This window comes from Leucoraja erinacea, chromosome 1 (genome assembly GCF_028641065.1).
Source record: "Leucoraja erinacea ecotype New England chromosome 1, Leri_hhj_1, whole genome shotgun sequence".
In the NCBI taxonomy this organism is placed as follows: Eukaryota; Metazoa; Chordata; class Chondrichthyes; order Rajiformes; family Rajidae; genus Leucoraja; species Leucoraja erinaceus.
The window spans coordinates 91,958,191-92,102,369 of record NC_073377.1 but is presented as its reverse complement, the minus strand read 5'-3'; the positions used below and the strand labels follow the sequence as shown (position 1 = coordinate 92,102,369).

Below are 144,179 nucleotides of genomic sequence, written 5' to 3'. Positions count from 1 at the left end.
ACATAGCATTCACCATATTGATGGAGACAGCCATGAGAGGCTCTGCAACAGCGAGTGAATCGAGCACAGCCTGTGGTAACTGAACAAAGCAGCAGTGGAAGGAGCAGAGAGCATCGCTCTGGGCCAGGCCAACCCCTACTTCATTGATCCAATGCTGTCAGGACATTGGCTCCATAGTGAGAATATAAGAAATTACATAGAAACATAGAAATTAGGTGCAGGAGTAGGCCATTCGGCCCTTCGAGCCTGCACCGCCATTCAATATGATCATGGCTGATCATCCAACTCAGTATCCCGTACCTGCCTTCTCTCCATACCCTCTAATCCCCTTAGCCACAAGGGCCACATCTAACTCCCTCTTAAATATAGCCAATGAACTGGCCTCAACTACCCTCTGTGGCAGAGAGTTCCAGAGATTCACCACTCTCTGTGTGAAAAAAGTTTTTCTCATCTCGATTTTAAAGGATTTCCCCCTTATCCTTAAGCTGTGACCCCTTGTCCTGGACTTCTCCAACATCGGGAACAATCTTCCTGCATCTAGCCTGTCCAACCCCTTAAGAATTTTGTAAGTTTCTATAAGATCCCCTCTCATTCTCCTAAATTCTAGAGAGTATAAACCAAGTCTATCCAGTCTTTCTTCATAAGACAGTCCTGACATCCCAGGAATTAGTCTGGTGAACTTTAATAGAATTCCCTGCACTCCCTCTATGGCAATAATGTCCTTCCTCAGATTTGGAGACCAAAACTGTACACAATACTCCAGATGTGGTCTCACCAAGACCCTGTACAACTGCAGTAGAACCTCCCTGCTCCTATACTCAAATCCTTTTGCTATGAAAGCTAACATACCATTCGCTTTCTTTACTGCCTGCTGCACCTGCATGCCTACCTTCAATGACTGGTGTACCATGACATCTCCCCTTTTCCTAATCGGCCACCATTTAGATAATAGTCTGCTTTCCTGTTGTTGCCACCAAAATGAATAACCTCACAACCTCAGATATTACATATCTCCTTGGTTCATGATCAGAGTTTTCAGAGACTTGGAAGTTGCAAATTGGGACCTGAATGTCGTGATTCACTGTGTGTTGTTCCAGAAGAGGATCTATTGTACTTGTGTAAAGCATCTTGTGACTGGATAGCATGCCGTGCAGGCAATTCACTGCTGCATCTCTGCACACGCAATGATAAACTAAACTAAACTAGTTGAGGGAATGCTGCTCATCTCAAAACTTACTGTATTGTAAACTGAGTGACTGGAAAAGTTTCAGATTATTATCAGCAGTTGCCTAAAGTCGGGAAGGCAATGCAGACTAATCTCATTGCCTGTGACACTACTTGATCCGCACTGAAATCAAACTGGATTAAATAATTTAAGTGCAAATACGGTACAGTGCCTGGATGACCTCTCGGATGCTGCAGTGGGCTGCAAATTTGTCGACACAGTGCGGTCACTTGGAAAGAAACAGTGGAAATGAAGTTGTGACTCAATGTGATCTCAAACTCCACAGAGAGATCAGGCTTGAGAGCATGGCTGATATTCTTCCTGCAGACAGTCAATAAAGGCAGCATGAGAAAATCCAAGCATGCAAACCCATTGAGAAACAAAGAACTGCAGATACTGGTTTACCAAAAAAAAAGACAAAGTGCTGAAGTAACTCAGCGGTTTAGACAGTGTCTCTGGAGAACATGGATAGGTAATGTTTCAGGTCGGGACCTGATCACAATCTAGGTGTGACTTCATGTACACATCTGACTTTCCTGCCTGAAGTTCACTGACTAATCATTGACAAATCCGTGACACTAAACTAAACTAAACTAAACTAAACTAAACTAAACTAAACTAAACTAAACTAAACTAAACTAAACTAAACTAAACTAAACTAAACTGGCCATAGCAATAAAGATGCCTCTCATATTGGAGTACTGCCTGTAGAGTCAGCTCTGAAGCACAAAGCTAAACATGGAAAGTAACAATACCACCACATGTACCTCACTCTGTGGACATTGGGAGGCATTGGATCAGCCTGCAATGAGTTCTGAAGGAACACAGTAAGGTGTCCCGTTGCCAGCATGGTGTCCCCTGTCAGCATTATCCCTTTACAGAGCAGATAAAGTCACAAACTACCACAATGTGCTCCTGGCCCTACTGTGGCTGTTCCACATATCATGCTGGAGTTTTCTGTTCCATTTTATGCCAATAAGGACAGAAGTAGGAGTAATGCAAATAATTACTTAATTTCACGTATGCCTGACACCAGGAAAAGCATGAACAGAGTACCGAAATGCCTGATGCAATTTCATGCCTGGCATGATTTCACCCAGAAATGATCTTCAGCAAAACCTTTTTCAGAGAAAGTTGTGAATGGACAGTACAGCAGCAAGAACATTGGCCAGACACAATCCAATTTTTACACACCAGTGTGCTAGTTTTTTATTATAATTCTGAAGTACTTTGTTCCTCCCTGTTTAATTTCTTTTCTGTACATGCTTCCCTTGTGTATACTCGAGAGTATACTGCTATCAAGCCTTCCACTCTTGGAAATCTTTCTGTTTACAAATTACATTAGCTTATCTGTTTTGCCTCATTACAGAGTCTAGGTTGTGGGCTCTTTCCATTATTTTGCCAATTTGTGCATCCCTTTAATAGATTTTCTCAGAGTTTGTTTTATCCTGGTTAAATAGAATAAATCCATACCTCCCATTAGACTTATCAAGCAGAAACTAATAAAATGTAATTCTTGTAATCAACAATTCCTTCTCCTAGACTGCCTGTTCCATGTTATGATGTTAGGCCAATTATTTCACTGCTTGAATCTTTCTATTTAGCCCTCGGGATATATTTGGCGCATGGAATTAGATACAGTGCACAAGCAGGGCATTAAGCTCACCCAGTCCATGCAGAAGTTTTTACCCCACTCAAGTTTCTTCACATCTTTCATTTTCTTTCATTTTAAGGATAACCCCCTTTTTGCTCCCCCCCCCCCCCCCCCCCCCCCCCCCCCCCCCCCCCCCCCCCCCCCCCCCCCCCCCCCTATCGTACCTTCTCTGAGATAAATTTGCCACATTTTCCGTGACACCATTTTCCACATTGCACTCTGATTAAAATATTTTCTTCTAAATTTCCTATGTTATTTCTTGGTGCTGCATTTTTTATTTCACAAAAGATGGTTAAGCTTACAATTTTACGACACCATGAGTTTTACAGATGATTCTGTCAGTTGTTCCTCTTTCATGGTATTAATATTGAAAGGTAAAGCTGATGCATACTCTTTTCATTTCACCTGCCACTTTGGGATGTTCTGTGTTGTCTCTGTACAAGTCTCTCGTTTATTCTTTTGTCTTGGAAAAATATCCTTGTCTAGTTAATCGAAAAGCTTTCAGACCTGGCTATTTACAATCCCTAGCCTTGCAGCTTATATTGTGCACTCCAGGTCTGCTTGCCGTAAGATTGCATTTATCTTGTCATGTATTCATTTCAATGCTCTGTAAGAAGTGAGCTGAATGTGGAACCTGACGCCTCAGGTCCCCCATTCTTTTGCTTCCAGTTTTCTTTTGAAAACGTCCAGTTTTCTTTTGAAATTTGTTTTGAAGGAAGCTGCATAGGCTATTTTATCTCTTGCCTTTTAAGAGGAACAAGGCTGCAGATTCAGATCCCATTGTCAAAGCACATAGCCCAACTAAACAACCCTTTGGAAGTGTCTGCACAGAATCTTTCTGTCATTTGCCAATTTACCTCTGTCTGCAACAGTTTTTGACTTTTTCACAATCTGTGAGTTGACAGTTCTTCAGTAATTTGTTTTTGTCTTTGTTACGCGCCCTACATAGTTTTGACAGCACCTATTATTGTTTGAAATGAAGGCTGATTGATTGATTTAGCTAAGTTTCAAGAAGAATCATGCCCTCATCCACCTAGGCATGACAGTGACATTGCCAATGAGCTGAGTAATCTGACATTTCAGCTTCAACAGCAAGTCCCAAAATTGGCATGTCATCAGAAGGAAAATGAACAATGTTATTGTGTTACAATCACACTCACTCAGTGCCAATGTCATTCCATCATGTAACAATTCTTGAATAGTCTGATTGATATAATAAAGCAGAGAGAGGCAAAAACATTGCTTGAGCTAGTGTGCAAGCAATTGTCTAGTTGTAGTGAATGGAAAACCACAATATGTTCTAGCTGATATTCCTCTGTTAGCATTAAATATCTCCACCATACCTCAGTGGTAACAAATTTGTTGAAGACGGTTCTAAAGATTTTTAAGAAGTGTCCCGACCTGAAACATCACCTATCCATGTTCTCCAGAGACGCTGACTGATCTGTTGACTTACTCATGCAATTTGTGTCCTTTTCTGAGGATTTGGGTTCATTTGGGAAGGCAAGGGCTGATTAGGGGGCATCAGCATGCATTAGTGAAAGATTGATCATGGCTCATAAATCTTACTGATTTTAAGGAAGGCAGAGCAGTAGACATGGATTACAGTAGGCAGTCCAGAAGATTGAAACACCAAGGATGCAAAGTGTATTGACAATCACAATCCAAAATGGTTTGGTTAAAGGAGGTGGAGGGTAATGGTGAAGGGTTGTTTTCTGACTGGAAATCTGTAACATGTGGTGTACCTCACAGATCAGTATTGAGACCTTTGTTGTTTGTAATATATATAATTTACCTGCATTTGAATGCGTGGTATAAATAGTAAGTTTGCAGAAGACACAAACATTGATGGGTTTGTAGAGAGCAAAAGTTAAAGCAGGGTATAGATCAGCTGGAGGGTTGGGTGGAACGATGCAGATAGAATTTAATCCAAGATAGACACAAAAAGCAGGAGTGACAGACAAGTGTAAGTTGATGCATTTTGGAGACAAATTCTGGTAAGAATATAGAGTAAATAGGAAGCAGTTATGAGCAATGATATACAGTGAGACCTTGGGGTGCATACCCATAGGTCCCTGAATATGGCGATACAAGTGAATAGAGTTGTGAAAAAAGCATATGGCATGCATCCCTGCAGAGGCCAACATATTGAGTATAAGTGAAAATATGAGATGTCATGTTGCATTTGCAGAAACCAATGGTTAGAGTCTCCTGTAGAGCTCTGTTAAGTTTTAGTTTTGTATCGTTTAGAGATACAGCCCGGAAACAGGCCCTACCCACAGCCAACCAGCAATCCCCATACACTAATCCTACACACATTGGGGACAATTTAAAATCATTATCTAAGCCAATTAACCGACAAACCTGTACGTCTTTGGTGTGAGGGTGGAAACCGGAGCACCCTGGGGAAAACCCACATGGTCACGGGATGAACTTATAAATTCCATAGAGACAGCACCCGTAGTCAAGATCGAACCTGGGTCTCTGATACTGTAAGGCAGCAACTCTACCAATTCACCACCATGCCACCCTGGCTGCCACACTACAGGGAGGATATGGTAGCAATAGAGAGAGGGAAAAATGATTCACCCAGATGTTATTGGAATGGAGGGTTGTACTCATGAATAGAGATTTTACTTGGGAGTCAGTGAGTGACTACGTGAAGACCCCGTCCAGTACGCATGCGTGCCATATTGTCTATCGCATTGCGTGATGACTGGCAGGGTGAACGTGATTCTCCTGCCAGTAACAGACCTGAGGTAAGATTTTTTTTTAACTTTCAGGTTAAATCTTCTTGCAGGAACCTCTACGTAGAGGTCCTGCTAAAAGTCCGGGGAAGTCGGGACGGAGGGGAAACCCCAGTCTCGAACTTCAGGGAACCCCGTTCACGGGGAATCCCGCCCATGGACCTAGGCGCTCGGAAACGCGGAATGCGGGCAGCGAGCGGCGGTAAATTCACCTTTGAGCCACTGGCAGTAAAACCAGCGGCTTCATATTGGTGGACAACCCGCTCGGGAGACCACGGGGAACGGACGGCGGAGGATTCGCCTTCGAGCCGCTGGCAGTGGTGCCAACGGCTTCATATTGGTGCCGTTTTGTATTTACACCAGTATGTCAAGGTTCCTAAGAGCCTTATAGACTGACAGGAATATTATTAGTTACAGCAAATCTTGTTAGAAGCAATCACTACGAACCTTCTCCAGATGGTTATATGGGTCTGGCATATACAGGAGTGTACATTGACATTGAGTCTCACTCCACCAGGACCGGCTTACCTCAGCAGCAGGGATGGACCACATCCTAGCAGTTGCAGGATGGTCAATCTATTGACCTGTCCAAATATCCAGAATAAACCTATTGCCAGATCAGGGGTATTTGCCAACTCTGTTAGGTATGGTTCATACTTCCTCCAGGGTGAGGGAGGTTACTATTGCCACTATTATTCATTAATAGCATCAACATGTCTATATCTATATCATGTCTGAATGCATTCTTAATGTTCACTCATCATTGGCTTACTGATGCAGTGTATGATGCCTGGACTCGGTTCCATGGCATGAAATCACAGAGCTTTAAAATCTTCACGTAGTCACTCACGTTACTCCAAAGTAAAATAGTAAGGTTAAATGAGAACTTACCAGTTTGAAGTTTGATCTTTATTTTATGAGGAGTAACGTTGAGGGATTACGTGCCCTCCGCTCCGAGCCCTCTATCATAAAGTTCAACTGGTATTATGGTTCTCTTATCTTACTATGTTCAGTTCAACAGCTGTTATCTGTGATTTCACACCGCTGCTTTGAAGATTGACATGCATGCGTACTGGACGGGGTCTTCACGTAATCCCTCAACGTTACTCCTCAAAAATAAAGATCAATCTTCAAACTGGTAAGTTCTGGTTTAACTTACTAATAAATAGGCAGGGTTTATTCTCTTTGGAATTTAGTAAACTGAGGGGTAACCTTGTAGATTCAGAGATAAAATGATGAGGGTAATGAATTGGATGGACAACAAATGAAAACATAAATTGTACTTAAATTACACATAAATTCTAAAAGGCAGTGTTAAGAAAAACGGTGCAAAGAGCAAGGTATTTGTGCAAAACAGGTCATTGTAGTTAGTGCTCTGTTGCTAATGCCCCTGTCCCACTTAGGAAACCTGAACAGAAACCTCTGGAGACCATGCGCCCCACCCAAGGTTTCCGTGAGGTTCCCGGAGGTTATTGTCACTTTCCCAAATGGTCGAAAGTGGTTTCCGCGTAGTCGAGCTTCTTCTATCTTCTGGCGATTCTTTCAAAAAATTCAAAACAGGCCTCGACTAAAAATAGGTTACCGTTTTAAAAATCGGTAATTTTTTATTTGAAGCCGTTTGCGATACTAGTTGAAGGTGGTTACCGGAGGTTGCAGATAGTGGAAGATAAGACCTCCCTGGTGGAATAAAACTAGATGAAAAAAAGGTTAATATTAACATAAGCATGTGACCTCTATCACTTTTGGGCATGCTCAATCATAGTTGCAGAGTTCTTTTAGCAGAGAAAAGTTTTTTTTTCTTACAATAAAAGCCTCCCAGGTTTTTAAAAAAAAATCATTCTGAACCGTGAGAGCAGGGAAGGAACAAGTTAGGTGGATGTTACTAAAAGTACATCTACTGCTATCAGCAGCAGCAAGAAGAGGTGTCAGTTGGTGAAGCCCCTCTTGCAAAGAAGAGTGATGCTTGGCCAGTATGATTTAAATCTTTTTATTTGAATTTCACAGCAATTTGCATACATACAATGATAACAGACAGTGACAGTCAAGGCATAATTGTGCAACAGTATGTAAGCGACCCTCAAAGCCCTTACCCTTACCCACCTTCAACCCACCCGAATCAGGTTGGAACCAAACGGGGACAACCAACACTCACATACATACACATCCACACAAATATGGTAAGTTAAACGAAACAAAAAGTACTAAAAAAAAAAAAAAAGAAAAAAAAGGGGGTCACTAATAACAGTAAATAAGTAAGTAATTAAATAAATAAGTGGGTGAGGGGGGGGGGAGGGGGGGGTGGGGTTAAGGGGAGAGCAGCTGCTGTAGAGCAGAACAATGGTGGAGAGCACTCAGTCCTCTTCCGAGTCCGGGAACAAGTTGAGAGAGTTAACAAGTTCCAAGAAAGGGTTCCATGTATCTAGGAAAGACTTGGTAGAGCCTTTGAGAGAGAACCTATGTTTTTCAAGCTTTAAATTGTAAAGCATCTCCTTAATCCAGCGGGTGTGTGTCGGGGGACATGTGAGCCTCCAGTTAAGCAAGATCAGTCTTCGGGCTAACAAGGTTGTAAAAGCTAGAACCCGTTTCACCGCAACAGAGAGTGTTGGGAAGGGTACCGAAAATGGCTGACAGTGGGTTTGGAGGAATAGTCTGGCCATAGGCTTTGCTTATCAAGTTGAAAGCACTCCTCCAAAAGGCTGCTAGCTTAGGGCAAGACCAAAACATATGGCTATGGTTGGCAGGGGATTTTATTACATCTGTTGCAGGTGTCCCTAACAGCGGGGTAAATTCTAGATAATCTTGCATTTGTGTAGTGGACTTTGTGAAGGACTTTGCATTGGATTAGGCCATGATGGGCACATATGGAGGAAGAATGGATCAAATCCAAGGCAGAGTCCTATTGCTGGTCTGTTAGTTTCGTATTCAGCTCGCCCTCCCACGCAGCTTTTAATGAGGTATGAGGTTTCAATATAACCGACCCTAACAAGTTATACAAAACAGAGATGCATTTCTTCTGGTTGGGATCTAGAGCTAAGATGGTATCGGTCAGGGTTTCAGGGGGCGATTTGGGAAATGGAGGAATGTCTTCTTCACAAAATCCCTAATCTGGAAAAAACGAAAAAGGTGGGAGTTTGGGAGGCTATAGTTGGACGAGAGCTCCGCAAAAGACGAAAAGATGCCATCCTTGTATAGGTTTTTGATACTACTGATACCGTTGCTATGTCAGGTTTTGAATGCTTAGTCTGTACTTGAAGGTTTAAAGATGTGGTTTTTAAGCAGTGGGGTCAAGATGGAAGGGCCTCGTAAACCGAAGTTTTTCCGGAGTTGACTCCATATCTTGAGCGAGAGGGACGCAATTGGGCCTGCACCCACAGATGTTATAGGAAGGGGGAGTTGGGAGCATAGGACAGACCGCAACGGGAGATGTGAACTCGCCTTTTCCATGTGTACCCAGGTCGGTAGGTGGTCGCAATCATCATCCATCCAATACAGGAGTTTTTGCAAGTTAGGCAGTCCAATAGTATCGCCTAACGTCAGGAAGTGCCAAACCGCCGTCACTCTTAGGAGACTGCAGTATTGCCTTTCGGATTCTAGCCGGTTTGCTACCCCATAAAAATTTAGATATTGTCCTTTCTAATTTATCAAAAAAAGATTTAGTGATAAGTATATGGACGTGCTGGAAAAGATACAGGAATTTGGGTAGGACAACCATCTTGACCAGATTTATCCGGCCCACGAGGGATAGTGGTAAAACTGACCAGCGGTCAAAATCTCTTTCAGCTTTCTCTACCAGAGGCAGAAAGTTTGTGCGGAACATATCAGATAAGGGTGTTGTGATACAGACGCCGAGGTAGCGAAACCCGTCCTCTACCCATTTGAATGAGGTTAAAGAGCGAGGGAGCTGCTTAGCCAATGAGTTAATCGGTAATAGCTCACTCTTTTGGTAGTTAAGTTTATAACAAGAATACGTGCCAAACCGTTCTAAAATATTCGTAATCACAGGGAGAGAGCTGACTGGGTTCGAGATGTACAGGAGCAGGTCATCCGCATACAATGAGACTATATGAGTTGTGTCGAACCGTGTAATACCTTTAAAGCCCTTCTCTGAGCGTAACCAGACCGCCAAGGGTTCTATCGCGACAGCAATCAGAAGTGGTGATAACAGGCAACCCTGCCTGGTACCTCTCTGAAGGGGGAAGTGGGGCGACAGTGTGCCGTTTGTTTGTACTGAGGCCACCGGGGACGAGTATAATAGACTGACCCAAAGAATAAAATTGTTACCGAGGCCAAACCTGTCCATCGCCTCATATAGGTACCTCCACTCGACCCTGTCGAAAGCTTTTTCGGCGTCGAGGGAGACCACTATCTCCGGGGTCTCACTGCTCAGTAAATGGATGATGTTAAAGAGACGCCTAGCATTATGGGAAGACTGTCGGCCTGGTATGAACCCTGTTTGGTCTAACAAAATAATAGAGGGCGTCACTCGTTGAAGGGCTTTAGAGAGGTCCACATTCAGGAGTGACATTGGTCTATAGCTACTACAAAGCATGGGATCTTTCTCCTTTTTAAGAATTAGGGAGATAGTAGCCCACGACAAGGTGGGCGGTAGGCGACGATGTAAAAACGCCTCATTGTACATATCTCTCAGGACTAGTGCTGGGAGAGCAGAGAAAGCTTTATAATATTCTACAGTGAAACCGTCAGGGCCGGGTGACTTTTTGCTTTGCAGCGATGTGATGGCTGCTTGGACCTCAGCAACAGTTATGGGACCATCCAAGTCTCTCGTGACTTCATCGTCAATTCGGGGAAACGTCATACTACTGAGCATGTCACCTGCAGTGGGAGGACAATCGGAAACGTATAGTTCAGCGTAGAATTTAGCAAATGCTTCATTAATTCTAAGAGGATCAGTATGAATCTCCCCTAAGCTGGATCTAATGGCTGGAATTAGCCGTGAAGTCGCCTCGGTTCTGGCCTGATGGGCCAAAAGTGTCCCAGCTTTATCCCCAGATTCAAAAAGAGTGTTGCCTAGATTTAAGCAGTCGTAGCTTAGCTTTATTAGTAGACGTGAGGTCAAAGTCTGTTTATAACCTAAGGCGTTCTCTATAAAGGTTAGGGTCTGGGTCAGATGCATATTTATCATCAATGTCCTTTATTTTTTGTAACAGGTCTGCCGTTTGGGATGTCTCGGTTCTTTTCAGGTTGGAGACAAAACAGATAAGTTGGCCCCTAATATAGGCTTTTGAAGCTTCCCAGAGTATACCTCTTTCTATGTCCGGCGAGTCATTCAGCTCAAAATATAAGGTGATTTGGGAGTGCAAGAATTGCATGTAGTGAGCCTCTGCTAATAATGAGGAGTTGAACCTTCACTGTTTAAAGGGGTTGGTTCATATACGAAAGTGGAGATCGAGGGAGGTTGCAGCGTGATCTGATATTACGATGCTATGATACTCGCTGGTTTTGATTTTGGAGAGCAGTCTGTTATCTAAGAGAAAGAAGTCTATACGGGTATAGGAACGGTGCACGTGGGAAGAAAATGAAAATAATTTAGTCGTGGGGAATGTAAATCTCCATGGGTCAGTGAGCCCAAGTTGTTTGGCGAAAGCATGCAGAGTCTTACCTGATTTAGTTACTAGAGGCTTTGTTCGAAGATCTGTTCAGTATAGGGTCTTGGACCAGATTAAAATCTCCACCCACAATGACGTGGTGATTTTCAATATTTGGGAGAGATGTAAAAAATTGGTTACAAATGAGCTGTTATCCCAGTTGGGACCGTAAATGCTGGCCGATATGACAAGTGTGTCTTGCAGTTTGCCAGACACCATGACAAAGCGGCCAGCAGGATCCTCCACCGTTTTCTGTGGTTCGAACATAACATTTTTACGAATCAGTTTAGCAGTACCCCTATCATTAAATTTCGAGTGAAATAAGTGGCTAATCCAGCCTCTCTTAAGCCGTGTTACCTCTCTGTTACGAAGGTGGGTCTCTTGAATAAAAAATATTTCGCCTTTGAGCTGCTGCAAGTGGGCCAAGATCCTGTCAGCCTTGGTAGGACTTCCCACCCCCCTCACGTTCCACAAGAGAAATCTAAGAGTGTCGTTTGTGTTGGCCATATTTAGCTATATCCAAGCGAGTGGGCAGAGCGCTGTAGTACTGCACAAAACGGAAGAGCGCATCGAAACCAGCTGCCGAGAGTGGGGATGTGGGGGGGGGGGGGAGAAGGAGTGATTAAAAAAAAGATACATACACACGTATACACACAACAAACAAGTGGGACACATATCACTTAACCATCTTTCAAACCTGAGTCCCCGGACCTGAGATTCCCCAATGTCCCAACTGAAACTTGAGTGCCCATTGCACCAAGGTGCGTTGTCCTCGCATCCGCATGGAGATATCCGATCTTAACTCCCAATATTTCCACCTCCCAAAGCAACAAAATCGTTCAATGTCAGTAAAGTAACATAAAATGGAATGAGTGTAGAAATAATAATAATAATAATAATAGCGATGATAATAATAATTTGAAAAATAGAAAGTAGAAATAAAGTAAAATAAACAAATAAATAAATACAAAGTTGAAATAATTGCCATAATAGTTGTACTGCCAATGTCATTGCTAACACTAATGGTAATGGTTGTAATGATGATAGTAATAATAAGACAAAGCAAATTAACAAAATGGTGATACTGAATAAGCAAGCCAATGTATAAGTGGAGCAAGAATAGCTTCCTTTGGTATTACATAGTATATCTTAAAATCGACAAGGTATAAAGAAAGAGTTACCATTAGAGAAGTTAGCGAGTTGCAAACTGGGCTCTTGGATTAAAGCGCAGGGCAAAAGAACATCAATTAAGTATTGTTAAACAAAAACGCTGTAGGAGCAGATTGGTATAACACAGCCTTGGCTGTAATGAGCTCTTATCAGCCCCAGACAGTCTGCTAGGAAGACTAGTTAAAATAAACAGGCTGAATGCTAAAAACAAGAAGGCAGAGACCTGATCACGAACCACAAAGTGGGTCCCTTAAGCCCAATTTTATAGCATGTGCAGGTGAAGAACCTTTCAAGTATGATTACACATAAACATTATAAGGAAAAGTTGGTATAAGATAGTCACGAATCGTGGTGAATTCTTACCAGCCTCATACATTTCAAGACATCCGGTAGGCGGCGCGGCTCTGGTCAGCAGCGGCCTCTGCAGCCTGTCCGCGTCTTTATTACTTTTTGTCTGTGTTTTTATGTAGTTTTTGTTATTTTATGTTGGGGGTGTGTGTGTGGGGGGGGGGGGGGGGGGGGTGGGAGGGGGGGGGGGAAACTTTTTGAATCTCTCCCTGCACTGGAGACCCGACCTTTTCTCGTCGGGTCTCAGCTGTCGTTGGGGCTGCAACGAGGAGCGGCCTCCAACAGGAAGAAGCCGGGGACTCAGGTGCCGACTCACCTCACCGTCGCGGAGCTGGCCGAGACCGGAGCGGGTGGAGCGGTGGAGGAGCGTTGCCGCTGCCGCTGCTGCTGCTGCTGCTGAGTCGGAGGCTGCTGCTGCGGGTCTGCGGACGGCGGCACCGGGAGCCCGCGGCTCCCTGGAGGGAGACCGCTTTTCGGGGCTCCTGCAACGGCGACTTCTCCAGCCCGAGTTGCGGGGTCGAAGAGCTCCTGGAGTGGGGCTTAGCACCACTGCCCCGCGCGGCTTGGAATGCGGGACTTTGCGAGCGCACACCGGGGGCTCCAACATCAAGACCCGGTGTGCGACCTCGCACCACCCGGCGTGGCTTTAATGGCCGCGGGACAATCGCCATCGCCAGCCGGGGGCTTTGACTTTGACTCTGACATCGGGGGGGGAGAGAGTGCAGTGGAGAGATAAGTTTATTTGGCCTTCCATCACAGCTATGTGATGGATGTTTATGTAAAATGTAATTATGTTGTGTCTGGGGTCTATTTGTGTGTAATGTATGGCTGCAGAAACGGCATTTCATTTGGACCTCCAGGGGTCCAAATGACAATTAAATATACTCTTGACTCTCTTGAGGGGTCTAGTATAATCAGCAAGGCCGAGCGCTAGCAATGGCTAGTTGTTAAGAGCAGTCAAGCTAAAGTTAGTGAAACCATAGATTAACCGGACCCCTATGCCACTCGGATATAGACGTACCGAGCGAAGTCAGTCGTCTGTGGGTCCCGGTCTGCGTCGACGGTAAGATGAGATGAAATCCTGAGCGTCCTCAGGAGATGTTAGTCGTCGCCTCTTTCCTTCCCCGGCCATGATGAACAGCTTGGCTGGATAATGAAGGGAGGGTTTGAGACCCAGGTTGTACAGCTCCTTCATAACGTCTCGGTACGCGGAGCGTTGTTCAACTATCTCGGGACAGTAGTCTTCGAAAATGTGGATCGGGATATCCTTGTACTTCAGCTTACCCCTCTGCCTCCGAGCCTCACGCACCACCAACTCGCGGGTCTGGTATCTATGGAAGCAGATCACAACTGCTCTGGGTTTCTCACCAGGGCTTGGCTTGGCTGTTAGCGTACGGTGGGCTCGGTCTAGCTCCGGGGCTGATTCCAGTGTGTGTTCGCCAAGAGTCTCGAGCAGGAGTTGAGAGAAAAAAGCTGTTGTTTGGGGGCCTTCGATGTTCTCGGGGAGACCGACTATCCTTATGTTATTTCGGCGACTCCTGCCTTCCAGGCCGATAAGCTTAGACTTTAGCTTGGCGTTCTCTTCGGTCACCGTAGTTAGCATTGTCGCTATAGCTCGTATGTCTTGGCTGGTGGTATCAGCAAAAGTCTCTAATGACGAAAGACGGTGTTGGTGATCTAAAATTGTGGTCTGGATATTGTCCAGCTTCGTTTCTAGTTTGGTGAACGCTGCGTTGAATTCTGCCAGTAGCGATACCTTGTGCTCTGTTAACATGGCTGCTAGCGTGGCCATGCCGGTGCTGGTCGTCAGGTCTTCCATCTTTTGCTCCTCTTTCTTTCCTCTGCCTGGCATCTTTACGGCGTGGAGAGGTGCTGTCAATGGTGTTTAAATATTTATGGGTAATTATAAAACTTAGGCTGAGCTATAATAAAAGTTGGAGGTGAACAGGTCGGGAGCGTGGAAAAGTGCAACTATTCGAACATGTCGCCCCCAGCGGATCCTTGGACATTATGATAACCTGATGAATATGCTGCAAGAGGAGGTATTGTCTGCATTTAAAAAGTTTCTACGGATATAGGTCTCCTTTTTTTCCAACAGGGGTTTCCTTCAGCTCATTAAACAGTTCAGGTGTGATTCGTGTCGTAGGCTCACCAGGTTAATTCCCGGGATGGCGCGACTGACATATGATGAAAGAATGGGTCGACTGGGCTGCAATTCACTGGAATTTAGAAAGATAAGAGAGGTTCTTATAGAAATGTATAAAATTATTAAAGGATTTGACAGGAAAAATGTTCCTGATGTTGGGGTAGTCCAGAACCAGGGGTCACATTTTAAGAATAAGAGGTAGGCCATTTAAGACCAGAATGAGGAAAAACGTTTTCACCCAGAGAGTTGTGAATCTGTGGAATTATCTGCCACAGAAAGCAGTGGAGGACAATTCACAGGATGTTATCAAGATAAAGTTAGATTTAGCTCTTAGGGCTAAAGGAATCAGGGACAAACAGGAACAGTGTACTGATTTTTAGATGATCATCCATGATCATATTGAATGGCGGTGCTAGCTCGAAGGGTCAAATGGCCTATTCCTGCACCAATTTTCTATGTTTCTATGTTTCTATATTAAGCAACAAAGTTGATGATACTGCAGATGATGATCATTGTATGTCCTCATGCCATTGATTACAGTTCTAATGTGCCAATTCTTTAGTCAGTTGCATATATCTTACACACATCTCTTTCCCAGAATCTATAATAGCTGTATTGCCTTTTATTCATAAGGTCATAAGGTCATAAGGAATAGTAGAATTAGACCATTTGGCTCATTGTCTGCTCCACCATTCAATCATGGCTGATCTATCTCTCCCTCCAAACCCCAAAGCAGTATTCTGTAAAAGGAGCAACATCAATTGAAAATTGAAGTATTTTCCTCCTTTATTCCAAACAATGCCACATTCATCTACTGGTGGTGTTCAGGAAATGTTAATATAGAATAATGTACCATTCCCAGCAAAGTCTCCATTGAATCAGAAATCAAGGAGAGTGTTGAAGAAGCCTGAGAATGTCAGAAGTGAGGTGTTATTGACCATGATCCTCAGAAAGAACACCTGTGACTTTGAAAGATACAAAGTTCTGGAGTAACTCAGTGGGTCAGGCAGTATCTCTGGAGGTCATGATACTCCAACACTTTGTGTCTTTTTTATAACGCAGCGTCTTGAGTCACTCTTGCCTATATATAGCGGCACGGTGGCGTAGCGGTAGAGTTGTTGCTTTATACCACCAGAGACCCAGGTTCGATCCTGACTATTGGTGCTGTCTGTATAGAATTTGTACCTTCTCACTGTGACCTGCGTGAGTTTTCTCCTGGAGCTCTGGTTTCCGCGCACACTTCAAAGACATACAGATTTGTAGGCTCGGTAGAATTGTAAATTGTCCCTAGTGTGTGTAGGATAGTGTTAGTGTGCGTGGATAGCTGGTTGGCACAGTCCCGTATCTGCACTGTATCTCTAAACAAATCAAAAATGTATCGAACAAAATTGATTGATTACTTTAAAACAACCCACTTAATGTCCGGCTTCTTTCAAAGCAAACGTTAAATAGGCACCAAAAACTGTGCTGTTTGCTGGCTTCAATTAATCAGTACAATTTGATGCAAGTGAAGTAAAAACAGGACAAATGTCTTTTGACTTCTTACAATTTCTGGAAGCCCTTTGTGCTTATATGTATTATCAGGTGCAATGAGGACTCAGAACCAAAATCAAGATGTAGACAATAGACAATAGGTGCAAGAGTCGGCCATTCGGCCCTTCGAGTCAACACCGCCATTCAATGTGATCATGGCTGATCATCCCCAATCAGTACCCCGTTCCTGCCTTCTCGCCGTATCCCCTGACACCGCTATCTTTAAGAGCCCTATCTCTCTTGCAAGTATCCAGAGGACCAGCCTCCACCGCCCTCTGAGGCAGAGAATTCCACAGATTCACAACTCTCTGTGAGAAAAAGTGTTTCCTCGTCTCCGTTCTAAATGGCTTACCCCTTATTCTTAAACTGTGGCCCCTGGTTCTGGACTCCTCCAACATCGGGAACATGTTTCCTGCCTCTAGCGTGTCCAAACCCTTAACAATCTTTCATGTTTCAATAAGACTCCCTCTTATCCTTCTGAACTCCAGAGTGTACAAGCCCAGCCGCTCCATTCTCTCAGTATATGAAAGTCCCGCCATCCTGGGAATTAACCTTGTACTGTGCACTGCCAACTCTCTGTCCGTGGCTCCTCCGACATCTGGAACATGTTTCCCGCCTGCTATGGATGGTCGTCCAAAACTGCTCCAGCAATCTCATCAAACGCAACAAACAGATCCAGCTCTTATCCTTCAAAACTGAAGGCCAGAGTGTCCTAGCCGTTACCGCTCTCATTCATCGTCAGCTGTATGTGTAGAGCCAGCCGCTGATGGAAAAGGAGGAATTAGTCCTGAAAAAGCGAGCAGTGCAAGGAAACCAGCGACATCCTATGAAAAGATCACCATCAATAAGAATGGTCGTGCTACCCTGAACAGTCTGCGCCACATCATTGGCAACTACATGGCCATGGCTGCGCAGTTTCCGCGTGCCAGTCAATTGTGACTCCAGAAACCATTGTGGGTGGGGTTGCCAGTCAATAATTTTATACAAGCGGTCCATAATTTTATACACAGTTTATAATAAAAGGATAGCTGTGACTCTGCAAATGGTGTCATCAGGTGAATCATTCACCACAGGACACTCAGCCGTGGCGTTTACATGGCCAGTCCAGTTTCGTCGTTAGTCAATTGTGACTCCAGCATATTGACGGTGGGGTTGCCAGTGATGGTTTTGCCATTGAATAGTAAGAAGGGATATTTAGACTCTCACTCATTGAAGCCAGTCATTGCTTGGCACTTTTGTAGACCAGGTATAACTTGCAGTTTTAAATACTCACTGTTGTCTAGGTCCTGCTGCATGGAGGCATGGACTGCTACTTTTCTTGAGGGGTCATATATAATGCTTGTGAAATCCTAACATGTATCCCTGCTTCTTACCTTATGATGGAAGGAAGTTCTTGATGCAGCTGAAGATGGTTGAACCAAGGACTCCGCTGTTGAGGACCTCTGCAGTGAGGTTGGTTGACCTCTGATAACCACCGTCATCTTCCTATATGTCAGATATGTCTCCAGCCACTGTGATGTTTTCTGTCTGATTACCATTCCTTTGGACAAGACTGAGTCCTGGCAGAACCCGAACCGAACATTACTGACCAAGGTATTGGTGACTAAGTGCATCTCCACTGCCCAGTAAATGGCAAATTCCACTTTGCTGATGATTGAGAATAGATTGACAATATCTATGTACCAGAGCTCTTCAGAATAAGTTCTGTCTTCTACACTTTTTATCTGAATAAATAATCATCCCTTCACTTCATTCCTTTCCTTCACCACCATTTGTAAATTATGTATCATAGTTATTACTTCACTTGTAACTCAGATGCCGCTCAGAAATGCTAAAATGGTGAAATAGGGCTCCATCAAGCCACCATCAAAGAGAGGAAAGTCCTCTTAGGCATACAGCGTGGAATCAGGCTCATCCAGCCAACTTGCCCACACAGGCCAACAGTTCCCAACTATACCAGTTCCACCTGCCTGCATTTGACACATATCTCTCCAAACCTATCCTATCCATGTACCTGTTTAAATATTTCTTAAAAGTTGTGATAGTCTCTGCCTCAACATCTTCCGCCGGCAGCTCGTTCCATACAGCCACCACCCTTTGTGTAAAGAAGTTACCCCTCAGGTTCCAATTAAATCTTTCCACCATCACCATAAACCTATGTTCTCTAGTTTTTGATTCCTCTGCTCTGGGCAAGAGACCGTGCGTTTGCCAGTGGCATTGTTGCTAGCTGTCTCCGCCCACAGTCTGGCTGACTTTTTTATTTTGTTATGTTTAGAGTGTGTTTTTTTTGTTGTTTTTTTTGTATTTTATGTGGGGTGAAGCGGGCAGGCTAAGGGGGAAACCGTCCTTCAATCGCTTCCTGGCGAGGATGCGGTTATATATCCGAGTCGTGTACTCGCCCCCCCCCCCTCCCCCCCTCGCGGCCTACCAGCTGCATTGGCATGGCCTTTCCTGCCAGGACCGGACCAGAGCTTCAGCAGCGGTGGCGAGGCGCTAGAAACATCTCGGAGTGGGCGAGGCCTTCCTGGGATCACCGCTTGAAGCTCCGGAGTGCTGGCCAACGAGAGGCCGCTGCTCTAACATCGCGGAGCTGTGGGTGCGGAGCTCCCAACGCGGGCGGCGCTGGCTTTAACAACGCGGACCCTTTGCCGGGGGTCGCCAGCGCGAATCTCTGCCCAGCGTGGCCTGTGGACATCAGGAGCCGCGGACTCCGGTAGAAGGTGGCCGACGAGAGGTTCCCGGCGAGAGGGCCTGAACATCGGGCCAACCATAACGGCGACTACGGGGTGCTCGGGTGAACATTGGGGAACATCGGCGTGGAGGTTGGCTGGACTTTGGTTCCTTCTCTTAGTGTGGATCCTTGGTGCTGCTGTGGGGATGTTTGTGTTGTGGACAACTGTGTTCTGTGTTTTGTATTTCTTTATTTTATTTTTTTGTATGACTGTCAGGGAAAAAGGATTTTGTTGACTCTTCATTGAAGGCGATGACAATAAATTAAATCAAATCAAATCAAACCTATTCCTCTCATGATATTGTACATCACTATAAGACCACTCCTCATCCTCCTATGCTCCAAGAAATAGTCCTAGCCTGCTAAACAGATTCTGATAGCTAAGGTCCTTGAGTTCTAACAACATCCTTGTAAATCTTCTCTTCATCTTTCCAGCTTGACAATGGGCATGGTGCCCAAAACTGAACAAATACTCTAAATGCAGCCTCACCAACATCTTATATAACTTCAACTCAATACCCCGACTGATGAAGGCCAAAGTGCTGAAAGTGCTTTTGACCACCCTATCTACCTGTGATACCATTTTCAAGGAACTATGTACTTTCACTCCTGGATCCCTCTGCTCTACAACACTCCTCAGAGCCCTATCATTCACTGTGTAGGTCATCATGAGATCATAAGTGATAGGAGCAGAGCAACGCCTCACATTTCTCTGTATTAAATTCCATCTACCATTCCTCAGCCCACCTGCCAAATAACGAAAACCTCCGAGCATAGCAACCAATCATGCCCAACCAATCATGATCCTTTTGACAACCATCTTCACTTTCTAAAATAGCACTAACTTTTGTGTCATCCGCAAACTTGCTAATCATACCATGTACATTCACATCCAAATCATTGATCATTACTTCCACGTTGTTATGCATATTTGAATATGTCACAGGCTGGACAGAGAACTTATGAAAAATAAACTAATCTCTAAACAAAGACAAACCGGGGGCACAAAAATCCCTTGCTGGAGGAACTCAGCAGGTGAGGCAGCATCTATGGGAGAGAAGGAACAGGCAACATTTCAAGTCGAGACCCTTCTTTTTGTCTACCTTCGATTTTTCCAGCATCTGCAGTTCTTTCTTAAAAATCACTTGCATGTTCAGACATCAGATGTCTTTCAGTTATAAACCTGCCCTGCAGCCTCTCCATCTCCTGATCCCAGCACATGATGCTAAGATCCCCCTGCACATGGCCAATGTGCACATTTATCAATGCTCCCCATGGTCTTTATCTCTTTTGCAATATGTATCACATATTGCCACAACACAATTTCAGGCAACATAATAATATCATTCAGCTCATGAGGGAATTCGTAAGGGCACTCAGTAACTGCATGTAAATTGGAAGACTAATTGCTGTGATAATCAAAGGGCTTGCAGAAGCATTTTCTATGCTGGTGATGGTGAACACGAATTATCCAGTGGGATTTTTAATGGTGACATCTGTTTCAAGTGTCTAATTCATTAATTCTTTCTCTAATTCATTCTTTAAACAATGCATCACTTTTTAAGAACCTCCTTAAAACTCACCTCGTTTACCTTCATTTGAATATTTCCAGATGTCCATTTGTGCATTATGTCTTATGAAGTAGCTTGATGTTTTTGCATTGTGGATAGTTGTTCTCTACACCTGTCTCCAATCACAGGCTGTACCCATCTGTGGAGTAGAACCAGTACATTTAATACTTAAGGATAACTATATTATCCATGTATATCTCATGACTCTGTGCAAATGATCAACTCTGTCAGCAGATCTCTTGTAAACCATACTTTAACTTTAAATGATGCTTACTCTTTAAGATATTGTGCATAACCTTGCTCCATCCACAGCTTCTTGCTAGTTGCCAAACTTTGTCCTGAATGCTCCTTATTTTAAAAATTACGAGTCGCATCCATCACAACTCTTTTGATGGTACTACATTCATCTTGTTTACCAGCTATGTCCATGAATTTTCCCGTATAAAAATGCTTGATGTTGCAGCACTAAGAAAGGGCAAACAAACCTCATCTGCTTTCTAAAGTGATTAATATTAGAATCAATATCTGTTTATTCTGATCTTGATCATGTTTTGATTGATTGCATTGATTGAAAGATACAACATGGAAACAGGCCCATGGACCAACCAAGTCACCCGTTCACTTGTTCTGTGTTGCTCCACTTTCACATGCACCCCCTAGACACCAGGGGCACTTTACAGATGCCAACTAACCTACAAACCCACATGTTTTTGGAATGTGGGGAAAAACCAGAGCGCCCGGAGAAAACCCTCTTGGTCACAGGGTGAACGTGCAAATGCCACACAGTCAGAATCGAACCTGGGTCTCTGGCACTGACGCAGCAGCTCTACCAACTGTGCCACTGTGCCACCACTGTGACATTAAAATGTTATTTGTTGCCAATATGTTGATTTGTAAATCTTTAGATAGAGACATTGCAAAAGTTCGTAAAATATGGTTTTCAGCTTCTCTCAGCTTGCAAGCTGTTTGAAATGTTCAGGACAATGCCCTGGAACCCAATACTAATGATACCAATGGGCTGACCCTGGATTATGAGTGAGCAGAAATTCACAGGCAATATAAAATCTAATATCCAAAACATTGAACAGAAAACTACAAGAAGACAATAGACAGAAGGCCACTAAAAATCTGGAAGTACCCTGAGAATTATCGACAACATTGATCTAGGGAACAGGTGAGTGACAGAGAGTTGCTCACACCCAACAGACAAATGAGATGGATGAATTGGATTCAACTTGCAAATTCTTCCACAAATCCCTAATATCCAGTCAAGAAACCACTGAAGAAAATCAGCACCTTTGATGAGCAAATACTCATGTCAAAAGTTGAAGCAAAGAACTGCAGATGCTGGCTTACAAAAGAACACAAAGTGCTGGAGTAACTCAGCAGCACCTCTGAAGAACATAGATAGGGGGACGTTTTGGATCAGGATGCTTCTTCAAACTCATGTCAAATACGTTAGCATTATTCAAGTCTGAGCATAATTATATAGAATTCACTATGACATAAGAAAAGTGCTACTTTTCTGTTGCTCATAACGTCAGCGTGCTGAATGAAGCAAAAATATCTAGCATCGATGCCTTCGTCATCAAGAACCAACTAAGATGGGTCGGTTATGTTGTTCAGATGGAAGACGTGCGTTTACCAAAGCAAACCTTCTCCTCCCAGCTTAAAGAAGGCAAACGGAAAAGAGGTGGACAAAAGAAGAGATTCAAAGATTCCTTAAAAGCCAGCATGAAGAAATGTGCAATCGACATCAACAATTGGGAAACCAATGCCAAGGACAGGAAACTCTGGCGAACCATCATCCAAGAAGGAAGAGCGACCTTTGAAGCCAAGAGATGAGCAGAATTAGAAGAAAAGAGAAGAAAACGGAAAGAGAGACAGCAACAACCAAAGCCCGGTCTGCCATTGGAATTATCTGTCCTGAATGTCGAAGAACTTTCAAAGCCTGAATTGGACTCTGGAGCCACCTAAGAGTCCATAAAAACAACAAAACATAAAAACAACAGAACGTGGACCATCATCCTCGACCTCGAGGGATAGCTACGATGATGACGACGATATATTAATGGTTTCCAAAACACTTTAGTGATGACTGTGTTCTTCTTAATCAGCTAAAACTTGAGCCCCAATCTTTATCAATTTAGAAATTAATGTATATCTGTAGCAAAGTTAAGCATCATTGTTTTTTGCATCATTGTTTTTTTGCATCATGCAACCATCACCGAGTTTGTTGCATGATGTACAATGCAGTTTAGCAGATGATTAAGTGCAGGGCTGAAATCTCACACAAGAATTGAAAATGGAATTATAAGCCATAAGTAAAATCTGTCAGCCACTTAAAGCTTGTAATCATTTCCTTCAATATGAAAATATGATAATGAGTTCTACTTATATCAGTCATTAACAGTGGAAATCTTATCAGGCTGAGCTGTGAGGGTAGGATTTGAGCAATGGTGCCAAATGAGAGATAGGAAATTAATAACATTTTCAAATGTCACTCATGATTATCATTTCCAATTAGAAAAGAAATAGAAAAAAGTTCTGGTTCACAATTGCTTATTTTAATCTCTCGCACAATCTCAAAATCCATCCCATTCCTCGGAAAATGATTGTGTGCCCTGGTATTCTGAACTCTCAATGTTTATCACAGTGAGTCTGCGAACATAAGTTAGAATCAAACCTCATGAATCAGGCAGGAAAATAGGGGTAAAAGAAGTGATAATTGTGCAATTTTATTTTTCAGCACCTCGAGTTCAGAGCTTCACCTGCTGCCAGGGAATATTGGTAATTCAGGCACAAGGCTCACTGAGGTTTCCATCCATTAGTTTTAATAGATAGAATATTACCAGGTATGAATGTGAATTCCTGACATTCCTTCTCCTTCAAAATGTCTTTGCAGCAAGAATACTAAAGCTGCACATTTACCTTCATGACAAAAAGGATAAGAGAAAATTGAAGCATATTTAACACATTAGGAGAGGACTCTGGTGGTGGATCAATTGGTTAAGGCGTCAAGCAACTGAATTCATCCTAGCTTATGTATCTGCTCGAAGTACTGAACAAAAATGCTCTTGCATTTCCTCTCAAAGAACATTTAGGAGCATTGGACATGAAATGTGGAACAATACAGAACAGAAGCAGACTGTTTGGCTCACAGTGTCCACGCACAAACGTAAGGCCAATTTAGACTAATCTTCTCTGCCTGCACGTCCTCCATTCCCAGTATATCTATGTGCCTATCTAAAAGCCTCTTAAATGCCACTACTGTACCAGCCTCCTCCACCAACTCTGGAATCGCATACCAGGCACCCACCACTCTCTCTGTAAAAAACTGCCACACACATCTCTGTTAAATGTTGGCCCTATCACATTGAAGCGATTTCTTTGACATTTCCACCTTGGGAAAAAGTTTCCGACTGTCTACCCTATCTACGGCTCTCATAATTTTATATGCTTCTATCATGTCTCTCTTCAGCCTCTAAAAGCTCCAGGAAAAACAATCCAAGTTTGTTCACTCTCCCATAGAGTCATACAGAATGGAAATTGACTCTTCAGCCCAGTTTGCCCATGCTGTCCAAGGTGCCCCATCTACATGTCCCACTTGCCCACATTTGACCCATATTTCTCAAAGCCTTTCCAATCCATGTACCTGTCCAAGTGTCTTTTAAATGTTGTTATGTTTTACATCTCAACTTCCTCCTCTGGCTTCTCATTCCATATACCCACCACCCTCTGTGAAAAGGTTGTCCTTCAAGTTCCCATTAAATCATTCCACTCTCATCTTAAACATATGCCCTCAGATTCTTGATTCTCCAATGCAGGATAAAAATACTTTGTATATCCACACTACCTATTCCCTTCATGATCAAATACATACTATAGTTTTGGCTCTTAACTCCTGGCCACATCCTCATAAATCCTCTCTGCATTTTTTCCAGTTTACAATCTTTCCTATAGCGGTGTGGCCAAAACTGAACACAATACTCCAGCTGTGGCCAAAGATCTTAGAGGGACAAGATAGACCACTCCTCGAAAAACGCGTAGTATGACGTGTGTGACCGTCGACGCCATTTTGTTAAGCATTTATTGGGCTTCCCCCACACTGTCATGGCGTCCTGATCTAAATTCCATCTCACTGCTCTGCTATCAAGTATTCTAATCGTAAATCTAAATGACCCGACCTGTCATTCTTTAGGTTCCCCAATAAAAAAGAAAGGTGAGAAAATATTTTTATTATTTTCAGTCGATATTCTGTCGTGAAAATGTTATTTTCTGTTCTCCCATCAACAGCCATTGGGAAATGGGTTTGTCGGTACATTATAAAGTTATTAGACTTATGTTTAATAGATCTTTACTTACCATAATAATAAAGACAGTTTTAACACTTCTGTACATTTTAGGTTTTGTTCTTGTAAGGGATTTATTTCCAAAATATGGCCCGCGGACACATTAGGCCCAGTGGCCACGGGATTTTTCGAGCTCAGATTCGTGTCCGAGAATGCGGCGGCTGTTACCTATTATATCCCTCGAATTGTCGAGACATCACAAGCAAAGATCACAAGCCCGCCGTGATCACAAGCCCGCCCATTCAAATATTATACAACTCTGCTCTATCATCTTTTGGGTGCAATGGTGGGTCGGGGGGTTAGGCGGCGGCGGCCGCAATCAAAGATACGAGAGCAGCTCTGCTCTATAATCTTTGGTCGGAATGGGACGGCTGCGCGTTATAATGTGCTATCGTTCCACTCCCTCTCCCCCACCTCCCTGTCCCCCTTCTCCCTCTCCCCCCTTCTCCCTCTCCCCCCTTCTCCCTCTCCCCCCTTCTCCCTCTCCCCCCTTTTCCCCTTCTCCCTCTCCCCATCTCCCTCTCCCCATCTCCCTCTCCCCCTTCTCCCTCTCTTCTGTCTCCCCTCTCTTTCGATCTCTCTCTCCCCTCTTTTCTCTCGATCTCTCTCTCTCCCTCTCTTCTCTCGATCTCCCTCCCTTCCCTCTCTCCCTCCCTTACCTCTTCGTGAGAGTTGGCAGCTCTGCTATGCCTTGGGTCCAAAAGAGGATAGAAAGAAAATACTTAATGGTCTTTGTAAGAAGATTTTAATAAGCTCTTCTACATTTAAGGTAAATTGACATATTAGAGGCAAAATACATCTTCAACATACAGATCTCCACACAACTGAAAACAATTGCATTTAAGTGATATATCATCCATTGTTCAGGCATGTAGTTATGATCATCTTTCTTCTTATTAGTTAATCCTAAATGATATCTCCTGTAATTTCAGATGTCAACAGTGGGTCCAGAATACTCATCGACAAGATCTCCTGCACCGAACTGCAGAGTATTTGTCAAATAACTGCCGTCTTATGTACATTGTGTGAAATTGTGATTTGTTAACTGCACAAAACTAATGCAAATGGCGATACATGCCTGCATTTGGCCCATACCCCTCTAAACCTGTCCTAACCATCAAATAACCTAACAGAACTGTCATGAGGAAAGATTTAAAAGACTAGGCTTGTATTCACTGGAGTTTAGAAGGATGAGGGGGGATCTTATCATATTGTTTACAGTGTACTATGTTTACAGATTCTGTTGTGCTGCTGAAAGTAAGAATTTAATTGTTCTATCTGGGACAAGCTAGATGCAGGAAAATTGTTCTACATGACAATAAAACCCTCTTGTTAGATGCAAGGGGATCTTATAGAAACATCTAAATGAATAAAAGGACTGAACAAGCTAGATACAGGAAAAATGTTCCCAATGTTGGGCGAGTCCAGAACCAGGGGCCACAGTCTTAGAACAAAGGGGAGGCCATTTAAGACTGAGGTGAGAAAAAACTTTTTCACCCAGAGAGTTGTGAATTTGTGGAATTCCCTGCCACAGAGGGCAGTGGAGGCCAAATCACTGGGTGGATTTAAGAGAGAGTTAGATAGATCTCTAGGGGCTAGTGGAATCAAGGGGTATGGGGAGAAGGCAGGCATGGGTTATCGATTGGGGCTGATCAGCCATGATCACAATGAATGGCGGTGTTGGGTCGAAGTGCCAAATGGCCTCCTCCTGCACCTATTTTCTATATTTCTAAAACACTCATCCAGCAATCCTCGAGCCCACCAGCTCATCCCGTAGTCAATTCATCAGCTTTTCCATAAGAACTTCCATCAGTTCTTGCAAAAGAATGACAATCAGCCAATCTCGATTACCCTCAGCCCATCAAGCAGTCCCTTAATTCGCACAGAAGTCTGAACTATTGAATGCTCACTGCATCTCTTTCCATGTCAGCAAGTTAATATCCAGCTGCATATGAACCATGTGAAAAATGAATAAATAGATGCATGTGGTGCAGTGATTTGTGCAGCACTATAGGCCTGGAGACCAAGAGGAGTTCACCATTGAACGGAGTTTGAACGGGGGGCTTGAGGCCCCCGACCGAGGAAGAACAAAAGGAAGGGACTTGAACTTTATTTCGCCTTCCATCACAGTGAGGAATGTGTAGGAGTCACTTTGGTGAATGTCCGTATTAAAATGTGTTTTTGAGTGCTGTTGCTTTTAATTGTATGACTGACCTGGCCAATGAAATTCCTCGTATATTGCAAAACATACTTGGAAAATAAAATCTGATTATGATTCTGAAAAGCCTTTCCCTTCCATACTCTTTCCTCTCTTTGATCTTTTTGCAGCTGACTGCCTTTCTGTACATGTTGCAAGAGATTGTCGCGGCATCCAGCATCCTCGGAGAATGTAGAATTAAAGGCAGTTTTAAAGATGGTTATTTGCCTCAAAATTGGGTTATTGTATCTCCAGAACCTCCCCAGAGGCTCTGGGAGACACAAGGTTCAAGAGGGAACACAAAAAGCCTAATTAGGAAGAATATTAAGAGTAAGATTTTCAATTAAAATACTGTAATTGATGGAAACTTGCCTTTAAATTGGTTCCTGGATGAAACCCTGATGGTTCTCACATTGTCTCTTTAAATTTACTCTCCTTTTCACACTTGCATTAAAACACACAGCCACCACCATTCACAGTGATACTGCCCGGCAGTCTCATAATTACAGTCTACACAGCTACCTTGACAGCCACACAAAATGATGTAAATAAAAATTGTTTTCCTGTTTAAGAAGTTCAATTGAGAATTATTTGAAATTGTGGGGGTTGATACAAAATACTGTTGACCCACAAATGTGTTGATATGAGACATTCACATTTAAAAAATCCATGTCGCAAAAAAAGCAAGAAGGTGCCCATGTTATTTGACCAACTTGCCAGATTAATTTAAATATACACAATACACAATACAATTTATTTGTCACTTGAACCTCATAGAGGTTGTTGGAGCCCCCGGCGTGCGCTAGAAAAGTGCCGCAGCCATTTAAGCCACGCCGGGCGATGATGTAAGGCCCCGCTCCAGGTCATCCTCGACCCCCGCTACTCGGGCGGAATAATTTGCCGTTGCGGAAGCCCCGAAAAGCGGTCTCCCAGCAGGGACCCGCAGGCTCCGATATTACTGTCTGCCAGGCCTGCGGTTGGAGCCTCCGAATCTCCGGGGCTCGGGTCACAGCAGCGCATGGGTACATATGTAGGTATGTATGCATTAGTTTTGCTCCTAATTCCCTTTTCAAAATCATTAATATATATGGTAAACAGTTGCAGCCCCAACACCAAGCCTTGTGGCAAAAAAATCCAGAAGATTAGTCAAACATGATTTTCCTTTCATAAATCCATGTTGACTTGGACAGATCCTTTTACTGCTATCCAAATGCCCCATTATTGCATCTTTAATAATTGACTCCAGCATCTTTCACACCACCAAAGTCGGGCTAACTGGTCTGTAATTTTCCGTTTTCTCTCACGCTCCTTTCTTGAAAAGTGGGATAGCATTAGCTATCCTCCAATCCACAGGAGCTGATCGTAAATCTATTGATCGTTGGAAAATGATAATATATATAAATATATATGTATGTGTATATATGCATGTATGTGTATATATGCATGTATATGTGTGTATATACGTATGTGTATATATATATATATATATATGTTTATATATGTGTATATATGTATGCATATAAATGTATCAATATGTATGTGCATTTGTGTGTATGTGTGTATATATGTGTGTGTATAAATATATATATATGCATATATTTATTATTACTATATAATTATATATATAATTGCCTTTATGGTTTATGTATATCATCTTACAAGACAAATAAATTAATAGTGATGATTTAAATCAAAGTTGCTTCTGATACATGAGAATAAACTATTATCTCTAACTTGCCTCTCACACACAGACACACATTCATATAAATATATTAAATATATATACGTTAAATTTAATTTTTTGCAGTGTGTGTTAAAGCAATACAATGCAAGGGAAACTACACAAAGGAGGGGTCTGTTCCCGCTACAAGATACTTGAGGATCTTTGCTTTGGATCAAAGATTATAGCGGAGCTCTATAATCTTTGCTTTGAATCACAGCGGGTGGAATACCGGAAGTCGAGTGTCGCTGTAACAAATGGCGGCCGTGACGTTCCGTTGCGTACTACACGTCAGCCCATTGAATTTCGAAGGAGTGGTCTATCTTGTCCCTCTAGGATCTTTGGCTGTGGCCTCATTAGCACCCTGTACAGCTACAAAATAACATCCTTGCTTCTATACTATTTCCGCTGACTGATGAAGGCCAATGTGGTGAAAGCCTTCTTGGCCACCTTATCTGCCTGTTACACCAGATTCCACTAGGGGTGCTGCAGTGATGGCGCCTCTGCCTACAGCCTGTCCGTTTTTTCACTTCTTTTTTTTGTTTTAGTTTGTCTAAATTGTTTGTTTTAGGGTTACTTTAACTTTTCTATGTGGGGGAGGGGAGCAGGGTAAGAGGGAAACTGTTTCTTAGTCACTTCCTGGCGAGGATGCGACTATTTCTCCGAGTCGCGTCCTCGCCCCCCAAAATCCATGTAGCCAACCTTCACTGTCCCACCCTTATCACCTTCATCACCTTCAAAAAACTCAATCAAGTTTGTAAGAATCGACCTTCCTAACCAGATTAACAATATTGGCTAGTCTCCAGACCTCCTGCACATCATCTGTGGTTAGAATAATCTGTGGTTAGAATAATCTTCATCAAGACCCCTGTGGTCTCCTCTCTTGCCTCGCGCAATATCCTGAGATAGATCCCATTAGGCCCCGATGATTAATCCACCTAATGATCTTCAAAAACCCCAACATCACTTCTTTCTTGATCTCAAACTGCCCTGGCATATTAGTTTTGTAGATAAACACAAAAAAACTGGAATAACTCATCTCCGAAGAGAAGGAATGGGTGACATTTCAGGTCGAGACCCTTGTAATTCTGTATGCCCCCACAAAAATAATTCAGCACCTCATTGGAAGAGTTAGCAGCTTTTTATCTCTGTGTTGTTTATGCATGTCTTGGGTGAGGACAAGATCTCAGTTTTGCCCTTTTAATGGCTTACAAGCATTCACTAAAAGTAATTTTCAGAATGATAATTTGTGGAAAGCATTATACAAATGTACTCAGTTCATTCAGGGGTGTATAAAATCTACGTCACTACTTCACACTATAAGACTGGCTAAACACTAAGAGATATTTATGGAACTATTGCCTCAACAGAATAAAGAAAAGTGAGAGTGGTGTAGCAGATCAGTGACAGAAAAGATGCCTGCTAAGTTTTTCCTGTGAACCAGAGAATGCATTAAAAATGTTAATGTTTGTTAATGTTTGTCTTTTGCTAAAATGTCTGAAAGCACTTTGCACAATGATTCAGCACTTCGTCACTCTTAATGGATGAGCAAAATAATATAAATTATATTTCTTCCTGAAGTTTATCAACAGCTTTGTTGTAATAATGTGGTATATAAATCTCAGATCAACAATCTTTCACATATTTTACTGACAAGATTTTCTAACTAACCACGCAGAGGAGAGGAGGGAAGAAAGAGATGGGGAGGGGATGAGTAGTTGGGAGAAAGTTGGGGAGGATGAAATATAGAAGGGAAAAACTGCTTGGATAAATAATGGGAAGAAAAAATCAGCAATGGAGAATATGGGATGTGAGGAGAGGGAGGAGTGGAGAACAGAGGAGAAGGACAGAAGATGAAGGATTGAGCAGAGAGAAAGGAGAAGGAGACATAATGGAGGAGAGAGAGGTGAGGAAAGCAAAGGGAATGTGATGAGAGTGCAGACAAGATCAGTATGGAAAGGAGAAGAGAGGGGAGGTGATGGGATGGAATGGGGAGGGGAATATGTAGGAGGAATAGTGTCATTGAGTCATAGTCGTACAGGCCCTTCGGCCCAACTTGCCCATGCCGATCAACATGCCCTAGCTTCTCTGCAGCTTGTTCTATACACCCACCATCCTTTGTGTGAAAAAGTTACTCCTCAGGTTTGTTTACTCTGTGCATCTACCCAATCTATTCCTTTCATGATTTTGTGGACCTCTATAAGATCACCCCTCATCCTCCTGTGCTCCAAGAAATAGAGACCCAGCCTGCTCAACCTCTCCCTATAGCTCAGTCCCTCAAGTCCTGGCAACATCCTGGTAATTCTTCTTTGAACCCTTTCAAGTTTGACAACATCTTCGAAAGTGAGAAAAGAGAGGATTGGAGTAAATAAAATAAGAAAAGATGGGAGGGAGAAGGTGAATAGTAGAAGAGAGGAGAGTGGAGGTATCTGTCAGAAATGAGATAGATGGGAATGTAAGGAAGGTGAAAAGAGGACAGCAGTGTATGAAGACAAGATGACATGAGAGGGGACAGGAGGGAAAAAAATGATAATGGGAAAGAGGGAAATGAAGAAGCGCTGAGATTTTCTCTGGTAACCCCAGTTGCTCCGGTTTCCCCCCACATCCTAAAGACGGTGGGTTTGTAGGTTAATTGGCCTCTGCAAATTACAACAAGTGTGTAGGGGGTGGATGCAAAAGTGGGATAACATCGAACGAGTGTGAACAAGTGGTCAGTGGTCAACGTGGACTGAATGGGCTGACAGCCCTATTTCTATGCTATATCTTTCAATCAATCAATCAGTACATGAAATATCAGAGTCAGTGAAACAGAAAGCACATCCTGTCTTTCATTGTATTAATAAACAAAGCATTTGGAATACATTTCCAGTGTTGCAGTGGCCGTGTGGAATAATGGCTGGAGCCCTGACATCAATTAACAGTTGCACGTGAATAATGAATGGGGCATGAATTTTAACGCAGCATTGCACACTCAGAATGCACTCTGACATTTTTACCAGGTTCAATTTTGTCTGGCGACAGCATGAACAGGTGCCGGTTTACCACGCTCCAAAGATTCAGCACTCGTAGAAACATAGAAAGTAGGTGCAGGAGTAGGCCATTCGACCCTTCGAGCCAGCACTGCCGTTCAATATAATCATGGCGGAAATCCAGAATAGTTAGATTAAACGAGAACGTACCAGTTTGAAGTTTGATCTTGATTTTATGAGGAGTTACGATGAGCGATTACGTGAAGAAAGGCCGTGCGTCTGCGTGCGCGTCAATCTTCAAAGCAGCGGTGTTAAATCACAGATAAAAAGAAGTCCTGAGAATAGTAAGATTGTGAAGAAACTAGAACTTCCATATGACCTTGATAGTATGAGGGTGGGAGCGGTGGGCACGTAATCGCTCATCGTAACTCCTCATAAAATCAAGATCAAACTTCAAACTGGTAAGTTTTCGTTTAATCTTACTATTTTACTTCGGAGTCACATGAGTGACTACGTGAAGATTTCAAAGCTCTGTGATTTTACGCCAGTTACGAATCCAGGCGTCACACACTGAATGGATTGACCATGTATGCGTGTAATCATTAAAGCATTCAGACATTACGTAGTTAAGTAAAGAAACTGATGCTTTAAATGAAAGAAAAGTTTTAAAAAAAGTTACCCCTCCCAACCTTGGGGGTGAAACTAAGGGACAGAACTTAAAATGGTACGTGCAAACACCCCCTGTCCGGTTATGGGTTTGTTATAAAACCGGTGGACCGGTATTTCATTCGTCCATCCTGCAGCCACCAGGATGTCATCAAGGGGCACGTCCATAGCTCTTGCTGCCGACGTAGATGCAGCCCTGGTGGAGTGAGATTTAACCATATAAATGTTTACTTCTGCTACCGCCATTACCTCTTTTGACCATCTGGAGATGGTTTGAGTTGACACCTTTTGGTGTGATTTTTTTATGGCTGATGAAGACCGATTGTTCTGAGCCTCTGAGGTTCTCCGTAACTCTCAGATAGTGGTGTTAGTATGTTACCACCCACACAACCGTTGGTCCTCTGGATATGCCAAGAACTGGATCTCCATCCCTGGCATTTCTGGCCTGCTCTGTTTTATCAGGTTCCTGATTTGGAATGTTATGTTGTTCATATTGGTGGTCATGTAATCCAACCGTAGCTTTTGCAGTGTCTGGACTCTTTGTCAGCATACCACCTTCATGGTTAGTTATAGGCGGTCCCCACTGTCAAAGTAGGGTTTGTACCACGCTCATATCCCATGTGTCAGTGTAGTCAGTGGAGGTCTTAAATTGTAAATTCCCTTCATGAATTTTGTTGCAAAGGGGTTTGTTCCTATCGAACTGTGCCCTGTTTCCATCATCAGATTGGAGGAGAGTGCGCATCTGGCACTACAGATGCACTATAACTTAGTTTATAGTTATAGTACAGTTGATAGGAAGTCCAAGACATCCGTTATCCGAACTGTGTTATATTTGTTTGGACAGTCCTATGCCTTGAAATGGCCTCCTCAGAATCTGCAGACCAACAAGTTATAAGTTCATGTAGTGGATGATTGCTCCCTGTAACTGGGTTCACTAGGAGGTCCCTGCTCTTGGGTACAGCCATTACTGGCTGGACTATAATTCCCAAAATATTTGGGGACCAGGTTTGAGTAGGCCAATCTGGCACTACCAATATGCCTGTGGCTTAGTCTTGCTTGATTTTTGTCAAGCATCGGTTTGTGAGACAAATTGGCGGAAAGCATACATAAACATTCCTCCCCAATTGAGGGAGAAAGCATCCACTGCCTTGCTCCTGGATCCAGATCGCAGGACACATATCTGGGTAACTAATGGTTAGTCTAGATGCAAACGGATCACATAACCATATAACCATATAACAATTACAACACGGAAACAGGCCATCTCGGCCCTACAAGTCCGTGCCGAACAACTTTTTTCCCTTAGTCCCACCTGCCTGCACTCATACCATAACCCTCCATTCCCTTCTCATCCATATGCCTATCCAATTTATTTTTAAATGATACCAACGAACCTGCCGACACCACTTCCACTGGAAGCTCATTCCACACCACTACCACTCTCTGAGTAAAGAAGTTCCCCCTCATGTTACCCCTAACCTTCTGTCCCTTAATTCTGAAGTCATGTCCTCTTGTTTGAATCTTCCCTATTCTCAAAGGGAAAAGCTTGTCCACATCAACTCTGTCTATCCCTCTCATCATTTTAAAGACCTCTATCAAGTCCCCCCTTAACCTTCTGCGCTCCAGAGAATAAAGACCTAACTTATTCAACCTATCTCTGTAACTTAGTTGTTAAAACCCAGGCAACATTCTAGTAAATCTCCTCTGTACTCTCTCTATTTTGTTGACATCCTTCCTATAATTGGGCGACCAAAATTGTACACCATACTCCAGATTTGGTCTCACCAATGCCTTGTACAATTTCATTGGTGTTATCAATCTGAATTTGAACAAGCACCGGTTGCATATCGCTACAGAGAACCTTGCGTCCATATTGTGCCCCCAACAATTCTGGGTAATTGATTCCATGTGTTGGGGAATTACAGACTCCTGCTCATTCCATCTACCCCCACAGCTTTAGACTGTGTTGGTGCTCCCCATCCTTAGCCGCTTGCATAGGTCTGAAAAACCCTCAATGGCTTTCGAGCAAAATTTCCCTGAGCTGTCTCCCATTTGTTATCCACCATAGTTATTCAACAATGGCCTCTGCTGGCAACCATAGTTTGCCAATTCGGCTTGCATGTAATCTGAGTGTTTGTTCCTTTGCTTGCTGTAAGTTCTGGTAATGCAAATGCCTGTACTGCTGGGAATCTTCCCTATTCTCAAAGGGAAAAGCTTGTCCACATCAACTCTGTCTATCCCTCTCATCATTTTAAAGACCTCTATCAAGTCCCCCCTTAACCTTCTGCGCTCCAGAGAATAAAGACCTAACTTATTCAACCTATCTCTGTAACTTAGTTGTTAAAACCCAGGCAACATTCTAGTAAATCTCCTCTGTACTCTCTCTATTTTGTTGACATCCTTCCTATAATTGGGCGACCAAAATTGTACACCATACTCCAGATTTGGTCTCACCAATGCCTTGTACAATTTTAACATTACATGCCAGCTTCTATACTCAATGCTCTGATTTATAAAGGCTAGCATACCAAAAGCTTTCTTTACCACCCTATCTATATGAGATTCCACCTTCAAGGAACTATGCACGGTTATTCCCAGATCCCTCTGTGTTCTTCAATTCCCTACCATTTACCATGTACGTCCTATTTTGATTTGTCCTGCCAAGGTGTAGCACCTCACATTTATCAGCATTAAACTCCATCTGACATCTTTCAGCCCATTTTTCCAAATGGCCTAAATCACTGTAGACTTTGGAAATCCTCTTCATTATCCACAACACCCCCTATCTTGGTATCATCTGAATACTTACTAATCCAATTTACCACCCCTTCATCCAGATCATTGATGTACATGACAAACAACAAAGGACCCAACACAGATCCCTGGGGCACCCCACTAGTCACCTGCCTCCAACCCGACAAACAGCCATCCACCATTACCCTCTGGCTTCTCCCATTCACCCACTGTTGAATCCATCTTGCTATTCCGGCATTTATACCCAACAGTTTAACCTTCTTAACCACCCTTCCATGAGGAACCTTGTCAAAGGCCTTACTAAAGTCCATATAGACAACATCCACTGCTTTACCCTCGTCAATTTCCCTAGTAACCTCTTCAAAAAATTCAAGAAGATTAGTCAAACATGACCTTCCAGGCACAAATCCATGTTGACTGTTCCTAATCAGACCCTGTTTATCCAGATGCTTATATATATTATCTCTAAGTATCTTTTCCATTAATTTGCCCACCACTGAAGTCAAACTAACAGGTCTATAATTGCTAGGTTTACTCTTAGAACCCTTTTTAAACAATGGAACAACATGCGCAGTAAGCCAATCCTCGGGGACTATTCCCGTTTCTAATGACATTTGAAATATTTCTGTCATAGCTATTTCTACACTAACTTCCCTCAATGTCCTAGGTAATATCCTGTCAGGGCCTGGAGACTTATCCACTTTTATATTTTTCAAAAGTGTCAGTACTTCTTTTACTTTGTAACTCATAGTATCCATAGCTACTCTACTCATTTCCCTTACATCTGGTATGCCAAATCGTGTAGTTATTTTGTTAAATACTGTCTGATTCAACATCCATTCTGTGTTGTTATTAAACATTCGTGATCCAGCATCTGTCACCGTGTTATATCTACCTCGTAGATTTCCCAAATATTCCTCTCGATACACTAGTGCCAAATGAGGTTCGACAATCTGTTGTAAGATACAGATTTTACACCACCCTTGTTAATGGATAAATGCCACCGCATTGGTGTTATCAATCTGAATTTGAACAAGCACCGGTTGCATATCGCTACAGAGAACCTTGCGTCCATATTGTGCCCCCAACAATTCTGGGTAATTGATTCCATGTGTTGGGGAATTACAGACTCCTGCTCATTCCATCTACCCCCACAGCTTTAGACTGTGTTGGTGCTCCCCATCCTTAGCCGCTTGCATAGGTCTGAAAAACCCTCAATGGCTTTCGAGCAAAATTTCCCTGAGCTGTCTCCCATTAGTTATCCACCATAGTTATTCAACAATGGCCTCTGCTGGCAATCCATAGTTTGCCAATTCGGCTTGCATGTAATCTGAGTGTTTGTTCCTTTGCTTGCTGTAAGTTCTGGTAATGCAAATGCCTGTACTGCTGGGAATGCAGCTACTATTTGCCAATTACTCTCGCTGTTTGCCTGATAGATGGCTAGAATTTGACTATCAGGTCATTGCAGGCTTAATTAATATTGTTGTTTGCCCCTAGGCAAAGTCACCAGCATATTTACTGTTTTTGATAGTAAATTCTAGGTAATCAATTCCCCTTGTAAGTGTCAATTTTGATTTAACTGGATGGATGAGGTAACCAATTCTTTCAAACTGGGTTTTGGTTTGCTTGACTGATGCTTCTGCCAATTCTTGGTGAGTCCAAAATGAAAATGTCCTCCAAATATGCCATTAATTTGTGGTTTTGAGACCTTTGTAGTCCCAGAATTGGTTTCTGTAGTTTAGTCAATAGCCTACGAGCTGATAACAACCCATTTGGCAGAGCCATGCCATCCAGTTAAACTTCAAATATCTCCTGTTCTTAATGAATAGACACCAAATAGTATGCATCTTTGAGGTTGATGCATGCCATGTGACCATTTTATAGGAAGCTCCTATAAAACAGTTGTTAGACCATAACAAAAATTGCTGTTTCTTAAAAGTCCGTACTGCCCAAATGAGTTAAACCTGGATGAAGTGACATCCTCCATCTGTCACCTGTCCTGGAAGGCAATCCTGCCCAAAATACTGGGCCTGCCTTGAAGACAATTCCGGTCCGAGTTCCAAGTCTGCTTGGAACCTATGTATGTTGTGCAGTAAAAAATAATCACATGTTGTTATCTGTTTTTTAAAACCAGATCTGAAATTCATGTTATTGTCATTTAGAACAAAAAGACAAGAGTAAAATTACCAACATGTAACTGGTCCACAATCCCTTGTTTCAGTAAACCCAGACCCACCTACCTCCATGGCTACCGGTGGTCTTGTGGTAAGCCCAAAGGCCCCTGATGCGGGTTCCTTTTCTCTCCTTGATTGGGAGTTGGACTGGTAGGAAGTGTGGATTCCATGTTCTCCTGACCTCTGCTTGGGTCTTGGTCTGAAAACCTTATCATACTGAGCCTGCCTTGTCGGACAATTCTGGCCATAATTCTGAGTCTGCCTTGAAAGCCGACTCTGATCATATTTCCATGCCCAGCTTTCAAGCTACCACCGGCTTCAGTGAACTGCTTACCCCCTATGGAGGTGTGGGGTGTGTTGTCGCCTACTGATGAAGTTTGCTTGTCATTGGTACCTTGATTGGTCCGACAGTTTTTGCTTCCTTCTTCTGGTCTTACCTGAAGAGAGGATTTGGCGGCTGGTTTCTCCAAAGTCACCCTGATAGCGCTGTTCCCTTGCCGGTATTTGTGCGGATATACTGCCAACTGCTGTCTCTTGAGGCCATATGCATGTGCTTCAGTATGTTCATACTTTAATTCGAGATCAGTTACCTACTGATCTCGAAACCAAATTTCGTTTGAACGTTATGTGAGGTTCAAATGACAAATGAATGGTATTGTATAGTATTGTAAATCGAGATCAGTTACCTACTGATCACTCACACTCCTCTCCATTGAGAGTGAGATTTGTAGGTAGCCCTGAAAACAGGTGCTGCCGCAGGCCCCTGAGGATACCTGCGCTGACATGGCCCCTCCAGCGGGCCTAAATGAGATTCTTGTTTTGGGTCAGACTGAAACTGACCGTGAATGCTCCTCTCCTCAGAGCAGGAGACATTTTCTAGATCTCTATCCAGGGAAGCACCCAGTGGAACCTGGATGATTGCAGAAGTATTTCTTTTCTTTTGTGCTTATTATTTATTTTATGTAAAGCTCTTTGGTGCAAGTTAACTTAAACAGTGCTATATAAGTAAAAGTTACTTACTTCCTTTCTTCTGCTTGTCCCTGGGAAGGTCCCCCCCCCCCCCCCCCCCCTGCTTTTGTACTGTGATTCAGAGTGGTTTCTTCCATATGTACTTCCCCCTCCAATGAGGAAGACATTGGGTTGCCCCATTATGCGAGGCTCCCGGTACTGCCTGCTGCTGTAGGCCCCGGGCTGACACAGCTCTCTCCTTAGAGCAGGTCATTATTAGAGCAACTTTTCCAAAATGTTGCTCCTATGTGGGAGAGTCGTCCTCAGACGCTCTCCGTTGAGGGAGGGTATCCCTTTCCCTCCCCGGACTCTTCTGAGTCAACGGGTTGTTTGATGTGCGGGTGGATTTTCCCGTACTGCAGGACCACCTCTCCTCTCTCCTCCTGCAACAAGACTCCTGCCGGCGCTGTGTCGGGAAACACCATTGCCCGCCACTGGGAAATGCTGCGGTCTTCGGCAGCCGACTTCCCCACGAACCGTATCCTCGACATCTGGACCCTGAAACTACAAAATGTTTCAAGCCCGAAAGAACGCAGGTAAATGATTCGACTTTCCTTACCTGCCCATCCTAACGGCCTGGGAGGCCGCAGTGCCTCTGCCAGTCCGTTGCGCGTTGCGTTCAGACGTAATGACGCGCACGCAGACGGACGGCCCTTCTTCACGTAGTCACTCACGTGACTACGAAGTAAAATCAGTACTATGTTCCTGCTTTTTTCCCATATCCTGATCTGTTAATCCTAAGAGCTATATCTAACTCTCTCTTGAACACGCCCAGTAAATTGCCCTCCACTGCCTTCTGTGGCAGAGAATTCCACAAATTCACAACTCTCTGGGTGAAAACTTTTTTTTAAAGTGATCTGGTTTTTAGGTGGATTCTTTTTTTAGAGAGGTTGCCATGAAATCAGGATGTTTGTTCAGAAACGTTGTAATGGAATATAATAAGAAATCAAATGAAATTATTGAGCTGACATGAGGCTATACTTATGTGGGAATGAACATTTTCTTCAAAAGGATGGAGCCACAAACTCAACAGCGATGAATGAAGAAAACAAACAAAAAAATTGCATACACATGTAATTACATTTAGGATTAAGGTATAAGCTGTCTAAAAACAATATGATTACCCAGGCATGAAAACTGAACTCTGAATGAAACCCACCATCGATTAAAAAATTGATTAAGTCATCGGATGCTACCTAAAAAATTGGGCAACCACCAAATTTATTGTACTTACAGATAAAGCCAAAGATTCCACCATCAGGACCATGTTTCCTGGTGAGAAATAATCTTAAATTGCAATTATCCCCAACAGCTAAAGAATAAATCCAACTACATTTTCTTCCAAGTAAAGACATACTGTCCCTTACATCCACGTCCATTCTCCTTTCCAATTCACATCCCATGTTCTTTGCTCACACTCTCCTTTTCCATCCACCTTTCACTTTGCCTTTGTCATTATCAATATCACTCATCTTCATGTTGGAATGGGTGGAAACAGGAGCACCTGGAGAAAACCCATGTGGTTACAGGGAGAATGTACAACCTCCGTACAGACAGCACCCATAGTCAGTATCGAACCTGGGTCTCTGGAGCTGTAAGGCAGCAACTCTACCACACCGCCACTGTGCCGCTCGCCTTACATCTTACAGAGCTCAAGTTGACCACTCCGCTCACTGTCATATTTACCATGTTGTCTTTGTTAAAGCAAAATGTACACTGATCGCGTCTTTGTTAAAGCAAAATGTACACTGATCGCATCGTACAACTGAGGCCAGTTCATTGGCTATATTTAAGAGGGAGTTAGATGTGGCGCTTGTGGCTAAAGGGATCAGGGGGGATGGAGAGAAGGCAGGGTTGGGATACTGAGTTGGATGATCAGCCATGATCATATCGAATGGTGGTGCAGGCTCGAAGGGCCGAACGGCGTACTCCTGCACCTATTTTCCATGTTTCTATGTTTCTATGATCCAGAGCTTCCACTCCCTGTTCAGGAGCATCTTTCCATAGATGGGATGGAGAATGTCACGACCAAGAATCAGCATGATGGAATCTATACTGTGATTCTTACAGGATATTGCAAGGAATTAAAAGTATTGTATACGAATGCGCAAAGTATAAGAAGTAAAGTAGATGAGCTTGAGGCTCAGTTAGAGGTCGGTAGATATGACATTGTGGGGATTACTGAGATGTGGCTGTAGGATGATCGGGCCTGGGAACCTATTATTCAGGGTTATATATCCTATAGAAAGGACAGGCAGGTTGGCAGAGGGGGATAGCTCTACTGGTGAAGGATGGAATTCAGTCCCTTGCGAAGAAAGACATAGGGACTGACGAGGTAGATTCACTTTGGATTGAGTTGAGGAATTGTAAAGACAAGAAGACACTAATTGGTGTTATCTACAGACCCCCAAATAGTAGCCAGGATGTAGGGTGTAAGTTGCAGCAGGAGTTAAAACTGGCATGTAACATAGGTAATGCCACTGTGGTGATGGGGGATTTCAATATGCAGGTAGACTGGGAAAATCAGGTTGGTTTAGGACCCCAAGAAAGAGAGTTTGTAAAGTGCATCCAAGATGGATTCTCAGAGCAGCTTGTAATGGAGCCGACCAGAGAAAAAGTATTTTTGGATTTAGTGTTGTCTAATGAACCAAATTTGATAAGATTACTCGAGGTAAAGGAACCGTTTGGAGGTAGTGATCATAACATGATTAGTTTTAATCTGCAATTTGAGAAGGAGAAGGTTAAATGGGAAGTGGCAGTGATGCAGTTGAACAAAGGGGATTATGAAGGCATGAGGGAGGAGCTGGCCAAGGTAGATTAGAAAGGGATCCAAGCAGGAATGATGGTGGAACAACAATGGCAGGTATTTCTGGGCATAATCCGGAAGACGCAGGATCATTTCATTCCAAAAAGGAAGAAAGATTGTAAGGGGAGTAGGAGGCAACCGTGGCTGACAAGAGAAGTTAGGGATAGAATAAAACTAAAAGAAAAGATGTATAACACAGCAAAGAGTAGCCGGAAGCCAGAGGATTGGGAAACATTCATGGGACAACAGAAGGAAACAAAACGGGCAATAAGGGCTGAAAAGGTGAAGTACGAGGAGAAGCTGGCCAGGAATATAAAGAAGGACAGTAAAAGCTTCTTTATATATGTTAAGGGAAAAAGAGTAGCAAAGTCAAATGTGGGTCCCTTGAAGGCAAACACAGGTGAAATTATTATAGGCAACAAGGAAATGGCAGAAGAGTTCAACAGGTACTTCGGATCTGTCTTCACTAAGGAAGCCACATACAATCTCCCAGATGTACTGGAGGACAGAGGATCTAAGGGGTTAGAGAAACTGAACTACATTTTCATTAGGCGACAAATAGTATTGGGTAAGCTAATGGGACTGAAGGATGATAAATCCAATGGGCCAGATGGTCTGCTTCCTAGGGTCCTCAGGGAGGCGGCTCTAGAAATAGTGAACGCATTGGTGATCATTTTCCAATGTTCAATAGATTCACGATCAGTTCTTGTGGATTGGAGGATAGCTAATGTTATCCCACTTTTCGAGAAAGGAGCGAGAGAGAAAACGGCGAATTACAAACCAGTTAGCCTGACTTCGGTGGTGGGAAAGATGCTGGAGACAATTATTAAAGAAGTAATAATGGTGCATTTGGATAGCAGTAAAAGGATTAGTCCAAGTCAACATGTGTATCTAGACTTTCAGAAAGCCTTTGCTAGGGTCCCGCACGAGAGACTGGTGACTAAAATTAGAGCACATGGTATTGGGGGTAGGGTGTTGACATGGATAGAAAATTGGTTGGCAGAGAGGAAGCAAAGAGTAGGAGTGAACGGGTCCTTTTCAGAATGGCAGGCAGTAGCAAGTGGAGTGCCACAAGGCTTGGTGTTGGGACCACAACTGTTTACCATATATATTAATGATTTGGAAGAAGGAATTAGGAGCAACACTAGCAAGTTTGCGGATGGCACAAAGCTGAGTGGCAGTGTGTACTGTGAAGGGGATGTTAGGAGGTTGCAGGGTGACCTGGACAGGTTGAGTGAGTGGGCAGATGTGTGGCAGATGCAGTATAATATAGATAAATGTGAGGTTATCCACTTTGGCGGCAAAAACAAGGGGCAGGGCAGATTAATGGGGTTAGGTTAGGTAAGGGGGAGGTGCAGCGAGACCTGGGTGTCCTTGTACACCAGTCACTGTAAGTTGGCGTGCAGGTAAGCAGGCAGTGAAGAAAGCTAATGGAATGTTGGCCTTCATAACAAGAGAATTTCAGTGTAGGAGTAAAGAGGTTCTTCTGCTGTTGTATAGGGCTCTGGTAAGACCACATCTGGAGTATAGTGCACAGTTTTGGTCTCCTAATTTGAGGAAGGACATTCCTGTGATTGAGGCAATGCAGCGTAGGTTCACGAGATTGATCCCCGGGATGGCGGGACTGTCATATGAGGAATGATTGAAAAGACTTGTATTCACTCGAGTTTAGAAGGATAAGGGGAGGATCTTATAGAAACATTTAACATTTTAAAAGGACTGGACAAGCTAGATGCAGGAAAAATGTTCCCAATGTTGGGCAAGTCCAGAACCAGGGGCCACAGTCTTAGAATAAAGGGGAGGCCATTTAAGACTGAGGTGAGAAAAACCTTTTCACCCAGAGTGTTGTGAATTTGTGGAATTCCCTGCCACAGATGGCAGTGGAGGCCAAATCACTGGATGGATTTAAGAGAGACTTAGATAGAGCTCTAGGGGCGAGTGAAGTCAAGGGATATGGGGAGAAAGCAGGCATGGGTTATTGATTCGGGATGATCAGCCATGATTATGATGAAGGGCCGAATGGCCTCCTCCTGCACCTATTTTCTATGTTTCTATTTCCCATTGGAAGATGATGTGTGCCTCAGTGGCAACTGCTGCTGACTCTTCTGAATTTCAGCAGCTAATTGCCTATGTTTGTGCCTCCACTGAGGCACTGAGATACATCCAGTATTCATGTGTGGCCGGAGCCTCAGGCTGCTTTAAACAGAGGCCTAATTAGCACATTCAGAGTGCAAGAATTTATCCAGATCCCTTTTGAGTGATTTTACTAATCCATCCCATCTAATAGTGCATTCCCTTACAATAAGTAAGATAGATTGTTTTCATGTTTTTCAGTTTATTCTGTTATTCACATGAAATCTGTGCTCTTTAACTCAGATTGTAAAACATGTATCTTTAACACATTTAAATACTTATTAATTTTGAATTGTTGATGGACGTTCACTTTACTTGATGAACATAAGTTAAGCAAGCCTAACTTTGCCTCTCTGTGTAACTGCTCTACTTACCTCAGGATTAGATATAAATCTCTTCCATGCCTTCCGTTATGTGTTCCCATTTGGTGTAAGGTGTGGTGTCCAGAATTAGATACTGTATGTTGCACCATCTGGAACTAAAGTTATGCTTCTTAAGAGAATAATAGAGGCAATATATTTCCTCCAGATATCACAGGAAGGTAAATGAAACATTGGCCCTTAGTTCCACTTTGGTTGTGAGCATTTGGGATGTGCAACCCATTTTATATCTCAGACAATGTTTTGTTTAATTCTAGAGTATAGGAAAGCACCCAAATGTGTATAAATCTCTTCCAAGAATTTCTCATGATGGAATGACATTTAGGTAAGGCATTACATAAGAAACAATTACTCCGACTCACTCAACAGAAAACTTAATGCTAGACTAATTAAACAGGTCATAAAGCTTTCTTTGTCTTTTTTTAATTCAGTCACATAAAAACAATGACTTTCACAAATTCATTGTAATATTGCTAAACTCCTGTGAATGCATTCGTGAAAGGGAAAAAAATCCCACACAACTTGTCCTCATTTTATTTCAGCAGAAAGGACAGCAGGTTAATGAGTTACATTAGTTTTATGGTAATGAGATTCACCATTGAAAACTCAAAGTCTCCAGTGGTACCTATTGTGGTGTTCATCTGATTGCCCATTTTAAGCACCAGATATAATACCATAAATTTCCTGATGAGGATCAAGTAGCCTCATGATTGTCTTTTAACTAAATAGAAAAGATCACGGAAATCAGACACCCAAACATTAGTGAAACCTGAAGGTTAATTACAACAGGGCACAAAATAATTTTCTCTTTGTAGCACTAGTTATCTCATTGCACAGCTGTTCCTTTTTGCTGTGTAGCATCCCATTAATCACGCCTAGCTTTGCTCAGTATCATGTGATTCATCATTCGTTTCCCTACAGCTACTTCTATCCTCTCTGATTCAGATAAACTACTGATTTAACATGGCAGCATCCAACCTTGAATATCATATCAGGTCACGTGGGATCCGAGGGTCAAATGAAATATGCACAGAGCCAGCTCTTTCAGGACGTGAAGTGATATTTCACCACACTCTTTGAGATGTGGAATATGTCAAGCATGGGTCCCTGCTCATCGCAGAAATGACAGGAGAAGATGACAAACGAGCCTCTTCAATTGCCTGACTGTACATGCAGTTCGCTACTGAGAGTTCTAGTTGATAGACACATAGTTAAAGGTCCTAAGGTCAGGGGTACACATTGCAGACTCTTGCTCAATAATAACCCATTTCCTGCTTTATAATATATTTCAAATGAGATTTTTCTCTGACATGGTTTATCTTTATTGCACAGATTCACTCATTCATTTGCAACCTCACCAGCGGGTGTAATAGACTGGCTTCTATGTGAATATTTTTAAACTGTGATCATTTGCAACTGTGTTCATTCATTAGCCGATGTGGAAATACAAGATTTTAACCATAATTCTCAGAATATTCAAATTTATTTCACTGAATCACACCAGGAAAAAATTAGCTTCACTAAGTAAATATCACTACTCCCCCATAAACTTTGCATGGAATTGCCAGTAATGTCAGCCTGTAACAAAGAATAGGAACTATTAAATTATCCTTTTATTTAATGAGGGTATCTGATCTATTTAATTACTTTAGTCATTCAGTGGCTATCCATCACCAGTGTACATCTCCAGGGTAATTCATCAAAGGAACACGATCCTTGGGCTACTATTCCCCTGGTGAGCCAGCCAAGATCTCCCTGCTGCTCTGCAATGGACCAACACCAGCTCTTCCGATTTAGATTTCAATGTTTGAAAGGCAAACTTCGTGTTAATCGCAGTTTGAGTATGCATTCTGAAGTCATTGGGATTAAATGTCCACTGCCCATATTTGCAATGCATCGATAGATGTGAGACTCACATTAAGTTTTAATAACTTTGTTTTTTTCCAACATGACACAGTGGTAAGGTGACCTTAACTATAATTACTTTTGCAGACAATGATTAGGCAGCTTGATTTGATGATCCTGTAAATTGTAGTCAGATTGCATTTCTGACATCTTTAGCAACGCAAGGTGATTTTGTGAAAAATCGTGGGATGTTTCTCCACATACCCACCTATTATGTTCTTATGAACACAGCATTAAAATGCAAGTGTGATATATTTGCATGTAGTTTTGTGATGAGTCATGTGTGCATATGATATAATGACATAATAATACATGTGATCTAAGCATATTTGGTAATGGTTGGTGATATTCAAGATACAAGATACAAGATACATTTAATTGTCACATGTGCCAGATGGCAAAGTGAAATGAAATTCCCATACAGCCATACAATAAAAATAAAGAACACAACACACTATAGAATTTAACATAAAACATCCCCACACAGCAGAATCAAAGTTTCCCACTGTGTGGGAAGGCACCAAAGTCAGTCTCTTCCTCCACTGTTCCTCGTGGTCAGGGCCTCCCCGTGCCCTCCGCAGTTGCAGCTACGGGTGGCCCGATGTCCAGGACTGCTCGCCGCTCGCCGGGGTGGTTAAGTACGTCGGGGCTGCGGGACGTCCTCAGCGGCGTGGACATAGAGTCGGCCCCCTCCTACCGGAGTCCACGGCTTCCAAAGTCTGCAGGCCGCGCTGGGTGGAGACTGCTGCTGTAGACCCTCTACAAGGCGCCCCAGGACTCCACGATGGCGGTCAGCGCCGCCCGCGTTGGAAGCTCTCCGCACCAGAGCTCCACGATGTCGGAGCAACGGCTCTACGCTTCGGAGCTCCAAACGGTGACCCAGGTAGGCATCACCCGCTCCGCGGTGACTCCAGCGCTGCGCCGCCGCTGTAGCAGCCCCGGTCCGATTCCCGGTCCCCGGCAGGAAAGGCCGCTCCGATCCAGCTGGTAGGCCGAGAGGTGGAGGCGAGGCCGCGACTCGGAGAAATAGTCGCCTCCCCGCCAGGAAGAGACTGGGAGACGGCTTCCCCCTTACCCTGCCCCCCTTCCCCACATAGAAAAGTAAAAGTTCCCCCCCAAAACAGACATTGGACTAACTGAAAATTTAAAAAAAGATAGAAATGACAGACAGGCTGTAGGCAGAGGCTGCTGCCAGTGCAGCGCCCCTAGAGTTAACACATGTTCTGATGTTCTTGTCATGTCCCAGGGTTTATCCAAATCAACATACTAAGCAGTTTAATGATGAGCTCATAGATCATCTCGCAAAACATCACCACAATGCCTCACATATAATATATATGTTGGCATGGGAGAATGAAAATGAAGGATATCTGACAAAATAAAGTGCTGGAGTTGTTTCAAGAATGCTTTTGAAAACAGCAAACAGAGTTGTTGCTGTAGAATTCTAAACTAAAGGCAGGTCTTTAATTAATCACTTAGAATTTATGAGTCAGTACCCCGAGTTAGTAGTGAGGTAATCTAAAGTTAGGTAAAGGACATGCTAAAATAGAAATGTTTAAGAAAGAACTGCAGATGCTGGATAAATCGAAGGTAGACAAAAATGCTGGAGAAACTGAGCGGGTGAGGCAGCATCTATGGAGTGAAGGAATATGCAACGTTTCGGGTCGAGACCCTTCTTCAGACTGATGTGCGGGTGGGGGCGGGAAGAAGAAAGGAAGGGGCGGACACAGCAGGCTGTGGGAGAGATGGGGAGGGGAAGGAAGGAGAAAGCAAGGACTACCTGAAATTGGAGAAGTCAATGTTCATACTGCTGGGGTGTATAAATTAGAACCAGAGGAGGGGCATTCTGAAGTGAGGAATCTAGAGTAAAAGATGTAATCGGGAGTGACACGATGACTACCCTGCAGTACAAAGATTAGTATAATTAGGATTATGTCCCACCTGCAAGATGCACAATATATATTTATGTTTCAGTGAATATATAGGGAACGTAAACCCCTCAGATCATTAAATATCCATGTCACCTTTTTACTGAGTTGGAGTTCAGAACACAATTTAACTATCATCAGAAGTAATCTTTCAGTAAATTTCTAATTATTGGTTATATTGTCATCATTTTATGTTTTATGCGGCTGGGCAAAGGTTTAGTTAAAGTAAAATTGGTATGAGAGCTTCATGAGAAAAAAATGAATCAATCCAATGCCATTATTACTTTATAACCAGAAATGTCAGGTTAATTTCATGCTTTCACTGTCTCCCATACACAATATCATCCGTAAACAATTCTGTGTTTCTGCAAAACAGAGAGAGAGAGAGCGAGAGAGAAATAGACAGACAGACAGATAGATAGATAGATAGATAGATAGATAGATAGATAGATAGATAGATAGATAGATAGATAGATAGATAGATAGATAGATAGATAGATAGATAGATAGATACAATTTTGTTGTAAATAGCATTCATATTTTAATATGTGAAGAATTAAGCCGATCCCTTTAGACAAATGATGATGTTTTTAACACTTGATTGAACTCAACAGGAAATCATTTTCATCTTCAGATGATAAATTGTTGGCACAAACTTCCTGAGTGTCCTCAGACCCACCCTGGCTCATTTCCTTTCAAATCATGGACTTAGTCCCAGCTAAAGTGAAAACTATCAGAACTGCGAAAGAGATTAAAAAAAAAACAAGTTGGTTTTAAGTACCAGGGAAGTGGGGAAGGGATTAGTAGATTAATTTGTACAAGGCATTGGTGAGGCCAATTCTGGAGTATTGGGTACAATTTTGGTCGCCTAATTATAGGAAGGATGTCAACAAAATAGAGAGAGTACAGAGGAGATTTACTAGAATGTTGCCTGGGTTTCAGCAACTAAGTTACAGAGAAAGGTTGAACAAGTTAGGGCTTTATTCTTTGGAGCGCAGAAGGTTAAGGGGGGACTTGATAGAGGTCTTTAAAATGATGAGAGGGATAGACAGAGTTGACGTGGATAAGCTTTTCCCACTGAGAGGAGGGAAGATGCAAACAAGGGGACATGACTTGAGAATTAAGGGACAGAAGTTTAGGGGTAACATGAGGGGGAACCTCTTTACTCAGAGAGTGGTGGCTGTGTGGAATGAGCTTCCAGTGAAGGTGGTGGAGGCAGGTTCGTTTTTATCATTTAAAAATAAATTGGATAGTCATATGGACGAGAAAGGAATGGAGGGTTATGGTCTGAGCGCAGGTATATGGGACTAGGGGAGAATACGTGTTCGGCACGGGCTAGAAGGGTCGAGATGGCCTGTTTCCGTGCTGTAAATTGTTATATGGTTATATGGTTGTTATTATATGGTTATATTTGGAATATTTCCAGATACGTTCCTTTGACAACCTTTCCATTAGTAATGCAGTAGATGGACAACAGAGCTTAATCAAATTATTAACTGGCAAATGAACACATCTGGAAATGTGCTAATTTGACAGTTGACAATAGACAATAGACAATAGGTGCAGGAGTAGGCCATTCGGCCCTTCGAGCCAGCACCATCATTCAATGTGATCATGGCTGATCATCCCCCATCAGTACCTCGTTCCTGCCTTCTGAAAGGAGGAAGGGATATATGTCCAATGGTGGGGAGCCTTGTTGAAAGGTTGTCTAAAGATTGACTCATAATGGGATGAATGCTTGCTGACTTAATCTGCTGAGCCTCAAGAACTTTAATTGACAACCTTATGGTTGAATTAACAAGTTAATTATTTTCAGAATATAACCTTATTGCATCAGGTTTTGACATACATTCAGTACAGGTTATAGATTTTCACGAAGGAAATCTCTCTTGCTGCCTTTTATTAATGTGCTCACTGCACCTGCCGTGAGAAACTCATTTGGAACGTAGAACTATAAATCTTACGTCTGCAATAAGAGGAGGTGTCATTGAGAGAATATTTTATATCCATTCCTTTTTTACAACTAAATTGTGTACATTTCCAATCACTGTGAAGATCATAACACAGCAGGATATTTTTTAATGTAGCTTTGTACCCGCTAAATTACTATCACTCTTATAACTCAGGAAAGTGAACAGTCTAATTAGGACTAAATTAATTTGCATAAGTTTCAAATTGTCAAGAATAAAACAGCAGCTCAGTATATAACTGATAAATTGTGGTTCTATAAACATCCAACTTCTACCTGTCATATACAGGCATGAAGTTTGCTAGCTGGTTGAAACCTTCTATTAATTTTATTATTGTGCTTGGAACAATGCATCCCTCAATCCCTTCATAGGAAAGAGACACCGTTGGTCAAGAAATGAAAAATCTGGTGCTGATGGAGAGCACTAGGGCATACCCTCCCAAACCACTAATGCTGGCTCAAGCAGGTCATGAAGGTTCAAATAAAGTCTATTGACATTCATGTAGCAGACAACTGCTGGGCAATTGGGATTCATCTCAGATTTCCAACTTCTAAGCAAGTGTCGGGCTGCAGCAGAGGTGGAGCAGGCAATATGGGAAAAGTAAAGTATTTGTGATAAGCTCTCGCGGATGGACGTAAAAAGAATCATCATGATATTTAAAGATGAGCAAGGGAGTTATCACTGGTATCCTGGCCAAGATTTATCTCCAAGTCAATCCATCTGGTCATTCTCACATTCTGATTGTTGCTGGCTCCTACCCAGAATGCTGGCAGGATTATGTGGAAGAAACACCAGATCAATGTCTGCTCTTTATCTGTGTTATGATCCTGGGAGTGCTGAAAATCTTTTAGTTGTGGAAGGGTTGTGCAGAAATACATCTCAAAGCTTGAAGTTCAGCATCTACTTGTCCAATCTATTTTCTTACCTTAAAAAATACCCAAAGTGCTGGAGAAACTCAGCAGGTCATGCTGAGTTACTGCAGCACTTTGTGTGTTTTCTTTTGTAAATCAGCACCTGCAATTCTTTGTGTTTTGTTTTCTTACCTTATATCTCACAGGGACAAATTGACGACCAACAGCCGATGGATCTGCAGGGAACCATGAGTGTCAACCAATATTATCTCAATTTGTATCTTCATTGGTATCATTTAAAAATAAATCGGATAGGCATATGGATGAGAAGGGAATGGAGGGTTATGGTATGAGTGCAGGCAGGTGGGACTAAGGGGAAAAAAAATTGTTCGGCACGGACTTGTAGGGCCGAGATGGCCTGTTTCCGTGCTGTAATTGTTATATGGTTATATGGTTATATGGTTATATGGTTAATTTGCTCTGGACTCCTGCTCTGTTGCTGGACTCACCACTTTCTCTGACAGTGGACCATTAACATATTGGAGAGAGGGGCCATGTGGAATTGGCATCATATTCCTTACCCTAATCTCAAGACTGGCAGGCTATCAAATGGCAACCTCATTTAATTGTTAATACTTAACTGTGCTTTTCTTTAGTCATAGACTTACAGTGTGAGAGCAGGCCCTTCAGCCCATTTTGTTCAGACCGACCAACATGTCTCATCTACACACTGGTCCCACTTGCCTGCATTTGACCCATATCCCACTAAACCTGTCCTATCCATGTATCTGTTTAATTGCTTCTTAAATGTTGTGACAATCACTGCCTCCACAACCTCATCCGGCAGCTCATTTCATACACTCACTATGCTTTGCATGGAAAAATTGCCCCACAGATTCCTATAAAATCCTATAAAATCTTTCCTCCTTCACCTTAAACCTATGCCCTCTGGTTCTAAATTCCTCCACTCCGGTCAAGAGACTCTGTACGTCCGCCTGATCTATTCCTCTCTTTCTAAATCTAAATTCCTTAATTGTATTTTAAAAAATAATGTGCGACCAACTTCCGTTTTTTTTAGCTATATAACTGCTGCTTATGGAAGGTCTGTACGTCAGCATTTCATATCTGGAAGGAGTCCAGGCAAGCATCAGTGAGATCTGACAGCTGGTCATTTCCAGCACATTCTCTCCCACTGTGGTCATTGTATTAACATCACCTTGACTGAATGCATGCCTCTTGTTCTTACTGATTATGTACAAACTGGCTGCCATGTTTTTCATTGTGACGGTACTTGGAAAAGCCATTCATTATCTGTCGGTGCAAGGTTGCAACCAGTCTGGGGAGTTTGAGATCAAGTTTGGGTTTGGTTGTGCAGAAATAATAGACAATAGACAATAGATAATAGACAATAGGTTCAGGAGTAGACCATTCGGCCCTTCGAGCTAGCACTGCCATTCAACGTAATCATGGCTGATCATCCTCAATCAGCACCCCGTTCCTGCCTTCTCCCCATATCCCCTGACTCCGCTATCTTTAAGAGCCCTATCTAGCTCTCTCTTGAAAGTATCCAGAGAACCGGCCTCCACCGCCCAGGCAGAAAATTCCACAGACTCACAACTCTCTGTGTGAAAAAGTGTTTCTTCATCTCCGTTCTAAATAGCTGACCCCTTATTCTTAAACTGAATAGTTTGAAGGTCCGAGACAGGACCATAGCATGAGATAAGTTTTTAAGTTAAAGTGGATTTACTCAAAATAGATACTCAAGGATGGACTGTGACCTTCAAATGTACATCTTTTCAAAATGATGACCAAACAGATCATATGCACTTTAAAGCCTTGCTTCTGCATGACTTGTCCACACTGACTGTAGGCTATGTGTTTGTGCCTGGACATCACAAAAAGAATGTCTAGATGGGTGTTGTGTTCTGTGAGACACAATTACACATGTCCAAGCACTAATTGCACCAATGCAACAATATACAGAGGATCCTGTGAGTGATTTGTGAACTTTGTAATGAGCACAGTATTCCTGGATTGTGCCCCAACACGAGGATTTCCCACCAAAACAATTTAGCTGTGGGAGTGTTTGCTTGTCATATATATGGCAACAGAACAATGAAAATCTTTCTTGTTGTAGCACAACAGGCTCATTAATGCAATATCACACAGGTAAATGTATAATAATCAGTAATACAATACATTAATGACAGTAATACAAGGTGACAATAATACTGCAAAAACTGAAGTCCATAGTGCAATCAATGACGCAGTCCACAGAAAATCATTGTTGCTGGTTTTTACACATTGTTAGTGTGTTCAAGTGCCTGATGATTGCTGGTCTGATGAAACTGTTCTTGAACCTGGTGTTTTCACGTTGGATCAGAGTTTTCAGACACCTGTATCTCCTTTCCAATAATAATATCCAATTGAGAGAGTGGCCAGGGTAGTATGGGTCTTTGATGATATTGCCTGCCTTTTTGAGGCTGGGCTTCCAGCACATCCTATGGATGGTGGGGAGGTCAGTATATGCGATGGACTGGACAATATGTATCATTTTTTACAGCCTCCTTCATTTCTAGGCGTTCCATTTACTGAACCATGCCATGATGCAACCAGTTAGTAATGAAAAGGAACTGCAGATGATGGTTTATACCAAAAATAAACACAAAATGCTGGAGGGAACAACTCTCAAGAAAATGCATAGGTGATGTTTTGGGTCGGAACCATTCTTTAGACTGATTGTAGTGGTGGTGGTGGGGGGGATAGAAGCCAGTAGCGTGTTCATTATTTTGACTTTCTTTTAGTATGTCCAAATGTTGTTTTAATGTCTCTCGGTATGCCTTATATGGAGGGTGATAGGGGGGGAAACCGTTTTTCAGTCACTTCCTCGACGGAGAGGCAACTTTTTCAATGTCGCTTCTCCGCCTACCCTCTCGCGACCTAACAGCTTGGATTGAAGAGGCCTTTTCCGGAGTTGGGCCCAGAGCTTCAGCAGCAGGCGCAGCGTGGACTTTTCCATCATGGAGCAGGGCGAACCCTTGCCGGAGGTCACCAGAAAGGAGTGCTCCGTTTGTAGACCTGGTGACTTTGACATCATGGGGCTGTGGTCTGCGGAGCTTATAGCCCTGCGGCCTATAACATCCTGAAGCCGCGGTCTCCGGTAAGTGGCTGATTCGGGCACGCCAAGCCGCGGAGTGTGGTCGCCCGTCCTGACGTCAGAGTTTCGATCTTCCCGACGAGAAGGTCTGTACATCTGGCCATCCGTAGCAGCGACTACAGGGGGTTCATGGCCCCGACCACGGATGAAACAAAGGAGGAGGACTGATTGAACTTAGTTGCCTTCCACCACAGTGAAGAATGCTGTGGTGGATGTTTATGTTAAATTTTATTGTGTATTGTGTGTTCTTTTTTCAATTGTATCACTGCATGGCAAATTCATTTCACTGCACCATAGTTGGTGCATGTGACGAATAAATTTGTATTGTATTGTATTGCATTGTTGAAGCGAGAGAATGAACAGGACATATCGGGTCTAGCAACAGATGATCTCAGGCAAGGAGATTCCCTGATCAGCTGATTGTTGGTAGAGGTTGTGTTAACTGGCTAGTTAACTGGCTTTTAGTAGAGGAAGGGGGGGGGGGGGGGGGGGGGGGGGGGGGGGGGGGGGGGGAGTAGGTGTATGTAGAAGTTACCTAAAATTAGAGAATTCAACGTTCATGCCACTTGGTTGTAAGCTTCCCGAGCAAAATATGAGGTGCTGTTCCTCCAATTTATGTGTGGTCTCATTCTGGCAATGGAGAGTGGTCCCACTCGGGTATGGTCCCAGTACAGAAAGGTGAGTATGAGAATGGGACGGGAAGTTAAGGGACGGGAACAATCGGGTGATACAGTAGTTCTTGGCAGACTGAGTATAAGTGTTCAGTGAAATGATCACCGAGTCTACGCTTTGTCTCGCCAATGTACAATAGCCCATATTAGAAACACCAGATGCAGTAGATCAGATTAGAGGAGGTGCTTGTGAACCTCTGTCCCACCTGGAAAGACGACTAGGGTCCCATTGTGAGTCAAGGGAGGAGATAAAAAGGACAGGTGTTGAATCTCCTGCAGTTGTATGGGAAAAGTACCTGGGGAGGGGTGGTTTGGATGGGAAGGGATGAGTCAACCATGGAGTTACGGATGGAGCAGTGTCTGTGGAAGGCGGAAAGGGGTGGAGATGGGAAGACGTGATTAGTGGTTGGATCACGTTGGAGGTGATGGAAATGTCGGAGGATGATGTGTTGGATGTGGAGGCTGGTGGGGTGAACAGTGAGGTGCAGGGAAAGTCTATCCTTGTCACATCTGGTGCGAGAGGGAGTGAGAGCAGAACTCCGGGACATAGAAGAGATGCGGGTGAGGATCCATCTCCAGCAGCCGGGGAAACCGTGTTCACTTAAGAATAAGGTCATCTCAGATGTAATCATATGGAAAGCTTCATCTTGGGAGCAGATGCTGTGGGGATGGAGGAATGCAACCAGTTAGTATGCACTCTGCCGTACACCTCTAGATGTTCGATAGAGGATACCGAATACCGAATCTCCCCTATTTTCTAAGGAAGCAGAGGGGTTGATAAGTACGCCCAGGAATTTCAAGCTGTTGGCTTTCTCCACTATTATCCCGTGAATGAAAACAGATTTGTGAATCTCCATCTTTCCCTTCTTGAAGCCAACAATCAGCTCCTTGGTTTGTCCTCAAGTTGAGAGCATGATAGTAATTACGGCACCATTCAGATTATCAACCTCACTCCTGAATGCTTATTCAACGCTGCCCATTGTTTTTAGCCAAGATGCCAACATGGTCGATATGGACAAGTTGAGCTGGAGGGCTTATTTCCTTGCTATACAGCTCTTTGACTATGACTAATTTTGTCATCCATAAACCTTGCTTCAAACAATAGAATTTACAAATCGACATAATTTTCTCAGTATCAGAGAATATGAGGCTTGAGTTCATTGTCTTATGATGTTTAATTGAGTCGAGCTGACATAAAGACGTGGTTTGAAATGCAGAAAAATTGCTGCAGCTCTCATCTAAAATATAAAATGCATCATATCATCACTAATTGCTCTTTGGCAAGGATAGTATGTGATACGATTAGCTCATTTTGTTATTTTGTTCTGACAATTATGGATTTTACATTGCAGGGTATAATTTATAATCATAAATTTACATTAAAAGCCATATTACCACATTATATGGTATGCAAAATCTGTTTCCTGGTCATTATATGTCCCCAGAGTGAATAACTCCAAAATTATTATTTTCATTGTTTCCAGCCACTTAATAATAGCAGTTTTTTATTGCTAAGATTTAATTTCTGAAATCAGAAATATGTATTTTAATTTATTTCAGAAGGAAGGATGAGAAACTATCTTCTTTTTCTTGTTAGATCGTTTCACTGAATAAATTACAATTATTCATCAGACAAATGCCTTTTCTCTTTCACTTTCTGCATCACCAAAGAAATTAAGAGGTATTAATCTAACCCTGAAGTGTACAATGGACAGACTCACCTGTGCAGAAATGTAGTTATAAGCCTTGTTGCTTGCTTTTCAATTGACGGAGAAGTCCACAACATTTCTACATAATCACTCCTATTATTGCCCTGGGCCGTTTGTGGACCTCAACGCTGTCAATAATATATTAATAAAAATCTTAATTGTAATTCTCCTCGGTCTATTTTCACTCCCCTCGTAAGACAACATTACAATTAATAGATATAAAACCGTTCAAAAAGGGAAAAAGATAAATTGGTGTGCGTCACTGAGGAGGTAATATTGCAGACATGACAGTCAACCAACATTAGTAATTGGAACATGAGGTAATGTCGGTAAAAGCATTAATGCTCTGTGTTTACCACCGTCTGAGGGTTTCCACCTCTTGAAAAATAAGTAGAGATATATTAACAAGTGTGAGGAACAGAATGATTACTGCTTGTTAAATTTTCATGAGGTCATTACTAAAGAGTTACACAATATTTTGCAGCTGCAGTCTTGAATATTAAGGTTGAATATTGTGGTTATCCACTTTGGTAGCAAAAACAGGAAGGCAGATTACTATCTAAAAGACATCAAGTTGGGAAAAGGGGAAGTACAACGGGATCTGTGGGTCCTTGTTCGTCAGTCTATGAAAGTAAGCATGCAGGCACAGCAGGGAGTGAAGAAAACAAATGGCATGTTGGCCTTTATAACAAGAGTCGTCGAATATAGGAGCAAATAATTACTTCTGCAGTTGTACAGAGCCCTAGTGAGACCACACCTGGAGTATTGTGTGCAGTTTTGGTCCCTTAATTTGAGGAAGGACATTCCTGCTATTGAGCGAGTTAATTCCCGGGATGGCGGGACTGTCATATGCTGAGAGAATGGAGCGGCTTGTGAGTGTGGAATTCTCTGCCTCAGAGGGTGGTTGAGGCAGATTCTTTGGATGTTTTCAAGAGAGAGCTAGATAGGGCTCTTAAAAATAGCGGAGTCAGGCGATTTGGGGAGAAGGCAGGAACGGGGCACTGATTGGGGATGATCAGCCATGATCACATTAAATGGCGGTGCTGGCTCGAAAGGCTGAATGGCCTACTCCTGCACCTATTGTCTATTGTCTATTAAGCAATGTTTCACTGGAGGTCTGACCTGGCAAATCATGTGACTAGGGAACATGGACAGTGCACAATAATTTGGTTCCTTGTCAACATGGGAGTGACTGCCATTGGTAAGTACAGCATTACGGAAAGTGGCATAATGGAGATAATACGCAAACCACATAGAGGTTTATTGTGCATGAGTTCCTTCAAATACCATTATGAAACAGAATTAGCTGTGCCAGCAAAAATAAAAACTCACACATTTGAAAGGCATATTGTTTCTCAACTGGCTCACTAAAGGATCTCAATAGGTCACCTATTCCTTTTCTTCAGAGATGCTGCCTGACCCGCTGAGTTATTCCAGCTTTTTGTGCCTATCGAAGGATCATGAATCCTGGGAACACCACATTGTTTCTCAACAAGCAAATTAAATGAAACATAGATAATGATAAAGTGTTGGAGCAATTCAGCGGGTCAGGCAGCAACTCTGCAGTAAAAGGATACCCTTTTAATTTTTCTGCAGAGATGCTGCCTGACCCACTGAGTTACTCCAGAATTCTGTGTCTATTTTTGGTGTAAACCAGCATCTGCAGTTCTTTGATTCTACTTAAAAGAAACTTAGATGGCTGGATATTGTAAAGTGCGTTACGTTTATTCAAGCACTACAGTCATGGACATTTATGCTTTTACATTTTTGGTTTCTTCTTTTGCCTTCAATGCGACAAAACCTTATTTTTTTGTTTGGACATGCAATATATAATCAAGTGGTTCACTCTCAGGATGAAAAAAATGTTACCGTGCTAAAAATCTTTGTGCCCCGTTTGATTTCTCAACAGACATACACAGTAACTGTAGGTAAACACAAAATGCTGGATCAAAATCAACAGGACAGGCAGCATCTCTGTAGAGAAAGGAATGGATGACGTTTTGGGTCCGAAATGTCACCAATTCATTCTCTCCAAATAAGCTGCCTGCCCAGCTGAGTTACTCCAGCATTTTGTGTCTCCCTTCAATTTAAAACAGCATCTGCACAGTACAGTACACAGTTTTCTACACAGTAACTGTAGGTGTCAGTTTGCTCTTCAGTTATATACATTTGCCCATTAGCTATACAAAATGTGATAAGGTACACAAAGTAATACTTGATTACTGTAATGACTGACAGGACAAGGTAAACAGGCAGAAATGACAGTGAGTCAGACTGAGATATAAATTGACAGCTTCTACTGGCTGTCCCCAGGTTACTTGCACCTGCATTGTGTGACACCCCTACATAGGAACAAGTTCACATTGCATTATTCAATTCAAACACACAATATATGTAAATATGTGTGTTCCTGTGAACGATACTACGTCTCTTCCCTCTTTGTAAATTGCTCCTTCTAAGCTTTTCCCCAACTAGTTTTAGTCAAAAAACACTTAATCAAGCACTTGAACAACTAATTTTAATTTTAACAAAGTGCAATTACAGTTCAACTACTGTACCTATCCCAAAGCGGGTTCGATCCTCGTATCTGCCTGATCAAGACCTTTAGGCCTCGCTCAAACAGAGACACTCCAGAAGGTCACGCAGTCCCAAGCACTCTCCCAGAAGATCGAAGCTGGACCTTTTGGTAGCGGACTTTTTTAGGTCTTGAGGGGCCGAACCACATGGGGGTGGTCTCTTAATAACCCAATTACAGATATCGATTAACCCCATACATAACAGACATTTCCCTAACCCAATACTACAGCAGCTCAATACATTGTATCCAAACTAGACTTCGCAAGGAAGCCAACTTAGAAACATTTACCCTGATCTGCAAGCAACCCAGACAAGGCAAGACAAGAGACATTTATTGTCACATGTACCGATTGGTACTGTGAAATATGTGGTCACCATACGGCCATACGAATAAAAAAGAGCACAGAACATGATAGTCTTTAACACAGACATCCCCACACAGCGGAATCAAAGTTTCCCACTGTGAGGGAAGGCACCTACATTCATTCATTCTCCTCTATTCAATACCTCAATACGTCATCCAATCAACATTCGGCATAGTTAAACTCTGCAAAATTATTTACAATTATTTACAAAGTGTATGTCTGGTTTGCAGCCATCCAATCCATTCTATGCATTTTCCACCTAATTGCCAGGGTCTGCAGATGTTCTTATTCTTTGCTTGCAAATTGTAACTAGGCTCCAGCCACACTGGCATCACTCTGCAGCTTGTCCCAGCTCTGCAAAGAGCAATTCCAAATTGACCAAATCTCCCAGCAGCCCTGGAGCTTTTACCCCATGTTGAAGTCGAAGCCTCTCCAATTTAACCAGGTTTAACATTCCTTCCTTTTTATCATATATAACCATATAACCATATAACAATTACAGCACGGAAACAGGCCATCTCGGCCCTACAAGTCCATGCCGAACATCATTTATGATAACCCATCATTTATGATAACCAAAATGGTTCAATAATCAGCTAACCAGATATACATAAGTGTGTTTTACATTTTCCATCTATCAGCAACACAAGATGATGATGTTTCTTCCCAGAATCTTGTCAAGCATCCTGAGTTTTCATGGACATAACTTCACAAGTTCTGTCTGAGGAGTCTTCACCTCCCAAGTTTTCATGGGCGTGAGTTCCCTCCATCCGTGTTGCTGCCCAGTCTTCCATCATCTTCCATAGTTGAACCTAAAACCTGAGAAAATTGGGACAAAGTTACTATAATGCACTCATGCTCTCCAATACATTCACTATAGTTCTGCAATACTATCCCTATTAGAACCGATTATATTACCCTATTACTAGATCCCTATTCCTCTTCTGTTCCCTAATATACTCTTTATTATTCTAAGATCGACATTAATTAGCATTCTTCATACACACAATGTTATAATATGTATATCTGATGACGGGTAATCATATAAATTTCAGCTGGGTTCAGTCCAGATTTCCCTACAGGTGTGACTCTAATTTAAAGCAAACCATGATAAATGTTCCAATTTAACCCAATTCAGTCTCCGTCTTCAATTTATTATTTCAAATTTCAATGTCCATCTCATCCTTCTCATTCTACAGCATTGTAGCCAATAATACAATTCCCTTCCAATTCCTGTGGAATTCCCAGCTGTTCAAATTTAAACAATCAATTTCCTTTGCTGTTAATTTTATCCTAAATCCAATCAAGAATGCCAAATCCAGGGACAATTTCTTTCCACCTTGATAATAAAAGCCACTTTACCATCTAAGATTAAACAATTCAAATCCATCGGGCAAATGCATTGGCTCTGCTATTTTTAATACCTATTCAAGTTTCTCTCTACAGTTAACTACGTCTTTCCTCCAGTACCTCTTCTTATTTATGTATGTCTCCTCACTATGTTAACTCGTTACTATGTTGATTCTCTACTAAGTTGGTTCTTTATTCTCTTCTATTGACTCTTTACTATGTTGTCTTCGTTCTCTGTCTAGGGGTTCTCACTTTTACTCTATTGGCTTCGTTCTTTGTCTAGGGGTTCTTGCTGGTACTAGTTCGTAACTACTGAATAATTCCTTAGTCCGGTCTCTTAAAGGGAGGTCCTGCTGCTCACAGTTCTTTTTTTGACCATTTCTAATTCCAACTCCAATTTCAATTTCAATTCCCACTTTAATTATTCAATTTTAATTCCAGTTTTATTCCCAATTCTAATTCCACCTTTAATTCCATCTCTCATATTCCCTAAGTAATTCCATGTTACCAGATCTTCCCAAGTTCTGTCCTTCTTGATGTCCTTTGAACAATCCTTCCTATCTTTGTCTGCTTTTCTGGGGCTGAGATAATAACAATGTCAGTTAATAATCTAATTCCTAAACCAGATTCCACAAGTCTATTCCAGATTTCAATTTTTTCAAGTACCTCCGATTCATCACCATACAATTTCGAGACCGAACCCAAAATTTATAAATTTATTTCTAATATGCATAATTTAGACGCAAATTAGGTATTTTACTCCAAACCACAGAGGAATGTTTTTTTATTTGAAGAAGTCCTTTAAAGTGGGACATGTCCCAAAAGTTGTTATAGGTCGTCAGTGTTGTTTCTTTCAAAGATGATTAAAGTGTCCTTTATTCTCCTTCCATTTCTTTCTCCAATAGCTAGGTGCTATTAAAGTTGGGCACTAGGGTAGGTCTTCTTCTTCCTTTCTGATGGTAGTTTCAATTGCTCGAGAATGGGGATACTGAGGAGAATATTGCTCTGCCTGCTGGCCTTCCCAAATCTCTTAAAGGGGCAGGCTATTATCAGTTCCTCCTGCTGGTCACCTGTTTCTGGGGAGCTATATTACCTGTTGCTGTCTTCGTCCCATTCTTAAGGGGTCTGTGCACTCTTTTACCTCACTCCCCAGATAGTGTCTCGTTGATATACCCTCCTGCAGGCACAAACTCAGCAACACATTAATACAATATCTTCCTTCCCCACTCCCATTCCTCCTCCACAGTAGGTATGATTCTACTCTCCCTAGTGCCATTTCCAGTCCTTTGTTGCCATCCCTTCTCATTCTAGCTACTTTGTTTCCCTGTCATGCTTCTTCCTTTTAGTGAGGGTTTCTTTAGAATTGGATTCTATGTATCTCCTCCTACTTGGAAGGTGTCGTGTTCTTTTTGATGTATAGTGCTGTTTCTCAGGCCATGTGAGAACGCCTTTAATTTCAATAGATGGTATTGCTGTTAACTGGAAGGTTAGGGCTACTGAAATGGGTTGGATTGTCGAAATCTCCCTACAAACACATTGTCTATGGGGAGTCCTTACTAAATCCCCTTCCTTGGTGAACTGCTCTGACATAATGATATTATCTATGTACGAATCAATCCATCCATAATCTTCCCCTATCTCACCCTCTGAAAGGCTATTTGTTCTATCCCTCTCCTTCAAAAAGGATTCTTTCATCCTCTCGCTACAGGAGTCCCTAATTAATTTTGTCACCCATGTCGATGGAATCTTCCTCCTAGCTCCATGATTTTCCCTACTGTCCTCCACTTGTGGGCAATTATAGGAGATAGAGGATCTCTCCCCAATGTCTCTATTTCAGATTTAAATTTAGGGGGAGGAGCAGAAGATAATCCTGACTCCTCCCGTGTATCCTGCTCGAATGCTGCGCATGGTTTCACCGAATTGGGAACATGAGAGTTCTGTGAGGAATACTGTGGCTCCAGCTCCACTACAAAGAATACTAAACACCCTGGCATATAATAAATATATTTCCCCTCAAGATATGCAGGCCCTGTTTCATTCTTACTGAATTTAACTGATTTAGTTTTCATCGGAACCTCCCCTTTAAGAGCCGTCTCAGTAGTCTACCTTTCAAAAGATGACACTCTCTCCAGCTCCTGCTCCTGCTCCTGCTGTTGGTTTACTAGTTCACAATGTCCCTGCTTTGGAATGTCCCGAGAAGGATCAGTTCTATCGTGTTCTCCTATTCCCAATTTACAAGCCACCGTTTTTAGGGTGGACAGCAAAACTATTTATTTATGTATTTTTCTTTTAGAGAAGAACATTCTCCACATCCCAATTAACTAATTTCCTTCTTCACTATTCTTTAAGGATCGTTTCTATATAGTTTATTCTTGTTATAGTGCACCCAACGGCCAAAGTTTGACTTTCAAAATTGCATTCAATTCCCCTGATAATCCTCTTAGTCTATCCCCTTCATGTGGACGCTGCCCGCAAATTATCTTTATCGGACTTTCTAATCTGTTTGATTGGTCCTTCTCAGAGATATTTCCCCATTCTCGGAACAATGGTCAAAACACAAATTGCAAAATACTGGTTCCAGACACTAACACCTCTCAATCACTTCTTCCTCTTAGACTCCAAGGGCAATGACATCTCTCCCACACAATGGTCAACGGTCTTTCCAATTTACACTTACTCTAGCAATCGCTCCCATTCAACTGTCCCCCAGTTACTCTTATTCAATCACTCCTATTCAATTATTCAAACCACTCGCTCCTATTCAGTCTCTCTCCCAACTATTTTATCAGTTAAATCACACTGCAGTCAATTCCAAACTTTCAAACAAAGGATCTCAATCGCATTCTCTCACGCAGCCTCTCTCACCCAATCCACTTTAAGTTTGCACAGACAGACAAACCCAAACTATGTTAACAGAACTATAATTAAGAATGAAAATATTCCCCCGATGATCAATAACCCAAAACACACCCCAATATAAACTATAAGCATCCAGTAAACCGCACTCTAATTAATCTTCTTTGTGGCCCAATCAACAGCGGGATGACTCTTCCCCTGAGGCAGCGATCGAAGGAGTACAACCCCTGATCAAACCACCCTGATTCAGATTCTTACAAAACATTCTTAAACAAATACGAATATTTAACTTAAACACACACTTACTTCAAGTTTCAAAATCCATAAACACTCGCACAAGCAGCAACACAAATGACGATCTGCGGACTTAACACGATCTAAATCTTCACTTTTAATTCTTAATATTAAGTTTATTTACATATACGTAGAATATTTACAAAATCCGGATCCGATGACAATACGAAAAGTTAGATTTTTACAATTTACAAAATTATTTAAAGCACTAGCGCACAGTTCATGGACACTCGATCTCGACGCCACGTCACGCTGTTATCACGCAGTGAACCTCTCCCTCTGATACCAAAGATTTTCCCCTCCCTAGTTTACTCTTTGCTGAGGGGTACTACTCCTTAAATGACTACTTTTCCTCCCGAATGTTACTATCCCTCTGCTAAGACTGGACTTCTATAGGGGGACCTCTATCCCTCCTCTCTAAGTTAGACAGAATTAGGGGTACCCTTCGCTATTCGGATTACTTTTCATCAAGTAAGGAGGCTCCCGTCTCTCAGGTACTCTTCGCTATCAGGTACCAGTCAACATTCGACCAGAGGGTTACTATTCACTGTTGATCAGCCGCTATTCGGAATCAACCACTGACATGCAACAACACTGAAGTTCCATATACAGGAATTCGAATTCCACCTTACAGGCGGAACTTCAATATGAAATTCAGTATTTGAAAATTTGGCTTTGCAAATATAGACTCCTAATTTTAGTGTGTATCTCTTCTACTACCCGGGCTCTCGAATCAAACTAAAATTGCCCAGTTGAATTCTTGAACAGACTGGATCTATACTCTGTTCATCCAAGCCCAGTACTTTCAGATTCAGATTCAGATTCAGATTCAATTTTAATTGTCATTGTCAGTGTACAGTACAGAGACAACAAAATGCATTTAGCATCTCCCTAGCATCTCGAGGTTCTTCGTCCGTCACTTCAAGGAGAGACTCAAATACCTTCAGGCAGACACACCTCTCTGCTGGGCACCGAGGATCCAGTGCCTAGCCGCTACGCGCTGTGAGTTATCGATGCCAATTTTCATAACGCACCTTTACAATTCGCGCTCCCGGCAAAGATCTGATCGAAGGCAGGACCTGTATTTTAATACCCCACCAATTTGGATACCAAGTCAAACACTGGGTTACTCCTCGCACAATGATGCATGTTTGGCTCGAAGCAGCATGAGTCAGCCAAATATGACCAAGGTTTTGGGCCTCTAACCCAGGAAAGGGACTAACCTAACCCCAGCAGGGCCTCTAACCCCACCCTGGTTTTATGGGCCTCCTACCCAAAGGCGTGCTGACCGCTCCTCCGTGTTTGCTAGACTCTGTTCTAATGATCTTGATTAGACCCTTTCCCAAGCCCACGAATGATCGATCCGCTCTGACTAACAAAGTGCTGAAAATCAATGCAAAAACCGCATCGTGGGCCCTATTTCTGCACTCGCGATCGAAACAGATCAACACCCTTGATCGCAAACTTTATTTTAACAAAAGCGCATTACAGTTCAACTACTGTACCTATCCAACTGTGGGTTTGATCCTCGTATCTGTCTGTTCAAGCCCTCTAGGCCTCGCTCAGACAAAGACACTCCAGAAGTTCACGCAGTCCCAAGCGCTCTCCAAGGTCAACATCGGACATCGTGGTAGTGGACATTTATATGTCCCGGGCCCGAACCACATGGGGGTGGTCTCTTAATAACCCAATTACAGATATAGATTAACCCCATACATAACAGACATTTCCCTAACCCAATAATACAGCAGCTCAATACATTGTATTCAAAGAGGGCCTCTCAAGGAAGCCAACTTAGAAACATTTACCCTGATCTGCAAGAAACCCAGACAAGGCTCAATACCTCATCCGATCAACACTTGGCAAAGTCGAACTCTGCAACATTATTTACAAGGTGTATGTCTGGTTTGCAGTTATCCAATCCATTCTATGCATTTTGCACCTAATTCACAGGGTCTGCAGATGTTCTTATTCTTTTCTTGCAACTTGTATCTCGGTTCTAGACACATTGGCACCACTCCACAGCTTGTCCCAGCTCTGCAGAGAACAATTCCAAATTGACCAAATCTCCAAGCAGCCCTGAATCCTTTATTCCCATTTTAAAGTGCTTGCCTCTCCAATTTGGCCAGGATTAACATCTTCACTTTTAATAACTGGTCTTTCTTTTCAGTAGATGTACCTTTGATGCCGTTCATTACAATACTGTGGAGGGTTGGTTACATCTCGAGTTTTCCCACCTACAGTCAAAAGCAATGGGCTGATGTAAAAATCAAAGCTGTTCGTTAACTGGGGATGACCTGTATGTACTCAGTGAAGATGGAGGCTAAGACATTCGGACTATCACAATATCACTTTGCCTCTGATTCTCTTGAAGTAGAGTTTCCAGAAAGAAGCATGTTAGCTGATTTTGCCATGGATGATGAAAACATGGAAGAATTCATGGAACATCCACACAATTATTGGTTCTGCAAGTCTCAGGTGACAGATTTGCCTCTTAATATCAGCTCTTTCAATTCATCTGCGGTTAACAGCCTAGTTGTCCAACATGCAGCACTAACTAAGCTGCTGCTACCACACACTGAACTTAGCTTCTGATCCATGTCCTCTGCAACCAAAACCATTTAGTATTGACACCCTCACCTCTGTCTTTCGCTCTCTCAGGCTTGTCTATGTTTTGTTCTTTTTACATGACACTCAGCCCTGTAAATTACTGCACATCTCAACTTAAATCTTTCATTAATTAAGATTGGTATTAGCTTAGACAAATGTGAGTTGACCTCAATGTAACAGATAAGATGACAGAGTAAGTATCAGGTAGTTAATTCCTCTGGCTAAAGAGTCTGGACTCATAATTTTATTTTAAAAAAAAAACAATTTATACCCCAGTGGAAATAAATGTATTAATTTTAGCTGCAAATCCACATTCATGAATTATATTAATGGACTTTTGGACAATAAAGCATCAGGAAATATTGGGGTTATGAGGGAAACTGTACAAGGTACAGATTGTCCATGATATTATTGAATGGCAGAGCAGATTCATGAGGCCATACATTTAAAAAGTATATATATTCCTTTGCTCCATTATCTCCTTTCACCCCCTGGTGCAGGCCGGCTGATGCTCTCTTTAAAACATGTGCTAGCATAATATAAGGTCTGACCGAAACGTGATTGATAGCAGAATCTGCTGTGGTTTGCGAGCAAATTTAGCCCACAATAATTGGCTTATGCATTTTAACAAGACTTACTACCATATTCACCTTACGCTGCAGTATTTGACACTACAGCGACTTAAAATAGAAATTACTGACATAGACCATAATCTTTACAATTAATCTTTGTAAACCACAAAAGGGTCCCAGAGGATCTGTAAATTCTTCAGATTTATGTCATCAAATTTCTTTATGGATTACGTTTCATGAATTCAGCCAGCGACATATACCCACTTGCTCACAGTTACCTATGCCGGGCATAGAGGGTGGACCGAGCTGGCACCCCGTATTCGGGACTCTGCTGGTGAAGTCTCAAGGCTTAGAAGCCGTGAATAGTACAGTGTGAAGTCCCTGCCTTCAAAATGTACTGACAAGCTTTGATAACAATCTTCATCTCATTTTATGACAGGCTTCATCTCGTTTCTCTTACCCCTAACCAGTCTAAAGAAGGGTCTCAACTCGAAACGTCACCCATTCCTTCTCTCCAGAGATGCTGCCTGTCCCGCTGAGTTACTCCAGATTTTCATGTCTATCTTCGGTTTAAACCAGCATCTGCAGTTCATTCCTACACATTTCGTCTGCTCCACTGCAAAATCTTCTCAAGGAATGTCTACTTTGAAGAAGTTCTCCTCTCTTCGACGAGAGTTCTGCATCATCGCCATTATCTCCAATTTCCCTTATCCCTAACCAGTCTGAAGAAGGGTCACCCATTCCTTCTCTCCAGAGATGCTGCTTGTCCTGCTGAGTTACTCCATCCTTTTGTGTCTATCTTCATCTCCTGTGCTATCTGGCATTGAATTAAGTTTTTATTGTCCATGACATTCAGAGGCATTGAAATTTTTTTTTAAATTGATGAAAAACTAATTCAACGTAGAACACATTCACAAATATGTCAAAATGAAAAAAAAATCGACTATCAACATTTATGATTTTAAATATAATTAAACTACACTGAAATATATATAAGCACATTACTTATCTTATCCCTTTCTAATTGCATAGAAACGGATAGGGCCTTCCCCAAGGTAATGGTTGGAAATGTCCAGTAAAAGTGGGTTCCATGATTGGACTCTACTGGAACTTTTGCTTGGGGTCCAGCAATGGGATTTGGTGCCAGATGTGGTGACATCAGTTCCTTCCTATGTGGGACTTATAGAAGGTCCACATAAGCCCAGAACTGATGTCTGGTTAAACAATTAGGACATTTTAGCTACACCCGTATAGGTTTTCTTCCTGGTGTCCAGGAGCTAAGATAACAAATGATTTAGTCATTTCCTGGGATGCATTATCAACAGAAGTTGGAAGTTGATTCTTAACCAAACATAGAAAATAGGTGCAGGAGGAGGCCATTCGGCCCTTCGAGCCAGCACCGCCATTCATTGTGATCATGGCTGATCGTCCCCTATCAATAAACCGAGCCTGCCTTCTCCCCATATCCCTTGACTCCACTAGCCCATAGAGCTCTATCTTATGCCCCTATCCCACTTAGGAAACCTGAACGGAAACTTCTGGAGTCTTTGCGCCCCACCCAAGGGTTTACGTGCGGTTCCAGGAGGTTGCAGGTAGTGGAAGCAGGTAGGGAGACTGACAAAAACCTCCGGGAACCGCACGGAAACCTTGGGTGGGGCGCAAAGTCTCCAGAGGTTTCCGTTCTGGTTTCCTAAGTGGGACAGGGGCATAACTCTCTCTTAAATCCATCCAGTGACTTGGCCTCCACTGCCCTCTGTGGAAGGGAATTCGATAAATTCTCAACTCTCTGGGTGAAAAAGTTTTTTCTCACCTCAGTTTTAAATGACCTCCCCTTTATTCTAAGACTGTAGCCCCTGGTTCTGGACTCGCCCAACATCGGGAACATTTTTCCTGCATCTAGCTTGTCCAGTCCTTTTATAATTTTATATGTTTCTATAAGATCCCCCCTCATCCATCTAAACTCCAGTGGATACAAGCCTAGTCTTTTCAATCTTTCCTCATATGACAGTCCCGCCATCCCCGGGATCAATCTCGTGAACCTACGCTGCACTGCCTCAATTACAAGGATGTCCTTCCTCAAATTAGGCTACCAAAACTGTACACAATACTGCAGATGTGGTCTCACCAGAGCCCTATACAACTGCAGAAGAACCTCTTTACTCTTATACTGAAATCCTCTTGTTATGAAGGCCAAATTAGAAATATCAGACTGTCCAACTGATGTTGAGTTTTAATCAATTAGACTTTTGAAAAACTGTGTTGTGCAAGTTGGGAACACTGGCAATGCAATGCAGCAATTACTGAAATAAAAATGCATATAATGCTCAACTAACCAGGCAGCATCTGCTAAAAGAGTAACAGTCAATTTAAAGTCAAGAGTGTTAAATTTCTCAATGGCCTGGAATAGGAACAATGAAATTCTTACTTGTTGCAGTTTTACAGACAATTACAAGCACACTAAATGCAACAACACAACAAATAAATATACAACACTCAATAATATAATAAATTGTGAGTAATGCTAGATAATCAGATCATAATAGTGCAATTTGAAGATCTTTCAATAGAACTGGAAAATTTAAAGAGCGAGTTGCAGGAGGTGGAGTTGGGATGAGTAGAATGAAGCCATATAGCTGATGGGGTATCGCTGATGGATGTTGGTGAAACAATATGGAAGATAGGGACAGTGAATGAACATGAGCAAAGGGATATGTAAGAGGGGTGATTTGCAGGATGGTAGGAAATGTCCAGCTTTGCTAATGGAGAGAGAAAAACGGAGACAATATTACAGATGAATGACCAAGAGTTGGAGAGGCCAGTTCTGATACAAACAGAAAACCCAGGCGATCACAGGGAGAACGCACCAACTCCGTACAGACACTACCAGTAGTCAGGATCAAACCGGTTCACTGGTGCTGTAAGGCAGCAACTTTACTGCTGCGCCATCGTGCCATCCTGGAAAGAATATTATTCCACAATAATATGTTGGGTTTCTTTGTAACAGTACAACAAGTCTGAGGGGCTGTTTGTCTAACCAGCCAACTGTTCTGGTAAGTCAACAAAATGAATTACATGGGGGGAAAAAATCTTCCTGTCTGCAGCTGATGTTTCCAAAGTCTAGGATCCTGAGAGACAATTATTTCACACATAGGGGGGTGGATTTATTGAATGAGCTATTAAAGGAAGTAGTTCAGGCAAGTACAATAACATTATTTTAAAAGACATTTGGACAGGTACATGGATAGGAAATGCTTAGAATTATATGGGTCTAATGCAAACAAACGGGACTAGCTTAGATGGGACAGATTGGTCAACATGGATGATTTGAGATGGATTAACTGTTTCTGTGTTGTTTGACTCTGTCAGAGACAGATTGTAGCACAAATGAATGTAGATGGAAAATTAAAGCAGCAGGAAATTGGGAAACAGTCTCCTAAACTGTGTTTGGTATCATCATATTGTGAGAAACAAATGCAGTATACTAGGTTAGAAGGAGCGCAAGTGATCATAGCATAAGACAAAAGGGCTGTTTGTGTCCCTTGGATGGCTTGAAGTTAAAGGATAGATGCATCTTTAATAGCTGCATGGGGAAATGGTACAAGAACCAAAGTGATTGATGGAATCGGAAGAATGGACCAGAATGTTTAAGGGTTAAAGATGTGGCTGGTGGTGCAATCTCAATGATGTGTAGGAAGGAACTGCAGATTCTGGTTTACCGAGATAGACTCAAAATGCAGGAGTAACTCAGCAGGACAGGCAGCATCTCTGGAGTGACGTTTGGAGTCTGAAGCATGATCTCGACCCGAAACTTCACCTATTCCTTCAATCCTGCCCCACTGAGTTATTCTTCCTCACGGCCTACCATCAGACTGGAGCGGCGTTTCCTGTCGGGACCGGCCAGAACCCCAGCTTTGGCGGCAGCACAGCGCTGGGACACCATCACGGAGCGGGCGATACCTTACCGGGTCACCGTGCTATAAGCCCCGGAGTGCTGTGACCGCCAAATCCAACATCCGAGGAGCTGTGGCTGTGGGCGTACAGCCGCGGGCAGCGCTGGATTTAAAACACTGCGGAGCCTGGGATCCAAGATCGACAGAGTCGGAGCTCCAATCAGCGCGGCCTGAGGACCTCGGGTGCCGCAGTCTCCGGGGAGGAAGCGGCCGCTCCAAACATTCCAAGCCACTGAGGAGTGTTCACCCGATGCCGGAGTTCCATCTTCCCGGCAAGATGGCCTGAAAACATCGGACTGGCTGCGGAGGCCACAAATAGGTCCCGACCTCGGGTGATCACAGAAGAAGAGGAACTTTCTGATGCCTTTCCCCACAGTGGGAAATTTTGATTCTGCTGTGGGGGGACGATCATGTTGAATTCCAATGTGTTATGTCATTTTTTCTTTCATTTTTCTATGGATGTACGGAAACTTAATTATTTCTTCTATGTAAAGCAATTTGGTTTCAATGCGAGTTGATTTAAATGTGCTATATAGATAAAATTTACTTACTTACTTACTTACTCCAGAATTTTGTGCCTACTTCACTGATATGTAGATATCTTTTCCAAAGAAATCCATTCTGCCTTCCACGGAGTAAGTGGACATTTAGCCTAGTTTACTACTGCACAACCTGTATGATTCTCTCCATAATAAAGCTGCCTGTGCTGATGAAACTAAGTGGAATGGAAATCCCAAAAGGATAAAAGAAAAACAAAGTTACTCATCTATTGAACTGTGCCAAGGAATGAAAATAAAATGGTCTGGCGGATCAATAGTATTGAGGATCCATAAATAAACCTTCATTAAGGTAGACATATTTGTTTAAATAAGTACTTGCATCAGTCTTCACAAAGGAAGTGAGTGGTGCGAAGGCAGCACTAGAGGAGGTGATGGAAGTAATGCCAGAATATAATAAACTGGAAATAGGTACCTGTACTAAACAAGTTCCGAATTCGTAAACATTATTAATACCTCTTTGATTTATAAAAGATGCAAAGGTATTTTCTGGGAGTACTTTGACCAATCTCCCTTCATGTATGTTGTACCAAGGTCCATTGTACTTTCAGGGAAAACATAAGGACACGGGTCAGATCTTGGTGCAAACACACACACAATAGCACACACATGCACTGATGTGCACAGACTCACACATACAAACACATGCAATTAATCATACAATATTTAACTTAGCCTCCAACTATCTGACCACATCACAAATAATATGTGTAACACTTGGGCCAGTCAGTCATATTCACTGGACTTCTGGAGTTCAGGGCTGCTTGTTCTTCACAAAGGCTGGTCTCCTGCCTCAGGTGGTGCCAGTGCTATCTTCGCTCCTTTAGTTGCAGCCCTCAAAGTAAGTCCGCAGGTTGTGGTCCCTGCTAGCTACACTAGCAAATGTTGTGGTTTTGTCATGCTGACCACTGGGACAGAGCTACTAATGCTCTGGCTTGCTGCAAGGGAGTGGGGGAGGGGGGTATTTATACCTCTGCAAGGATGGCTATTGCCAGTCACTTCAAAGGATAATGAGTTGAGCAAATCTTTCAATGCACTCCCCTCCGAGTGAGGTCGAGGTGGGAATCCCAGGCTCCATTCAGTCTGCCCCTCTATTGTTTCACTTTCCCTGGACTGATACTGACATTAAATATTTAATCATTAATCAATGGATCTGTGTTGTGGTCACCAGCACCCATTCCTGCCACAGTATCGCTACCTGTCAGCTTAGACTGAATGTCTGGCCCAGCTAACTTGTAGATTTGGATCCCACAATAGTCCAAGGTCAGCATGACAAATGTTTCCATAATTCCCCCCATTCCATGATCTAAAGAGCTGCTTGGTCACAATGGAAAATACTATGGGCAATCAGCCCAATGCCCGTGGCAAGGAATTTATTGGGTGCCATTTGCAGAGAGTGCAGAAATTCTATTTGAAAAAGGCATGTTTAAAGAAAAAACACACATGAAATTTCACAGCAAATCATCTCTGTCAAACCTGATTTTACATTTGATTAGTAAATAAGACATTTCATCAGGTTATAAAGTAAATGTTGTAACTGGATGTACAGAATCATTCAACTAAATGTTGGTTAGATGGCATTTTTTCCAGAAGATGCAATTCAAGGAAATTAGGTGACTGTTGATGGATACCATAGCATCTCTGTATAGTCAGCACAGGAAGGAGGCAGATACTGGGAGGTGGTTTGCATTGATTTCCCTGTCAGTAAGTTTTGTGTTCAGTACTTCTTTGCGAATTTTCCAAATTCTCTAGACTCAGGTGAAAGGAAAAACTTTGCGAACTGTTTAGATGAAATTAAACCTTGCCGAATAAGAGCGAGTGAAGTGAATAGTTACAGGTTTCAGAATGGCATACACCGGATGTTGAAATACCAAGTAGCGTGGCAGATGGCGTTCAATGTTGAGAGTGTGAAGTGATGCAGTTGGGAGGACTATTATGGAAAAGCAGTATGCTATAAATGGCATGATTTTGAAAAAGTGTAAATGAGCAGAGAGATCATTTTCACATATTCTTAAAGGTGGCAAGGCAAGTTGTTAAGGTGCTTGAAAAACACATATGTTTTATTTGATTTAAAAGTAGAAGAATAGAACAAAAAGTGATGCCATCATGCTGGAACTTTATAAACCGCCACCTGCAGTTATGCAGAGAATTGTGAGCAGCACACGAGAGGAAAGATGTAACAGACTCAAAGGGTGAACCTGGGAGGTTTACCAGGATGTTTCAAAGAATGTGCAACTTCATTTCGAACAAGTTGGAAAACTATCACTTCGCGTTGCTGTGGAAAAGTTCAAGACAGGGTGGATTCAGAAAATCTATTTGTGTTGAGTGGGACAATAAGCAAAGGTCAAGGATTGAAAATCATTGGCAAAAGACCTTGAGAGATTTTTGTTTTCATTCAGTGAGTTTCAGGGAAACTCTTGCTAAATAATCTTAACATAATAATAATAATCTTAACAATAATCTTAATTGCGGTAGAGTTGCTGCCTTACAGCATTTACAGCGCCAGACACCCGGGTACGATGCTGGCTTTGGATGGTTGTCTATATGTAGTTTGTATGTTCTCCACCATGTGGGTTTTCTCCAAGAACTTTGGTTTCCTCCCACAGTCCAAAGACGTACAGGTTTGTTGGTTATTTGGCTTGGTATAAATTGTGCCTAGTGTAGGATAGTGTGTTAACATTGGTCAGTGCGGACTCGGTGGGCTGAAGGGTCTGTTTCCATGCTGTAACTCTAAACTAAACATAGAACATAAAAGGCCAGAGCACAGGAACAGGTCCTTAGGCCCACGATGTCCATGCCAAATATGATGCCAAGTTAAAATATTCTTCTCTGAAAATAGACATGAAATGCTGGAGTAACTCACGGGTCAGATGGTATCCCTGGAGAAAAGGGTGACGTTTCGTGTTGAGTGACGTTTCTGCTCTGCTTGCATTTGATCCATATCACTTTGTTCTCTGCATATCCATGTTTCTATCCAAAATCTTAAAAACATTATCGCATTTGCTTCCACCACCAAATTGCTTCCATCACCAATGGCAGCAATTTGAAAAGGAAGCTGGTCTGTTTGCCCAGATTGAGGAACTTACAAGGTTGCAGACAGAAAGTAATAATGTCCAGAGATGTAATTGTTTTTCTCCAGCACAGGCATGAAAGACCATATGGTTTTGCTAGTTGCATGTACGTTTCTCTAAGTCAATGAATATAAAAACAACTTTTATCCTGAATGTTTTGCAGATATTCAGATATAAATACAATTATTTACTCATGTGTGAATGCATAAATTTTTAATTCAAAGCACTGTGAAGGAAAAAATAGTCATCGTGAAAATATCTTAGCAGCTGCAAGAACAAACATCTACTTGAGGATAAGAATAAGGAAGTGTTACTGGCAGAACTACATCTGAAGTGCTGTCAAAGGTTTTGGTCTTCCTAGGTAAATATAGAAATAGCAACAATAGAGCACATTAAATGAAAGTTCACCAGATTGTTTCTAACAGGTAGAGGTTAAGGAGAACAAGCCTATATTTTCTAGGTTAGAGATAGTGGGATAAAATTGACAGGTTAGGAGCGGAGAGGTTTTTTTTTTCTGGGTGGTAACACGAATTGGAGATATCACAGGAAAAGTAATTCACTATCTAAGACTGAGAAGGAGAGAAATGGCTTTTCTAAAAAGATTTTGAATATTTTGAAGTATCCAACGTGAATTATTGAACAATGTCTGGATTTCTAGATACTAGTCAAATAATGTAACCAGTATGTTATCTGTAATATATACGGTGTTTTGTGCTGACACATACAAGTGGAAGAGTGATATAAATTAAAAGGTACACAAAAATGCTGGAGAAACTCAGCAGGTGCAGCAGCATCTATGGAGCGAAGGAGATAGGCAACGTTTCGGGCCAAAACCTTTCTTTATAAAATAAAAATGGTTTGAATAAGCAGCTTAACACCTAAACTCTGTACATGTTACGCCTACAAGTTCCCAAACAAGACTGACTAGGTATATCACAAAGTATAGAAACAAGGAACTGCAGATTCTGGTTTACACAAAAGGACACAAAGTGCTAGAGTAATTCAGTAGGTCAGGCACCATCTCTGAAAAATATGGATCGGTAACATTTCAGGTCGGGAAGAAGGGTCCCAACCCGAAATGTCACCTATCCATCTTCTCAGAGATGCAATACATAGAGGTACCTACTAGAGGAGGGGCAGTGTTGGACCTCCTGTTAGGAAATGAGATGGGACAGGTGGCAGAGGTATGCATTGGGGAGCACTTCGGGTCCAGTGATCACAATACGATAAGTTTCAATATAATTATGGAGAGGGTCAGAACTGGACCTAGGGTTGAGATTTTTGATTGGAGAAAGGCTAACTTTGATGAGATGCAAAATGATTTAAAAGGAGTGAACTGGGACATTGTGTTTTATGGGAAGGATGTAGAAGAGAAATGGAGGACATTTAAAGGGGAAATTTTAAGAGTACAGAATCTTTATGTTCCTGTTTGGTTGAAAGGAAACAGTAAAAAGTGGAAAGAGCCTTGGTTTTCAAGGGAGATTGGACATCTTGTTCAGAAAAAGAGGGAGATCTACAATAATTATAGGCAGCATGAAGTAAATGAGGTGCTTGAGGAGTATAAGGAATGTAAAAAGAATCTTAAGAAAGAAATTAGAAAAGCTAAAAGAAGACATGAGGTTGCTTTGGCAAGTAACGTGAAAGTAAATCCAAAGGGTTTCTACAGCTATATTAATAGCAAAAGGATAACGAGGGATAAAATTGGTCCATTGGAGAGACAGAGTGGACAGCTATCTGCAGAGCCAAAAGAGATGGGGGAGATATTGAACAATTTCTTTTCATCGGTATTCACCAAGGAGAAGGATATTGAATTATGTGAGGTAATGGAAACTAGTAGAGTAGCTATGGATACTATGAGTTTCAAAGTAAAAGAAGTACTGACACTTTTGAAAAATATAAAAGTGGATAAGTCTACAGGTCCTGACAGGATATTCCCTAGGAGATTGAGGGAAGTTAGTGTAGAAATAGCCGGGGCTATGACAGAAATATTTCAAATGTCATTAGAAACGGGAATAGTCCCCGAGGATTGGCGTACTGCGCATGTTGTTCCATTGTTTAAAAAGGGTTCTAAGAGTAAACCTAGCAATTATAGGCCTGTTAGTTTGACTTCAGTGGTGGGCAAATTAATGGAAAAGATACTTAGAGATAATATATATAAGCATCTGGATAAACAGGGTCTGATTAGGAACAGTCAGCATGGATTTGTGCCTGGAAGGTCATGTTTGACTAATCTTCTTGAATTTTTTGAAGAGGTTACTAGGGAAATTGACGAGGGTAAAGCAGTGGATGTTGTCTATATGGACTTTAGTAAGGCCTTTGACAAGGTTCCTCATGGAAGGTTGGTTAAGAAGGTTCAACTGTTGGGTATAAATGCAGGAATAGCAAGATGGATTCAACAGTGGCTGAATGGGAGAAGTCAGAGTGTAATGGTGGATGGCTGTTTGTCGGGTTGGATGCAGGTGACTAGTGGGGAGCCTCAGGGATCTGTGTTGGGTCCTTTGTTGTTTGTCATGTACATCAATGATCTGGATGAAGGTATGGTAAATTGGATTAGTAAGTATGCAGATGATACCAAGATAGGGGGTGTTGTGGATAATAAAGAGGTTTTCCAAAGTCTACAGAGTGATTTAGGCCATTTGGATGAATGGGCTGAAAGATGGCAGGTGGAGTTTAATGCTGATAAATGTGGGGTGCTACACCCTGGCAGGACAAATCAAAATAGGACGTAGATGGTAAATGGTAGGGAATTGAAGAATACAGTTGAACAGAGGGATCTAGGAATAACCGTGCATAGTTCCTTGAAGGTGGAATCTCATATAGATAGGGTGGTAAAGAAAGCTTTTGGTATGCTAGCCTTTATAAATCAGAGCATTGAGTATAGAAGCTGGGATGTAATGTTAAAATTGTACAAGGCATTGGTGAGACCAAATCTGGAGTATGGTGTACAATTTTGGTCGCCCAATTATAGGAAGGATGTCAACAAAATAGAGAGAGTACAGAGGAGATTTACTAGAATGTTGCCTGGGTTTCAACAACTAAGGTACAGTGAAAGGTTGAATAAGTTAGGTCTTTATTCTCTGCAGCGCAGAAGGTTAAGGGGGGACTTGATAGAGGTCTTTAAAATGATGAAAGGGATAGACAGAGTTGATGTGGACAAGCTTTTCCCTTTGAGAATAGGGAAGATTCAAACAAGAGGACATGACTTCAGAATGAAGGGACAGAAGTTTAGGGGTAACATGAGGGGGGACTTCTTTACTCAGAGAGTGGTAGTGGTGTGGAATGAGCTTCCAGTGGAAGTGGTGGAGGCAGGTTCATTGGTATCATTTAAAAATAAATTGGATAGGCATATGGATGAGAAGGGAATGGAGGGTTATGGTATGAGTGCAGGCAGGTGGGACTAAGGGGAAAAAAGTTGTTCGGCACGGACTTGTAGGGTCGAGATGGCCTGTTTCCGTGCTGTAATTGTTATATGGTTATATGGTTATATGCTGCCTGACTCATTGAGTTATTCCTGCACTTTGTGTCCTATTGGGTGTATCACTTAGCTCTCTTGTGAGTTTACAGCACGTCAAGGTCTGAAAACATACTAAGATACCATTCTCAGTTAGGGATAGGAGACTGGCTCCTGCAAGCTATTCACAAAACCTACGCTCTTATAAAGTGGCAAACAAGGCCTCAGACGAAAATCTCATGAGAAGGACCATACTTTGGCTCATGCAGTTCTCTACTGTTAGAGAGTCTGTACACTCATACCCCTGGAGCAATATTTGATCTCACACCTTCTTACACAAATGCCAGCCTATCCCTGTAAGGTTAAATCGACAACAGACAATAGACAATAGGTGCAGGAGTTGGCCATTCGGCCCTTCGGGCCAGCACCACCATTCACTGTGATCATGGCTGATCATCCACATTCAGTACTCCGTTCCTGCCTTCTCACCATATCCCCTGACACCACCATCTTTAAGAGCTATATCTAACTCTCTCTTGAAACTATCCAGAGAATTGCCCTCCACTGCCTTCTGAGGCAGAGAATTCCTCAGATTCACAACTCTCTGGATTAAAATGTTTTCCCTCGTCTCCGTTCTAAATGGTCTACCCCTTATTCTTAAACTGTGGCACCTGGTTCTGGACTCCCCCAACATCGGGAACATGTTTCCTGCCTCTAGCGTGTCCAATCCCTTAATAATCTTATATGTTTCAATAAGATCGCCTCTCATCCTTCTGAATTCCAGTATACAAGACGAGCTGCTCCATTCCATCAACATATGACAGTCCTGCCATCCCGGGAATTAACCTCATGAACCTACGCTGCACTTCCTGAATAGCAAGAATGTCCTTCCTCAAAGTAAGATCTTATTTCACTGTTCCAATAGCTTTGGCGATATTGGACATATGATGGTATTAATAGATGAATCAGCCATTTCCCAAATGTGCTGACTAAAATTATTCCTTCGATAAATATCACAAAAAATGAATTTACTAGCCACTCATCTAATTCCATCTGCAGATAATTCGATAGATGCAAAATGTCGGGTCTATTTGCTTACCTAATAATTGCAGTGCAATGTACATATAATGCTTTGAATTTTTTCTGAAGAAAAGAAATATTTCAATCTGAGATCATCAAGCAATGATGCTCATTTCCCCTACATCATATAACAGTATCATTAAATTCTACATGAGAGAAAAAAAATCAAAGCGGAATGTGTTGAGATTAGTTATTAACTATTTCATACACTGTATAAGAATTATAGGTCTACATTTCTACTCATGTGCTCTTTATGACATGCATCATATTTAATCTACTGTTCATATATCTTCATTAAACAAATAAAAGTAACATTCACAATTTTAATGAATCTTTTTTTTTCAACATTCTCATTTTATATATGCTTATAGAGTGTAAAAAAAATAAATTCTAAATGGTATCTAAAATGACAGGAGAATATAATTGGGGAATCATACCAGTCAGACTAAGAAATGCTGTGTACTGTAGTGTATTAAAATAAATACATGAAGGTTGAGATCAAAGTAGAAGCATCATTCATTACCATCTAATGAACATAGCTGTGGAAAATAAAGGATTTGTGAGAAAATCATGTTAGCATGAGAAAATATAAAATGAGAATTCTGTGACCTTTTTAATATTTCGAGCATCAATCTGTTTTAATTTTACATGAACGGTCTATTATCCCAACCTTTCCCTAATATGATTTTTGGTAGCCTTCATTGGAAACTCCTACGGGTCACTGAGTGTTCGGCAGTGATGCAAAGCAAAGATTATTGTTTGAGACGTCTACTGTGATTTGTATGACTGAAATAGGTTCTTTTTACTAAGAAGATGATGTCTGTTTTGGTTGAATAACCACGGATGCTTTCTGCCTGCTTTAGGACGTAGTAGAGTTAAAGCTGACATTTTAAAGTCTATCTAAATTGATTTCTGCTGTCGACTTGCTGCCCTGTGACTAAGATCTGTAGTGGCTTTTGTGTATATAAATCATTCCTTCTATCACCAGTAGACAAGTGCTCTGCCACCTTCTATTCAATTCTTTCTACTGTTAGTGGAAGTGAAATACACATCTCTGGTTTTCGCTTTTGTTACACAAACAGGCCAAAGGAAATCAATAACCTGCAGCAAGCTCCATATCTATCTTGTAAAGTCTTATCTCTGGAGCTAAGTGGTGTCTCAGGAAAGTATTGTTAAATCTTGCACATTTGGTAAAAGCCAACAAAATCAGGTAGTAATATCATGTACACATGATGAAATCTTTTCTGATTTCTCATGGGATGGTTGACCCATGTTAAGTTACTTTAATAATCTTACCAGCAATGACATTTTTGACATTTATTTTTCATTATTTTTATTTTACCTTATTTTGCACATTCTTACATAAAAAAAATCAATAAATAATAAATTGATGTGAATAAATTTGCATGTTAGCATGGTCAATAGAAAACAAAATTAGGTGTATAATAGGCAGCAAGTATTAGTCGATTGAATTGATTGAAAAATGCAGCATGTAAACAGGTCTTTCAGCCCCTATGGTCAACACCAACCATCGATCACCCATTCACACCATGATCCCGTTTCCCAGTTATCAACCATGCAGGATTCAATTCAATTCAATTCAACTTTATTGTCATTGCACAAATATGAGTGCAGGTACAACAAAATACAGTTTAGCATAGACATAGTGCAAGATAGTAGCAGTAAAAATAAAAATACAAAATAAGCATACAATTTAAAAAAAAAATACTGGTTAACAATGTGTGGATTGTGGATGAATTAAAACTGGTACATAGGCAAATAACTGTATACAAATGGGAGAGTCTAAAGATAGCTAGCGACGGGACTCTGAGTTCAGCAGTGTAATGGTGTTGTTAAAAAAGCTGCTTGTGCAGCTGGATCACAACCATCGTGGGTTCAGCAGAGTGAAAAGGAAGCCAATTTAAAGTGCAGTCCTGATTTTGATGAGTCTTTCCAGAAAGTGAGGGGCCTGTATCTGCCAGCAACAAGGTCAGAAAAGACACAGTTAATGCTGACTCTGTGACCATCGCATTCATAAGTTCATATGTATTAGGAGCAGAATTAGGTCATTTGGCTCATCAAGTTTACTCCGCCATTCAATCATGGCTCATCTATCTTTCCCTCTCAACCCTATTCTCCTGCCTTCTACCATAACCCCTGACACCGTTGCGAATCATTCCCGTGCACTTTCATCCTTTCAAATAGGTGCAAGCAACTCACACACAGTAGGTCCCACACCCATTTTCTAATTCTATTGCATTCTCTCCATAAAATTTAAATGGGTGAATTGCCCATCTTCACATGACTATTTCAGAAATTAATTATTTCTGTGCACTTTTTGCAAAGGCTGTTTATTATATTTTAGCTTTTAACATTATCTATCATCCGCACTTCACTTCCTTCTCTATGCAATGTTTAAAAAGTTAATTAAAAATTGAGCTTTTACGCCTTACTTCATTATGGTTTCTTCAATGTGACTGGCTACTCAGTCAGCTTAATAATAGCACAGCCTCTGGCCACTAAAGAACAAACTGGACTGACATCAGGAGAGGGAAGTCTGTACCATCGAGTTAGGAGCTCATTGGGCACAACAAAGAATTCATAGGCCACATCCTGCCATGTGATAGATACATTCCCTTCATGAAATCCCTGTGGATTGACCTTAATCATATCAGCCGGAGCTATCTCCTGTCGTCTTTTTACCCTATTAATTTCCTACTTAAGTATGATCCTCAGTCTCTTAAATTCCACCACTACAGTGCAGGAACAGCTGCCTATACCTGACCCATGCCTCCTTGTTTTCTTGACCAGAGCTTCAATTTCTCTCATCATACAGGCACCCTCACTCACAGCTGCCTTGCCCTTCACTCTAACACGACGTACATGCCTTGAACTCTCACCCAGTCCTTACCACCACGTCAGTAGATAAGACTTTAGACTTTGGACTTTAGAGATAAAGTGCGGAAACTGGCCCTTCGGCCCTCTAAGTCCGCGCCGACCAGCAATCACCCCATACACTAGCATTAGGGACAATTTACAATATTACCAAAGCAAATTAACATACAAATCTGTACGTCTTTCGAGTGTGGGAGGAAACCGGAGCATCTGGAGCACCCGGAGAAAACCCACGCGGTGACAAGGAGAATGGACAAGCTCCATACAGACAGCACCCATAGTCAGGATCAAACCCGGGTCTCTGACACTCTACCTCTGCGTCCCCATGCCGCCCCCAAAGAGTGGGGCACAACAAAGAGTTCACAGGCCACATCCTGCCATGTGTTAGCTACTTTGGTCCACTTCAGTAAGCATTGAGATGAGTCACCACACATATATCCGCACTTACCTGCAGCGGAAACTTGTTCACAAAACAAGCAACAGATCGGTGAGGTTCTGCACAGCACCATACCTTCTTGCCAAATATTCAAGCTCCACTCCCAGAAATGTCTTCAAAATCATCAAAGGAAACAGGGCTTGTTTCCGCACTGTATCTCTAAACTCCCTGTCATTCACAAAGATCGGAAATTATACAAACATTACAGATATTATCAACAATTTTTTTAAATATATATTTTTAAAAGTCTAAAAATGTATTAAAGACTAAGCTTAATTAAAAAAATTAGACCACTTAAACTACTAGAAATCCAGAAAACATATTTAAGAAGAAGGTCAAATTCATTCTAATCAACCAAAAATGTAAGCTTTGCTCCCTTCCTCCAACCTGTTCCCCTCCCTTGAAATGAAAGAAGGTTGGGTTGCATTAGTCGTATATTTAGTCAATTCTGAGCTTCGGATATTGGAGATGTTGGTCATCTACTTTTGGAAGATATGCTTCTTTGATCACCACATCAATGTGAATGGACTAGGTCAGGTTGCTGGTAATACAGATGCCTAGCAAGCTGAAAATGTTGACACTCTCCAGAGCAGCTCCAGTGATGAGGATGGATTGTGTTCATCCCATCACCCACACCTCCTCTCCCCCCACCCCCCCCCCCCCCCCCCCCCCCCCCCCCCCACATACGGGCATTCAAGTCCAACAATGCAGTGTCATATAAAAATTCCTGATACGGCTTCAATAAGGTCATTGTGAAAGTGAAGAGACACTTTTGGTCTACACTGCATGATCAGACGAATGTTCAGCACCTGTGGCATGACATCTTATAATGTGATACCTTGTCGCTTAAGTGGCAGCAATGCATCACTCCCAAATGAGCTTGTGGCTTTCCATGTGAGATTTATGGGGAATTTCCGTTCAACAGAGAGTTAGATATAGCTCATAGGGCTAACGGAATCAAGGTATGATGGTTCTGGCTTGAAGGGCTGAATGGCCTCCTCCTGCACCTATTTTATATGTTTCTATGCTTGCTTTGAAAGGGGAAACACTGATATACCTTCTTGGATTCCCACAACCTCCAATGGCTATAAGGTCATTAGGTCACAAGGGATAGGAGAAGAATTAGACCATTTGGCCCATCAAGTCTACTTCACCATTCAATTATGGCTGATCTATCTCTCCTCCTAGCCCATTCTCTTGCCTTCTCCCATAACCTCTGACCCGTATTAATCAAGAATCTATCTATCTGCCATAAATATATCCACTGACTTGGCCATCACAATCTTCTGTGGCAAATAATTCCAATGATTCACCACCCTCTGATTAAATACATTTCTCCTCATCTCCTTTCTAAAAGAATGTCCTTTAAGTCTAAGGCTAGGACCTCTAGTCCGAGACTCTCCCACTAGTGGAAACATCCTCCTCAAATCCACTCTATCCAAGCCTTTCGCTGTTCTGTATGTTTCAATGAGGTCCCCCCTCATTCTTCTAAACTCCAGCTAGTACAGGCCCAGTGTCAACAAACGTTCATCACAGGTTAACCTATGGCACCATAATTTCAGTCCCCAGAAGACCTTTCACAAGCATGAACCCTGTAAATCACATGGTTTCAATAGTGTTCCTGGCTGCATTTTAATTTATCATTATTATGTAGCCTTGAGCTTCAATCAATCAATCAATCAATCAGCCATAAGCCTCCGCAGTTGCCGCAATGGGTGGCCAGATGTACAGGCCCTCTCGTCGGGATGGTAAGTCCTGAATCAGCACTTCCCGACCGGAGACCGTGGCTTCAGGATGTTGTAGGCTACAGGCCGGTGGTCGGAGCTCTTCTCCGGGAATCCCCGGCGAAGGATCCTGCTCCGGATGTTAAGTCCGCACAGTGCCCGCAGCTATAAGCTCCGCAGACCACGGCTTCAGGATGTTAATGGCCGCGGGCCGGCGGTTGGAGCTTTTCTCCGGCAATCCCTAGCAAGGGGTCCTAGGCTCCGGATGCTGCGCCCGTGGCTAGAAGCTCCGCAGACCGCGGCTTCAGGCTGTAACAGTCCGCGGGCCAGTGATCGACGCTCTCCCTTCTGGTCTGACCACGGCAAGGGCCCGACTCCGGGAAAGAAAGTACCAATCCATGGTGTTAGGCCGCGAGGGAGGCAACATGGAAAAAGTTGCCTCTCCATGGAGGAGGCGACCTAAAATGGTTCCCCCCCTTACCCCCCCTCACCACCGCCACACACGACACCAACAGACATTAAAACACACATTTGGACACACTAAAAAACCCTCAAAAAAGTAGAAATGACGAACACGTTGATGGTACAGCAGCCGACTAGTACCGTCCACACCGACTATGTGAAGAAGGTGTACTGTATACCAATGATCTAATCCAAATCTAGACCCCATAGTCAGCCTGACATTAGCAAGGACTTCTCAGGAAAGTCCATGCTTAAGTGACGGTCTCTTCAGAATAATTTGTATTGGACTGGTCCATCCTCCACAAATGGTGCATTGGGACTTCCTTCAAGATCAGCTACAAGTGCCATCTCTTCTGTCCTGACTACAAACTCCAAGCAAAGGTTGGTTGCTGCATCAGCATCATAATGAAGGAGCACTGCATTGCCAGAGTTTCTGTTTGATGTAATTTGGTTTGTTTAGCAACATAAACAACATTTCTAAGAGACATTCCCATTAAAATTTCTGGCTCATTTCTAAAAGAAATAAAAAGTACTTTTTCAAATTATTTTTTTTTCTCTTCCCAATTCACTACACATACATCGGCAATTTCAAGAACAGGTTCTATATATAATTAATATGTGCATTTAAATTGATCTGTTCATCTACAGTCCATCCATTTCATTGATGCCCATGAGTTAAAAGTCATCTATTTTTTCTCTTCACTGTCGTGTGTAATTTATATATACATATTTTTTTGTGGCCTGTAAAGCCTATGCACCTGTGCTACTGCAAGTGAGATTTTCATTGTACCTGAACCTCACCGTACTTGTGCAAATGACAATAAACTCGACTAACTCATAATATGTGTGCATACGACAATAAACTTGAGCACTGGCACATAACAAGAGGAGTAGAATATAGGAGTAAAGAGGTCCTTCTGCAGTTGTACAGGGCCCTAGTGAGACCACACCTGGAGTGTTGTGTGCAGTTTTAGCCTCCAAATATGAGGAAGGACATTCTTGCTATTGAGGGATTGCAGCCTAGGTTGACAAGGTTAATTCCCAGTATGGCGGAACTGTCATATGCTGAGAGAATGGAGCGGCTGGGCTTGTATACTCTGGAATTTAGAAGGATGAGAGGAAATCTTATTGATACATATAAGATTATTTAGGGTTTGGACTCGCTAGAGGCGGGAAACATGTTCCCGATGTTGGGGGAGTCCAGAACCAGGGGCCACAGTTTACAAATAAGGGGTAAGCCATTTAGAACAGAGATGAGGAAACAATTTTTCACCTAGGGAGTTGTGAGTCTGTGGAATTCTCTGCCTCAGAGGGCGATGGAGGGCAGTTCTCTGAGGTACTTTCTAGAGAGAGCTAGATAGGGCTCTTAAAAATAGCGGAGTCAGGGGATATGGGGAGAAGGCAGGAACGCGGTACTGATTGTGGATGATCAGCATTGATCACATTGAATTGCGGTGCTGGCTCGAAGGGCTGAATGGCCTATTCCTGTACCTATTGTTTATTGTCTATTGTCTATTGTCTAATGTCTATCACAGCTTTGCTGTAGCATGTACGTAGCAGCCATGTCAGATTTCTGGTAAAAATCCCAAATAATCTTCAACAACGTACCTTCTTCCACGGACTGTGAGGTGGACCACTGGGTGAACATTCACCCTGGCACTCTGTGCTGGCTGGTAGAACTTCCAGTAAGCAGAGGCCAGCCACATAGGCTGAATAGGCAGATGGCCCTCCTAACCTGCAAGGTGACATCTCGAGCCAAATTGCCTCAGGGAAACCATGTATCGCACCATCACTCTAATTTGTGGCCACATTTGCCACTTCAGAGATGGGGTGAAAGCTGGTACTTGACGGAATCAATTCCTAAGATGGTTTTCACTTGAAAGTGTACCTGTTTGTGCCATGTAGGTATGGAACGAGCTGCTAGAGGAAGTAGTTGAGGCAGGATCTCTCACCACATTTAAGAAGCATTTGGACAAGTACGTGGATAGGATAGGTTTAGAGCGATATAGGCCAAAAGCAGGTAGGTAGGACTAGAGTAGATGGGACATGTTGGTCAGTGTGGGGTAGTTGGGCCAATGGGCCTGTTTCCATGCTGTAGGACTCTATGACTATGTGGTTTTGTTATGATATTGTTATTATGTTATTATAACATACAATCAATACAATCAGTTTTATTTGTCACATTGCACATAAAGTGCAAGTGAAATGAATGTGTCAGCAGCGGTACAATGATAAAGAACACACAATACACAATAAAAATTTAACACAAAAATTCACCACAGCATTCATCACTGTGGTGGAAGGCACAAAATTTGGCCAGTCCTCCTCCATTCCCTCCCGTGGTTGGGACCAGAGTCCAGAGTCAGTATAGGATCAGCTCATCCCCACCGGAGACCACGGCTTTAGGTTGGTGTAGGCCACAGGCTGGCGGTCGAAGATTTAAAGTCCCCGCCGCAGCCAGAAGCACCGCAGACCACAGGGCCGGTGGTGGATGCTCCCCTCTAGGGGTGATGGTAAGTCCACGCGGGTCCTCAAACATAAAACATACTAAAAAACAAAAAACGTTGGAAAAAAACAGACACGATATTGTTATAACTGGCAGTGCTGTTATTTGGGGATGAACTTACTTCCAGTAATACTTTTCATCGTCATCATCATCATCATCGTTGAAAACATTAGCGACGCAGTGGTGCTGCTTTCCAACGGGAGCGGTGACAGATGCACCACACATCTCTGTCCTCCAGTTCCTGCAGATTTCCGCCGCTGGAAGTATAGGATTGTGGTGTGTATGCTTTATCATAATTCCTTACAATGCTATGTACGACAGTGATCACAACTTCTACTGGTGTGGATGGCCGTTGGCTTGCTAGAAGCTCATCCGCCCCTTAACAGGTGTTGTTTTTGGTGTCTTGCTGGAGGTCTACATCGCCCCATCATCGTTCACCTGGACAACACCAGGTTTAGTCGCAGACGCACCACACATCTCGACCATGGAGCGCCGCTGGAAGTATAGGATAGTGTGTGGGACTACATGGTACCCGTATGGTGATCACAACTTCTACTGGTGGGATGAACGTTGGCCCCTAGAACCTGACCTGAGCCTGTACTTTTGGCTTGCTCCATACTCCTTTCCTGGCCTCAGATGAAACAGTTTATCATAAAATAACTGACTGGACAGGTTGTAACCCCATGGACCCTTATAACCCCCCGATGCGGAAGTGGAGCGCCTTGATGCGACTCCATACTCATTTCCTGCCTCAGTGAACAGTATCATAAAATAACTGACTGACATTATAACCCCATGACTTATAACCCCCCGATGCGGGAGTGGAGCGCCTTGATGCGAAGGGGCCCAATGGCTACGGGAGTCAAGATCGTCCCCCCAATGGGGGCTCAAGGCCCACGACCGTGGAAGAGCGAGGAGAAGGACTTGAACTATATTTTGCCTTCCACCACAGTGAGGAGTGTATAGGAGTCACTGTGGTGGATGTTCAATGTTAAAAGGTGTTTTGATTGTTTTGTCTCCAAGATGGCTGCTAGAAGGGAGAGTGAACACTGGCGCGTTAAGCTGCCACTGCTTTCTCTTTGAATTGTATGTTGTTGATGTCCCTACTATTTTTTTTTGTTTTTTGTTTTATTCTGCTTATATGTTTTGTAATCTGCTTATTAAGTTTTGTATGGCATCCTTGAGAGTCTTTGAAAGGCACCCATAAGTATAATGTTAATAATAATAATAAATTGTTAAAGTTGATTCTGCTGGAAGGAGCAGCAGGACCGTGATTATTCATGAGTTGATGTTTACTCTTTGCTGATTATTCTCTAATCATGTGGAGTATAGAGAATAATACAGGGGACACTGCAGGAGGCCAGTGAGCATTGCAAACACAAGAGAGTTCTGCTATTTACTCTCTACAGGAAATGACTGGTGATGTTTCTGATAGCAAATAATATTATTGAGGTCAGGAGAGAAGACACGAAAGAGAAATATGTTGATATGATGCCAGTACTGGAGCTAAGATCCAAGATCTACAAGGCTTTGGTGAGATATTTAATGAGGACATGTTAACTCAATGGTTTCAGAAATAATCGAGAGTTACAACTTGACATGCGCAACCCAAGGAAGTGGTTCATGGACGTAAGACATGATTCATTTTTTAGACCTTTTTTAGAGTAGCTATTGTGGGAGAATCAATAAACTGCATTTGCTGGTTTACAAAAAAGACACAAAGTGCTACTCAGCAGGGCAGGCAGCATCTGTGGAGAACTTGGATAGGTGATGTTTTGGGTCAGAACCTTTCTTCAGTCTAAAGAAGGATTCTGACCCAAAACATTACCTATCCATGGTCTCCAGAGATGCTGCCTGATCCACTGAGTTACTTCAGCACTTTCTGTTTTTTGTTGTGAGTGAGTTTAGTTTGTGGCCTGGCAAATGGGAGGATTCAAGCAAAACCATTTGTCTTGCTGGTCAAAATTCCAATGGGAGGGATCTGAAAACCGCCAATTTGGAGATGGGGGCCGATGAATATAAAATATTGGTGGAGTTGCTTTCATTACACAGTTAGATTCAGGTCACGAGTTCAAGGGAATAAGAAGATTGCATGGTGTCACATGGTGCCAAAAGGCAAGAAGCCTTGACATGGATGTCACGGTAGAATGTTAGCCTCAGAATTGACCCTCATTCATGATGGCCCGATGCTTTAGTTGCTTCATGATTGGGATGAATGCATCTGTGGGGAGTTGGAGTTAAATGGAAAATATCTCAAGTCTCTGAAAAATATATGGAAATGCGAAAAAAAATATATGATTTCTTGGTCATTCTACCCTTGCCACTTCTCTTAATAAGCAACAAGATGGAAACCCGATCCACACATCAATGACTGCTGCTAATCCTCAATGCAAAATCCAGATTGTATAAACTTTGTTGTGGCTTTCGCTATTAATTGTTAGTACTTCCCAGTTATTATGGTAGTTCTTTATTTATGTCTATTGTGATATTAAGAATCTTATCATATCAGGGTTTAAATTTGCTTGGCCTTTCATTTAATCGTTTGCTTTCCTTTAGAAAACAGATTGTATTTTAATTTCAAAGAGCGGAGATTGCTTCCAGTAATTGAAGGGTGAGAATGAGGGTTCGTGGATATATGATTACATAAGGCAGAGAGCGGAATTGAGTTATTTTATACATGATAACATCTGGGGCTCTAAAATGCAGAACTGGAGAGAACAATTGAATAATGCAGGAACCAGCAATTTATAATTATTGCCTGACGGTCAAAAATCAGTAGAGTTGTGCAATGAGGGGTGGAATAGAAGTGAGGGGGAACATCTTGACTATTTCCTTGACAACCAAGATCTGCCGAATGTAATTATCAGTCAGTTTTATCGATTGTTCAGCAGCATGCCAACACATTTTGGCTGGATCAAATACTGCGTGTTACCCCATGTTAACATTTAAAAGGACATAAGATAGGCCTTGATGCATATGGAGTAAAGGAAGAAGGGAACATAGTGAGTAAATGGGATTAGTGCTAGTGCTTATGCAATATCAGAACCAAACCACAAGTTTCCTCTTTGCTTTTTCAATGTAATTCAACGCTTTGCCACCTTCTTTGATTTCAGTCGTAGTGCAGCTGCAGCAAGTGAGAATTTCATTGTTCCGTTGTCAGTATATATGACAATTAAATACTCTTGACTCTCCTAACACTTGACAGTAAAAGTATTCTCTTGACTGATATCATAATGTCCAGTGTGTGACAGGACCAGTGAATCTGATGCCACAAAATAGGCAAAGGAGTCTCTTATCAAAGATTTGCTCATTGTTGCATGTTCCACAGCTGGATGAACAAAATATTTTGTTCGACTATCATTCAGATGAAAATGTAAATAATTCACCAGAATGAAGGAAGCCTAATGACTAGAGCATTCCGTTTCACCACGTTTCTATTGCCTTAAATATCAAATTTGCAATTTTTTGCATTAAAATCTCAGCCAAAATATAATAAGCAAATTCTTAAAAAGGAAAGATCGACCACATTGTGATTGGTTTATTACTAACTGTAATGCTATACTTTCCTGCAGTTTAGTAATGTGTTTGTATTACTCAAGGGCATCCTCAGTGCAAGGATGCTTGCATGGATGCTTGCTGCCTGAAACTACACTTCAAATGCCAGCGAAACACATGAAAAAAAAAAATCGAGATCTGCACCAAATCCCATTAATTCTCTATTCACTGGTCTGCAGAAAGTCTTGTTGTCAGAATTAGAATTCTCATCATCATTTTCACAACCCCCCAGTAACAATACAATGTCTATCTCGAAAATCTTCACCAGCTCTACCATTCTCTGAGATCTTTGTACAGATCTAATTCTGGCCATCTGCTCATCCCAGTTTAATCGCTTCACCAACTCGTTTGTTGACTCTCTTGAAAAGCATTTTAGGATGTTTTTTTTACAACAAATTGACTAGATGGATACAAGTTTCTGTTGCAAAACGGATAATAAAATGTTCAGCCCATTTAATGTTACAAACTGAGGGACAGATTTATTTGCAAAGATCTAGAAATACCTTTTGTATTGCTTAGCTCAATTACAAACAAGGATGACAGACCTGACATTTTTCAATTGTAATGTCTGTCACTATGTTGAGATAAAGCTGTGCCCTCCAGCTTTTTACACTCAATTAATTAGTCCGTTAAGTGCCTGAACACTTACATTACGATCGGAGTCCAAGAACAAGGTTCATTTTTTCTAGCCCGCAAAGAACATAAAGCCTGGGTAAGAGACAAGTGTTTTTGCACTCTGATCCCATTTACAGAAATTATTTCATTGCATTTGCAAAATTTGATGTTAACTAGTTCACTAGATTCTGCGATGTGACAGCAGAGGTTTATTTATTTGCCATTTAGTCATTGGGACTGGGGTGGCTGTCAGCACTTGTCTGCACATCGTGAAAGCTAGTCATTAAACTAGTCATTCAGATTTATCATTAAAAATAGCTACTCTTTTGTGTTTACATTGTGTGACAAATCATGACAGGCAGACTTTTACTAATGAGCATTCATGGCATGTAATGCTCAGAAAGTTTGTTGTCTTTCCATGTTCGCCACATAGTGGGAAACTCAAAATTAACAAAATATATTTAAACATTGATCAACCTTAAATTTGTTTAGAAAAAAATAAAACAGTCACTCGAAGTTTCCATTCATTAATATAAATGAACACTACAGATTATCATGAATTTGTAAATATTCAAAGTTTCTATATGTAGTGCAATCATTCATGGTATAACAATACTTCCAGATCCTTTCATCTTGCTTCCTGTATGATTTTCAATCACAAAATATATGGGCAATAAATATTGTACATGTTTTCATCTGAATTTCCAACATCTATTCTCTGCCACACAAAGCTTTACATTAGGGATAGTGCCTCATGGCATTTGCTTCTTGGTTCCAAAAACAAAATGTTCTATCCATTTAAAAGAGTGAACCATTTTGCAAATTGCATGTTTAAATTTGAGTTGTGGAGTTTATCGTTGTATGCATAAGTATAGTGAGGCGCAGGTACAATGCAAATCTTGCTTTCAGCTGCATCACGTGCACATAAACCCAAACTGCAAACAAATACATCAATTATACAACCATTAAACATAAATGCTATGAAACTGTGAAAAGACAAAGATCGTACAAAAAAAAAACCTCAGTACAAAAATACACAATTAATAAACAAATCCATGATGATATGAGAAATGATCTATTGTGTTCCATTGCTGAGGTAAGATTACGGTTGTGCAGGTTGGTTCAGAAACTGGACAGTTGTAAGAATATAACTGTTCCTGATCCTGGGGGTGTGGGACTGATGTACCTCTTAAACTGATGGTAACAGTGAGAAGAGGGCATCTCCTAGATGGTGAGGACCTTGATGGTAGATGCCACCTTCTTGAGGCAGCAGGCCATGCAGATACTTTTGAGGATGGGAGGCCCCTGATGGAACAATAAAGCATGACATGAAGGTAGACATTTTGACGCTATATTAGATGAACAATATTTAGATCCAAGTGTTATGTGGTAGCCCCCTTGTCAGCCATTTATGTAATTTGGCAAGAGTTTCCAACATTATTCCACTGAAGTGGTAGTGTGCAATCCAAATGACCCACAAGACAATTGGGGCCTTGCAGTGACTGGCACAGATCAACTAACTCAATACTAATCACACTTCACCAATGGTGCTCTCTTGGTTTATGAGGCTTAGTTGCAGGATGATTAGTTTATCTACCAGCTGACTAAACTGCGATAACTGAAAACAATTTAAATACTGCTATCAAATTTGGATTCAAGCATGTGCCTTGATAGGAGTCTATGATTGGTGGTTAATGTTATACAGTAATGTACAGATTTTGTTAGGTAAAGGTAAATCAAAATGGCGTCTCCCTTCCAACAACTAACAAGCCAAAAATAAACCACTTGAATTCAAGGAGCAGCACTCTATCATTTGCTATCATACTCTATCAAATTTCACTGTACCTTAATTGGTACATGTGACAATTAAATTGAATCTCTATCATATCAGTAGAGATACCTACTAGTACATATTAAGTTAAATTCTGACCTGCAAACATTATTTCAGAAAATGTCACATTACTTGTATCTGCCAGGAGATTTACTGCTATTTATTTCTATAGTTACAAGTAGAGCTCAATCCAACATGCATTGCATATTTCATGATGTCACCCCCAAGAATTCATCACTGATAGCAGAAGTGATCACAATGTTCACCTGCATGATGACAGCAGCGAGGCAGCAACAAGGCAGCACGTTGCTGGGTAGCAATGACTGAGTGGCAACAACTTAGTAACAGCAAGAAGTGCAGTGTGAAGGCTGTAGCAGTGGACTGTATATGTGATTGGAGCAGCAGTGTTAGAATGTTTAGTTTAGTTTAGAGATACAGCACGGAAACAGGTCCTTCGGCCCACCGAGTCCACGCTGACCAGCGATTGCCTTACACTAACACTATCCTACACACTAGGGACAATTTACAATTCATACTGAAGCCAAGTGACCGATAAACCTATACATCTTTGGAATGTGGGAGAAAACCCATGCGGTCACAGGGAGAATGTCCAAGCTCTGTGCAGAGAGCACCCATTGTCAGGATTGAACACGAGTTTCTGGTGCCTTAAGCCAGAAACTCTAATGCTGTGCCACCTTGCTGTCCTTTGTTGGAACAGCACAGGGTGAGAGGGATTGGTATAACAGTGAAGCTTGTGGAATGTCGTGTGGTGGGATTGATTGAAGCAGTACGCAAGAGCACTGAATGGAACAATACATGGTGGGAGTGAATGGAAGAGCAGGTTGTGAATGCGTGGAACAGTCCTGTGGAAGAAAACAAAGAAAGAAATACTGCAAATGAAGAAGATTGTTACTGACCAAAGGCTAAGATTTGCCTTGACTGATGAGCTGTGGATAGTGATCTCAAGGGTGTTGACATGAAAAGAAGAATATTGGTATAACATCAAAAGGCACGGTGCAGTTTCTCCAAAAAATAAATAAATAATAGTCACATCTCAATATTCCAGCAGGCTCAGATCTGAGAGGGGTTCGCTACAATTTAGCCAGAATAATTTCTGCTGTCATACAAAATGCAGAGGTATCGTCCACCCCATTGTGCAGATATTCACTTGAGGTTTGTATTGTGAAACTGAATGAAAGGAATGAATAAACCAATCTCCATCAGACAGCTTGATTTGCAGGACATTTGCTGAAGAATGAATGACTTCTGGTCAGTCATATGCAAATATATCCGCAGTCACATTCATTATTTTCTCAAATTCATTCTCAAAGGATGACAAAAATGAAACGGAATCAGAAGGTTTTGGAAATATTCAAAAGGTCGAGGCAGCACCTTTGAACATAATTGCAGAGTTAACGTTGCAGCTCAATTACTTTTCATCAGTCGGGAGAAGTGAGAAAACAAGTATGGTTTGAATTACAGAGGTATCTTTGTATTTGGCCTCCTGCACTGTTCAAATGAAGCCTAGCAAAAAAGGAACAATCCCACTCCCATGTATCTGAAGCTTTTTGCCTGCTAACTGGTATGTTCTGCAGATTTAGGAGGTGCTGCAGGAGAAACCTTGGCAAAGTACTGTAATTCTCTAGTCCCAGGAAGAGTCTCATATGCCGTTATGGAGAAGTGGCAGCTCCCACTCAATACCCAACTCAGAATCCACAAACTGAAGTAAGTCATGAAAGGACACAAAATTCTGAAATAACTCAATGGGTCAAGCAGCAATTCTGGAAACCATGGCTAGGTGATGTTTCAGGTTGTGACCTTTCACTTGAAGTAAGCTATTCTCAGTCATGAAGGAATACCTTAGAAGGCAATGAAGAATTATATTTAGGATATTGCCTTGACTGATAAGAGAATTTGTGTCTTTTTAGTTGATGTAATCAACTGGGTTGCCAGTAAGGCTTTGTATATCAATAACCAAATTTCACGAGTGAAACTCTCCTGAAACACACTTGATTTGTCTTACTGATGAATGGACTATAAGATGACCTGGTTGAAGTCTCCTTTTTCCCCATCAAACATGCTATTAGTGTAACTGGAGGGTGCACTAAAAAAACACTTTCCCCACTAAATAGCTCTTCCTGTTTTGCACCGGGTTCCAGGGATCCTCAAATCAGTGTTTGAACCATGATTCGTAGATGAAACGTGGGGGATCCCAAGCAGATACGTCACCCATCCTTTTTCTCCAGAGATTCTGCCTGATCTACTCCAGCACTTTGTGTCTTTCCTGTGCAAATATACCTGTGTCCCTAAGTCAGGATATTGTAAACCAGAGCAGCCTGTGCCTAGATGTTTCACCAAACCTATCTCTTGCATTTATGCAGTTAGAGCCCTTCTGTTACACATTTCTCCTAAAATGTGCAGTAAAGTATTTTGGAAACATCTCAGAGTTCACTGACAACAATTCAGAGTTTAAACCTCTTTCAACTTCTTATGTTTTGAGTAAACAAATGGATGCCACGATGGCTCAAACTTTTTAGTTAAGACTCGGTTCAAAGGTTTTAAATATAACTGTGAGAACATTAGAGAACATGAGATTTTTCATCTTAATACAATACTGAATGCAATTGCTAAATTACTATTTTCCAACAGAAATGATGAGAAAAAGTTCTCGTTTTCCTACTCCATCATAATAACAGACACTTTTCCTCAGTATCCACATGTTCTGATGTGCAAATGCCTAGTTATCGAAATGACTTAGCATTTTTGAAATATTGCACAGAGACTTATAATGGCAGTACCTATTTATATCAGAATTCCCTTGTCAGGGGAATCCACCTTTAAACAAATTATCAATATTTTTCCAAGAGCTTAGGGTGAGTAATAAGCTCATTATAAGATCATTACTCATAAGCCTGAGTTTACAAAACTGCAAATCATTGACTTTGAACTTTCTCTAAATCTAACAATGAGTTTATGATGCAGTAAGAAACAATTTTCTTTGTTCCTTGCTGTAGAATATACAAGATGGTTGAGTACTGGTTATTAGAGACAAAATTGAATCCTCTTACCTTCATCTGTGTTCACTGTTCTTTCAGCTTCCTTGATTTATATAGCTTCAGCCCCTCAGGTATTGCTTGATCTCATTTCATCTAATTTAATTTTCTCACATGCTTGAAACTCTGCTGAATATCAATTTTCTTGTGCATTGTCCACAGGAAATAACTAAATGTACCTAAGTGGACATCTGGATCTTCCAGTAATTAAGATGAACATTTTTGCAAGCTCAACACAGATCTCAATAGGATATATGTTGAACTCGACTTTATTTTTAGTTTCTCATGAACTGCATGAAAACTAACATCATACTAATATCAAGTTTTGGTGACCAGAAATAAATTCATTTTGTTTTTAAATGGATAAGGCTTTACTATTTTATGTTCTAAGTATAGATATGGAGGTTTCCCACTTTGAAACAGTTCATGTGTGTAAAAATTCATCTTCAATTGCATACATTAAACAGATGATGTGGTAAGCACCTTGAACTAATCTGGTGATTTCAGTTTCATTGAAGTCAATGCAATGAATTTCAGAAATAGGATTCAGCATATGAAAGCTCCCACACTGCTAGTTTACTGCACACAAATTTTTTTTTTTTCCAGATGAAGTCATTTTAGTTCAAAAGATAAAGTTTTCAACATATTCAGAAAAATCTAAATAAAGCATTTAGTTTATAAGCTTCTACATTTTTTCGGTATTATATGTTTTCAATAAAGAATGGGTTGCAAATTCAAAGAACTTCAGAAGTAATGTCAACATTATGGTGCAGCAGTAGAGTTGCTGCCTTACATCGCCAGAGACTTGGGTTCGATCCTGACCACGGGTGCTGTCTGTATGGTGTTTGTACGTTCTCCCCATGACCTGCGTGGGTTTTCTCCAGATGCTCCAGTTTCCTCCTATGTTTCAAAGATGTACAGGTTTGTAGGTTAATTGGCTTAGGTAAAATTGTAAATTGTCCCTAGTGTGTAGGATAGTGTTGGTTGCGGGGATTGCTGGTCGACGCAGATTCAGTTGATCAAATTGTTGTATCTCTAAACTAAACTAAATTAAGGTGGTTCACAAATATCTCCAACCTAATTGCATAATATTTTAACCTATTAAAATGAGAGCTCCTAATATTGACTACAAGTATTTGCCTTGGTCAAGTCATCTCCAAAAGTAAGGCATTGATATTAACGGCACATTCCAGTGTCTATCATAGATGCACGCTGGATTTAATATTCTTTTCAAGTCCTGAACCTCTTGATGTTATCATCCCCAGGTCTCCTGTTACAAACAATTGAGTCTTCCTTAAGGCAAATTGCAAGATTTAATAACAGGCAAGGATCCTATTGAGTCTGTGGGCTGTTTTGTATTGCTGCTTGCATAAGCAAATGGCAGAGATAATGTTATCAATGGTGCAAACTTTAATCAAGGCAGCAACCCTCAACTAAACAGCAATGTCTGCTCCAACAATATATCAAAGTCATACCACATATTACATTGACTTTTTAAAGGTGCATTTCCACGACACTTGCTCTATTTCAAAAGAAAATAAATAAGCACATTTGGTCAATTATTTTGTTACATACATACAAGTCTTGACATTGAGATTTTTAAACATTCTGATTGTTGTGAGGTGGTCATGTCTGTCAAATTATGCCGTTTACTCTGTTTTTCAGAATGCACTGCAACAAACAATCTGCTGAAGATACTCGGTGGGTCGAGCAGCATCTGTGAGTGGAAAGGATTGGTTGCTGTTTCTGGTTGAAATCCTGCATCAGGCATGGGAATGAGATAGGCAAATAAAGATGTATGCATCTAGGTGTCCTGATAGCCTATCTGACAACTATCAAAAAATCTCCTGTAATGTTATAACAAGCCCAATGTAAGCTTGGGAAATAACATCACGTCTTCCAACTGGGCCTGTCGAGACCTTTTAAATTCAGTATCAAATTCTACTTCAGTTAACTTGCTTTCACTGTCTCATTCAGAACTGGTCATTTCTGCTGTAACTCATCCATCCGTGATATTGATTCCGTTTTTTCCTCTCTCCATTAGCACAGCTGGGGATGTCCCACAGCCTGGTAGTTTGCAACTTTCGACCACCTTTGTGCAGACCGGCCATTCAGAACACAACGGCAGTTCAGATTGCAGAAATTCACCTTTACACAATTCATAAATTCATGCTTACTGAATGCCAAATATCTGACAAAGAATAAAATTCACTCTCACTGAATTCATGTGAGAAAAACATTAAAAACATCAATAAAAATGATATAAACAAACACAAAATGCAAAATGCCTATTTATATGTTTTCAACTCGCATTTCTCAATGTGTGCATTGACAATGGGTGTTATTTTAATGTGATAAGTTCATTTTAGTGCCAATAGTTTTTATCATGAATTTCTCCCATTATTTACCCATAAGATGTCTGAAACGGGGCCAGCAAATGTAAGCACAATTGGTAAACCTAAACAGTCACATGAAATCATTTCACTTGTTGGAAAGATAGACACAAAATGCTGGAGTAATTCAGTGGGACAGGCAGCATCTCTGGAGAGAAGGAATGGGTGACATTCTGGGTCGAGACCCTTCTTCAGTCTCACTGGTTGCGAAGCTTGGTATTTTACACTAAATACTTTTACACTTTTACACTTTACACCGCCAAACTTCATGTCATCTGTGAACTTACTGATTGTGTCTCACACATCCACATCCAACTCATTTACATACATCAAAAACAACCAGAATCCCAGCACTGCGTTACACCAGTAAACACAGGCATTCAGCCACAAAGACAATCCTCTCCTATCAATTTCTGCCTCCAAATGCAATACCAGTTTTGGATACAATTCACCAATTTGCCCAGGAACCATTGGCCTTTAAACTTTTCAAACAGTTTCCAATGAGGGATCTTGTCAAAGTCCTTACTGAATTAAGTCCATGTAAATCACATCTACTGCACTGAAAGTGTTTCATAAGTTAACATTAGTTATAAATAGAGACATCATAAAGGTGAAATTGGGCTCCAAATGGGAACTTTACAAATAAGGCACACTGGTTATAAAGCTAGGATTAGGCATGATAATTTGGATTTCTGATTTGGTCAACTCACTATAAACTTGACTTGCAGTGTAAACAAATACATTCCTGGGTTCAGCACTAATTTGCTGTTTGGAAGCATGTTGTAGGAGGTAACTTATCTATATGTTATCACCTACAGTGGCCTGTGAGGAAGTGTGAAGTGAGCTGCTTGCATACGAGGGGTGCTTAATGCTCCCTGTTCAAAGAGAGCTGAGGCTATTCAGTCTGAAGAAGGGTCCTGACCCAAAATGGCACCCGTTCCTTCTCTCCAGAGATGCTGCCTGTCCCACTGAGTTACTCCAGCATTTTGTGTCTATCTTTGAGGCTATTCTTTGGCAGGAGCAGCTCAGGGTGTGACTGAGCACTGCCAGATTTCAAAATGGCAAGAGGAGCATTTAAGTGTCCTGGCACATGCCACATATTAACTGGGCGGTAACATGCCACAGTTCATAGCATTTCCGTTCTCTCAACCTACAGTTGGATTTCAGAACCATGAAAGATGTAAAGCACAGCTTGTGGTTTGAAATGCACACCTACATCGCCTGCTGCTTTATAAACCTGACAAAAATGTGGGATAAGTAGAAAATAAATTTGAAGGAAGATAAGATGTGAACATTCATCATCTACGATTCCTCTGTACTGCTCTAGTAATGACAGGCAGCATTTCCTCAAAGGAAATTAGGAGTCAAGGTGGCGCAGCAGCAGAGTTGCTGCCTTACAATGCCAAAGAAACAGGTTTGATCCTGACTATGGGTGCTGTCTGTACGGAATTTGTACATCGCGTGGGCTTTCTCAGGGTGCTCCAAAGACATGCAGGTTTGTGAGTTAATTGGCTTTTGTAAATTGTTCACAGTGTGTAGGATCGAACGGGTGATTGGTGGTCGGCGTGGACTCAGCGGGCCGACGGCCCATTTCTACACTGTATTTCTCAACTGAACTAAAACTTCAAGAACCTGGTGCCTGAACCATAGGGGAGGGATAAATGTGCATTGAATGTCTTACAGGTTGCCTGGGTTCAGTCAATTGTCCAAGCTGTTAGTGCATGCAAGCTCGGACACAAAGTGCTGGAATAACTCAGCGGGTCAGGCACCATCCCTGGAGAACATGGATAGGTGACATTTTTGGGTTGGGACCATTCTTTAGGCTTCTCTGTGTTCTCCTTCGTATCTCTTTTGTAACCAGCATCTGCAGTTCTTGTTTCTACACTAGTGCGTGCAAGCTGACAGTTATGGTCAGCTATGAAATCCGGCAGTGCCCATTCACACCGTGAGCTGCAAACCTTTGCAGTTATCGTCAGGTGTGCGAGGGTGTGACGGAGCTGATGAACATTCGGCCCAAGTCCTGGATTAGTAAATATTCTTGGCGGGACAGTATATCACCGAGAAGGGCTGGAGTCCCGAGGTGGAGATTGTGAGAAATAGCATTTGAATTCACTGACATTGTCCACACATTAGACATGCTCTCCAGTGTTGTGTCACATGCCACAGGGACCTCCGGTAATGACTTACCTTCTCTGCTGCTAACACAACACACTTCCACTCGAAGAGACGCAGGCAATCTGCCTTTGAGCAATTCAGCCCAGCTTGAATCGGCCTTGCCATCATCAGACAGGGTCGTGCTGCTGTGCTAAGCAAGAAAATAGAGCAGCTAATGCTAACTGCATGTTGAAATCACTATAATGAGTTGGCAGCCCAACATGTACTGGTCAAATGGCACGAGTTAATTATGCACTGGGTTTCCAGTGTCTAGGTTCAGAAGCTTTGCAATTTAGCCACCTTTTACTTAGCCAGTTCAGTCACGTGCTGGAAATGAGCTTTTCCCATACTGGGTAAGAGTATTCCGTCTCATGATCATTAATCCTCATTCACTCATTAAGACACAGGAGGATAGCCGTCAATTCCAACTGACAAAGTGCTTTATTAAACAGAAGAACTTACAGAGGGAATGCTCTGCTGTGTACCAGCTACCAACAGGCAAAAACCCCTCGGCTCTGTTTGAAACCTGAACTTTTGTACCAGTAACATCGAAAATAGTAGGTCACTGGCTGTATTCCTTAAAGGGGAAAATATCCAATATAAAACAATCACAATCCCAGCTATGCTCTTTCTAGCAAAGGTTGCATCAAAACATTCCATTAAATAATTCAAGTTGACAAGCATATTACACCTCATGAAAATGGTTTAAATCCTTTCCAGGATACATACTCAGACTGGAACAATAAATTGCACGAGGGAATGACATTCAACCATCTTGCTTCATAAAGAAAAATAAGCCCTATGGTTGCGAGGCAAAGGGTTAATTCATGATTAGCAGTGAACCTCATTTACTACTGCCACCTGGAGGCTTTCCTAGGTATCAGCAAAAGATATTTGGATTGCTAGATTCGTAGATTCAAGGAGTCTTACAGCATTGAAACTGGCCCTTCGGCCCAACTTGTCCATACTGACCAATGTGCCCCATCTAAATTAGTCTAATTTGTCCATGTTTGGCCAATATCCCTCTAAATCTTCCTATCCGCATACCTATCCACATGTCTTTTGAATGTTATCATTGTATCTGCCTCTACTACTTCTTCTGGCAGCTCATTCCATATTACCACCATCCTCTGTGTGGAAAAAGTTGCCCATAAGGTTCCTATTGAATCTTTCCCCTCTCAGCTTAAACCTATGCCCAGTAGTTTATGATTCTCCTCCCCTGGAAGAAAGACTCTATACCCCTCATGTTTTTGTACGCCTCCATAAAATCACCCCTCTGCCTCCTGTGGTCCAATTATCTTCTAGAAGTGAAACTAAAATGAAAGTTGGCATTAATGGATGAGTTTTCCCATCAGGAATGAGCTAATATGGCATCTTCGTATCTCTTCTAATGGAAGGTGAACACCTTATAATTTCCTGGCAAATTCTAACCCACAGTTCATGCATCCCAATCCTGGAAACATGATGGAGAATTTATCCCCGGACCTTGAAACAGTCTCTGGCAATGTGAAATTGGAAAGAAGTGATGAGGGAAAGCTAATTCCAACAGCATCCTCCACTTAACCAGATGCTTGGAGTTGAGCTAATATACAGCACACATTGTAAATCCTCCCACCTACAAAACTTCCACTGCAGAATCAAAATCTTCTACCTTCTTGTGCGGGAATATAAAACCATGGGTCCACATTTAAAAATTTTGGGGTGTCAGATACAAGGCATAATTTTTCTCCTTTTATGAATCTTTGGTACTCCCGTCCTAAAAGGGTAGTGCAAGAAGAGTCTTAGGCCCCAAATAGATAAGCAAGGGGGTGAAAGGTTATTGTGCATTGTCAAGAATGTAATGTTGGGATTATTAACACTGTAGCCGTGTTCTTATTAAATAGCAGACCAGGTTTGAGTGGCCTGTTTCTAATGTGTACAGTATGCTTGCAAGATCAAGATTACAAGGCCAGCACAAGGTTCAGATAACAGTGATCACAGCCCCTTTGTACTCTTCTGAGTCCTTAACTGCAGGCATGTCAAAGTACTGAAGAGATACTATCAAGGTTGGCTCTGCAAAATCCTCCAAATCCACTGGCAGGATTAGTGAATTAACATCCATATTCCCTCTCAGTCCAAGATCCCAGCATTGAAGCTTGAATGACCATCAGTTATAAAGCCCTACTGTTTACTTGCCTCTCACTAAACCTGGAAAGCAGACATGCTATTCCAAATGCAATCATGGTAATAAAAATTACCTGGGGCGCAGAAGAAATAATTCAAGAATATTCTCAAAGCCTCCTTGAGAACATCATAGAGTTAGTTACACAGCATGAAAAGGGTCAGCACTAACTCTCAAGCACCTTTTACACTAATCCTATTCCAATCCCACTTTATTCTCCTCCATATTCCCATTAAGTCTTCCAGATTTCCTACATATCAGGGAGAAGTTATAATGGCCAATTAATCTCACAACCTACACATCTTTGCAATATAGGAGAACCCCAATATACCCACATGCAATCCTCATGTCGGCAGCACCCAAGGTCAGTATTAAAACCAGTTCACCCACAACCATGAGGTGCAGCTTCTCCGAATTCCCCACCCTGCTGCTTCATTGCATCCTCGCTAATGCATGGGAGTCCTTGGCCCTGAGTGGAAGCATCTTGGACCATAACAGACTGCCTGAATAGGACTAGAAGAAGAAGATGAAGTAGCTATAACAGTTTAAGGCAAATAAAACACATCAGGAAATGGGAGGAGGGGCAAGCAGAAGGAAGAACAGTAAAGGATGCAGCTTGTACATGCATCAAGGCAAGTGGAAGATGCACTCATGCTTCTGGGAATGAATGAATTAATACTCTATTGTCACATGTCAAGTCACAGTGAAAGTCTTTGTTTGCGTATCCAAGGTATGCAAAAGTCACCACATATCGGTGCTGACAAAGTTATAAAGTATACATAGTATCTGCACCAGGTCCTCCTTTGTTCTCCCCCTCCCCCAACCCCTCCCTTTCACGGCGGTTCCCCCACATCGGGTCTTCCTTTGTTCCTTCCCTCGGCAGTGGCGTCCTCACAGCACGTGACCCGTCCTCATTCGTTGGTCGGCATCATCATTGTCTGCCGCACCGATGTCCCCACTAACGCTGTCGTGTCCTCTCTGGAAACCTCCATCGCACCGACCCAGACCCCAGCCGCATGGCTCCGTTAACTCGCAGCACGCGGGCTCCAATCTTGGCCACGGGCTGCGTCGACCCAGGCTCGGTCAGCCATGGGCTCCCACCCACGGGGGCTCCAGTCTTGTTACCCCGCCCACCGTGGCTACTCCACAGTGCGCCAAAAGAGGGTAGCACACTGTTCTCTGAGGGAAAGGAGCAAGGGTGATGCATAGACTGCTAATTGAATCCACATCTTGACCTCTTCTGATGATTTGGAGTCTCATGCTGAGCCTCTCACTGTGGACGTCAACTTTCCATTTAATGAGCACTTCCGTCACACTAAAATAGGATGTCCCGACAGGAAGGGAACAAGCGCAGGCCAAGAAACAGCTTGGCCCAGTGTCAACCCTAACCACACTCCTAACCAATCCTCCTGGCGGGTGCTGGGACTGCAGGGGGTTGGCAATGTTCACAACCAGGCCAATGGCTGATTATACAAATTACAACCTGATGCAGCTAGACCTAATTAAACTCTTGTTTAAACTCATCTTTTTTTTTTTTTAATAAAAGGTGTTAATTTTAGAGTTCTGCTCACTTGAGAACAAAGGATAAAAACTTAGGACTGAAATGAGGAGCAATGTCTTCACTCAAAGGAAAGTGAATCATTGGAATTCTTCACTCCGGGTACCATGGAAGCCCAGTTGTTATGTTCACTGAAAACAGGTAACGATACAATCAAGTGACATGAGTAGAGTGCAATAAAATGGCGCTGAGGTAGAAAATAAGCCAAGATCTTGACGAGTCGCAGAGCAGGCTCAAAGGGCCAAAATGCCGGATGTTTTTTCCTTATGTACTTATGCTATATCTTCTAATGTATTTGGCCCATGTGTATCCTTCTCATGGCTTGTTAAAGAATGGAAGTTTTGTGACCATGGATAGCACAATAAAATTCAGAACCATCCATTGTTTCTTTTCACAAAGGCGGGAAGGTGCTTTCCATTTAAAGAGAGCTTCCGGTGATTTTCTTGGTGATACAAGGAACTGCAGATACCAATTTACAAAATAAAACATAAAGTGCTAGAGTAATTCAGGGATAGGTCCATGTTCATCAGAGATGCTGCCTGACCCGCTGAGTTACTCCAGCACTTGCGTCTTGTTAAGATGATTTTCTTCATTGGTTCTTACCCCCTTCACCGTAACTTCAGTAGATGTTTGTGTAGGAACCAATGGCAGATGCTGGTTTACACCAAAGGTAGAGACAAAATGCTGGAGTAACTCAGCGGGCCCGGCAGCATCTCTGGAGGAAAGGAATAGGTGACGTTTTGGATCGAGACCCTTCTTCTGACTGAAGAAGCGCCCAACCCAAAACTTCACCAGACCCGAAATGTCACCTGTTTCTTTTCTCCAGAGATGCTGCCTGACCCGCTGAGTTTCTCCAGCATTTTGTGTCTTCAGTAGATGTTTAATGGTCAGATGTTTTTCCATGTAATCAGAGCTTGCTTTGAGAGTTACATTAGTTAGAGGAAAATGAATGCACTGACTGAACATGAGCCGAGAACAGTGCCAGAGATCGGTGTCACAGCGATCTATTGATGCAAAGCTGGTTTTGCATCTTAATTATTAAAAAAGCTTAGAAATAGCCATCTGTAATATTGTGTAATCAACATAAATGAATAAATCCACCACAAGAACTTGTAGATGTTAAATCGCATTGCAGAAGGCAAATTTTGCCTCTTGACAGCCTCAGCTGTTCAGCTGCAGAAACTGATAAAAGGTGTAGAAATAGTGCTGACTCGTAGAACAAAGAAAACTGCAAAAGGTTCTGATAAGGTGGGGAAGAGAAACATAGCTTCAACAGCGGTAGGTGTGAAGTGATGCATTTTTGCAACAATCAAACACCGTATGGTACTGGGAATGAGCAAAGGGATTAAGGGGTACACAGGATAATAAGACGGTGACTCTGTTCTGGAGCTGCTGATTCATCTGGGTCCGATCTGCGTCACACAAGGCAGGAAAATCTCTGACAGTCTTGTGCTAGTTAGGGACACAATTGCCTGCACATGGCACAGGGGTGTTGAGACTAGCTTTGTCTCTTTGGACTTGGAATAGTCATTATGCAAAAAAATTAAAATATTGGAACATGGATTTGATAAACAATTTTGCCAAAATGGAGAGTGATTTTATAATAGGATATAAATTATAAAATCACTCTCGATTTGGAGAAAAGGTCCATAGAATAATAATAATAATACATTTTATTTGTATAGCGCTTTTCAAGGACTCAAAGTCGCTTTACATGGTGCGTCAAGAACAAAACAAAATAGAGCAGTAAGACAGAGATGCAAAGGCGAGGGGGACATGGGACTAAGGGTATGCAGAGGTGAAGAGATGGGTCTTGAGGCGGGACTGGAAGAGGGTGAGGGACTCAGAAGTTCGGATCAATTGTGGGAGGGAGTTCCAGAGCCTGGGAGCTGCCCTGGAGAAGGCTCTGTCTCCAAAAGTGCAGAGGTTGGATTTCAGAATGGAGAGGAGACCGGCTGAAATGAATCTGAGGGACCGTAAGGGTTGGTAGGGGGAGAGGAGGTCAGTGAGATAAGGGGGGGCCAAGTGGTTTAGGGCTTTGTAGGTGAAGACCAGGATTTTGTAGATGATCCGGTGGGAAATGGGAAGCCAGTGAAGTTCTTTGAGGACTGGGGTGATGTGCTGCCAGGATTTGGTGTGGGTAATGAGTCGGGCGGCTGCATTCTGGACCAGTTGGAGTCAGTTGATGTTGCTGGAATTAATGCCAAAGAGAAGAGAGTTACAGTAGTCCAGTCGGGAGGAGATGAGGGCATGGATGAGTCTTTCAGCAGCGGGGGGTGTGAGAGAGGGTCTGATTTTGGCAATGTTGTGGAGGTGAAAAAATGATGTTTTGACAACATGGCGGATGTGAGGCTCAAGAGAGAGGGTTGTCAAAGATCACGCCAAGGTTGCGGTCCTGAGGAGATGGGGAGACAGTGGTGCCGTCAATAGTGAGAATGGGGTTGTTAATTTTGGTAAGTGTTGATTTGGAGCCAATGAGGAGAAATTCTGTTTTATTACTGTTTAATTTAAGGAAGTTGAGTTGCATCCAAGATTTGATGGCTGACAGACAGGAGTTGATATGGGAGAGAGGGGGGTGGTGGGGGGACGTGGTGCTGAGATAGATCTAGGTGTCATCAGCATAGCAATGGAAGTCCAGTTTGAAGTGACGGAGTATACGACCAAGGGGGAGGATGTAGATGATGAAGAGGGGACCGAGAACAGAGCCTTGGGGAACGCCTTGAGTGACAGTGGCTGTAGCAGAGGTGTGGTTATGGAGAGAGATGAAGTGGGATCGGTTGGAAAGGTAGGAACAGAGCCAGCTGAGCGCAGAACCTTCAATGCCAAGGCCTTTAAGTCTGGTATGCAGGAGGTTATGGTTCACAGTATCGAAGGCTGCACTCAGGGCGAGGAGGATGAGGATGTTGAGGGGACCAGTGTCAGCAGAGGTGAGGAGGTCATTGAGGACTTTGAGGAGAGCAGTTTCTGTGCTATGGAGGGGGCAAAAGCCAGATTGGAGAAGTTCGAATAGGTTATACGCGAGGAGGTGGGAATGAAGTTGTGACGCGACGATACGCTCCAGGGTTTTTTTAAAGAAAGGGGAGGTTTGAGATTGGGCGGTAGTTAATGAGAGAGGAGGGATCAAGACAATATGATACGATACGTCCTGATATCATATTTGATATCATATGATACACTTTTCAATATTTTCAATATTTTGCAAAATCACATCCAAATAGAACAAGCTAGTCTCTACACAGACATCAGATACAGAGTGTGTTGGAAATATAAAAGCATCCCAGTACAATCTGGAGTTATAAAAGTTGCCCCTCTGATTTGTGTTTGTTTGTTGTATCCTGCCTTTTGCCATGTTCATCAGGATGGATGAAGGGATAAAGGAGATAATGATGCAACCAATCAAATGGCCTGTACCAATTTCAATCCTTCTCATACACACTGTTTGCACCTAAAAGTTACAGTCATATAATCATAGTCATACAGCGTGGAAACAGGCTCTTCAGCTCAACTTGCCCAACCAACCACATCTACCAATGTCACATCTATCCTAGTCCCACCTGCCAGTGTTTGGCCCAATCCCTCCAAACCCTCCCTAACCATGTACCTGTCTAAATGTTTCTAAAATATTGGGATAGTACCTGCCTCAACTACCTCCTCTTGCAGCTCATCCCATTCACCCACCAATGTGTAAAATAGTTACCCATCAGATTCCTATTAAATCTCCCCCCCCACCAACCACCTTAAACCTATGTCCTCTGGTTCTTGATTCCCCTACTCTGGGTAAGAGACCCTGTGCATTTACATGATTTATACTCTATAAGAGCACCCCTCATCCTCCTGCCATCCAGGGAATAGAGTCCAAGCCTGCTCAAACTCCCCCTGTAGCTCAGGCCCCCAAGTCATGGCACCATCCTCTTAAATTTTCTCTGTACCTTTTCCAGTTTGACAACTTTTTGCCCCCTTCTGCCTAGATGCACGGTCAGTCTGCAGATTTATGAGCAAGTGCAACTCTTTCGCACTAGCCTTTGAAGCCAGAGTTAATCTCAGCAAAAGTAGGGTTTATTTGACAATTGGTATATCCAACACTTTGTCCCCTTCACCATCTGATCCAATTCCCAGAAGCTTTTGGGAGAAAGGGTCTGAGGAGGGAGTGCATGCACCATGGACTGGTAGAGTGCGTAACCAAGCTGAAGCAACCTTTCATCTGCATTGCAATGGAGAATATGGTCATCGTGCTTGAGTTCCTTGCCTTACTCCAGCACTGGTTTCCAGGTAGACTGGAGATCAAAATGGGACCTGGTCTGTCGAGACACGAGGTTCAAATCACCAGAACAAAAAGGAGGAAAATGTATCCAAAGATGGCCTTGTGGCAATGCCATCTATGTGCTTGGCCATGTCCAGCAGTACACAGAGTCTGGTTAGAGGAACATGCACTGAGTTTCTGCCTGTACTCTGTGTTGTGTGGAATGCATCTGGTCATGGTGTGTTAGAATATTCCCTTTGGCTGGAATTTGCCACACAATCTAACCCTCATGGAAATGTTTATGCAGCCCTTTTAACTAAAGTCAATCACGCAGGGGGCTGATAGAAAATGGGGATGATAAATCCCATGGAATGATTCCCCTAGCTGACTGCCATAATAATTTGGTAGAAAACCAGAACATTTAGAAGGCCCCAAGATCTCGTTGGGCTGATAGCTTTCTATAACAGGGCTCCTACAACAGAACACAATACTCCAAATGTGGCCTTGCCAACATCTTGTACAACTGTAACTGTACTGAGGCTGCAGAGAATGGCTCAATTCATGGAAGATGCAGGTGAGTAATGAAGAACGAGCCAAGGAATTAGAGTATGGTGCCTAAAGGCCGTGACAATACTTTGGAAGTCAGAAGTAGGTTACCTTGTCTAAAGAGAAGTCAATCAAGATGGATACTTTGATAGGACCTTATTTTTCTTTAAGTAACAGTGAGTTAGTGTAGCACCATCAGTGTGAAGAAGGTATTAAGTAAAAAAGTAAGAAAAAAGCAGTGATGTAATAGGTTGAAATAAACAAGCTCCATTTTTGAGGATTTATGATTTGTGTGTGCTTGAAAAATGAGAGCCTTGGAGACCAAATTAACCCACATAGTTTCAGTTTACATGAGGTAGATGTGTCCACTGATCATCAAATGAAAGGGAACCCAGCAAGTCTATGCAATGCCTTCCCTCCCTTCACTTATTCTGAAAACCTCCATTGGGTTTTAACAAATCCCTTCCCCTTCATGAATGTGACACCCTAGTCAAAATAGTTATTGATTGCAAAACACAAGAATCTATTCATTTCTTTAAACATGTGTAATTCAAGCTGTTCCGTTGTCCTGCAAATTTATTTTGGTTTACTTCCACTTAAAAAAAATATTTATAATTTTTTTTCAATTTCACAACTTGAAGTAAAAGCTGACATTTCAGAAATCATTCAACGGGAAGCAGAGGTGATGAGAAGAAAGTAGGATTAACATTTCAGATCTGACAAAATGTAATTAACTAAAATGTTAATCCTGTGTTTTCTCCACTTGCAGTCAGAGCTGTTAAGATTTTCCGGAATGTTCTATTTTTGTTTTTAATGCCTTGATTAACTATGACACTATTTTGTTCTTACTTATAATAGAGGAAGAAAAAAACATGTTTTTGTTCCGTACATTGAAGATCAAATACATTCAACCATTGAATAAATATTAAAAGGTATAACAAACCATAATGTGCTACTTAATTCAAAGTCCATTATGATTAAGTATTTACCAGGAATTTTGGCACCCTAAAATCTGATTTATTTCGTTCTTAAACCAACATGAAGTATGTCTAATTGTGAATTAAACCTTGTAATATGAAAATCCATGGCTGACGAATTAAAGCTCCATTAATCATTTCCAACAGAGTGTGGCAGGGATAGTATTCTGAAGTGAGATCTGCATGCAGCTATTTGCTGGAATAGATCCTGTCATGTAAAGCCATTTGAATTTAAGTAGCATCCTCACTGTAATAAAACCTTTCCAAACATTTTCTAGATTATCAAACTGAGTGGTGACATGAGAAAAGTTGAGCAAGTTATTGAAGGCCTGTAATTAAATCTGGGGATTTCTATAGTGTGCGATGTGCCTCAGTATTGTTTCAAGAGGATTATTGAACAATTGCATGCATGATAAGTCTCTTAAGCTAGCCTTGCATCCTTTGCTCTTTAATTGACGACTGTTCCTTCAGCTGTCCCAGGTCTAAATTTTGGAAATCCCTTGCTGAGTTTTCAAGATTACAACAGTGTCTCCACTTCACTGGCTGCAATGGACAGGAAAATACAAGGCCATAAATGGCTGTATATAAAAGCAAGTCTTGCTATACTTTTAGAAAATCTTTCTCTTTTTCCTACAAAACACGTTTTAACCAGAATTCCTGGTCAAGTATTTGGTCATTTCCTAATCTTTCATTTGCCCAGCCTTAGTTTTTGGCTTCGTTTCTGCACAGCATCCTGGAATGTTTTATTACAAGAAAGGTGCAGCATCCTGGAATGTTTTATTACAAGAAAGTTGTGTGTGGTCATGGGTGAGCAGGGTTACCTGTTATTGATCATCGTATAATTACCAAGCACTGATTAGAACAACAGATAGAAGATTTATGTTTTGCTAATGCAACAAAATCTATTCCAAAGAGCTTTGTCAAATAACACTTAGGATCAAAAATTTACAGACAATTATGGCAATATTTCAACTGCAAATTATACAAGGGTATTTGATGGGTGACATTTTGTGAAACCAATTAAGCATTCCATTTGAACCAAGGCAGGCTGATAATGCTAATTGCTTGCAGTCGATACCCATGTTACTGGGATATTTTCTGTTCCCTAATTGGTTTACAGACTTGTCTTCCAGAGTGCTGCATCAGCAAGCAAGAAAATTGCCTATCAATGTAAAGAGTGCTCTTACAAATCTGAGCCTGGGAGTAAAAAGAGTCGATGAGAAGCTCTTATTTCCATAAATTTAACGGAGTAGATAACTCTTCAATGATTGCTTGATTTAAATTGATGGGAAACAAGTACAGGGGGTGGGGGAGGTGGGGATGTGAGATTTTGTTAAATGCAGAGAGTGATTAAGGTCTGGAATTCACTTACTGCAATGCTGGTGAAAACAGTCGATCAGTAGCTCCAAAGGGAATTGCTTAGGCATGTGAAGAAAAATAATTTGGAAGGCTATGTGTAACGGGTATAGCTTGGACCCAATAGCAGCACAGCATCAGGCAGGTATAATTGGTAATGAACCTTATTACGATACTGTTACACAGAGTAGTAACACAAGAATGGGTACACCGTACTCACACAGAGGCTCATGATTGAGCGAGGGTTCTGAAGAGGGTCAGGCAGGAGACGTAGTCGGGGTAGCGGAAGGTCCAGTAACCAGGAGATCCAACACACGATGCAAACAAACCAGCGAGGGAGAGACGAAAGGAGAGTCGAAGTCAAGCAGGTAGTCGAGGAGCCATTGCAAGGCTACACCAAACAGCCCAGGCAGACAGAAATCAGGAGGTCGGGGACAGAAGGCAAAGGTGCTATCCGGGAAGACGACAGGACGGAATGGTCTGGGGCAGGCAGGTTTGAATCCGTGTAGGCAGTCGGAAAATCGCTGGAGAGTCTTGCATGAATGCTGAGAACAATCTGGCACTGTGCGAATGGTGAGGAGAGTCTATATACCTGGTTAATAGGTGATCAGAGGCAACTGAGTGCAACAGGTGAGGAGATTTAGGCTGATGAGAGGGGAGTGGCAGGTAGGGAGAAGGAGGGACTGGTGGAAAAGTACCGGGAGGTGAAGTGGATGAGAATGAGGAGAGGGCAGACTGTGACAGAACCTCCCCCCCCCCCTCCTCAAGGGACGGCTCCTGACGTCCCAAAACAACAAACAAAAAAAACAAAAAACCAATAAAGAAAATAAACCCAATCCCACGAAGAGTTGGGTGGGAGGAGGGGGACCGGAAGAGGGCTAATATTCGTCCGAGACATCCATGTCCACATCCTCCTCCATGGCATCAGAGGAAAGCTCCTTCTCATCATCACTGGGCACCTCAGAGGCGACAGACTCTCAGGGGCAGCTACCCCTCTGGGAGTGGCAGACTTGAACGGCTGGTCGGGATGACGCTGGTGAAACTCCCTGATGAGGGAGGCGTCCAGGATGTGGCGAGCAGGAACCCAGGACCTCTCCTCTGGACCGTAACCCTCCCAAACGACCACGTATTGGAGACCCCTCCCGCGACGGTGGGAGCGCTGGAGGCGGTGCACCGTAAATGCGGGGCCTCCGTCGATGAGACGAGGAGGTGGAGGAGGAGGAGGGACTGTGGGGACCAGGGAGCTCCCCCGGACTGGCTTTACTCTGGACACGTGGAACGTAGGATGGACCCGCATGGAACGAGGCAACTTGAGCCTCACAGCCGCTGGGTTGATGACCTTCTGGATCTCAAAGGGACCGATGAACTTGGGTGCCAACTTCTTGGACTCCACCCTCAAGGGAAGGTCCCGGGTCGACAGCCTCATCTTCTGGCCCGCGAGGTAGGTGGGGGCCTGGGTGTGGTGACGGTTGGCAGCCGTGGCGTAACGGTCCACGGAGCGGAGAAGAGCCGCCTTGGCTTGGGTCCATGTCCTGTGGCAGCGACAAATGAAGGCCTGGGTGGACGGGCAGGAAACCTCTTTCTCCAGCGCTGGGAACAGTGGAGGATGGAACCCGTAGGCACACTGGAAAGGGGAGAGCCCAGTGGCCGAGCTTGTCAGGGTGTTGTGGGCGTACTCCACCCACAACAACTGCTGGGACCAGGAGGAGGGATGCTTAGACACCATACACTGCAGCACCGTCTCCATCTCCTGATTCTTCCTTTCAGTCTGGCCGTTTGACTGGGGATGAAATCCGGATGTCAGACTCACGGTGGCACCCACCAGCGTGCAGAACTCCCTCCAGACCCCAAAAGCAAACTGGGGTCCCCAGTCGGAGACCACATCGACGGGGAGACCATGGAGCCTGAAGACGTAGAGTACTATGAGCTCGGCCGTTTCCTTTGCTGACGGAAGCTTGGGCAGGGGCACAAAGTGAGCCATCTTGCTAAATCTATCGACCATGGTCAGGATGGTGGTGTGACCACTGGATGGGTGCAGGCCGGTAACGAAGTCCAGGGAGATGTGGGACCATGGTCGATGGGGTACAGGCAGTGGAAGTAGATGACCCGCAGGAGCTTGGTGTGAGACCTTGTGCCGGTTGCAAACGGGGCAGGCGTTGACAAACTCCCGAGTGTCCTCCTCCAGTGATGCCCACCAGAACCTCCGTAACACCATCTCCTTGGTCCGCTGAATGCCGGGGATGACAGGCCTCTCTCAGGGGCGGACATGGAGTAAAGGCGACCCCTAGGAGGAGCGGAACCAGGCAGGAGGTCTATGGCGCAGTTATAGGGCCAATGAGGAGGAAGGGAGGTGGCCCTAGACTTGCTAAAAACCCAGGAATGGGTACACCATACTCACACAGAGGCTCAGGATTGAGCGAGGGTGCCGAAGAGGGGCAGGCAGGAGACGTAGTCGGAGTAGCAGAAGGTCCGGTAACCAGGAGATCCAACACACGATGCAAACAAACCAGCGAGGAACAGACGAAAGGATAGTCGAAGCCAGGCAGGTAGTCGAGGAGCTGTTGCAGGGATACACCAAACAGCCCAGGAGAGAGGCAGACAGAAACCAGGAGGTCGGGGACAGATGCTGAGGCGCTATCCAGGAAGACGACAGGACGGAATGGTCAGGGGCAGGCAGGTTCAAATCCGTGTAGGCAGTCGGAAAATCGCTGGAGAGTCTTGCATGAATGCTGAGAACAATCTGGCACTGTGCGAATGGTGAGGAGAGTCTATATACCAGGTTAATAGGTGATCAGAGGCAACTGAGTGCAACAGGTGAGGAGAGTTAGGCTGATGAGAGGGGAGTGGCAGGCGAGGAGAAGGAGGGACCGGTGGAAAAGTACTGGGAGGTGAAGTGGATGAGAATGAGGAGAGGGCAGACTGTGACACTATGAGAAAACAGTAGTGGAATTGGATTGTCTCTGCAAGGAGTTGGACGGATTAGCTGGGTGAATGGCATGTTCCTGTTGTGTAATTATTCTATGATTCCACCAGATAAGATGCCACAGGGTGGCACAGTGGCACAGCAGTAGAGTTGCTGCCTTACAGCACCAGAGGCCCAGGTTCAATCCTGACTATAGGTGCTGTTTGTGTGGAGTTTGCACATTCTCCCTGTGACTGCACGAGTTTTCTCTGGGTATTCTGGTTTCCTCCCACACTCTAAAGACGTTCAGGTTAATCGGTTAATAAATTTTTGGCAAAATTGTAAATTTTCTCTAGGATGTAAGATAGTGTATGGAGTGATCACAGGTCGGTGAGGACTCGATGGACTGAAGGGCCTGTTTCCACGTTGTATCTCTAAAGTCTAAAGAACCTTTCATTTTCCTAGATAGATGAGTATCACAGATGATATCATCAATGAGTGATACACGCACGTCGCCATTAACCAAATAATTTGGACTTCATTGTGCAACATATATGTTTTGTTTGCTCTTATTTCATATAGGAACATTATGCCTGATTAATTTGCTGTCCACCTAAATGGACAATATGCAGACAGTGCAACCCTTAACTGGATACCTTCAAACTACTTGCTGGCTATATATTCCCGAGTGTGCTACAACTTGTAGTGAGGTGCCTTTTGCACAAATTAATCACTCATTCTGATACTATAGGGGTATTCATGGCCACACCATTCAGCAACCATATAGTTTTGGAAACAAAGCCTTGGCAATGTCTGACCATGGATGGTGAGTCATGTTCCTCGCCAGTAGACACAGGGATGCCAGTCAATGGAGACCAACACCTTGCAGTGTCTTCAAACGTAGAAGCTCTTACCTGGACCTTTAGTTTAGTTTAGTTTACAGATACAACGCAGAAACAGGCCCTTCAGCTGACCAAGTCTGCACTAACCAGTGATCCCCCACACATTAACACTACCCTACGCACACTAGGGACAATCTTACATATATACCAAACCAATTAACCTACAAACCTTTGGAGAGTGCGAGGAAACCGAAGTATTCGGTGAAAATCCAGGCAATTCGGGGTGAACATACAAGCACCATACAAACAGCACCCGTAGTCAGGATCGAACCCGGGTCTATGGCGCTGTAAGGCAGTAGCTCTACCACTATGCCATCATGCCAATGATCTTCCTGAAGAAAAATGCCTATGTATAAGAGAACACAAGGAAATGGAAGCAAGAGACATCCACCTGCCCCCTCTGGCCTTTCCCTTCCATTCAATATGACCATGGCTGTTTTGCCTGTCGATTAAACATATTAGTCTGCCTTTACTATATCTATCACCACACATATTGTGCCTACTACACATTCCATATGTAATCCAGTCCAGATCTTCATCCCAACCCCGGACTATTGATAACAGCACTTCACCATCTCATAGTCAGACTTGATGCTGACAATGGAGACGATAGCATGTAATGTTTCCTCCGCTTGTGTTACAATGAAGCCTATGAGTTATTACTCCTGTGTATGGGTCTCATTACACAACACTACTCCAGAAGAATAAAGATATAAGAGACTATAGACACTGTAACCTTGAGCAAGAAAGAAACTCCTGGGAGAATTCAGCAGGTCAGGCAGCATCTGTGGAGGGAAATAAACAGACGTCACTTTGGGATGCAACCCTTCTTCAGACTGATTGAGGGTCACGATCTAAATATGCCGTCTATACATTTCCCTCCACAAATGCAGCCTGACCTGCTGAGTTCCTCCGCAGCTCTTTACCCTAGAGGAAGCCTCAATGCCTCCTCTGTGTCAGTTCACCAGAGCCATTACTTCCTCGATTTTTCAAAACCATTATCAACCTCAACCTTGCATATTTCTAATGATCGAGCATTCCAGAGATTCACGACATTCTGTGAAAATAAATTTTGATGTACCTCATGTTTAAACGATCTGTCCACATCTTGTAACCTATATTTTGTGACTCTCCAATTAGTAAAAACATTTCAATATCTACCCCGTCATTTCCGCTCAGGATTTCCTCTGTCGCAATGAGGTCACCTTTCATTCTTTATAATTTATCTATAGACTCAATAAATACAGATCCAAATTCAGATTTTACATGGGTGGTGTCCCCACCATATACAGTATGCTGCAAGAAGACCTTTGGCCATGTTCTCATGCACTGACTGTCAATGATCCTCGGGGACAATGAGACTGAGACTCAGATTCTTAACTTCCTCATCACTGGATCTTTCCAAACCTCTGAAATACATCCCTGCTACATTTATGCCACTGCCAAGAAGATTGGCAAACAGCCAGAGATTTTCAGTGGTCCCACATTTCCATGGGAGATAGTCTTGGATGAGGGATTAGCCTGGTTTACTTGACCCCTAATTTCATACCAGACTCCGCCTCATTGTTCCAGAACACCAATATATTGTTGCAGAACAGCAATGCTTCAGTGCGAGAGACCCAGGTTCGATCCTGGCCTTGGGTACAGTCCATGTGGAATTTGCATGTTTTCCCTGTGACCATGTGGGTTTAATCAAAGCCATGCGGGTTTGTAGATTAATTGGCCTCTAGAAATTGTCCCTTGTGTGTCAAGAGCAGATACAAAAGTAGGACAACATAGAACTAGTGTGAATGGTGATCAAAGGTCAGCATTGGCCATGGGTGGCCAAAGCTTATCTCTAAACTAAACGCTTATCTCTAAACTAAAAAACAAAAGTCGTACAGGCAGCAGAATACAAAATAAGATTGGGGTGCAGATGGTGAAATACTAATGCCTGCATCACTCGAAGGCACAGTACAGTATTCATCAACCAGAGAATGCAGATAAATCATCAACACCTGCATATGCTACAATATTCTGTCAACGAGAGAATGTAGTAAAAGGCAAGTGAAGAAGAGAAAGGAGCAGAGCAAGGAGGAGGAAGATGGGAAGGAGGGGGAACAGATTGGCAACTGGAGTTCATGTCGAGGGAGCCTTATCTTCTGGCTAAACGCCAGGATGGTGCAGTGGTAGCGTTGTTGCCTTACAGCACGAGAGACCCACGTTCGATCCTAACTACGGGTGCTTGTCTGTACAGAGTTTGTACGTTCTCTCTGTGACCTGCATGGGTTTTCTCCGAGATCTTCAGTTTCCTCCCACACTCCAAAGACAACAGGTTTGTAGGTTAATTGGTTTGGTATAAATGTAAATTGCCCCTAGTGCGCGTAGGATAATGTGTGGGGATCGCTGGTTAGTGTGGACTCGATGGGCCGAAAGGCCTGTTTCTGCACTGTATCTCTAAACTAAACTAAAAACTAAACTAAACAGAGTGGTCCCAATTGCATGAATCGAAATGGACACCAGAGAGAAGCACTTCTGCCAATTCTCACCGGAAATTCTATTCCTGTCAGTCTAGCAAGATAGGTGGGTACAGGTGATTTGGGTTTGATAGGCAGATGGGTGGATTAGTGACAAAAACAAAAGGTGAAAAGGAGACAAAAGGAGAGGTCAGGAGGAGTGAAATGTAAAGCCGGAGGGAGGAATGTGGGTGGAAGGGTGTGGATGGAGGGGAAAGATAGGAAAGGAATTTGGGAGGAAGGGTTAATTTGGGGGGTGGGCATTCATTCCAGCTGCTCCATTGCTTGGAGATTGTCAGTGCTGGAGGTGCTTCCCTGGCCACCCATGCCAGGCTTCCAGTAGAGTGGCTCTGCTGGGTCACAAGACTCAGGGGAACAACACAGTGGCGCAACGGTAGAGTTACTGCCTTACAGCTCGCCATTGGCTCTAGTTCCATCCTGACTACTGCTGTCTGTGTGGAATTTGTACGTTCTCAATGTGACTGCATATGTTTTCTCCAGGAGCACCGGTTTCCTCCCATATCGCAAAGACGTGTGGGTTTGTAGGTCAATTTGCCTCTGTAAATTGTCCCTTGTAAAGTGTGTAGGATATAACTAGTGTATGGTGATCACTGGACTGCATGGACATGGTGGACCGAAGGGCCTGTTTTTCACACTGTATCTAACTAGATTAAACTAAACCTGGCCTTTACTACTGCCAGTGGCATCTCAACCTCTCTCTGTATTTTATTGAGCACTCTGCCCTTTCCATGAAAACCATTGTCATCCACAATCAGCACTGGAGAATGTGGTTGAGACCCCTGAGGAATTGTAATGCAAAGGAAAAGTGCACTAGCATGCTAAATTGGACAAGGTGTCTGTATGAAACATGCAATTCCTACTTTAATGTATTCTATATTCAAACTGAACTCATAGTTTATTTAAATTACGCTTTTGCCTAAGTTTGTGATTCTGAAGTTGCAGGTTGAGCTGATGGGCCAACACTATTATATTGATGCTGGTGTACAGACTCAGGTTACAATGCTGAATAGCAGTTACCTGACCAAGTCACACTCTTGTTGCAAGGGCAAAAATATTAAAATGTTATTTTGTAGTTAAGGTTCATTCAAGTGTTATAATATACAATGCGCAATCGATTGGAGTTTAAATGGAGAGTGCATCTTCGTCGCATGATGGTAAATCTATATCTAAGTGAATAAATGAGAATGAATTGTTGGTCTATGCTTGGTTTAACGCTAAATAGGTTTTCACCTATTCGCTGAGTTATTCACAAACTAGGGTATAAGAAAGACATCGGAATGCTTTTAATCTCTGGATCTGAACAACAAAATCATGTTCCTTTTCACCTGTGCAAAATAAAACAGTATTCAGCATCAACATTAGGCTTTCTGCAATCTAATAATGAAACCATTGCATGCCTCAATCCCAGAAAGGAGTCAGTTTGAGCCTCCAGCTTCATAAACAGAATAACTTCAGCCAAAGCAATGGCGGAATTCCCCGTTCTTCCACTTCCTAGGCCACAGAGAGGAAAATTGACCCAAATTCATATTTTTTTTCTGTTTCTCTCCTATTTTGTTCCCTTGCCCTCCCAAACATAGTGTTTGTAAGTCAATTTTCCTCTGCCTTGAACCAACCAACATCTTTCCTGGCCCCTGTGTTCATTGATGTTATCAATATAATCCATTTTCATCCAGATTGAGAGAACAACTCACTTAGTTCCATTCTCATCTGTCCAGCCTTTCCAATGCATTCATGGCTGAGCTCCATCATGCTGCTCTCATTACTGATTCACCTTCTTCATACCTGTGCTCCTCACTCTGATCCTTAGAACGTCAAATCTTAACTCTTAAATCCTTCAAATTACTCTTCCATCTCCGTCCTCTTTGCTGCAATGCGTTCAGGCCTTCCTAACTTAATTTAGGTATATGCTAGCCTTCCGCAACCAGCTACACTGAAATTACTCTGCAAAAGGTTCCTCCTGATATTTGTTCTGTCTTTGGTAGAGATGGTCTCGCCATACTTCTTTGGTTTAATTTAGTTTAGAGATGCAGCATGGAAACAGGCCCTTCGGCCCACCAAATCCATGCCAACTAACAATCACCCCATACACTAGTTCTATCCTACACTCGAGGGACAATTTTCAGAAGCCAATTAACCTACAAACCTATATGTCTTTGGAGTGTGGGAGGGAACCAGAGCATCGGAGAACTAAACCTAACCAGAGAAAACCAATGTGGTCACAGGGAGAATGTATAAACTCCATACAGTCAGCAACCGTGGTCACGATCGAACTCCATCAGACAGCAACTGCACCACTGCATTACTGTGTTGATCCCCTGAGACGTGTTCCAGAGGAGCCACTGTGCCACCTTAATCTTCTATCATTGTTTGAAAGGATGACACTTGCTTGGTTCCATTCTTATGTATCCAATGAACTCAAGACTGAGCTCCCTCGTTTTTTTCATAAACTTGAAATCCTCCAAAACTCTGCCATTTCCGTCCTGACATTCATCAAGTTCCACTCACTCATCAGTTGTTGCCAACCTCTCCTGATTCCCCGTTAAGCAAAGACAATTGTTCAATTAACATAATTGTTGCCATTTCTTGCATGATCTTACCCCTTTCTAAATGTGAAATCTCCTCCCACCTTATATTCACTGAGATATCTGTTTCTTTATAATTCTAGTCTATGACCACAGTTAATTGCTAAACCATTTTCAAACACCTTATTGAGTTTAATTTACTTTGGTTTAGGGATAGTAGGGACACAGGCCCTTAGGTTCACCAAGTCTATGTTGACCATCCATCACCCCTTCACACTAGTTCTATGTTACTCCACTTTCGCTTGCATTCCCTACACAGAAGGGACAACTTACAGAGGCTAATCAACCTGCAAACCCACGTCTTTGGGATGTAGGAAGAAACTGGAGCATTTGAAGTAAAACTCACGTGGTCACAGTGAGAATGTGCAAACTCCATGCAGACCTGACATATGGATCTATCTCGGGTCTCTGAGGCACAGAGGCAACTGCACCACTGTGCCGCCCAATCATGGGAATGTTCTCCCAAAACTCTTTGCTGTCTGAAGAAGGGTCTCGAACTGAAACGTCACCCATTCCTTCTCTCCAGAGATGCTACCTGTCCCTCTGAGTTAACCCAGCATTTTGTGCCCATCTTTGCTTTATCAGCTCTTTTCAATTGGGAAGTTATGTTCTCTGCTCTGCTCAACGTTCTTCATCTGCCCTAAAATCTCCATACACGCCTTGTTGCTTAATAATCCTCCCGTGAAATGCCTCAGTTATGCTGAAGGTGTTATGAAATGGAAGTTTGCCGTTTGTTGTTTCTTGTGCATGGAAACATCAGATGTAACTACACTTTACCAAATTCAATGTTTACATTCATGAATTAAAGAGTAGTATGAGGGTGGAAGAGAAAATTAGAATAAGGAGTTGAGAGATTAGAGAAGTAAGAGACACAGCAGGAATAGTCACTGTATTGAATTTAATTTATAATTTTAGGATAAATAAATGTCAGCTCTTCATGTTTTAATGTAGTTGACAGATAATCCTATACAATTGTATGAATGCTTTGCATTATACTCCCAAACAGAGCACCCAGCATGCAACACTTAAATATTCAACGAAACATCATCATAAATTTCTGCTGAATGATCATTCATTCTGTACTATAACCTCAGGAAAACTGATGAAATATCATTGTCTGAAGTAATATTACAATGTTGCTTTTGCTGCTTGAGTTCAAGAGCACAAATAATGTGATAATATTGCTTGTATAAAATGAAAGCCTAAATATACAGACATATTCAGGGAAATGCTTTCCACTTTTCTAAAGTATTTGCGTAATTGCATAAATTTGTCAAAACAAGGACCAGTCTAGACAGCATTCCTAGCGATGATAACAGATTGATTTTTCCAGGATATTTCAGTGTTTGTCAGTGAGAGTTTGAATAGACAACATGATCTGTGCAATCTGTTTTTGGATCAAGAAACTGAGCAATTGAGAAAGCAGTTAATGTCATAGCAGGCTGAACTGTTTCCTGACAATATGCTTATGAAGGTGATTTAATAGTAAGATTAAATGAGAACTTACCAGTTTGAAGTTTGATCTTGATTTTATGAGGAGTTACGATGAGCGATTACGTGAAGAAGGGCCGTCCGTCTGCGTGCGCGTCAATCTTCAAAGCAGCGGTGTTAAATCACAGATAAAACGAAGACCTGAGAATAGTAAGATTGTGAAGAAACTAGAACTTCCATATGACCTTGATAGTATGAGGGTGGGAGCGGTGGGCACGTAATCGCTCATCGTAACTCCTCATAAAATCAAGATCAAACTTCAAACTTGTAAGTTCTCATTTAATCTTACTATTTTACTTTGGAGTCACATGAGTGACTACGTGAAGATTTCAAAGCTCTGTGATTTTACGCCGGTTACGAATCAAAGCGTCACACACTGAATGGATTGACCATGGATGCGTGTAATCATTAAAGCATTCAGACATTACGTAGTTAAGTAAAGAAACTGATGCTTTAAATGAAAGAAAATTTTTTTAAAAAAGTTACCCCTCCCAACCTTGGGGGGGAAACTAAGGGACATAACTTAAAATGGGACGTGCAAACACTCCCAGTCCGGTTATGGGTTTGTTATAAAACCGGTGGACCGTTATTTAATTCGTCCATCCTGCAGCCACTAGGATGTCGTCAAGGGGCACATCCATAGCTCTTGCTGCCGACGTAGATGCAGCCCTGGTGGAGTGAGATTTAACCATATAAATGTTTACTCCTGCTACCGCCATTACCTCTTTTGACCATCTGGAGATGGTTTGAGTTGACACCTTTTGGTGTGGTCTTTTTATGGCTGATGAGGACTGATTGTTCTGAGCCTCTGAGGTTCTCCATAACTCTCAGATAGTGGTGTTAGTATGTTACCACCCACACAACCGTTGGTCCTCTGGATATGCCAAGAACTGGATCTCCATCCCTGGCATTCCTGGCCTGCTCTGGTTCCTGATTAAGAATGTTATGTTGTTCATATTGGTGGTCATGTAGTCCAACAGTAGCTTTTGCAGTGTCTGGACTCTTTGTCAGCATACCACCTTCAGGGTTAGTTATAGGCGGTCCCCACTGTTAAAGTAGGGTTTGTACCACGCTCACATCCCATGTGTCAGTGTACCTTGGCCTTGGAGGTCTTAAATTGTAAATTCTCTTCATGACTTTTGGTGTAAAAGGGTGCGTTCCTATCGAACTGTGCCCTGCTTCCGGCATCAGATTGGAGGAGAGTGCGCCTCTGGCACTATAGATGCACTATAACATAGTTTATAGTTATAGTACAGTTGATAGGAACTCCAAGACATCCGTTATCCGAACTGTGTTGTATTTGTTCGGACAGTCCTATGGCTTGAAATGGCCTCCTCAGAATCTGCAGACCAACAAGTTATACATTCATGTAGTGGATGATTGCTCCCTGTAACTGGGTTCACCAGGAGGTCCCTGCTCTTGGGTACAGCCATTACTGGCTGGACTATAATTCCCAAAATGTTTGGGGACCAGGCTTGAGTAGTCCAATCTGGCACTACCAATATGCCTGTGGCTTATTGTGATCCAGCATCTGTCACCGTGTTATATCTACCTCGTAGATTTCCCAAATATTCCTCTCGATACACCAGTGCCAAATGAGGTTCGACAATCTGTCGTAAGATACAGATTTTACACCACCCTTGTTAATGGATATATGCCACCGCAGTGGTGTTATCAATCTGAATTTGAACAAGCACCGGTTGCATATTGCTACAGAGAACCTTGAGTCCATATTGTGCCCCCAACAATACTGGGTAATTGATTCCATGTGTTGGGGAATTACAGACTCCTGCTCATTCCATCTGCCCCCACAGCTTTAGACTGTGTTGGTGTCTCCCCATCCTTAGCCGCTCGCATAGGTCTGAAGAACCCTCGATGGGTTTCGAGCAAAATTTCCCTGAGCTGTCTCCCATTCGTTATCCACCATAGTTATTCAACAATGGCCTCTGCTGGCAATCCATAGTTTGCCAATTCGGCCTGCATGTAATCTGAGTGTTCATTCCTTTGCTTGCTGTAAGTTCTGGTAATGCAAAGGCCCGTACTGCTGGGAATGCGGCTACTATTTGCCAATTACACTCGCTGTTTGCCTGATAGATGGCTAGAATTTGACTATCAGGTCATAGCAGGCTTAATTACTATTGCCGTTTGCCCGTAGGCAAAGTCACCAACATACTTACTGTTTTTGATAGTAAATTCTAGGTAATCAATTATCCTTGTAGGTGTCAATTTTGATTTAACTGGATGGATGAGGTAACCAATTCTTTCAAACAGGGTTTTGGTTTGCTTGACTGATGCTTCTGCCAATTCTTGGTGACTCCAAAATGAAAATGTTCTCCAAATATGCCATTACTATGTGGTTTTGAGACCTTCCGATGGGCGGCGCGACTCTGGTCAGCAGCGGCCTCTGCAGTCTGTCCGCGTTTTATTATTTTCTGTCTGTGTTTTTATGTAGTTTTTGTTATTTTATGTTGAGGTGTGTGTGTTTGGGGGGGCGGGGGTGGGGTGGGAGGGGGGGGAAACTTTTTAAATCTTTCCCTGCACGGGAGACCCGACTTTTTCTCGTCGGGTTTCCGTTGTCGTTGGGGCCGTAACGAGGAGCGGCCTCCAACAGGAAGAGACCGGGGACTCTGGTGCTACGACTCACCGTCGCCGTCGCGGGGCTGGCCGAGTCCGGAGCGGGTGGAGCGGTGGAGGAGCGCTGCTGCTGCTGCTGCTGCTGCTGCTGCTGCGGCCCGATCGGAGAGTCGGAGGCTCCAACGGCAGGTCTGTGGACGGCGGCACCGGGAGCCCGCGGGTCCCTGGAGGGAGACCGCTTTTCAGGGCTCTCGCAACGGCGACTTCTCCCGCCCGAGTTGCGGGGTCGAAGAACTCCTGGAGCGGGGCCTGACATCACCGCCCTGCGCGGCTTGGAATGGCCGCGGGACTCTGCGAGCGTACGCCGGGGGCTCTAACACCAAGACCCGGTGTGCGACCTTGCATCACCCGGCGTGGCTTTAATGGCTGCGGGACAATCGCCATCGCCAGCCGGGGGCTTTGACTTTGACTCTGACATGGGGGGGGGGGGGGGGGAGTGCAGTGGATAGATAAGTTTATTTGGCCTTCCATCACAGCGGTGTGATGGATGTTTATGTAAATTATGTTGTGTCTTGGGTCTATGTGTTTGTAATGTATGGCTGCAGAAACGGCATTTCGTTTGGACCTCAAGGAGTCCAAATGACAATTAAATGTATCTTGTATCTTGTATCTTGTTTGTAGTCCCAGAATTGGTTTCCGTGGTTTAGTCAATAGTCTACGAGCTGATGACAACCCATTTGGCAGAGCCATGCCATCCAGTTAAACTTCAAATATCTCCTGTTCTTAATGAATAGACACCAAATAGTATGCATCTTTGAGGTCGATGCATGCCATGTGACCATTTTATAGGAAGCTCCTATAAAACAGTTGTTAGACCATAACAAAAATTGTTGTTTCTTAAAGTCTGTACTGCACAAATGAGTTAAACCTGGATGAAGTGACATCCTCCATCTGTCACCTGTCCTGGAAGGCAATCCTGCCCAAAATACTGGGCCTGCCTTGAAGACAATTCCGGTCCGAGTTCCAAGTCTGCTTGGAACCTATGTATGTTGTGTAGTAAAAAATAATCACATGTTGTTATCTGTTTTTTAAAACCAGATTTGAAATTCATGTTATTGTCATTTTGAACAAAAACACAATAGTAAAATTACCAACATGTAACTGGTCCCCAATCCCTTGTTTCAGTAAACCCAGACCCACCTACCTCCATGGCTACCGGTGGTCTTGTGGTAAGTCCAAAGGCCCCTGATGCAGGTTCCTTTTCTCTCCTTGATTGTGGACTGGTAGGAAATGTGGATTCCATGTTCTCCTGACCTCTGCTTGGGTCTTGGTCTGAAAACCTTATCATACTGAGCCTGCCTTGTCGGACAATTCTGGCCATAATTCTGAGTCTGCCTTGAAAGACGACTCTGATCATATTTCCGTGCCCAGCTTTCAAGCTACCACCGGCTTCAGTGAACTGCTTACTCCCTATGGAGGTGTGGGGTGTGTTGTCGCCTACTGATGAAGTTTGCTTGTCATTGGTACCTTGATTGGTCCGACATTTTTTGCTTCCTTCTTCTGGTCTTACCTGAAGAGAGGATTCGGCGGCTGGTTTCTCCAAAGTCACCCTGATAGCGCTGTTCCCTTGCCGGCATTTGTGTGGATATTCTGCCAACTGCTGTCTCTTGAGGCCATATGCATGTGCTTCAGTATGTTCATACTTTAATTCGGGATCAGTTAACTACTGATCTCGAAACCAAATTTCGTTTGAACGTTATGCAAGGTTCAAATGACAAATAAATGGTATTGTATAGTATTGTAATTCGAGATCAGTTACCTACTGATCATTCACACTCCTCTCCATTGAGAGTGAGATTTGTAGGTAGCCCTGAAAACAGGTGCTGCCGCAGGCCCCTGAGGATACCTGCGCTGACATGGCCCCTCCAGCGGGCCTAAATGAGATTCTTGCTTTGGGTCAGACTGAAACTGACCGTGAATGCTCCTCTTCTCAGAGCAGGAGACATTTTCTAGATCTCTATCCATGGAAGCACCCAGTGGAACCTGGACGATTGCAGAAGTATTTCTTTTCTTTTGTGCTTATTATTTATTTTATGTAAAGCTTTTTGGTGCAAGTTAACTTAAACAGTGCTATATAGGTAAAAGTTACTTACTTACTTCTTTTCTTCTGCTTGTCCCTGGGAAGGTCCCCCCCCCCCCCATGCTTTTGTACTCTGATTCAGAGTGGTTTCTTCCATATGTACTTCCCCCTCCAATGGGGAAGACATTGGGTTGCCCCATTATGTGAGGCTCCCGGTACTGCCTGCTGCTGTAGGCCCCGGGCTGACACAGCTCTCTTCTTAGAGCAGGTCATTGTTGGAGAAACTTCTCCAAAAGTTGCTCCTATGTGGGAGAGTCAACCTCAGACTCTCTCCGTTGAGGGAGGGTATCCCTTTCCCTCCCCGGACTCTTCTCAGTCAACGGGTTGTTTGACTTGCGGGTGGATTTTCCCGTACTGCAGGACCACCAACGGAGCTCTCCTCCTGCAACAAGGCTCCTGCCGGTTCAGCTGCCGGCGCTGTGTCGGGAAACACCGTCGCCCGCTACTGGGAAATGCTGCGGTCTTCGGCAGCCGACTTCCCCGCGGACCGTATCCTCGACATCTGGGCCATGAAACTACAAAAAGTTTCAAGCCCGAAAGAACGCAGGTAAGTGATTCAACTTGCCTTACCTGCCCATCCTAACGGCCTGGGAGGACGCAGTGCCTCTCCAATCCATTGGGCGTTGTGTTCAGACGTAATGACGCGCACGCAGACGGACGGCCCTTCTTCACGTAGTCACTCACATGACTCCGAAGTAAAATTTAATGTAAGCTTCCATTAAAAAGTGTTCTGACATTAATTAAGTTATTTTTTTTAATGACATGCAGCAATATCAATGTTGTTTTTGGGGAATTTCTTGCTGAAATATACATATTGTCATTATTCCAGTTCTCCAAAAAAATGGACCTCAGTCTGTACATAGCAGAAAGCAATATATCTGAGAGCAGTACTTTTGACAGAAACGTACTTGGATTGGTTCTCCTCTTGGCTGCCTGCTCCTCTTCCAGGCCTACGTCCGTGCTCACATGTACCTGTAGATGTACCTGTAGCTGGAGGCCTTCGTCAATGCTGGTCACCGATGCTGCGCGCTGCCATCGTGGGAGAGAGGGAGAGGGAGAGAGAGACGGAAGGCCTCCAGCGTCCCCGTGGACACCGCGTGTTCCATCTACAGGTACATGAGAGCACGGACGTTGTTCGTGGGCGGCTCGACTCACGTCGCAGCGGCCTCTCCAGTCCGTCTGTCTTTTTATTATTTTTTGTCTCGTTTCAATGTAGTTTTTATTTATTTTTTGACGGGGTATGTGTGTGTGGGAGGCGGGGGCCGTGGCGGGGTGGGGAGGGAAACTTTTAAAATCTTTCCCCTGCACGGAGAACCTGACCTTTTCCCTGTCGGGTCTCCGTTGTTGTTGGGGCTGAGCAACGTGGAGCGGCCTCCAACCTGAATGACCTGGGGCTCCAGTCGCGGAGCTGCGGACTTGCCCACCATCGCGGAGCTGGCCGAGTTCAGAGCGGGTTGAGCTGTGGTGGCGCTCGGCTGCGACCCGACCCCCGGAGATTCGGAGGCTCCAACCGCAGACCTGGTGAACAGAAACACCGGGAGCCCACGGGTCCATGCTGGGAGACCGCTTTTCGGGGCTTCCGCAACGGCGACTTCTCCCGCCCGAGTTGCGGGGTCGAAGAGTACCTGGTGCGGGGACACTTACCATCGCCCAGCGCGGCTTTGAATGGCTGCGGGACTTTGCAAGCTACCGCCGGGGGCTCCAACAACAAGACCCGGAGCGCGGCCTTGCATCACCCGGCGCGGCGTTAATGGTCACAGGACAATTACCATCGCCCGCTGGGGTCTTTGACTCTGACATCGGGAGGGGAATGGGGAGTGCAGGGGAGAGATATGTTTTTGCCTTCCATCACAGCGTGGAGGAGATGCGCTGTGATGGATGTCTGTGTAAATTATGTTGTGTCTTGGGTCTTTTTCTTGTGTGTATGACTGCAGAAACAACATTTCATTTGAACCTCTATGAGGTTCAAATGACAAATAAAATTGTATTGTATTGTATTGTATTGTTGTATATTGTATTGATAGAGGGAGAGAGAGAGAGAGAGAGAGACAGACAGACAGACAGACAGACAGACAGACAGACAGACAGACAGACAGACAGACAGACAGCAGACAGACAGACAGATAGAGAGCGAGAGAGTGCCCACAAAAAATGTATATTGCCCTCGCTTTAAGATCACATTCTGCTCTGACATGTTATGTCCTGTATACCTCCTTGGCAAGCAACAGATGATCATGGCAGGCAAAATACTCAGGAACAGTTTCTTCCCCGTTGTTATCAGACCATCAAATGGACCACTCGTAAGTGTGTAGCCATAATCTCCCAACCTACCTTGTTGCAGCCCTTGAACTTATTCATTATCTGCACTTCCTCTGTAATGGTAACACTATATTCTACACTCTTTTTTTATCTTTGCATGACCTGTTGTGCTATATATGGTGGTTTGATTGTACACATATATGATATGATTTGACTGTATAGCACGCAAATAAAGTTTTTCACTGTTTTGCAAAGATAAATCGATACCAATACCAATACTAATGTGATTCTTAGTTAAACAGTCAGTGGTCCACCCATTGCAAAATGTTATCTATTGTGTTACGAGGAGAGTATACCAGAGCCCTTTGCGCTGATGGTTATGTGTTACTGAAACTGTAAATTTCAACACAAAAGTGCAACCATTAGTTAGGAAAAATCTTTTCACTGGATTTAATCGACATTAATCAATTTTCTGTGCAAGGTGGAGATTGTTTTTCCTAGCTGTATATTTTTATATGTCGCATGTAGGTTATAAATCGTAACCTTAATAGTGGAAACTGAAGAATGAAATCAATGTGAAGAAATATTTTAATAGTTTGAGCAGTTTTGAGTTTTATAAGCAATTTAGCAGTTGGCTGAACACTTTATCCAATCATTAATTTTATCCCTATTGATATGTATTGTCCTTGGATGCATTGAGGGAATTTTCACTCTAAGAGCTGATGGATTTCAGAATGAGATGGTGGTTAAATGAATTAAAAGTGGTGGCACCAATTTCCATATTTAACACCGAGGTGTCAGGCTGTGTGCAGGTATTTGAGAGGAATATTAACAGGAATCCAGCAACATGACTGTGCTTTGAATATTTAAATATTTGTGATTTTTTTTCACTGAAACCAAGGCTGAGTTATAAATTTCTCAATTAATTTTGCCGCTTTACTGTGACTCTTCCGTCGCGGGGAAAGCGTTGGAATGATTGGTAGCAAAACTATGGTGAAGGTTTTGCAAGAACAGGAGCCAAGCTTGTGAAATGTTCAAAGCTCGGAAATGAGTGCTTGTTGACTACAGTTTGAGTATCCACTCCACAGACGCACCACTGAGACCTCTGCTGGGACAAGGGCGAAGAGGTTACACATGGCTAGCAGGTGTTGTGGGACAAGCATCCAGCTGCCCCTCACATAGCTGCAGCTGCATGGCAGAAAGAGAGTCACCTCAGGTGGCACAGGCCCGCAGTTGGTAGAGCTGCTAGCTCACAGCACCAGAGACCCCAATGATCATACATAAATCCCAATTTTTATTTGGCCCCCATTACTATCAACTCTCCCATAGAAACACCCATGTCCTTGCGATGTGCGAGGAAACCCACTGTGCCACAGGGAGAGCATGCAAACCACATGCAGACAGTGTCCGAGGTCAGGATTGAACCAGGGTATCTGGCACTGCGAGAGAGCCGTCTGCTGGCTACATCACTGTGTGCTTCTCTGCATGTGCTACCGCACGCCCTGTGGAAGTGTTGAATATTCTCGGGGAAATCAAGGACATAGATTAGTTGTGCAATGTAAGAATATTCAAGGGTATCCTGATGGATGATATCATTTATCATTCATCAGTGACTTCAAATCCACATGAGTGAGCGTTTTATGTAATGTGAAATAAAAATAGAAAATTGCTGGATACAGAAGATACTCAAGAAGTGAGGCAGCATCTGCTGAGAGAGATGTTACATTGTGTGGATATGCTTACATCAGAATTCAGAATGGCAAAAACTGAAAAACGATAATTGATCTGAAATAACAACTTCATTTCCCTCTACGCTGCTTTTGCCTGATCTGCTGAATATTTCCAACATTTTCCAGCATAACAGGATGTGCTGTTATAATGTGGAAACAAAGAACTGCAGATGCTTGTTTACCAAGGATAGACACAAAATGCTAGAGTGACTCAATGGTTTGGCAACATCCCTAGAGAACATGGACAGGTGATATTTCGGGCCGAGGCCCTTCTGTAGACTGATAGTCGGGTGGAGGAAAGAAAACTAAAAGTGTGAAGGAACTGGACAAAGGCATGACAAAGCGTGGCAGTTCATAAGGTCATAAAGTCATAGGTGAACACAGACATTGGGGGGTATTTTATAAGCGGATCGTTGGACAAAGGTGTTGTTTTTGCTTCTCAAATGTATGTATTGTGGTATGTCCCTGAACCAGATGACTGTCAGATATCCATTACCCATCTCCTTCTGACTTGATTAATTTCATGGCTGCCTCCTTTGCAAGTATTTATTCCAACAGGCCTGGAAAGCTCGCTCTAGTTTTCCGCTTCTCCCACCTGTCCTTTGTCCTCTTGTCCAGGGAGATGAAATCAACGAGTGAGATTAATAGCACCAGTGGAACAGATTGATGGAGAAAATCTGTTTCCAGTGACTTTGCATGGGGATGATTGGGCAGATGGGGGTGTAAGGTGGAGCACAGACAGCGAGGGATGGATGAATCTGCCAGGTGAAATGGTGTGAGATGGATGTGTGTTGAGAAGACAGTGGAGGCAGATGGAGCATCAGGAGTAACATGCTCATAGCATGGGTGATTGTGCTGCTGCTGCTGCTGTGAGGAAGGACATTATTGCCATAGAGGAAGTGCAGAGAAGGTTCACCAGACTGATTCCTGGGATGTCAGGACTGCCTTATGAAGAAAGACTGGATAGACTTGGTTTATACTCTCTAGAGTTTAGGAGATTGAGAGGGGATCTTATAGAAACTTACAAAATTCTTAAGGGGTTGGACAGGCTAGATGCAGGAAGATTGTTTCCGATGTTGGGGAAGTCCAGGACAAGGGGTCACAGCTTAAGGATAAGGGGGAAATCCTTTAAAACCGAGATGAGGAGAACTTTTTTTCACACAGAGAGTGGTGAATCTCTGGAACTCTCTGCCACAGAGGGTAGTTGAGGCCAGTTAATTGGCTATATTTAAGAGGGAGTTAGATGTGGCCCTTGTGGCCAAGGGGATCAGAGGGTATGGAGAAAAGGCAGGTACGGGATACTGAGTTGGATGATCAGCCATGATCATATTAAATGGCGGTGCAGGCTCGAAGGGCCAAATGGCCTACTCCTGCACCTAATTTCTATGTTTCTATGTTTCTATGATCATTTGGAGCATTATTCAAATGTCCCTCCTCTCTTACAGCTTTCTTCCCTCCCCTTGAAGCAGTTTGAAGTAGGGTCCTGACTCAAAACATCACCTATCCATGTTCTCCAGAGGTAGGCACAAAATGCTGGAGTAACTCAGCGGGTCAGGCAGCTTCTCTGGAGAAAAGGAATAGGTGATGTTTCAAGTCAAAACCCTTCTTCAGACTGAGAGTCAGGGAAGAGGGAAACTAGAGGTATAAAAAGGTTCAGAACAAATTAGAGCAGGCACCAATGACCAAAGAAAGATGGAGCCCACAATGGTCCATAGTTGGCTGCTGAGGGCAGTGATAACAAAGGGATATATGGATGTGAACAGTGGAACCGGCAGGACAACCAAGATGGGGTAGGTGTGGAGAGAGAGAAAATGCAGAGATTGTAAGCTGCCCAAACAAAATATGGTGCTGTCCCTCCAATTTGGTGCCGCCTGGCCCATTGAGTTACTCCAGTATTTAGTTGTGTGTGTCCTTATTTGAAGCATTGGTTCAGTTGTGGCACTGAATTTGGGAACAGGGACCATCTCTATAGGTGCATCTCTGGAGAAATCCCCCCCCTCCCCCATTCCCCAACTACTCCCCTCTCCCCCCCTCCCCATTCCCCCCCAACTACTCCCCCCTCCCCATTCCCCCCATTCCCCAACTACTCCCCCCCCTCCCCCCATTCCCCAACTACTTTCCCCCCCCTCCCCCATTCCCCAACTATTCCCCTCTCCCCCCCCCCCCCATTCCCCAACTATTTCCCCCCTCCCCCATTCCCCAACTACCCCCCCCCCCCCCTCCCCCCCCCCCACCCCCCCCCCCCCCACCCCCTCCCCCCTTCCCCCCCCCCCCCCCCCCCCTCCCCCATTCCCCAATGCCTGTCACGTTTGGTGAATGCCACAGTTCCTTTCAAGAGTGGGAAAGATAATGTTTCTGTGGCTGCTTCCAGCGAGGTCCAATATGGAGTAATAACACTCGGCAAAAAAGTGTGTACATTTTCAGGCTGGAAGCAATACATCAATGCCATCGGTCTCTGTACCTTCAGAACATGTCTGTCAGCTCACTACCTCAGGAGTCGTAACCTTCCTCCTCCACCGCCACCCCCTCCAGAATGCCTGTCCACAGCACGTCAGAGTTAATACTCAGGTCGATGATTCTGACGCCAGTGCGACCTTGTTTACACATGTGTCAGCAGCAGATTCAGACTTGATATAAAATCTCTCCCTGAAGCATTACTTCAAATGTTCTATGTCGCCGCATCACAGCTCAGCTTTTCTTCCCCTCAATGGCTGTTAACTAGAGTTAATGTGGAGATGTTAAAACCGATAAAAAAATGATCAAAATTATGTCAACCTCCCTGATAAGAAATGAACAAGTAGGAACCAATGCCAGATCAAGCTTGGGGAATCAATGTCATGAAAATGAGACATTGTGATAAACAAAAAGAAAAAGAGAAGTGAAGAAAAACAATCGACAATGCAGGGGAGTCAAAGGGAGGTTAAAGGTAAAAGGTGAAGACAGTCCGAGTTTGCAGAAGGATGAATATGTTGCTGTGTATAAACGAGTAGGAACTGCAGAAGTTGGTTTACACGAAGATAGACACAAAATGCTGGAGTAACTCAATGGGTCAGGCAGCATCTCTGGAGAAAAGGAAAAGGTGAGGTTTCGGGTCTGAAGAGAGATCTCGACCTGAAATGTCACATTCCTTTTCTCCAGAGAAGCTGTCTGGCCTGCTGAGTTACTCCAGCACTTTGTGTCTACTGCATAAACGAGTGCTGGTTTTGTGGAACAGACTACAGGTGCTGTCTGTACGATGTTTGTACGTTCTCCTCATGACCACGTGGGTTTTCTCTGATCTTCGGTTTCCTCCCACACTCCAAAGATGTACAGGTTTGTAGGTTAATTGGCTTGAGTATATATACTTGGTATAAGTGTAACTTGTCCCTAGTGTGTGTAGGCTTGTGTTAATGTGCAGAGATCGCTGGTCGGTATGGACTTGGTGGGCTGAAGTGCCTGTTTTCGCGCTGTATCTCTAAACAAAACAAAACTAGACTAAACTAATGTGCTGAGACAGCAAGATTACTCTCCTTCCCACCCCGTGACACAGATAGAGAGAGCAACAGTCTTGTTAACAAGGGTGAGAGAGTGGATCTGAACAAGCTGAAATAGCTATTTTAATTTGTAGTATGTTGCAATAAATGAATACATTTTACCATTTTGTCATAGCTTTGAATGGAGAAGAATAAAATTAATTGGAACAGGTTCAAAATGGTTCAAGCATTTGTGCTATACATGGTTGCATATTTCATAAGGTTAAGAACCCTTGGATGTAAGTTATGAGAGGGCATGACAGGATGAAGTGGTACATCGTACCTCCCTGAGATGTAGAGTGAACTGTCTGAAGAATGGTCCCGACTGAAATGTCGCCTGTCCATTCCCTCCCTCACCCGCTTGTGTTTTGTACTTCTCCTGCGCTTCCATAACTCTGTTGAATGGAACAGCTGGAAATGAGGAATGGCCCTTAAAGGCCACACGACAGACTGGCTGCCTTTCCTTTCCCAAAAAACATATAACATGGAGAAATAGAACACAGAGCAAAACTCACCTCCTAAACCAGTATTGTGTTTGGAAAGGATAGTGGTGTGGGAAAGTAAAATCTTCTTTATCCTTGAACTCTAATCCCACTTGATTTTCTAAAAATGTTGCAATAGTAGTCCTCTCAAATGGCCTGGAATCCTAATAATTGTAAGGTGATTAAAGGTTCTCAATGGCATTTTTATTGGCACATATATCGAGGTACAGTGAAAATATTTTTTTCCATACAGTTTAATAAAACTATTATTATACGTATGCACATCTTAGATTAAGTACGTGTATAAGAATAGTACACTGCGACAGTATACAAGTGTTGCCAGGTTTTCAAGTCGCAGATGATAAAAGTGCAGATCTCTTAACCTGGCCATGAAGGCCCATTGTCCTAGTACCGTTGCAGAGTCGGCCTGGCCAAGTGTAACTGCTGATGTCTTCCACTGCTGCTCCGTGCAGCTGCAGGTCATTTCCAGTCCAGGTGCTCGGCCTCCATGAGCAGTACCCGATCCAGCCAAGACCCAGGTTGCTGCAGGGCCTCCTACTGTCCACTCCACCATTGAGGTACACTGAACTGCCTCCACACACTCGGCCTCTTGGGGCGGCATTTATTTCAGCCATGCCCCAGGATGCTGCAGGACCTCCAGCGGCCCACTCCAGCATCAAGGCGCACTGCACTCCTGCAGTCGGTCCACTTACTGGCTCTCTGTTCCGTGCGTCTGCTGCTGCCGCCACCTTGGATATCTTCACCATCCTCTCTGGGCCTCAGGGCCAAGCAGGACAGGGCTTGGCGGCTTCCCTCTGTGCGAGCTAGGCCTTCTGCCGAAGGATATGCATGGCACTTTTGGAAACTGAGGCAATGAGGAACAGGTTTTTCACTCAAAGAATTGTGAATCTGGGGAATTCTCTGCCACAGAAGGCAGCGGATGCCAATTCACTAGATGTTTTCAAGAGTGAGTTAGATTTACCTCTGGGCTGAGGAAATCAGGGATATGGGGAAAAAAACTTGAACGGGGTACTGATTTTGGATGATCAGCCATGATCATATTGAATGACGGTGCTGGCTCGAAGGGATCGAATGGCCTACTCCTACACCTATTTTCTATGTATCTATGTTTCTATGCACCGTCTGCTGCGCTGCCTCTCCACCTCTCCCCTCCCCTCTGTAAATTCAGAGAAAGTGCCTTCAGACTGTGGAGGAGATGTTGTACTAATTATAGGAAGTGTGTTTCCTACACATCAAATTATTAAAACATTTCCCACAGAACGTACTTTCTGATTTGAAACAATACTATACCATTTAACAATATTGGCAGGGTATTTTGTTCTGTTCTGGTATTTTGATGCTTTTTTTCTCCCCCAAAGTATTGTGGTGTAATTAGCTTCTATTCCTTCTGGCTAAGGACATGAAGGATATCTGTATATTGAACAAGATTTAAAAAAGACATGAGTAATTGTGCTGGATCTATTTTCCAATTGTTGTTATTTAACTGCCTCATCGTTTTACATACTTTGCAAAATGAAAATCAATGTGGATTCCTGAGGCTTCAAGAACTCCTATAAATATTTGAACAGGTAGAAACATCTTTCAAAGGAATGTATGGAAGGAAATGGCCATCTCTAAAGCCAAGAATGATTGTAATCTTTAAATGGGTAATATGACTAAAATAAATGATCATATTTATTATGACAATGACAATGTTAAAAATCCATGAGACTGAAAGGGCAATGTCTTTTCAATAAGGGCAAATTAATACCATCTGAAGTAGGATTCAAAAAGAGAAGCATTGTGTGATGGATATTTGTAACTAGGATATTTAATCTGACACCCATCCACTATAAACCCTCTGACTCCCATGGCTATCTAGACTACACATCTTCCCGCCCTGCTTCCTGTAAGGACTCCATCCCCTACTCCCAATTCCTCCGTCTACGCTGCATCTGCTCCCAGGATAAGGTGTTCCACACCAATGCATCGGAAATGTCCTCATTCTTCAGGGAACCGGGGTTACCCTCCCCTACTATAGATGAGGCTCTCACCAGGGCCTCTTCAATACCCCGCAACACTGCTCTCTCTCCCCATCCCCCCACCCGTAACAAGGGCCCCTAGTCCTCACCTTCCACCCCACTAGCTGTCACATACAACAGATAGTCCCCCCCCCCCCCCCCCCCCCCCCCCCCCCCCCACCACCCTGCATCAGTCTGAAGAAGGGTTACGGCCCGAGACATTGCCTATTTCCTTTGCTCCATAGATGCTGCCGCACACGCTGAGTTTCTCCAGCAATTTTGTCTACCTTCGATTCTCCAGTGTCTGCAGTTCCTTCTTGAACACCCAGGGTAAAGTGGTATTTGCAGATTTTTTTGCCATTACAGGAATTGGCTGAATTAATGGAAATAAAAATAACATTTTTTCTCTTTGTGTACCAGTTTTTACTGAAGGAGGTTTTTAAAAAGCTGCATAACTAGATGAATAAAAACTATCTATAATTTGGTATAATGGAAATTGGAGGCAGGTGTTTTTCTAAGCTTCAATTACATTCCCCAAATATAAAACATTTGAGCATAGAAATGCTTCTGATGTCTGGAAAAGAGGATTAACAGGATATCAATGATCTTTTCTTTTTGAGGACCAGTTGCTTAAAACATTCTGATGCACACATGACCCAAAGGATTGGGTGTTAAAGAACACACCTTTTACATCGAACCACACAGGTCCAACATACAAAGGATACAAAAAAAGACTCAAAGTGCTGGAGTAATTCAGTGGGTCACGCAGCATCTCTGGTGAACATGGACGGGCAATGTTTCAGGTCGGGACCCTTCTCTAGACTTTGTGTCTTTTTTTGTAAACCAGCTTCTGCCGTTCCTTACATCTGTAAATGATTCAAATGTGACTAACAAGTTTGACACAAAAGAAAAAAATCTCAAAATCATCAAACAGTTCATCATCAAACAATAGGGTTAATCAGACTCAAGTAAATATAGTATAATGGTGACAATATTACGGTGACAATGGTGACAAGACAATATAATGCAGCATAGGTTTCATTACTTTGCATGTGAACCACAATGTATCAGAATGAATGTTCACATGACAATCTCATTTTCCATAAGTTGACGTCTTAATGCATGAATACAGGTTTCATTGCGAACTGCTTTGGATTCTAAAATTCAATTTCAGCACTGGATCCATCTGAGGAAGATAACTAATGTCATAATATTTTCATTGTTTTCCAGCCTTTAGCTATTTTGCAATATCCGTCATGAATATTGTGGCCTCAGGTAAGCAGAAATTCTTCACATTTCTATGTTAAATGTTATTGCATCATATTTCCCCTTTCCTTGCTTCCGACAGATGCTCAAACTTGCCCATCTAGCAAGTAACTGCAAATGAAGCAGTAATGTTTTCACCCCTGGAAGGAACCTATTGTCTGGAATTTCATGTAGGATGCCTCTAATTACCCACAATATCTTAGATTACAGAAGTAGTCATGCTATGACCATCAACATGTTCTCCTGCCCTGAATGTTGTGGTTTTAATGGAGATTCTAATTAGTTCTAACTCTAATTCTAACTCTAATGAGTTTAGAAGGATGAGGGGACACCTCATTGAAACTTACCAAATAGTCAAAGGCCTGGATAGAGTGGATGTGGAGAGGATGTTTCCACTAGTGGGAGAATCTAGAACTAGAGTCCATAGACAGAATAAAAGGGCAAACCTTTTGGAAGGAAATGAGGAGGAATTTCTTTAGTCAGAGGGTGATAAATCTATGAAATTCATTGCCGCAGATGACCGTGGAAGCCAAATCAATGGATATTTCTAAGTCAGAGATTAATAGATTCTTGATTAGTACAGGTGTCAGGGGTTATGAGGAGAAGGCAGAGGATGAGGTTGTGAGGGAAAGTGTAGATCAGTGCATGTTCCCTTAACCATAGTGACCTCCCCATTACTAACCACTCCCCATTGTCTCAAGTATAATTGTAGTGTCCCCACCTCTAGCTCGCTCTCTAGCTCCAGTGATGACCACGGACAGCTACAGCATAGTGCAAAAGAGTTACTTTAATAAACAGTTACAGTAAAAGACTTGTGTGTGCAGTAAGTCATTTTACATGGTGTCACAGCGGTAGACCTGTGTCTCCTGTTTATCGGTTTTTGTTTTATTATTTCTTTCTCCCAGTCCTTCCCTCCATTCGTTTTATCATGTCCCACTCCTGTCGTCGACCAGACACGTTGGTCTTCGACACGGACATTGTCCATCGCTGGGCCATGTTCCAGCGCGATTTCGAACACTACATTGCCATTGCCCATCCTGATGCCACTCCTGCTGTACAGGCTCACCTGTTGCTCAACCTTGCGGGACCTGCAGCTATGGATCAATACGCATCGTTCCATTTCGCCGCCGGAGAGGACCGTAACGACCCGGTATGTCTCATTGCTAAGTTCACTGCCCTCTGTGATATACCCACCAACAACATCATAGAACGCTTTAAATTCTTCCAGAGGCAGCAGCTGCCAGGCGAGCATGTCGGCGCTTATATTGCCGCCTTGCATCACCTGGCTCAGCGCTGCCGCCTTGACACAATCACCCCTGACGAATTAATTAGGGATGTCCTGGTTAATGGTCTCCGCAACGATAGACTGCGTGAGCAGCTCCTAGTGAAACCCGATCTGACACTGCGGGATGCTATGTATGCTGCCCGCATGTCCGAAGCCGTTGGTTCCGTGTCCAGACAGGCTTCCCAGGACATTAACTTCACCGGTCAAGCCGGTCGCCTGACTACACGACGAAACCCAGCGGCTCTCCCCATAAAGGTCGCCACCTCGACTGTCCCGCGCCGCTGCCCTAACTGTCATTTTACAGCACATCCCTCAAACGTTTGCCCCGCACAGGGCAAGACCTGTCTTTCCTGTGGCAAACTCAACCATTTTTCTGCCGCCTGCCATTCCCGTGGGAAGCCCGTCCCTGCTCCGAGAAGGAGTCTAAACAACCTCGCCGATCTAAACAACCTTGTACTCCCTGATAGCACTCTGCTTTCTCAGTACGAGCTGGAGGAGCTCCCAGACTCTGATGCACTCCCCTCCCATGAAGATCCAGCTATTTTTTCACTCTTGGGTGCACCTGCTCTGATTACGGATCCTTCTGTGCATGTTACTGTGAACGGCCATTCATTTTCAGCCAAGGTCGATACTGGCGCTTTCGCCAATGTTATGTCAATAAGCCTTTTCAAGCAGATCAGATCTGGTGAGAAAGTTCTTCCTGGCGACACCTGCCTCCATGCCTACGGGGGGGGGGCGTCCTGGTTCCCGTGGGTAAGGCAACTCTTATCTGCACAGTTCTAGAGACCTCTCGGCCCCTCACTTTCCACCTTCTGGACTCTGACAACGTCACCCTGCTGGGCGCCCGTGCGTGTCAGGACCTGGGGCTAGTCTCATTCCACCACAGCATTCACCTGGTGCAGGCCCCCATGGACCCACTGACCGAGTACCCTGACCGCTTTGATGACGTTCTGGGCAAGCTGCCCTGCGACTACAAGATTGTTGTCGACCCGAGCGTCGACCCGGTGATTCGGCCGGCACACCGCGTCTCCTTTGCCATGAAGGGCCGCGTGGAGTCTACTCTGCGCGATATGGTGACCATGGGCATCCTCAAGGAGGTGAGCGCTCCCACCAGGTGGGTCTCCACCATGGTCATCGCCGCCAAGAAGGACAAAAGCGAGATCCGGATCTGCATCAACCCCAAGGACCTCAACCTTGCCATCAAGCGCCCCCACTACCCCATGCGGACGGTGGAGGACGTTGCTGCACAGGTCGGCCCTGCAACTGTCTTTTCAGTCCTGGATGCCAAGAGCTCCTTCTGGCAGATCCCTCTGGACGAACGCTCCTCATTCCTCACTACCTTCAGCGCTCCCTTCGGCCGGTTCCGTTTCCTCCGCATGCCGTTTGGGATCAACTCTGCCAGCGAGGTTTTCCAACGCACCATGGAACAGCTGTTTGCCGGCTTACCGTGCGCCATCATCGTGGATGACATTCTGGTGTACGGGAGGGACGTTGCTGAGCACGACCTGAACCTCCGCAAAGTCCTGGACAGAGCGCGGGTGATAAACCTCAAGCTTAACCCGAAGAAATGTCGATTCCGGGTCCTCTGTCACTTACGTTGGCCATGTCTTCACGGCAGGGGGTCTCAAGCCCGACCCCCAGAAAACGTCAGCGGTCACAGATATGCCCGCTCCTACCGACGTCCCTGGCCTGCAGCGCTTCCTGGGCATGGTCAATTACCTGGGTAAGTTTATACCCGACCTCAGTGAGCTGAGTGCCCCCCTGCGGGAACTAATCAAAAAGGACTCCGCTTGGGTCTGGCTCCCGCACCACCAGTCGGCTTTCGTGACTCTGAAGTTGAAGCTTGCCGCTACCCCGACTTTGAAATTTTTCGATCTGCACCGACCCATTATCCTCACTTGCGATGCCTCCAAGTTCGGTCTCGGTGCCGCTTGTCTGCAGCTCCACGACGGCCTTCAGCTGCCCGTCTCCTACGCTTCTCGCACCATGACCCTGCCGAGCAGCGCTATGCCCAGATTGAAAAAGAACTGCTTGCCGTGGTCTTCGCTTGCTCCAAGTTTAAAGACTACATCCTCGGCAACTCTTTCACCATCGAGACTGACCACCAGCCGTTGGTAACAATCCTGAATAAACCTATCCATGTTGCTTCTTCCCGCTTGCAGCGCATGATGCTGCAGCTCCAGCGTTTCACGTTCCAGATCGTCTACCGTAAGGGCAAAGACATGTTTGTAGCTGACACCCTGTCTCGTGCTCCGCTGCCTTCCATTGTCCGCCACCCGTACGAATCCTCGGACCTTCTGGTACTAAACGTCAACATTGTTCCTTCACAGCAGATGCAGTCTCTGGTGCAACACACTGCTGATGATCCTGCCCTGCAACAACTTGCGGACGTTATCCGCCGTGGTTGGCCTGACCGTCGCTCCGAACTGCCTGCTGGCGCTGTACCTTATTTCCTCGTTCGCAATGAACTGGTGCTTCACGCCGGCGTGGTGGTAAAAGGTCACAAAGTCGTGGTGCCTGCCGCACTGCGGGATCATTACTTCCAGACTGCTCACAGCGGCCACCCTGGGGTGGAAGCTACTTTATCCCATGCCCAGAGCCAATTCTACTGGCCAGGTATGGCTCAGGACATCCGTGACAGGGTCTCCGCCTGCGCTGCCTGCAACACCCTGCACCCCCATCAGCAGCGCCAGCCTCTCCTGCAGCCGCCGGCTCCAGAGCTCCCATGGATGGCCGTTGCCACCGACCTCTTTGAGTGGCGCGGAAAGCACTTCCTGGTCCTGGTGGACTCGTATTCAAGCTGGTTCGAGGTCGATCAGCTGACCTCCATCACCTCTGCCGCTGTCATCGGGAAGCTTCGCCGCCACTTCTCCACCTTCGGCTCCCCGGTGACCCTCCGGTCCGACAACGGCAGCCAATTCTCCAGCGACGAGTTTAAAACCTTTGCTGCCCGTTGGAACTTTCACCACATTACCAGCAGCCCCGAGTTTCCTCAAAGCAACGGACTTGCTGAGCGGGCCGTACGTAGCGCCAAGGAGCTGCTGGAACACTGCCGCCTGTTCCGTGCTGATTTCCACCTTGCCCTGCTCAACCTCCGCAACATTTCCCGCGACCCCGCGCTCGGTTCCCCTGCCCAGCGCCTTATGTCACGCACCACCAGACCTCCCCTGCCGGTCTCCCAGCAGTCCCTCAAGCCCTCTGTACAGAATCCTGCCACTGTCACTGAGCGCATTGTCAAAAAACAGGCCATCCAGAAGCGCTCCTTCGACAAATCCGCCCGGCCCCTTCCACGTCTGTTCCCGGGGCAGGTTGTCCGTATGCAGTCCCCCTCTGGCCACTACCGCCTGGCCGTCGTAGTCGGCGACGCCGGTTCTCCGCGCTCCTACTTCGTCGACTACGAGGGGGCTATCTACCGTCGCTCCCGCCAGCACCTGCTGCTTGTGAATGAGCCCGCTCCGCCTCCCGCGGATCCTTCCCACCCCCCCATTTCTTCTCGAACTCCCGTTGCCCCTCACGCCCCGACAACACCTCGCATGCCGCGCACCCTACCCTCACAACTGTCCGCCCGTTCCCCTCCCTCGCCTGTCAAGCCGGCCTCGCCCGTCAAAACTGCCTCGCCTGCCAAGCCTGTTTCTCCGCCCGGAGCCCCGCGTTCTCCTCCGCCCGCCTCTCCTGCCCATCCCCCGGCTGCTGTCCCTTCTGTTCCCGACGATGAGGAGGAGGGCGGCTTACGCACCCGCTCTGGCCGGCTGGTCAAGCCGCCGGTCCGCTACGGGGAGCTCGCATAGTGTTGTACTGTTGCCGGTGCGGTTGGTGTTCGTAGCGTATGAGCCGTGGTCACTCTGTATAGTACCTGCCATGCTTTTGTTTCTAAGAGGAAGGATGTAGATCAGTGCATGTTCCCTTAACCATAGTGACCTCCCCATTACTAACCACTCCCCATTGTCTCCAGTATAATTGTAGTGTCCCCACCTCTAGCTCGCTCTCTAGCTCCAGTGATGACCACGGACAGCTACAGCATAGTGCAAAAGAGTTACTTTAATAAACAGTTACAGTAAAAGACTTGTGTGTGCAGTAAGTCATTTTACAGAAAGAAAGATCAGCCATGATTGAATGGCAGTGCAGACTTGATGGGCCAAATGGCCTAATTTTGCTCCCATTAATTATGAACGCATCAAAAGTGGCAGTGGTTGCACTACACTTCTAGCCATAGAATGATAAATATCTAGTATTCATAGCTCTGTTGAGATATAGTTTGAAGCATGGAGTACATAGAAGATAGAAAATGATAGCACTAAAGATTGAGTGGGACCTCTCAGATATCAAAGCGGCCACCTCTGTGCACAGCCACAGGAGATGGGCAAGGTCCTCAATGAGTATTTCTCCTCTGCATTTACCGAGGAAACAGTAGGACTGAGGAACATGGGGCAGTCAATGGAAGTGTATTGAGAGCAGTCAGTGTTACCATCGAAGAAGTACTGAAGGTACTATCGTGTATGAAGGTAGACAAATCTCCAGGGCCTGATCAGATATATCCGAGGAGATTGCGGGAAACTAGAGGGGAAATTGCAGGAGCTCTGGTTGAAATTGACGAGCCGTCTACGCACAGGAGTGGTGCCAGAAGACTGGAGTGTGTCAAGTGTTGTGCCTCTTTTCAAGAAAGGCTGTAGGGAAAATGCTGTGAACTATAGGCCGGTGACCTTAACATCTTTAGTTGGAAAGTTACTAGAGAGTATTCTGAGGGATAGGTTATACAGCAATTTGGATGGGCAAGGGCTAATTAGGGATAGTCAGCATGGTTTTGTAAGTGGGAGTTCATGTCTCACAAATCTGATTGATTTTTTTAAAGACGTGACCAAAAAGGTCGATGAGGGCAGAGCTGTAGATGTTCTGTACATGGATTTCAGTAAGGCATTCGACAAAGTTCCGCATGGTAGGCTGCTCTGGAAGGTTAGATCCCAGGAGAGCTAGCTGAATACATAGCAAATTGGTTCCATGGAAGGAAGCAGAGCGTGATGGTGAAAGGTTGCTTCTCGCACTGGAGGCCCATGACTAGTGCTGTGCCTCAGGGTTCAGTGCTGGGCCCGTTACTGTTTGTCATCTACATCTATAATTTGGATGAAAACATACACGGCAAGATTAGCAAGTTTGCTGATGATACAAAAGTGAGTGGTTTTGCAGATAATAAAGATGGTCGTGAAAGATTGCAGCAGATTCTGGATCGATTGGCCAGGTAGGCTG

General features: G+C 43.2%; 2 long non-coding RNA genes across 2 annotated transcripts; one reads left to right on the top strand and one right to left on the bottom strand.

Annotated features, from left to right (window-relative positions):
- Positions 1–24,736: 24,736 nt before the first annotated feature.
- On the top strand, positions 24,737–27,578 carry LOC129699285 (uncharacterized). Its single transcript, XR_008723817.1, has 2 exons — positions 24,737–24,953; positions 26,016–27,578. It is a non-coding gene; the product is annotated as an uncharacterized LOC129699285 (long non-coding RNA).
- A 32,001-nt stretch (positions 27,579–59,579) lies between these two features.
- On the bottom strand, positions 59,580–121,861 carry LOC129699281 (uncharacterized). Its single transcript, XR_008723816.1, has 3 exons — positions 121,686–121,861; positions 96,685–96,791; positions 59,580–59,842 (listed from the first exon to the last, which is right to left on the bottom strand). It is a non-coding gene; the product is annotated as an uncharacterized LOC129699281 (long non-coding RNA).
- Positions 121,862–144,179: the final 22,318 nt, after the last annotated feature.